Source organism: Conger conger, chromosome 10 (genome assembly GCF_963514075.1).
Source record: "Conger conger chromosome 10, fConCon1.1, whole genome shotgun sequence".
NCBI classification, from domain to species: domain Eukaryota; kingdom Metazoa; phylum Chordata; class Actinopteri; order Anguilliformes; family Congridae; genus Conger; species Conger conger.
Window position 1 is genome coordinate 1,573,151 of NC_083769.1, and position 144,179 is coordinate 1,717,329.

The 144,179-nt window shown below is 45.1% G+C and overlaps 3 protein-coding genes across 6 annotated transcripts in view; 2 read left to right on the top strand and 1 right to left on the bottom strand.

Annotated features, from left to right (window-relative positions):
- The window catches only part of snx21 (sorting nexin family member 21), a 16,333-nt gene extending 11,253 nt beyond the window's left edge, over window positions 1-5,080 (bottom strand). The window contains exon 1 of the mRNA XM_061258169.1: window positions 5,002-5,080. The gene's annotated coding sequence lies outside the window, so the exon portion shown is untranslated. The remainder of the gene's footprint in view (window positions 1-5,001) is intronic.
- A 20,219-nt stretch (window positions 5,081-25,299) lies between these two features.
- Window positions 25,300-91,538, top strand: l3mbtl1 (L3MBTL histone methyl-lysine binding protein 1). Of its 3 annotated transcripts, none has more exons than XM_061258154.1 (23): window positions 25,300-25,350; window positions 32,907-33,078; window positions 35,860-36,269; window positions 37,394-37,517; window positions 46,039-46,183; window positions 48,244-48,376; window positions 51,890-51,953; window positions 54,896-54,990; window positions 55,518-55,622; window positions 63,789-63,924; window positions 64,067-64,158; window positions 65,903-66,054; window positions 66,171-66,247; window positions 68,643-68,728; window positions 70,202-70,312; window positions 70,749-70,887; window positions 73,950-74,141; window positions 76,805-76,904; window positions 87,013-87,213; window positions 87,363-87,412; window positions 88,693-88,850; window positions 90,005-90,067; window positions 90,235-91,538. In XM_061258154.1, exons 2-23 carry the CDS (start codon window positions 32,928-32,930, stop codon window positions 90,367-90,369), a joined length of 2,919 nt encoding a protein of 972 aa, XP_061114138.1. In that variant the 5' UTR covers window positions 25,300-25,350; window positions 32,907-32,927; the 3' UTR covers window positions 90,370-91,538. The 3 variants fall into 3 exon arrangements, with proteins under 3 accessions (XP_061114138.1, XP_061114140.1, XP_061114139.1); XM_061258155.1 differs by lacking the exon at window positions 25,300-25,350 and adding an exon at window positions 25,358-25,383; XM_061258156.1 differs by lacking the exon at window positions 73,950-74,141.
- A 3,515-nt stretch (window positions 91,539-95,053) lies between these two features.
- Window positions 95,054-114,557, top strand: mybl2a (v-myb avian myeloblastosis viral oncogene homolog-like 2a). 2 transcript variants are annotated; one of them, XM_061258168.1, is made up of 8 exons: window positions 95,054-95,118; window positions 100,785-100,881; window positions 105,512-105,583; window positions 106,922-107,014; window positions 107,266-107,486; window positions 109,125-109,275; window positions 110,050-110,109; window positions 110,801-114,557. In XM_061258168.1, exons 2-8 carry the CDS (start codon window positions 100,870-100,872, stop codon window positions 112,712-112,714), a joined length of 2,523 nt encoding a protein of 840 aa, XP_061114152.1. In that variant the 5' UTR covers window positions 95,054-95,118; window positions 100,785-100,869; the 3' UTR covers window positions 112,715-114,557. The 2 variants fall into 2 exon arrangements, with proteins under 2 accessions (XP_061114152.1, XP_061114151.1); XM_061258167.1 differs by lacking the exon at window positions 95,054-95,118 and adding an exon at window positions 95,318-95,548.
- Window positions 114,558-144,179: the final 29,622 nt, after the last annotated feature.

The window sequence follows — 144,179 nt, forward strand, 5'->3', positions numbered from 1 at the left end:
CGTTCCAGGTGTACGACGCCAAACGTAAACAAAAAACATGGCTGATCATGAAAAACTGGTGGTGTTTATGACCCGCATTCTGCACTGACCCAATGACAGAAATTATACCTATATACAGTTGAGGCCAAAATTATTCGCCCCCCTTGTGAAATCAGACAAAACCTTTGATTTCTCCATGGAAATGACCATTAACAACAAGTGTTTATAGTTTGTTTGTTTCCAAAATATCAAAGACAAAATGCCCACTAAGGTTGATTAGAATATTTTATTGATGCACTGAATTGAAACAAGAAAAGGCAGAAATGACACAGCCAAAATGATTAGCCCCCTGGCCATTAATAGTCAATAGTGTACCCTTTCTGGGCCACAACTGACAACAACAAAGCGTGGTTTCCGAGCATGGACATTCACTTTGAGCACCCGCCACAGATTCTCAATAGGATTGAGATCTGGGCTCTGTGCGGGCCACTCCAACTGTTGGACCAATTTTGAGGTATGCTTTGGATCATTGTCTTGTTGGAAGACCCAGCGATGACCTAAGTCTAGATTAAGAGAAGATTTCTTCATATTATCTCTCAAAACGTCAATATAATTTTCTTTTTTCATGATGCCATGCACCCGAACAAGGCTCCCTGTGCCTGAGGCTGTACAGCATGTTTAACTGTGGGAACTGTGTTCTGAGGGTTGAAGGCCTCGCCCTTTCTTCGCCAAACATAAGCAACATCCATGTGCCCAAACAGTTCCAGTTTAGTCTCATCAGACCAAAGGACAGACTTCCAAAACTCATCTTTACCTTTCAAATGTTCACGGGCAAACCTCAGTCTGGCTCTGATGTGCCGCTCTTTGAGTAAAGGGGGTCTTCTGGGACGATGGCCCTGAAGCCCACCACGATGAAGAGCCCTCATAACTGTGTTCCTAGAAACATTAACTCCAGAAGAGGCCAGGTCAGCAACAATCATCTTGCCAGATGTCCGGGGCTTCTTGTTGACATCTCTGACTATTTTCCTCTCCAGAGTTCTTAAAATCTTGCGCTTTCAACCACGCCCAGGTTTGTTCCTCAAAGAATTTGTCACCTTATACTTAGCAATGATGCAACATACAGCTGTTCTAGACACTGTAAAACACTTGGAAATGGCAGTATAGCCTTCCCCCTTATTATGAGCCTCCACTAAGAGTAGTAAGAGTAAGAGTAGTCCCTCTCAATGTGTTCAAGTGCCCCGTTCTTTGGAGTCCCTTAAGTAAAGCTCAATGTTGATTGAATGCTCAGGTGTTGTTGGGAAGCTAATTGACTGCACAGGTGTGGTTTGAAAGCTAATTGGTTGATTGTATGTGTTTTGAAAGCAAAAATGCACATGGGGGCTAATATTTTTGACCACCTCATTTTTCACTATATTTGATATAAAGCAAGCCTAAAAATGTATTTTACATTCCAAAATGTACCAAAAGTTACAAAATAGCACTGGTGAATGTTTGATTACATCAAGTTTTAGCAATAATGCAAGCATTGGGCAGAATTTTAGGAAAATGTTCATAATTCCTGGGGGGCTAATAATTTTGGCCTCAACTGTAACTGTGCTCCGGTCCAGCTACATTAGTAGCTAATCTGCAAAAGTCAGTAAATTGATTTCCAAATGGTTTCACATGTTCTTTTGTATTTTTTGCACCTTTGTGCAGAGAAGATAACTTTGCCCTAACCAGCTAATGACATTGGCAACATCAATGTTGATGGTTTACTATTTACGATGTGTGCCTCCATGGGTGCTGCCATTGGTGTGTGATGTCAGACAACTGCTTCTCCTGAAGTCTGTGTAGATGGATTTGCCCCGAGTTCACATGTAGGAATTGTGACTGAGTGACGTTCTATTTTCCTAGTAGGAGATCGGAAAAAACTAGACTGCCGAGTTTGGAATGCAGCAATGGCTACGATATTGATATGATATTGTGATCTTGACAACGGTGATGATTGAAGTAGGTGCTTCGTTACACTGACAAGCTACGTTTAAAAAACATATATAAGACAGTGTAAGTATATAAAGTAAGTGTCAATTGTGAGAGGCTAAGTTAATTAACGTTACTTTTCAAAGACAGACTGAGGCTAACCTAGGGTATAGTTAGCGTTGTCTGTTGCAGCTAGCTAATGCTAGGTGCTAACTTTACAGCATTTTACTTAGCTAGCTATGTAACTAATGTTAACATTATCTATGTAATGTATTTAACTATGTGAGGTTAGAAAAATGGTGACCGTTGTGAACCACTGCTGTGGATTGTGCAAGCCCTAAATAGCAATATCAATTTAACTACTACATTACTACAACTACTACAAGTAGATATGTCTCAATTAGTTTGATGGGCAATCTATGAGATTCTTCGAGTTTATATAGCCTACATTTTATGGCTGTTAAAACATATGGTTAAGAAAAACAATTTGGTAAAAATATAAATAGGTAATTAGGTTTTTGTCCACCCACTAGGTGGCTGTGTATGCACCCAAAGTCCAGACCGGCGAATCTGGGTACTCTGAAGCACTTTGAAGTACATGTACAAGTACAACATTGCGGGAATATATTTTACCTAAATTAGCTATATCTTTTGACAACAAAATCCTATTTTTCTTTATATGTCCGATAAGCTGAAATTATTCTGAGCATTTCCATACGAAGTTGACCTTTTTACGATGAGTAGATTTGAGAACGAAAGCTTTGTTTGATACTCGCGCCAGTCCCCATCTGCACCTGCGCCAAATCCGGCGGTACAGTGACGTAACGTTAAATCACTTCAACTCATTCTCACCAGATTAACCGAGACAGACTGACAGTAGTGGATAAATGGATGGATAGATAGATAGATAGATAGATAGATAGATAGATAGATCGATAGAAAAAATGCTACAGCAAGCTTTATTCATCTAGTTGGATAGTGGTCAAAAACTACCACGGTGTGGAGGAATTACTTAATACACTATTGATTTTATTTATTGTTCCAATACATACAGTAGATTTGCATAAAATGCATACAATGACCCCCTCCCCCCATCAGTCTACACTCAATAACTTATAATGACGAAGCGGAAACTTGTTTCTAGAAGTTATTGCTAATTTATTAAAAACCCAAAACTGAAATCTCTCCTTCACATAAGTATTCAGACCCTTTGCTGTGACACTCCAAATTGTGGTCAGGTGCATCCTGTTTAATTATCCTTGAGATGTCTAGAACTGGATTGGAGTCCACTTGTGGCAAACTGAATTGATTGGATATAGGTTAGAAAGGCACATATAAGGTCCCACAATTCACACTGCATGTCAGGACAAAAACCAAGCCATGACGTCCAAGGAACTCTCTGAGTTGTGGCAAAGCACAGATCAGAGCAAGGGCATACATTTTTAAAGTTTTGAGTGTTCCCAGGAGCACAGTGGCCTCAATAATTGTGAAATGGAAGATGTTTGGAACCACCACCAGACAGACAGCGGAGAGAGAGACAGATAGAGACAGACAGCGGAGCGAGAGACAGACAGCTGAGAGAGAGACAGACAGCGGAGAGAGAGACAGACAGCTGAGAGAGAGACAGACAGCTGAGAGAGAGACAGACAGCGGAGCGAGAGACAGACAGCTGAGAGAGAGACAGACAGCGGGGGACGAGGCAGCCGAAGCTAACAGACGGAGAGCCTTTGGTTAAAAACTGTAAGATTGTATTTCTTCATCAAAATCAAAAACCTTGTCCACTGTCCAAGTTGGCGAAAGAGCTGCCTGCTATATCCTTTAGGCTCGCCAAATTAGGTTACGTAATATCTGTATGCTAATATTACCATATTTTTGTGGAAGAGTCGTGTGATTGCCTGGATGGGTGGCTGTCCATAAAAAAACAGTATCTGGTGAACTTAGCGGTCAGGCTGGAAACACAGGCTGGACATTCAAGACAAACACCTCACTGGATGCGTTTGCCCTTCACAGTTTCGCCCAATATTTAGGCAATGGCTACACTAATGGTGACTTAAAAAAGGCATACACACAGAATTTAAGAATTTAATCCAGACTGGGGTGATGGTCACTTTTTAGCACGACAATGACCTGAAGCATACAGCCAAGACAATGCTGGAGTGGGTTTGTCTCTGACTTGGAGTGGCCCAACCAAAACCCTGACTTAACCCCATAGAACAACTGTGGAGAGACCTGAAGATGGCAGTGCACTGACTCTTCCCATCCAATCTGATGGAGCTTGAGAGGATCTGCCAGGAAGAATGCCATAAACTGTCCAAATCCAGGTATGCAAAGCTTGTAGAGACTTAGCCAAAAGACTCAAAGCTGTAATTGCTGCCAAAAGGAGCTTTTACGAAGTACTGAAATGACTGAAAATATCTTAACATGTCTCACTTTGTCATTATAGGTTATTAAGTGTAGATTGATGGGCAAAGATAGCAATTTTATCCATTTCAAATTAAATCTCCAACACAATAAACTGCAAAAAGTGAAGGGGTCTGAATACTTTCTGAAGCCACTGTATGTGGGAGGGGTGAACAGAGGTTCGGCTAAGAGGTTACGCGTTAATTAACCCCGCCAAATTCTGCCCGAGCTTAACCACAGCCTTTTTGAATACTCATCCACGCGGCGGTCTACAAGAAAATCCGTTCAAAGGACTCTTTGGGCTACATGTCTTTACAGCTAGCGAGATCACAAGGTAGCTGCTGGTTATAAAGGGTGAACGAAAGAACATTACAGAAAACAACTCGGTCATTTGTGAAGATTTTCCAAGTATAGCCTAATGTGGAATCTTTGTATAGCTAAATGACTATTGTAACTTAAGATATACACTCAAACAACACATCGTTATGCTACAACAAGCTATGTCAGAGGCAAATGGCTGCAAATAGTTTTCCAGTTCAGTGTGGACATCCAAGTAAACCAGCGTTAGACACTTGAGGCCACTGCATGCATTAGGAAAACAAAATATCAGATCTGGTCGCATAGAAAAACAGTAGCATACGGCGTAAATAAAACTAAACTTACTCGTATGATTACAAGTTCTGTGGCGCGGGTGATCGGTAAACTGTTTTGGGTGTTACTCCAAACTAACTTTCAACTGTCGGGAATAGGGGTTGGATTTCAGTGGAGGAGTGCAGTCAGTTTTACCGTAATGATTGTAGTCGTTAGTGTGCCACAACCTTTGACGTTTGACAAGGGCTTTTCCCATTTAACTTAAAGAAACAAGTTCAACTACCCAACATCCAACAGAAAGCGAAATCACATTTTTGCATTGCAGTCCTGCTGCCAATATATTTTTCATATTTAAATGTTTTACACGTCTAAAGGGTTAATCGCATATACATGACGTGACTTCCAGAGGAAAAGTACAGTCGCACAGCATCGCGTACTGTAGCTGTCGTGATACGTCACGTTCACACATTGAATGCAGATCAACATGGCGCAACATAAAGCGATGACCAGCCTAGTATATAATTGCAATAGCCAGGGTGAGCCTTTGATTGGTATCACTGCACACTTTGGTAAAAGTGTTCGCATGGGCTTTTCAGTGAAGCTATATTGCGTTCGCTTTCTGCGTTTTCAGAAGACGTAGGAAAAGTAGAATATTCCACGGATATAGAATTACAGTATGTGCATGTATTTAGACCATCTTTTACCGGCGTATTCAAATAGTTGTATAGGCCAGTATTGCATGTTAGTTACCGATAAACGTTACATGGTAATTCCTCCTGAAAAAAGTGCGGCTTTCTTGGAAAAGTGTTGCTTGCCTAGCTACTGTTTACAAGATAGCTGGTTTGCTCAACGCAGCATTAAAGGTTATCTTAACGTTAGGCTATATACACTTATTGGGAAACCTATGACAAAACAACAATGACAAAACGCGTCGCTGCACTATCAGTGTTTTTAGTGTAATTGCGCATATACGGTGGCTTCAGAAAGTATTCAGGTCCCTTCACGTTTTTCATACATTATTTTGAATTGATACATTTTTGCCCATCGATCTACACCCAATAACCCACCATGATTACATAAGTATTCAGACCCTTAATTCAGTACTTTGTAGAAGCCACATTGGCAGCAATTACAGCTCCGAGTCTTCCTGGGTAAGTTTCTACAAGTTTTGCACACCTGGATTTGGGTAACTTAGTGGGTGGACAAAAACCTATTTACCTATTTATAATTTTATCATATTGTTTTTCTTAACCAAATGTTTTAACAACCATACAATCTAGGCTATATAATCTCAAATAATCTCATAGATTGCCCATCAAACTAATTGAGACATACTTAATGTAGTAGGTAAATTGATATTGCTATTTAGTGCTTACACAATCCACAGCAGTGATTCACAAGGGCCACCATTTTTTTAATCTCACATAGTTACAACATAGATAATTTCAGATTGGATGGAAGTAACTGCCATCTTTAGGTCTGTACACAGATGTTCTATGGGGTTTAACTCTGGGCTTTGGCTGGGCCACTTAAGGACAGTCAGAGACGGGTGAAAAAAGTGAAGGGGTTTGAGGTAGCTGTGGGGAACAAATGGTACCCAATAGGGTGCTGTCTAAGCTAACAGGTAAGATGAAGTTGGCAGAGAGAATGTTTTTGAAGACTTCTGAATTAATCCTGCTGCTACCATCATGAATTACAGCATTGAACACTTGATTGAGATACCTTCCCTGTGGAGATTGTTTGTGAAGTAACTGACTGATGTTTTGGGGGTTTTCTTCACAGTTCCCACAATGATTCTGTCATGAACTGCGGTTGTTTTCCTTGGTCAACCTGTTCGTTGTCTGTTGCTCAGTACCCCAGCGGTTTCTTTCTTTTTAAGGACATTCCAAGTTGTTGTACAAGCTATCCCCAATGCTTGTGCAATGGCTCTGATCAATTTCGAACACAAATGCAAAACCCAAGGCTAAAACCAAGAGTGGACATTCAAACAATGTATTGTTTAATGAAACAAACAGGACACATCTGGGCAACAAGAAACCCCTGTCAATCATATGTTTTGCTCACCTAAAAATTGGGTGGTCTGATACAGAAGGTGATATGCTCTAAGTTACTTAACAAATACAGTCAGGTCCAGAATTATTTGCACCCTTGATGAAAATGAGCAAAAAAGGCTGTATAAAATAACACAGATAATGAGCTATATTTTATGTCCAAACATATGGGAAAACGATATACTTTTATCCTAATACAATTATTCTCATTTTTCTTTTCTTTTTATTCAGTAATACTATTTTTTATGAAAACTGTAGGTGTCAAAATTATTGACACCCTTAAAGATTATTTTAAATAAAAGCAAACCAAAAAATCTGCCGTAAAATTCTACTTATTTAAATTAATCTCAGCCTTAAGAGACTGTATTGTGGCCTTCCATCACTTCCTGTTTCCCTAGGGTATAAAAATGAGGTAACACACATGTAAAATCCCTTTGTCATCCATCACCATGGGGAAAGTTAAAGAACAAATCAAAAGAGACAGATGGTTGTTGACCTACACAAGTCAGGTAATGGGTACAAAACAATACATAAACACTAACCACTGTTAGGGCAATAATCAAAAAGTTTCAAACATCTGGAACAATTACAAACTTGCCAGGAAAAGGACGCAAGTGCATGTTGCCACCACGCACAGTGAGGAAGATGGTGAGGGAGGCAAAGAAGAACCCAAGGACCACAGTTCAAGAACTGCAGACTTTAGTTGTGTCTTGGGGTCACAAAGTCTCAAAATCAACCATAAGAAGGGTTGCATGAAGAAAGCCCTTACTGAGAGCAACCAACAAATTCAAGCGTCTGGATTTTGCGAACCGCCATTGGAACTATGACTGGAACAGGGTGCTATGGTCAGATGAGACCAAAATTGAACTTTTTGGCCATGTACACTGTCGGCATGTTTGGCGTCAAAAAAGGGATGCATACAAGGAAAAGCATCTCATACCTACTGTCAAATATGGTGGTGGATCATTGATGCTTTGGGGCTGTTTTACTGCCAGTGGTCCAAGGGCTCTTGTTAAGATCAATGGCATAATTAATTCCACCAAGTACCAGGACATTTTAGCCAAAAACCTGGTTGCCTCTGCCAGGAAGCTGAGACTTGGCCGTAGGTGGACCTTCCAACAAGACAATGACCCCAAACATGCTTCAAAATCAACACAGAAATGGTTCCGTGAAAACAAAATCAATGTTTTGCAATGGCCATCTCAGTCTCCGGACTTAAACCCTATCGAAAACGTGGTCTGAATTGAAGAGGGCAGTCTAAGGATATGAAGGATCTTGAAAGGTTCTTCATGGAGGAATGGTCCAAGATCCCTACAAATGTGTTCTCCAACCTTATTAAACATTATAGAAAGAGGCTCAGTGCCGCTATCCTTGTCAGGGGAGGCTGTACCAAGTACTGAAAACAGGGGTGCCAGTAATTGTGAAACTTTTTTTTGGAAAGAAATGTATAATTTGAAAAATGTGTAATTTTGGTCGATTCCATTGAATCATTAATGTTGGAAAATCACAATATATCTGAGTGATGGTATTATTTGTAATGGTATTATTTGTCTTTTTTGCTCATTTTCATCAAGGGTGCCAATTATTCTGGACCTGACTGTATATGGAAATGCCAGGAAATAAAAGCTGAAATTTGGATCGGTCATCTTTTGACCTCAAACTCAATTGACTTCAGTGTGTAGCAAAACTCTTACTGTATTTTACATCGCTTCTGGTTTCATGGCAGGCCTGTTTTATCACTGCTATAATGTTATATAGTGAGAGAGGGTCCTGTTCCACTTCTGCGTTGACAGACAGGGGTCAACCCATATACAGTGCCCTCCATAATGTCATAATTTTTTTTTTTGCCTCTGTACTCAATTTGAGATTTGTGATGTAAGGCTTGCTCAATTGGGTTTAGATCAGGTGATTGACTTGACCATTTTAAAAACTCCTGTGTTTCCCGCTGTGGTTTATAGTTAAGGCAAGCTGCCTTAACTAAAAACAGCCCCGCCTTAACTAACGTTGGATAAAAAAAAAGAAAATTGATTAAAAAGAAATTCCAACATTGAGATGAGAGTGAATTAATAATTGTGACACCATAAAATACCAGCATAAGCTGTCTAATATTTCTTTAGTCATTAATAATTGTTTTTGCATGCTTTTGTGAAATCATGACTTCTGCAGGTGTGTTTCTCGACATTTATCAGTAGACTAGCGGCAAAAATCAACAAAAAAGCAGACCAGCTTCCCCATGTACAAAGTTTCAGGCAGTCACTTGAACTTCAGCAGATAGGATGTATCTGTACACTTCAGAATTAATTTTGGTACTACTATCAGCAGTTGTATCATCAATGAAGACGAGCCAGTACCTTCGGCAGCCATGCCCAGGCCATAACACCCTCACCACCGTGTTTCACAGATGAGGTGGTGTGCTTTGGATCTTGGGGAGTACCTTCTCTCCTCTATACTTTGCTCTTGCCATCACTCTGATCTTTTTCTCATCTTTTTCCAGAGCTGTGGTTGCTCTTTTAAGTACTTGGCAGACTGTAATCTGGCCATCCTGTTTTTGTGGCTAAACAGTAGTTTGCATCTTTCAGTGTAGCCTCAGTATTTCTGTTCATGAAGTCTTCTGTGAACATTGGTCATTGACAAATCCACACCTGACTCCTGAAGAGTGTTTCTGATCTGTTGAACAGGTGATTGGGGATTTTTCTTTAATATGGCGAGAATTCATCTGTCATCAGCTGTGGAGGTCTTCCTTGACCTGCCCGTCCCTTTGCAGTTAGTAAGCTGACCAGTGCTCTCTTTCTTCTTAATTATGTTCCAAACAGTTGATTTTGGTATTTTTTGTCAGTCTCATAATTGCTTCTTCGACTTTCATTGGCACAATTTTGGTCCTCATGCTGATAAATGGCAATAGCTTCCAAGTGATTGAATGACTACAGGAAAGCCTAGGTGCTGAGAGCTCTCTTATACCTGCATTAAGGAAGCAATTAAACACACCTGAGCAATTACAAACACCTGTGAAGGCATGTCCCCCAAACATAAACACCACTGTAATTTCTACACAGTGAAAGCAAAATGTATAAAATTACCATTTATTAAAATCTGAGAATATACACTTTAACCACATGTTAATTGTGTGATTCCAAATCATTCAAAATTCTCAGTAAACTCTAGAGACTGTTGTGCGTGAAAATCCCAGGAGATCAGCAATGTCTCAGATACTCAAACCACCCTGTCTGGCACCAAAAATCATTCCATGATCAAAGTCACTTAGATCACATTTCTTCCCCATTCTGACATTTGCTCTGAAGAAAAAGTTGAACCTCTTGACCTCTTGCTGCTACATGATTGGCTGATTAAATATTTGCATTAACAAGCTGGTGTCACAGGGGGACTATGGAACTGCCAGTCTGCCACTCGGAAGGCTGACTTCATCCCTGCGTATGCCTCCCTCCAGTCCCTACAATTCCTTGCCCTAACTGAGACCTGGATCACACCTGACAACACCGCCACTCCCGCTGCCCTCTCATCCTCCTTCTCCTTCTCGCACACTCCCCGGCCTTCCGGCCGTGGCGGTGGTACTGGTCTTTTAATTTCCCCCTCGTGGAAATTCTCTGTTCTCCCCCTCTCTGACCTGTCCATATCCACTTTTGAATTCCATTCTGTTGCAGTATCCTACCCTACTAACCTTTTCATTGCAGTTATCTACCGTCCTCCAGGGCCCCTGGGAAACTTCCTTGATGAGCTAGACACCCTTCTCAGCTCCTTCCCTGAGGATGGCACCCCACTGATTCTCCTTGGAGACTTCAACATCCACCTAGAAGCCTCCCAGTCTGCTGCCTTCCTACCGCTAATCCACTCCTTCGGCCTCTCCCTGCAACACTCTCCTCCAACCCACAAGGCGGGCAATGTCCTAGACCTTGTCTTTGTAAGGAACTGCTCATGCTCCAATTTCACGGTTACCCCTCTGCATACATCTGATCACCACTTCATCTCATTCTCCCTCCCTCTTCCTCCCCATCCTCCTCCCCCTCCTCCCTCCCACACTTCCTCAGCCCGCCGTAACCTCCGCTCCCTCTCACCCTCTTCCTTTGCCAGCACCGTCACCGCCTCACTCCCCCCTCTCGAATCCTTCTCCAAACTCCCCGCTGACTCTGCATCTGCCACCCTCCTTTCATCTCTCTCCTCCGCCTTTGACTCTCTCTGTCCCCCTGTCTCAAAGCCACCTCGCACATCCCCTCCCAGTCCTTGGATATCTGACACCCTCCGTACCTCCAGGGCCAGCCTCCGCGCAGCGGAGAGGAAGTGGGGGAAATCCAGAGACGCTTCCGACCTCATGACTTACCAGTCTCTCCTGGCGGCATTCTCTTCCGATGTCACTGCCGCCAAAGCAAAATACTATCAAACGCAAATTCAGAACTCTGCTTCTAACCCCCGGAAACTTTTCTCCATTTTCTCCTCTCTCCTCAACGCACCGCCTCCTCCTCCTCAGTCCTCCTTCGCTGCTGATGACTTTGCTGATTTCTTCGATGAGAAGGTCGCAGTCATCCGCAGATCCTTTACAACCGCCGCCCCCCTCACTGTGCCCTTCCCCCCCTCTAGGCCCATCCCTTCCTTTTCCACTTTCTCCCCCCTTACAGACTCTGATGTTTCTCAACTCCTGCTCTGCCACCGCCCTACAACCTGTGCCCTTGACCCTATCCCCTCTTCTCTTCTCCAAACTATCACACCTGACATTCTCCCATTTGTCACCTCCCTTGTCAACTCCTCCCTGTCTTCCGGCTGTTTTCCGGCATCCTCCAAGAGGGCCCACATCACTCCGCTGCTAAAAAGCCTACCCTGGATCCCTCCATCATCCAGAACTACCGCCCGGTATCTCTTCTTCCTTTCCTTTCTAAAACTATAGAACGAGCCGCTTCTACTCAACTTTCTTCCTTCTTTTCTAACAACAACCTGCTAGACCCCCATCAGTCTGGCTTCAGATCGGGCCACTCGACAGAGACTGCGCTCCTCTCCGTCAGTGAGTCACTTCATGCCGCACGAGCAGCCTCCCTCTCCTCTGTCCTCATTCTTCTAGATCTCTCTGCTGCCTTCGACACTGTGGATCACTCCATCCTCCTGTCTGCCCTGTCAGCAACGGGCATCTGTGGCACAGCCCTGGACTGGATTGAGTCCTACCTCTCTGGTCGCTCCTTCCAGGTTGCCTGGGCTGGTTCGGTATCGACACCTCGGCCCCTCGCCACAGGAGTTCCCCAGGGCTCAGTCCTTGGCCCGCTTCTTTTTTCTCTCTACACTCGCTCCCTTGGCCCTGTGATCACTGCACATGGGCTATCCTACCACTGCTATGCGGACGATACCCAACTCTTCGTCTCGTTCCCGCCGTCTGATACGCAGGTTTCAGCCCGTATCTCTGCTTGCCTGAGGGACATCCAGAGCTGGATGGACAACCACCATCTAAAGCTCAACCCAGGTAAAACTGAAATGATATTCATCCCTGCTAATACCTCTCCCCATCTGGATCTCTCCATTTCCCTCGGGGATACCACACTCACGCCGTCACCCAGTGCAAGGAACCTCGGCGTGGTGATGGACAGCAGACTGTCCCTTTCCGAGAACATTGCGGCGGTGACCCGGTCTTGCAGGTTCTTCCTATACAACATACGGAGAATCCGCCCCTTTCTCACCCCCTACTCGACCCAGCTCCTGGTCCAAGCGATGGTTCTGTCCCGCCTGGACTACTGCAATTCCCTCTTGGCTGGCCTCCCAGCGTCTGCCATCAGACCCCTCCAACTCATCCAGAATGCAGCAGCTCGTCTGGTCTTCAACCTTCCCAAATACTCACACGTCACCCCCCTGCTTACTTCCCTCCACTGGCTGCCTGTCATGGCTCGCATCAAATTCAAAACATTGGTGCTAGCCTTCCAAGCAGTTAAAGGGTCTTCCCCAGCTTATCTGCAAAAAATCATCAGACCCTACACCCCTGCCAGACCTCTTCGTTCAGCCTCCACAGGCCGCTTGGCACCTCCCCCTCTCAGAACCTCCACCTCACGCTCACGACTACTGTCTGTTCTGGCTCCACGGTGGTGGAACGAACTCCCCGTTGAGGTCAGAACTATAGAATCCCTCCCCACCTTCAAGCGCAAGCTGAAGACACACCTCTTCAAACAGCACCTCTCCCCATCCCTCCCTACCTCCCTGTGAACCTTAATTGTTGTCTCTGTGACTTGTGTATCAGTATTTTAGTTGGCTAGGTAAGCAGTGTTTGGATAGTTAACTTTGGTGACTTTTGCTCTGTTTGTTTGTTTGTTCAAAAAAAAAAAAAAAAAAAAAAAAATGGCCCTTGTCCTTATCTTTGTTGTACAGGTAGCAGTTGAAATTGTACTTACCTCTAGGGTCTTTCAGCGAACTTATCCCTGGTTATGGGTATGCACTTTGTTGTACGTCGCTCTGGATAAGAGCGTCTGCCAAATGCCAATAATGTAATGTAATGTAATGTAATGTACAACCTAATAAAGTTGTCACTGAGTGGTATGTTACTGAATTAGCTAGTTTGCTAAACTGCTGCTGTTAGTTTTCTAGTTCTAACAGGCCTTGGGCTATTCAGTGACTGATTATGGTAGACTACAGTATATCCAGTTAAACTGTTCGACCAGTTACTGTGGAAAACCGTGGGAGAATTCCCCACAGAATTCTCATTTTAAATGACTCCAACTGTATGTGAGGGAAAACAACAGTCAAAAATCATAGTGTAATATTTAGGTCTTCATTTTTAAAGTGTTGCTTTTTTGATTGGTTAATCAACTGTCAAATGTACAGAGCCCCACCTCCAAACAATGATATCACCCATGTATAACACCTCACATTTCCCCCCATAGTAGTATATAATAGAATCAGAACATTTAGTGGAGGCTGCAGTTCTGGTGGAATCTAAAAGAAGACTCCAAACCTTCAGTTGTTTTTCAAATACTATGTTTATTTTGGAAATACAAAGAATGACGCAGTCATTCATATGGCAGTTCACTAAAAGATTACAAAAAGGAAAGATACCGCTCACTGAAATGAAAAGGAATTATGACTTAGAATTAAAGTTTGCCATTTTCAGTATTTTCATGGTTCGGTTAACTGGCAAAATTTAATTGGTTAACCGATTGAAAATCTATTTTTAGAACTCCCATAACAAGCTGTACAAGCATGCTCCAATAAGCTGGACCACACCCGAAACAATTAAATTTGGTGTAAGCTCATTCATTCAATATGTTAATGCACAACAGGGTCATCATTTCAGGAAAAACTCTCAATCATAGCAGAGTACTGACTCATTGTGTAGAACACATCCAGTCACAGCAGAGTACTGACTCATTATCTAGAGCACATCCAGTCACAGAAATGTACTGACTTATTGTGAACACATCCAGTCATAGCAGAGTACTGACTCATTATCTAGAGCACATCCAATCACAGCAGAGTACTGACTCATTGTGTAGAAGACTTCCAAGCACAGCAGAGTACTGACTCATTGTGTAGAAGACTTCCAATCACCTAGGCCATGAGGGGGGCCCTAGCCCATGAGGGGCCCTGGGCCATGAGGGGGCCCTAGCCCATGAGGGGGCCCTTGGCCATGAGGGGGCCCTTGGCCATGAGGGGCCCTGGGCCATGAGGGGGCCCTAGCCCATGAGGGGGACCCTGGACCATGAGGGGGCCCTAGCCCATGAGGGGGCCCTGGGCCATGAGGGGGCCCTAGCCCATGAGGGGGACCCTGGACCATGAGGGGGCCCTAGCCCACAAGGGGGACCCTGGACCATGAGGGGGCCCTAGCCCACGAGGGGGACCCTGGACCATGAGGGGGCCCTAGGCCATGAGGGGGCCCTGGGCCATGAGGGGGGCCCTAGGCCATGAGGGGGCCCTAGGCCATGAGGGGGGCCCTAGCCCACAAGGGGGACCCTGGACCATGAGGGGGCCCTAGCCCACGAGGGGGACCCTGGACCATGAGGGGGCCCTAGGCTATGAGGGGGCCCTGGGCCATGAGGGGGGCCCTAGGCCATGAGGGGGCCCTAGGCCATGAGGGGGGCCCTAGCCCACAAGGGGGACCCTGGACCATGAGGGGGCCCTGGCCCATGAGGGGGACCCTGGACCATGAGGGGGCCCTAGCCCACGAGGGGGACCCTGGACCATGAGGGGGCCCTAGCCCACAAGGGGGACCCTGGACCATGAGGGGGCCCTGGCCCATGAGGGGGACCCTGGACCATGAGGGGGCCCTAGCCCACGAGGGGGACCCTGGACCATGAGGGGGCCCTAGCCCATGAGGGGGACCCTGGACCATGAGGGGGCCCTAGCCCATGAGGGGGACCCTGGACCATGAGGGGGCCCTAGCCCATGAGGGGGACCCTGGACCATGAGGGGGCCCTAGCCCACAAGGGGGATCCTGGACCATGAGGGGGCCCTGGCCCATGAGGGGGACCCTGGACCATGAGGGGGCCCTAGGCCATGAGGGGGACCCTGGACCATGAGGGGGCCCTAGCCCACGAGGGGGACCCTGGACCATGAGGGGGCCCTAGGCCATGAGGGGGACCCTGGGCCATGAGGGGGGCCCTGGATCATGAGGAGAGCCGTGATAGAGTTTGTTGTAATGGGTGATTTTAAGGGAGCTGGTTTCCCCCGGGCTCTCTTCAGGTGAGGAGGAATAAAGGCAGTTCTGATTTATTACAATTAGAAGTAAGTTCCCGTGGCCTGAGAATGTGTCTAAAACACAGTGTAATGTATGCTGATCACCCTCCAGCCCAGTAGGTATTCTACCAGCTAGTAGAACCATTAGACTTTGTAACATTAATATACTCAATGTAATATTGCATATTGTGTTTCTGCTATAAACATATATTTGATGCTGTCAATCAACATTTTTCCTTGTCATTTCCTAAATGACTTTAATTTAAGATTGAGTATATGTTAGCCATATACAGATTGAGTATATGTTAGCCATATACAGATTGAGTATATGTTAGCCATATACAGATTGAGTATATGTTAGCCATATACAGATTGAGTATATGTTAGCCATATGCAGATTTAGTATATGTTAGCCATATACAGATCGAGTATATGTTAGCCATATACAGATTTAGTATGTTAGCCATATACAGATTTAGTATATGTTAGCCATATACAGATTGAGTATATGTTAGCCATATACAGATTGAGTATATGTTAGCCATATACAGATTGAGTATATGTTAGCCATATACAGATTGAGTATATGTTAGCCATATGCAGATTTAGTATATGTTAGCCATATACAGATCGAGTATATGTTAGCCATATACAGATTTAGTATATGTTAGCCATATCCAGATTTAGTATATGTTAGCCATATACAGATTGAGTATGTTAGCCATATACAGATTGAGTATATGTTAGCCATATACAGATTTAGTATATGTTAGCCATACCTTTTGCTAAATCCTTTACATTGCCAAGATGGGAAGGGTGAACCGCAGCCTTTCTATCACTTTGAAATAATATATTTGTCATATTTGCCATGAGGGGGCCCTTGGCCATGAGGGGCCCTGGGCCATGAGGGGGCCCTAGCCCATGAGGGGGACCCTGGACCATGAGGGGGCCCTAGCCCATGAGGGGGCCCTGGGCCATGAGGGGGCCCTAGCCCATGAGGGGGACCCTGGACCATGAGGGGGCCCTAGCCCACAAGGGGGACCCTGGACCATGAGGGGGCCCTAGCCCACGAGGGGGACCCTGGACCATGAGGGGGCCCTAGGCCATGAGGGGGCCCTGGGCCATGAGGGGGGCCCTAGGCCATGAGGGGGCCCTAGGCCATGAGGGGGGCCCTAGCCCACAAGGGGGACCCTGGACCATGAGGGGGCCCTAGCCCACGAGGGGGACCCTGGACCATGAGGGGGCCCTAGGCTATGAGGGGGCCCTGGGCCATGAGGGGGGCCCTAGGCCATGAGGGGGCCCTAGGCCATGAGGGGGGCCCTAGCCCACAAGGGGGACCCTGGACCATGAGGGGGCCCTGGCCCATGAGGGGGACCCTGGACCATGAGGGGGCCCTAGCCCACGAGGGGGACCCTGGACCATGAGGGGGCCCTAGCCCACAAGGGGGACCCTGGACCATGAGGGGGCCCTGGCCCATGAGGGGGACCCTGGACCATGAGGGGGCCCTAGCCCACGAGGGGGACCCTGGACCATGAGGGGGCCCTAGCCCATGAGGGGGACCCTGGACCATGAGGGGGCCCTAGCCCATGAGGGGGACCCTGGACCATGAGGGGGCCCTAGCCCATGAGGGGGACCCTGGACCATGAGGGGGCCCTAGCCCACAAGGGGGATCCTGGACCATGAGGGGGCCCTGGCCCATGAGGGGGACCCTGGACCATGAGGGGGCCCTAGGCCATGAGGGGGACCCTGGACCATGAGGGGGCCCTAGCCCACGAGGGGGACCCTGGACCATGAGGGGGCCCTAGGCCATGAGGGGGACCCTGGGCCATGAGGGGGGCCCTGGATCATGAGGAGAGCCGTGATAGAGTTTGTTGTAATGGGTGATTTTAAGGGAGCTGGTTTCCCCCGGGCTCTCTTCAGGTGAGGAGGAATAAAGGCAGTTCTGATTTATTACAATTAGAAGTAAGTTCCCGTGGCCTGAGAATGTGTCTAAAACACAGTGTAATGTATGCTGATCACCCTCCAGCCCAGTAGGTATTCTACCAGCTAGTAGAACCATTAGACTTTGTAACATTAATATACTCAATGTAATATTGCATATTGTGTTTCTGCTATAAACATATATTTGATGCTGTCAATCAACATTTTTCCTTGTCATTTCCTAAATGACTTTAATTTAAGATTGAGTATATGTTAGCCATATACAGATTGAGTATATGTTAGCCATATACAGATTGAGTATATGTTAGCCATATACAGATTGAGTATATGTTAGCCATATACAGATTGAGTATATGTTAGCCATATGCAGATTTAGTATATGTTAGCCATATACAGATCGAGTATATGTTAGCCATATACAGATTTAGTATGTTAGCCATATACAGATTTAGTATATGTTAGCCATATACAGATTGAGTATATGTTAGCCATATACAGATTGAGTATATGTTAGCCATATACAGATTGAGTATATGTTAGCCATATACAGATTGAGTATATGTTAGCCATATGCAGATTTAGTATATGTTAGCCATATACAGATCGAGTATATGTTAGCCATATACAGATTTAGTATATGTTAGCCATATCCAGATTTAGTATATGTTAGCCATATACAGATTGAGTATGTTAGCCATATACAGATTGAGTATATGTTAGCCATATACAGATTTAGTATATGTTAGCCATACCTTTTGCTAAATCCTTTACATTGCCAAGATGGGAAGGGTGAACCGCAGCCTTTCTATCACTTTGAAATAATATATTTGTCAAAACTTTCTATTATATTCTGACAGAACAGAAGATATTGGAGACAGGGCTTCATCGGCTTAAAATAGTTTTTTAAATTAAATATTTTACCAAACTTCTGGACCGAAACAATCTTTGCTTCCTAAATTACTAAACATAATGAAATTTATTACTGAAAAAAAAAAAAAAATGATTTAGTTCTTTAGCTTGGGTTTTTACACTAAAGTCAATGGGCTGATAGTGTGAGCTCCAGCTGTTCTGGGTGCTTCACTGCCTGATGTATTACCTCCCCCCACTGGGCTGGAGTCTGATCAGCTGCACTGCTGACCGACCGGGTAATGGGCAGCTTCATGGTCATCCCGGCTGCAGCCAGATCCTTCTCCATTATTTCACAAGAACAGCAGTATGTCAACAAAGTACGAAATACGATATTTACAGCATCCAGCACTTATCTACACTTTTCAAGACTTTGCTCTGTAAAAGATACATATATATATATATATATATATATAAAAATATATAAATATATATATATGTATAAATATATATAATATACATACTATATATTATATACACTCACTTTATTAGGAACACCTTTACATTCACTTATTCATGCGATTAGGGTAGGAGTCTAGGAGACCATTTAAATCCCTAAAGAGTGTCTGTGCTCCTTGCTGTTCTGCTGCTGTTGCGCTTTCTGGTTTGGAGCTGTGGTAACGCTGCATTTTATTTTTATTCTTTCCGCAGCTTGTTGGGTTAAGCATTGAAGTTGTTGATGAGAGATAGGAAAAATAAGTGGGATTAGAGTCCCCGGCATAGAAGTTGTTGCTGTACAAGGTTTTTGGCGTACAAGAGAAACAGAAAATAATCAGGGGTTCGAGCCCCCAGCAAAAAATAGAAATAAAAAGGTTGTTGCCATATAAGGTGGTTCCCGTAGGAGGTTGTTAGACTAACAATAAAATAAGTAGGGGTTAGAACACCCAGCAAAAAAAGATAGATTATTGGCAGTTGGCAGACGCTCTTATCCAGAGTGACGTACAGTTGATTAGACTAAGCAGGAGACAATCCTCCCCTGGAGCAATGCAGGGTTAAGGGCCTTGCTCAAGGGCCCAACGGCTGTGCGGATCTTATTGTGGCGACACTGGGATTCGAACACCCGACCTTGCCTGTCCCCTTTCCTTAACCACTACGCTCCAGGCCATGAGATGTATGCAGGGTTGGGGTGTAGAAGCCCCACCGAAAGATGGTCTGACACTTTAATTGATGATATTAGCTTTATTGAAAATCCCAAATCAACAGAGCTAGTAGTACAAAAATACAACAACAACAAAAAAAGAAACACCGTTAGCTTTCCATACAGTTTCAATACGTGAACTACCGTAACATTATCTCTTATGAAGCTTAAACTAACTTTGGCTAAACAAAACCTTTAGCAATTCAGTCCTTACAATTAAGACTTATTTATGGCACCAAGCACATATCACTATCACACTATTACAATTGATACTAACCTTGTGGCTCTTCGGGGGGTGCTAATAACCCAACCCAACAAGGGAGAGCGAAAAACCATGTGCGTTTGTTTACGCTTTGTCTCTCCGTCTTTTCTCTGGTATTGCGCGACTCTTTCCCGGGTATTGCGCAATTCCCGTTTTCTGTCACGCGAGACTCGTTACAAAATAAAAGCCCTTATACTCAGGAAAATGAAACAGTATAAGCTTAAAACGTTAATTAGATATTAAAACAGCATCAAGAAATGTACTTGCAAAAATTTGGGTTATTTACAGTTGGAGTCCCAGCACAGATGTTGAATGAAAGAAAATAAAAAGAATGGATTGGAGATTGGATATACTTGTTTACCTGCTTATTATTAGGAGATGATTCTTTCTTCCTAACAATTGGTGTCACAAACAGAATTTCCAGCATGGTGGACCATCATCCAGTAGGGCAGCAAGTCCTTAGCTGTTTTTTTTAATTTTTTTATTCTTGTTTTATTCTGTGTTTTATTATTTCAAAACATGATTATAATAACTGCCATAATGGTGACAGGGCCATTGTGATATGAATGAGAAATAGCATTAAAAAACAGAAACAAATAAGTTTGTAACAGACAGCGTTCTAGTCAATGTGCGGTAGCTGTAAAAAAAAAACAACAGGATGCTGGGATACATAGCCAGGAGTATTGAGTATAAGTCCAAGGAAGTTATACTCACCTTCTACAATAGACCACACTTGGAGTACTGTGTGCAGTTCTGGGGACCGCACTATAAGAAAGATATTGAGGCACTGGAAAACATTCACAGAAGGGCAACCAGATTGATTCCATGTATGAAAGATAAGAGTTACAAGGATAGGCTCAGGATGCTTAATCTCTTAGCAAAAGTAAGCTTAGTAAAAAAGGAGGCTTAGGGGGGATTTGATTGAGGCTTTTAAATTCATTAAAGAGATTAACAAAGTGAATTATAGGGGACTCTTCAGGGTGAGTTCAGTTAGCAGAACAAGAGTGCACAAATGGAAGAAGAAATTCCGTACAGATATTAGTAAGCATTTTTTCACACATCGGGTGGTCAATGTGTGGAATAACTTGCCAGTACATGTAGTGGAGGCAGAAACACTGGGGGTTTTCAAGACCAGGCTTGATGGATGGTGTTAGATTCTATTTAGTGTTCAAGAAAACTACACTCAGGGGTAGGAGAAGGCGAGCATTGCTGGGCTGAATACTGTTCTCACCATTACCTTATGTTATGTTTTGTTATATAACAGACAGTGTTCTGTAAACAATGCTTAAGCGATATGGATTCAGTAATGTTAATTTACCAAGGTCCAGGAGCAGACAGTTCTGTGTCACCAGTACCAATGCTTACCCAGACTGAGGTCCAGGAGCAGATGAAAGACGCATGAAGCCTAAATACACACATGACATGCTAGTAATGTCTGCACCTCACATTTATTCTGGGACAGAAATACCATTTCCAGAAACCAACAAGAGAACATGACCGCAACCTTAAGACAACCTTAAGAGCTTTACCCAGGCCTTTTGGACATACATGAGGCCTTTTGTTAACAAATTGACAAATGCACCCTCTCATACATCATGTACATTTTGCCCTGAACCCCTTGCCTCTCCCGCATCCTTCTCCTCCCAAAACAGCCATTTCAGCACTGAAAAAAATGGCCCTGGTCAAACCCTCTTAGCCAATGTCCTCACCCAGTCATCCACCTCACTCACAGTCCACCTGCCACAGTGATGCTGCCACAGAAGCTTAGCCCTAGCCCAGCCATAATGCCAGTGGAGACCAAGACCTGCAGAGCATACATCCAAGGTCTGTCAGACCCCTGAACCGCTGCCCCTACTCCCCCTGAACCCCTGCCCAACAGTGCCCCTACTCCCCCTGAACCCCTGCCCAACAGTGCCCCTACTCCCCCTGAACCCCTGCCCAACAGTGCCCCTACTCCCCCTGAACCCCTGCCCAACAGTGCCCCTACTCCCCCTGAACCCCTGCCCAACAGTGCCCCTACTCCCCCTGAACCCCTGCCCAACAGTGCCCCTACTCCCCCTGAACCCCTGCCCAACAGTGCCCCTACACCCCCCTGAACCCCTGCCCAACAGTGCCCCTACTCCCCCTGAACCCCTGCCCAACAGTGCCCATACTCCCCCTGAACCCCTGCTCAACAGTGCCCATACTCCCCCTGAACCCCTGCCCAACAGTGCCCCTACTCCCCCTGAACCCCTGCTCAACAGTGCCCATACTCCCCCTGAACCCCTGCCCAACAGTGCCCCTACACCCCCCTGAACCCCTGCCCAACAGTGCCCCTACTCCCCCTGAACCCCTGCCCAACAGTGCCCATACTCCCCCTGAACCCCTGCCCAACAGTGCCCCTACACCCCCCTGAACCCCTGCCCAACAGTGCCCCTACTCCCCCTGAACCCCTGCCCAACAGTGCCCATACTCCCCCTGAACCCCTGCCCAACAGTGCCCCTACTCCCCCTGAACCCCTGCCCAACAGTGCCCCTACTCCCCCTGAACCCCTGCCCAACAGTGCCCCTACTCCCCCTGAACCCCTGCCCAACAGTGCCCCTACTCCCCCTGAACCCCTGCCCAACAGTGCCCCTACTCCCCCTGAACCCCTGCCCAACAGTGCCCCTACACCCCCCTGAACCCCTGCCCAACAGTGCCCCTACTCCCCCTGAACCCCTGCCCAACAGTACCCCTACACCCCCCTGAACCCCTGCCCAACAGTGCCCCTACACCCCCCTGAACCCCTGCCCAACAGTACCCCTACTCCCCCTGAACCCCTGCCCAACAGTGCCCCTACTCCCCCTGAACCCCTGCCCAACAGTGCCCCTACACCCCCCTGAACCCCCGGCCACTTCTCCGACTACAGCCCCAACCAGCCCTGGCCCCAGAACACACTCAGTTTTAATCTGGCCTTCAACTGCCATTCAATATGCCTTCATTTTAATGTTTGGACTTTGGCTTTCAAAATTGATTTCATTTATCATTCAGTTCATACATGTTTTAACATTTTTGTTCAAATTTGTATGGATGGAAAAACAGCATTTTTAATACATGAATAACCAAGACATTTTTAATTGTGCTTAAAAGCACGGAAGACCATGTGGGATTATTAAGCAATCACATGCATGCTTGTGTCTGTTTGTTCGTCACCAGTCAGATAAAGGTGTTTTTCCCGGCTGTTTGATTAAGAGGTTTTGCTGAATATGTACATGGCTGGAACAACATAGAATGTGCCAAGTGTGTAGTTTTAATGTAAAACGCAGAGTACATACACTCAGTGACCACTTTATTAGGCATTTATTAGACTTCTTTTTTTAGATTTCTACTGCTGTAGCATATCCACCTTGAGGTTTGAGGCATTGCGATTCTCTTCTGCATACCACTGTTGTAATGTGTGGTTATTTGCATTACTGTCACCTTCCTGTCAGCTTTGACCAGTCTGACCATTTTCCTGTGATGTCTCTCATTAACAAGGCATTGCTGTCTGCAGAACTGCTGCTCACTGGATTTTTTAGCACCATTTTTTGCAAACTCTAGAGACTAGTGACCAAAACCCCAAACCTCTGGGCTTTCACATGCAATGTGCACATGACCAAAACCCCAAGCCTCCGGGCTTTCACATGCAATGTGCACATGACCAAAACCCCAAGCCTCCGGGCTTTCACATGCAATGCGTGCATGACAACCCCAAACCTCTGGGCTTTCACATGCAATGTGCACATGACCAAAACCCCAAACCTCTGGGCTTTCACATGCAATGTGCACATGACCAAAACCCCAAGCCTCCGGGCTTTCACATGCAATGTGCACATGACCAAAACCCCAAGCCTCTGGGCTTTCACATGCAATGTGCACATGACCAAAACCCCAAGCCTCCGGGCTTTCACATGCAATGCGTGCATGACCAAAACCCCAAGCCTCCAATGGCAGCCAAATTTTGATTCCCCCCCCCCTTGTCCGAGTCCCCCCCCCCCTTGTCTGAGTCCCCACCCCCTTGCACCCAAAGACTGGCCCTGCGGTCCTCCACGCAGCCCCCTTCAGGATCATTGGTGAAGTTATTGGTCTGCGGGACAATCTACCGATGACCAAATCTCAGTGTCCTAGCAGAGACAACCAGATTTTCTGTTAAAATCTCCTGGTACTTTGTTGAATTGTGTTGTTGATCTTAATTAGTGCCCCTGGACCACTGGAAGCATGTAAGGTCTGTGCCTTTTTGCCATTGTTTTTTTTTTGGCGTTTTGTGTGTTTTGTCCCCTGTCACTCTCTGTAGTCCTGTTAGTCTGTTCTGCCATTCATTCCTTTCACCTGTTCTCTCCCTATTAAGTGTCTCCGCCTGCCACTCCTTATTTGTATTTCCTGCCTGCCTGGTCTCACCTGTTCCTTGCTGTCTGGTCATCAGTTTTGTATTTAACCTGTCTCTGTTAGTATTATCTGTCCCTGTACATCTCCTTTCCCCGGTTCTAGCTGCCGCTTCCTTCTCCTGTGTGGTATCTGTTCTGTTTTTGCTTCTGTTTTGGATTTCTTCTGCTACTGTAGCCTATCCCCTTTAGTTTGTCACTTTGTGTGTTCAGAGATGCTCTTCTGCACGCCACTGTTCTAATGCATGGTTATTTGTGTTACTGTCAGCTTCCTGTCAGCTTTGACCTGTCTGGCCCTTCTCCTCTGACCTCTGGTCATTATTGCAGGACACCCCGTACCTTCTCACTACTCAGTGCCATGAAAAATGACTGGATCCCCTTTTGACTGTCATTATGGTCTTTTTTTCTACTTTGTTTTGTGTATATGTTTGTCTTTTCCAAAGCTGATGGTTTAGAATATTTAATATAATTTCAATCTCTGTTATTTCTTGAGTAGGTTTAATGCCATGCTTAATTTTTTGGTGTGATTATTATTCTTTTTTTTTTAAGTTATGGTAGTGTTGACTTAAGTACCCTATTGCTTGTTTTTGAAAATTGATTCTGTTTTGATGATTGGGTGTTTTTAATCTAAATAAATGTGTTATCCAATGAAACATTATTGGTGCCAGGCCACTCCCTTAAAGTTTCATATGTTAGTTAAAACATACAAATGTGTTTTTGCAGTACTCGGAACTCAACATACTGCATCCTACATATCATCTGCATGCTTGCACATTATATATCCCAGAGGAGCTGAGGATAAAAGGTTAGAGAGGTTATTGTATTCATAAAGATACTGCGGTCATCTGCCTAATTCCAGAATCAAATGTATTTTGAGAGTCTTTACAAAACGCATTCACTTGAAAAGTTATGAAACCAAACGTTTCACCTGGCATCGAATAAAGGCAGCACAGTGACTTGTTCTGCGGGTTTGTTGTACAATGTAGAAAGAGGTTTTTTCTTGTACTGAACCCCTCACTTGTGTAAAATACACGGGCAACGCTTAAAAGCCGCGCATGCGCGTTCTTCGGCCCTGGACCGCAAGACGAGCTGGTAAGAATATCTTAATTCCCCAGACCTCATTGAGTATGTATCATTTATAAATCAGATTAAGTTTTATTAACCTTTTATCGCGTATATTTCTTTATGAAGAATTATTTCAGGTGCGAGTATCTTGACATTGCAGTTAACATGAACACGCGCTGTCTAAACGTTTGCTCTCAAATGTAGCCAATTTCTTACATTCTAATGTAAAAATAGATTAGGCTTATTTAACGTAAACGGGAAAATATCGTGTGCTTTCATTTTAAATCGCAGACGCTTTAAAATAATAGCGTACCACAGGCGGATGTCTGAAATAAATGATTGCAATAAATGCCCATTCATTTGATATCGAATATGTCTAGATTGCTACTACCCACTAGGCTCAGATAAATTGTTCATATTTACCCTAAAATTCTTCAATGTGTGGAGTCATTCCGCCATTTTTGTTAGCTATGGAAATTGTGTATTTTACAATGTAACCAGGGCTGATTGATGTGGTGTGGTAATACCACGTTTCCGTTTCAAAAGCAGTGATACGCGAGGGAAAACACACTTAGGACCACTGTATTTATTTAGCAATGCACCGTGTGTAAGTGCGCGCGTGCGTGCGTGTGTCGTTATATCATTAGCTGAATTGAACAAATTCAGTGGGTATATGTTTCTGCCGCCTGCCGAGAATCATTATGATCGCCGGCTGTTGTGAGTAGAGTGGCCAGTGTCTGCGCTCGTTGGCTAGGAGTAAAAACGATATCTACCAAATTACGTTATATAATTGATGAAGGAGTACGTTTAGTAATGATGTCCATATCTTAGTCTGTTGGCAAACTAGTTCTGCTATGTGATGTTTCAGGTCTTTCAGGTTGGCCATAGGACTGCTTCATATTTTAATATTTTGTTTGAGGACAATCGGCGTTGAGGTGGAGGGCGAATACGTGTCATGTCAGATAGTTTTCTTATTTTACCCTTATTTTATTATTTGTATAGGTCTATCGTTAATAATTAATCCAAATATGTGTCTCGATGTTGTGGCCAGCCAGTACAAGCATCATTACGTCACAGGCTACACGTTTAGCGTCCCTCGTTCATAAATGGTGCTGACGTGAAACGATGCAACCTACAGAAAAAATCTGCGAATTATAGACCGATAACATCCTCTTTCTCCACGTGGGCCATTTGAAGCCAATTCAGACTGACTGCAGTAAAACCCGTACAGATAGTCTCAATGGATGGCTCTTCACAAGCAGACTACAATCCGCGGGGACCGTGAGCTCCGCGTCAGTCACAAGGAGTTACGCAATACATGCTTTTGAACGCTGTCGCCTGGACCAAACACCAACTGACAATTGGCTAAAATAACTGTGATTTGTTAAAAGCACAACACATGAAATAACACAAAATAATGAACTCTTTATACATGGTTTATATTTATAGTTCATTTATGAGTTCACTTTTTCAAGTTCATTCATACAACTGTATGCCTGTATGCATGAAACAACTGTTCATTTCATGGCCAAAATGCACCAAATCTATCGAAACACTGCAAACATCTCTCTGAATAAAATCTTTCAAAAAACACCAGCACTAGTTTTCTTCCGACAAGAATACGTTCATCATAATACAAAGATCTAAAAACACTAACAACCAGTGGCATTACAGTAGATGCCTTTTCTGTCTGTCTTTGAAGTAATCTTTTCTTTCTAGTGTTCCTTTTGTTTTTGTAATTAAAGTATTCCTTTGATCGTTGATTCATATTGTTGCAATTATTTATTTATTTTAAACTTTACATTTCAAAGCAGAAAGCCACGTCTTTACTGTATGGAATCTATCGCAATGTATGCAACAGGGACGAGGCATAGAAATGCTACAGCAAAGGTTTTATTGGCATACAGCCATTACAAATGGAAATGAGAAACCAAACTTCCAATACTCTAATACAATAAAATGGATGCAATTTATAGTTGAAAAAAATTGTACTAGAAGTCACAGGTACAGAAATGTTGGTTTTCATCGACTACTTCATCTACTTAATTTGGCTACATGTTCTCATCAACATCACGCCATATACAGTCAAGTCCATAAATATTGGGACATCGACACAATTCTCATCTTTTTGGCTCTATACACCACCACAATGGATTTGAAATGAAATGAACAAGATGTGCTTTAACTGCAGACTTTTAATTTGAGGGTATTTACGTCCAAATCAGGTGAACAGTATAGGAATTACAACAGTTTCTATATGTGCCTCCCACTTTTTAAGGGAGCAAAAGTAATGGGACAATTGGCTGCTCAGCTGTTACGTGGCCAGGTGTCTGGTATTCCCTCATTATCTCATTTACAAGGAGCAGATAAAAGGTCTAGAGTTTATTTCAAGTGTGCTATTTGCATTTGGAATCTGTTGCTGTCAACTCTCAATATGAGATCCAAAGAGCTGTCACTATCAGTGAAGCAAGCCATCATTAGGCTGAAAAATCAAAACATGTCCCAATATTTATGGAGCTGACTGTATGTTCTCTCTTGCTATACACTGGGGAAAGAACATTGTGCATGCATGATCAATCCCTGGCAATCATCAGCTGACAAATACCGGCATCTGGCATCCATCTTCTATGTTGATTGGCACCAAAATTCATACTTCATAATTCATACTTTGTTTCCCTCTTTTGAATTTCTTCCTGGGTCCATCTTGAACAAAATCAACAATCAAAATCGAAATCCCTCAACAACTGGCCAGGTCTCCAACGGCATCAGTTGCGATTGTTCAATTCAATAACCAATTCACAGACAGAAGGCAAATTTGCATCAACTTCAATCAGCATGTTATTTCTATAACTGCTATGAAAACTTTTTTAGGGTTTTGAATGCTGCTTGATACAGTATTTGTGGCTCCACAAAAAGGTTTTGAACTTGAGCGTGTCATTTTTGAAATAGTGGCTTGGTCTCAAATTGCAGACTTGTGGACCAGTTGCAGTGTGAATCAGGCACGGAAATCACTGGCATGCGAGGAGCTGTCCATCACATTTTAAATATCCAATCACTGATAAAGGAATGTAAGCTATCTTGCTAAAAATACAATGCAGCAGCATTGAGGGCATAAAACTGCATATGTTAGCTAATGTCACTGACTGGAGATGACTAACATTAGCCACAAATATCACGTTTTCTCTCATCTCAACCTTAGTATACACTCAGTGAGCAAATATTAGGTAGACCTGTGCACCAGCTTGTTAATGCAAATATATAATCAGCCGATCATGTGGCAGCAACTAAATGCATAAAAGTATGCAGAAGTGATCAAGAGGTTCAGCTGTTGTTCAGACCAAATTACAGAATGGGGAAGAAATGTGTGAGAAAAGTGACTTTGACTGTGGAATGATTGTTGGTGCAAGACAGGATGGGTTGACTATCTCAGAAATTTCTGATTTCCTGTGATTTTCACACACAACAGTCTCTACAGTTTGCAGAGAATTGTGCAAAAAATACCCAGTGAGCAGCAGTTCTGCGGGCAAAAATGTGTTATTAGAGTGGTCAGAGAGAAGGGCCAGACTTGGCAAAGTTGACAGGAAGGTGACAGAAATGCAAATACCCACGCATTACAGTACAACTGTGGTATGCAGAACATCTCTGAACATACAATGCATCAAACCTTTAAGTGGATAGGCTACAGCAGCAGAAGAGTAAAGAAAAGTAAGTACAAAAATAAGTCTAATAAATAAACACCTACAGGCTCAGGCAGTAAGAGCAGTTGTCTGGCAGTCGGAGGGTTGCCGGTTCAATCTCCCGCCTGGGCTGTGTCGAAGTGTCCCTGAGCAAGACACCTAACCCCCAAATGCTCCTGACAGGCTGGTCGGGGCCTTGCATGGCAGCCAATCGCCGTCGGTGTGTGAGTGTGTGTATGAATGGGTGAATGGAGAATCATTGATTGTACAGCGCTTTGGATAAAGGCGCTATATAAATGCCTGCCATTTACCATTTACCATTTACCTAATAAAGTGCTCACTGAGTGTATGTACTGTTTTTATTTTATTTATAAAAATATCCCAAAATATGTTCACCACAAATTAGTAAAACAAATAAGTGTTTCTGCTATAACATAGCTAACTGTCACTTCCGATGTCAGACCCTGCTGCTAGTCGGATATGTGTCACATTAAAAGGCTGACGTCGGTGGTGCCCTGTCGGCCGAGTCTTTCCGGTGTGTCCTGCACGCCGACACTCCGTCGGCGTGTTTTGGAGGGCTCCGACGCCAATTCAACATGTTGAATCGGCGTCGGAGCCCCCGGAGCCGTCGATGAGAGAGAGCTCTCTGATTGGCTGTCCAGCTAGCGAATCAGTGCACGAGAAGAGAAACGGAAGCGACTAAAGCGGGGGCGGCCTGTAGCATAGTGGTTAGGGTAAAGGACTGGGACACATAAGGTCGGTGGTTCTAATCCCGGTGTAGCCGCAAATAAGATTGGCACAGCCGTCGGGCCCTTGAGCAAGGCCCTTAACCCTGCATTGCTCCAGGGGAGGATTGTCTCCTGCTTAGTCTAATCAACTGTATGTCGCTCTGGATAAGAGCGTCTGCCAAATGCCAATAATGTAATGTAATGTAAAGCAAGCCATTCCAAAGTTACTATCACTACCAGACATAATTTTCGATTAGTATTACTAAATAGCCTGAGAACAAGGAAATTGCTGCAAACTGTTTGTTGTGAGTGAGACAATGGCTGCTTCTAGGTCCAACGCAATGCAAACGCATTCCCCGGTCTTCCGGTTTCCATTTTTTGAAAGACAAATACAGACTACCGCCACCTGCTGGTGTGGAGAGTTATACCTCTCACGCAGGCGCAGAACGTACGTGCAACTCGGCCGTCGGCGGACCATCGTTGCGGTGTGTTCGGCACTGCCAACATTAACGACGCGTATCGACGCGAGGCGATCTTTGTCGGCGCTCTGTGGCCGACCGTCAGTTTGGTGTGTCCGGGCCATTACGGTCAGAAGAGCCATGACGTTATAGATCAAGTGCATCTTAAATTAACAGATTTTTTTATGTTCTTGCATTGTAAGTAGTTGTTGGTGCGGTTGTAAGTTAAGCTCATAAGAACATGAGTGCACAGGTACACGAGTGTGCAATGAACACAATATCAAAAAATGCTTGTTAGCAATTGTAAAAAAACAATAATTTATTAGTTGTTTATTCTCAAATGAAAAACGGTACTCTCAAATGAAAATAGTTATGGATGTAAATATTTATATTTGAATATTGATATGGAACAAAAATAAATACATGTTTTATTTCATTACTGTAGTTTTCTGGAGAGATGAAATATCTATGTTTACAGGTGTATATTGAATATTACTGCCCATTTTGGAGAGTGAGCAATACTTGTTCTTTTGCTATGTAATACTATTGGGTTTTGTCACCTGTGTCACATTATCTGTTTAATTACATACAGTGCATCCGGAAAGTATTCACAGCGCTTCACTTTTCCCACATTTTGTTATGTCACAGCCTTATTCCAAATGGAATAAATTAATTTTTTTCCTCAAAATTCTACACACAACACCCCATAATGACAACATGAAAGAAGTTTTTTTGTACATTTATTTTAAAAAAAAAATTAAGAAATCACATGTACATAAGTATTCACAGCCTTTGCTCAATACTTTGTTGATGCACCTTTGGCAGCAATTACAGCCTCAAGTCTTTTTGAATATGATGCCACAAGCTTGGCACACCTATCTTTGGGCAGTTTCGCCCATTCCTCTTTGCAGCACCTCTCAAGCTCCATCAGGTTGGGAGCGTCGGTGCACAGCCATTTTCAGATCTCTCCAGAGATGTTCAATCGGATTCAAGTCAGGGCTCTGGCTGGGTCACTCAAGGACATTCACACAGTTGTCCTGAAGCCACTCCTTTGATATCTTGGCTGTGTGCTTAGGGTCATTGTCCTGCTGAAAGATGAACCGTCGCCCCAGTCTGAGGTCAAGAGCGCTCTGGAGCAGGTTTTCAACCAGGATGTCTCTGTACATTGCTGCATTAATCTTTCCCTCAATCCTGACTAGTCTCCCAGTTCCTGCCGCTGAAAAACATCCCCACAGCATGATGCTGCCACCACCATGCTTCACTGTAGGGATGGTATTGGCCAGGTGATGAGCGGTGCCTAGTTTCCTCCAAACATGACGCCTGGCATTCACGCCAAAGAGTTCAATCTTTGTCTCATCAGACCAGAGAATTTTGTTTCTCATGGTCTGAGAGTCCTTCAGGTGCCTTTTGGCAAACTCCAGGCGGGCTGCCATGTGCCTTTTTCCGTCTAGCCACTCTACCATACAGGCCTGATTGGTGGATTGCTGCAGAGATGGTTGTCCTTCTGGAAGGTTCTCCTCTCTCCACAGAGGAACGCTGGAGCTCTGACAGAGTGACCATGGGGTTCTTGGTCACCTCCCTGACTAAGGCCCTTCTCCCCCGATTGCTCAGTTTAGACGGGCGGCCAGCTCAAGGAAGAGTCCTGGTGGTTCCGAACGTCTTCCATTTATGGATGATGGAGGCCACTGTGCTCATTTGGACCTTAAAAGCAGCAGACATTTTTTTTTCTGTACCCTTCCCCAGATTTGTGCCTCGAGACAATCCTGTCTCGGAGGTCTACAGACAATTCCTTTGACTTCATGCTTGGTTTGTGCTCCGACATGCACTGTCAACTGTGGGACCTTATATAGACAGGTGTGTGCCTTTCCAAATCATGTCCAATCAACTGAATTGACCACAGGTGGACTCCAATTAAGCTGTAGAAACATCTCAAGGTTGATCAGTGGAAACAGGATGCACCTGAGCTCAATTTTGAGCTTCATGGCAACGGCTGTGAAAACTTTTTTCAAGTTGTCATTATGGGGTATTGTGTGTAGAATTTTGAGGAAAAAAATGTATTAATTCCATTTTGGAATAAGGCTGTAACATAACAAAATGTGGAAAAAGTGAAGCGCTGTGAATACTTTCCGGATGCACTGTATGTGTGGGTAATATAACCGCTAGACAGCTTTATATTTTCAACAGGTAAGTATTGTTCATTAATGATGCTTATGAACGTGAACTCACTCCACGGAGGTTCGTAAACAAGAGTGCTAGGTTCAAACTCGCCCCAGAGTTCCCAGATTAAACCATTACATAAATCTGATCGGGGGAACTATACAGATTATAACACAAACTGCTCCTCCATTGTGTAATACTCCTGGTCTTGTTATTTCTCTGTTGTATTGATCAATCCTACTGCTCAACCAGGTGCCTGCAGGTCTGGGTGTTCAGCACTCTCCTAAAAATGAATAAGTGGTGGACATTGAAGCACTGAGCACAGATGAAGGGAAAAGGCATTAAAACATGAGCTTATGAGAACTTAATATGCTTTGGATATAGTATGCTTTGAATATAGTGTTGCTCTGCACTGATTGATGACCTGTCTGGGGTGTATTCCTGGCTCTCCTCCAAAACATTCTGGGATAGTTGATGGATGGATATTGTGTACCATGGATATAATGCACTGGATTGGTAAAGAGTGTAATGTATTTATGATGGATTCTAACTCCTCTCCACAGTGGCCGTTATTGCCGTCTGTTATGAGTGCCAAAGTGGACCGGGAGGTCCTGGCAGTAGGCAGAGATAGTCCTGCTGACTCTGTCCCTGTTCCCACCCATGACTCTCATTCGTCCAATGAGAGCCTGGCACAGAAGCCCCACCCACAGACTACTACTGCACTTATTGTCCCAGGTGAGGTGTTATAGCCATAACCTGCTGTGGCAAGGGCACGGTTTGCAGGAAAGAAGCTGGGCAATCTGAGGACCACACCTACTGGTTAGGTAGGCACACACCTGAACTACATTGTAAATTAGTCAGGCTTTTAAAATGTGTACTTCTTTCCACAGTATGTGGTTGACACCGGCGAACCACTATCTTTGCCTTTATTATTTAATGGGGAAGGTTATGGGCGAGGGAGAGGGAGGGAAGGAGAGAGAGAGAGAGAGAGAGAGCTCTCTAACTAACAAAAAAAATAAACAAAAGGTCATCATCCTTCACCCTCATGGGATCCAGGCTAAAAATAATAAACTAAAATAATAAATGCAAAGGAAATAACCCAAGTCATGTAGCTTTTCAGCTGGTTCGCTTGTGACTCGCTTAGCTTTTCAGCTCCCCCATGTGTTCCTGGTCTCAGCCACCTACTGTGGAAAGAAGCACACATTTTAAAAGCCTGGACTAATTCACAACGTAGTCCAGGTGTGTGCCTAATTAACCAGTAGGCGTGATTACCTTGCTTCCTTCTCACAAACCATGTCCCACATGACAGCATAATCTACCCTTTGTGTTTTATCGATATTAATCTTGCCTGTTGTAAGAAGCCAGTCATAAGCGCAGTTACTGCAATGATAAAATAATCAGGAGAATGATAGAAGCTGATGCAGATAATGCATCTCCTGACCAGGAGCTCAGCAGTGGGATCTGTGATGTCCATACCTCCACCTGTAGGGGAGACAGAAACAAAAGCAGGAGCTCCCAGGGCAAAACAAAACACAAAGCACTGGAGACAAAGGAAAACACAAATGTAACACCCACACCCTTAAGACAATAAATATGTAATGTACATGTAACCGGTGAGAAATTGCTGAACCCCATTAGGGATTTGAACCTCAGCCTCTCACTTGTCCAAATATTTGTTGAACAAACGTGTTACCAGTCAGCTAAAGACGAACTCGCCTCTAGCCAAGGGCAACAACGTTCTTTTGAATTTGAGGGTCACGTCTTCAGGGAGTGTTGTCGCGGTAACCTGCTACGAGCCTTCACTTTCACTGCACTTCATCATGCTTACTAGCGAACTAGCTGAGCTAACCCTGCTACGCTCACCCCTCTTTGACTGAGCTAACCCTGCTACACTCACCCCCCTTTGACTGAGCTAACCCTGCTACACTCACCCCCCTTTGACTGAGCTAACCCTGCTACACTCACCCCCCTTTGACTGTGCTAACCCTGCTACACTCACCCCCTTATGACCGAGCTAACCCTGCTACACTCACCCCCTTTGACTGAGCTAACCACGCTACACTCACCCCCCTATGACCGAGCTAACCCTGCTACACTCACCCCCCTATGACCGAGCTAACCACGCTACACTCACCCCCCTTTGACTGAGCTAACCACGCTACACTCACCCCCCTTTGACTGAGCTAACCACGCTACACTCACCCCCCTATGACAGAGCTAACCCTGCTACACTCACCCCCCTATGACCGAGCTAACCACGCTACACTCACCCCCCTTTGACTGAGCTAACCACGCTACACTCACCCCCCTTTGACTAAGCTAACCACGCTACACTCAACCCCCTTTGACTGTGCTAACCACGCTACACTCACCCCCCTATGACTGAGCTAACCCTGCTACACTCACCCCCCTATGACTGTGCTAACCCTGCTACACTCACCCCCTTTGACTTCCCCTCCATGTGACCAGTAACCATTTTAATTTTTTTATTGTATTTTCTATTTTTTCACTCCCACCCAGATCCGAGTCACGGCACCAATGTAATGGGTGAGAAATTGCCTGAGTCTGAGGTGGGATTTGAACCCCGGCCTCTCACTCGTCCAAATATTTGTTGAACAAACACATTACCTGTCAGCTAAAGACGAACTCGCCTCTAGCCAAGGGCATCTTCACCATGCTTACTAGCAAACTAGCTGAGCTAACTACACTACATACAGTACCAGGGAACTTAGCAATAGTTACTTTATTGTCAGTCTCACACACTCTGGATAATGCATCAGTTAGAGAATTATCTCATCGACAAATGTGGCGAATATCCAGTTCATAGTCCACCGCATGAGTCGCTGGTTGTTGTAGCCTATGCGTGTGATTAGTCAGAACTATGAGGAGATGAAAGGTTCAGCCCTTGTTGTAGCATTAGGATCAGAACCCTCTGCAGTGGAGAATAACCACTGATGGTGGTTAAACTTTCTCGAAAACCCGACTTGAGTGTAAATGGTGGACATTGCAGCACTGAGCACTGATGAAGAGAAAAGGCATTAAAACATGAGCTTATGAGAACTTCATAAGCTTGGGATATAGTGTTGCCCTGCACTGATTGATGACCTGTCTGGGGTGTATTCCTACCTCTCACCCAAAGCATGCTGGCATAGTCTACAGCACCCACCACGAATCTGATCAGGAATAAGTGGGTTAGATAATGCACGGATGGATGGATAGATATAGTGTACTTTGGATATCCCCCACTGTGGTGATGTATGACCTCCACCAAATTTAAGAAGTTCTCATAGCCAGTTATTACTCTTCTTCACTTTTATAGGCAGTTGACCAATGTTTTTACCAAGATGTATAGTTATGTCAATTATCGTCCCAACCCTAAATTCAAAGTCCAAATTTTATATGAAAAAAATGATCAATTAAAAGTCACTGGTTTCTCTTTGTAAATATGATAATTGAATGAGGATTTTATTGGAAGTTGTTTCAGTGGGTGTGATTGTGTGGTTCTATTTTCCGCAGCTGTCTCTCATGCTGTGGAAAAGGCGAGCCTGACACACAGCACTCTGGAGACGCCCAAAGGGGCCTGCGACCCACAGAGCTCCACCCTGCTGCCCCAGGTGGGGGTCGACCCACAGAGCTCCACCCTGCTGCCCCAGGTGGGGGTCGACCCACAGAGCTCCACCCTGCTGCCCCAGGTAGGGGTCAACCCACAGAGCTCCACCCTGCTGCCCCAGGTAGGGGTCAACCCACAGAGCTCCACCCTGCTGCCCCAGGTGGGGGTCGACCCACAGAGCTCCACCCTGCTGCCCCAGGTGGGGGTCGACCCACAGAGCTCCACCCTGCTGCCCCAGGTGGGGGGCACATGCAACATCGTCCATGTTCTGGAGTGGAAGGAGGGCGTGGCTCTCCTCCCAGGTAGCAACCTGAAGGTGAGCACCCATTCACCCAATCACACCTGCCATAGAGCTCATACATACATGGAAACATCCATCCATTTTATAAACACTTAATCCAGGTCAGGGTAGCAGTAGCAACAGGGCAAGCTGAGCAGCCCAGATTCTCAGCGACTTCCACCAACTCATCCTAGGGGATCCCAAGACAATCCCAGGCCAGTCATTGGATATAATCCCTCCAGCATGTCCTAGCTCTGCCTCTGGGTCTCCTCCTAGGTGAATCCTCTCCATCTGGCTCGACTGTGAGGTCCTCCTGGGTGGCTGAGCTCCTCACCCTATCAAGGAGAGTAAACCCCACCACCCTGTGGAGGAACTCCATTTACTGAAATATTGTATTCGCTTGTATTCGTGATCTCACTCGTTTGGTCACTACCCATAGGTCATGACCATAGATGAGAGTAGGGATGAAAATCCACTGGTATATCGAGAGCTTTGCCTTTTGGCTCAGCACCTTTTTCACCACTACTTTTCACCCCTACTGTCCAATACAATGCCTGCATTACTGCCTACATGGTGGTTGATCTCTTAATCCCTCTTTCACTCACTCGTGAATACAACCCTGAGATACTTGAACTCGTCATCTGGGGCAGTTGCTCCCATCTCACTTGAAGGGGACCCAAGAAAAGGTCTAGTGTGCATCAAAGGTCACAGTATGATGAGGCCAAAAGGACCAAATCAAACAGCTGGCATGCCATACCTACTGTATGTATGGTCAGAGTCTCCTTTCCAGCACCTTGGCATAGACTTTCCAATAACATCCAGTACATGCAGAGAGTGCCCTCCCTCCCCTGGAGCAATGCAGGGTTAAGGGCCATGCTCAAGGGCCCAACAGCAGGATGTTATTGTGGCTATTGTGGCTACAACGGGGATCGAACCACCAACCTTGTGTGTCCCAGTCATGTACCTTAACCACTACGCTACAGGCCGCCCTAATACATACAAACAGTGTCCACAATTACTCACACTCTTGACTTAATTTTGTATTAACTACATTGTTGTACATTCTCTACAATGTTTTAACTTTATCAGGGTGTAAATCATTTTGAAGTATGCTGTACCTGGTTTTGAAGATGTCTGATTGATACCTGATATTTTTTCAGTTTCGAATGAGAGACTGTGGCACCCTGGAAGTTGTCAGTGATGAAAAGGTCACCTGTGTTGGCCCTGCTCCTGAGGACACCATGGGGAAGCAGGACCTGGAGCAGAGGCCCAGCCAGAAAGCAGGTAAAACCTTCGGCTGCTGAAGCCAGATGCAGGAATTTCTGCACCATTTGTGATATAAATGACTACTTAAAAAAATTACAATCAGTTTCTGAGATACTTAAACCACCCTGTCTGCCACCAACAATCATTCCACAGTAAAAGTCACTTAGATCACATTTATTCCCCATTATGATGTTTGACCATGCATGCTTGTCTGCATGCTTTTATGCATTGAGTCGCTGCCACATGATTGACTGATTAGATATTTGCATTAATAGTATCCACTAGTTGAGTCGTCGATGTCTCAAATTATTGTTACGGCTTGTCACGTGGCTTGAGTGGAAAAAGATGGGAGACCACAGTGATAGCTTCCAGCTCCTGAGCAGTCAGCATACTGGAAGCTGGTGATAAGTACACCACATTGAAGGCTTATCTTTCGGCCTGTCAGAGACTGAGAGAGCCCACTACTTGCTTTCTTTTCCCAGTCTCGGCGATGTACGTCCATCTCAGCTGGCGTGGTTGTATGAACACAAACCATGCTTTCTGTTCAGATAACTTTTTTGCAACAATTACCGGAACACATGCGCATGGCACTAGCCAACACACCTAATTCCCTTACAGGGAAGTTGCAGATACCAATCAGCATCACAAAAAAGCACAGTAGCTGGACCTGCCACCATGTCCATTCTTCCTGTGATGAAAAATGCTGCACAGCGACACACCATGTAGCCTACCCCAGCCATACAGCCTACCCCAGCCACGCAGCCTACCCCAGCCACGCTCTGCACCGACACCACACAGCCTACTCCAGCGACGCTCTGCAGCGACACCACACAGCCTACTCCAGCCACGCAGCCTACCCCAGCCACGCTCTGCACCGACACCACACAGCCTACTCCAGCGACGCAGCCTACCCCAGCCACGCTCGGCAGCAACACCACGCAGCCTACCCCAGCCACACAGCACATGATTCTCAGCAAACCCTAGAGATTGTTGTATGTGAAAATCACAGGAGATCAGCAGTTTCTGAGATACTTAAACCACCCTGTCTGCCACCAACAATCATTCCACGGTAAAAGTCACTTAGATCACATTTCTTCCCCAATCTGACATTTGGTGGCTGATTTTTGGTGGATGATTTGTGATTTAGCGTTTTCGTTCCTTGTTACCCTCTGTGCTCACCGTAGTGTGTCTGTCAGTTTTCTCACTTCATTCATTAATTTCACCTGTGCCCCATTTAGTGTCTCCACCTCCGACACCATATATGTACTTCCTTCCTGTCTCTCCTGTCATTCATCTCACCTGTTTCTCATTGTCTGTTAATCTCTGTTCTATTCAAGCCTGTCTTTTCACTTCCTGTTGCTAATTCATCATATCCTGTATTCCGAGTCTGTCCCTGTATTGCCCTGTCCTGGTTCTAGCCTCCTCTACCCCATGCCTTCCCATGTGTAATTATATCTGGTTTTCAGTGTTTTTGGATTTTTCTGGTTTTGATCTCTGCCTGGTTTTTGAACCCTGCCTGTCTCATGATTACGCTCAGTCTGTCCCGCATGTACCTGTCTGCTTGAATTACGACCATTGCCTGTTGGATCTCCCCTTTGTCTGTTTAGCCTGCCGTAGTCGTATTCCTGAGCTCATGGTTCTTCTGTCCCGAGTCCTGACATGATTAACTGCTTAAATATTAGCAATAACAAGCTGGTGTAAAGCTGGTGCCCTCTTATCATCTTTCCATTCCTCTGTCTCTCTAGCTAAATCTTCCTTCTTTCACTCGAAAATTAATGCGGCCGCCTCTAATCCCCGCAAACTGTTTTCAACTTTCTCCTCTCTTCTGGCCCCCCCTCCCCCCCCACCCCCCTCATCACTCACACCTGATGACTTTGTCTCCTTCTTTGAAAAGAAGGTCGATGCTATTCGCAATTCCTTCTCCCAACCCTCCACCCCTGCTGACCCTCCTACCCTCCCCAACTCCCTAACCTCCTTTTCTCCCCTCTCTGATGCCGACACACTGAAACTTACTTCCCACCGCCCAACCACCTGTCCACTTGACCCCATCCCCTCTTCCCTCCTACAATCTATATCTGATGACATTCTCCCTTTTCTCTCCTCTCTAATCAACACCTCCCTCTCTTCCGGCACCATGCCCTCTTCCCTGAAGAGGGCCAGAGTCACTCCCCTGCTCAAAAAACCTACTCTTGACCCCTCTGCCCTGAACAACTACCGGCCTGTCTCTCTTCTTCCCTTTCTCGCTAAAACTCTGGAACGGGCGGTCTGCTCCCAACTGTCCACTTATCTTCTCCAGAACAATCTCCATGACCCCAACCAGTCTGGCTTCAAGAGTGGCCACTCCACTGAAACCGCCCTGCTCGCGGTCACTGAGGCACTCCACTCTGCTAAAGCAAAATCCCTCTCCTCTGTCCTCATCTTCCTCGACCTGTCGGCCGCCTTCGATACAGTCAACCATGACATTCTGCTCTCATCGCTGTCTGGGATGGGCGTCACAGGTTCTGCACTTGCCTGGTTTTCCTCCTACCTCTCTGGTCGCTCCTACCAGGTGACTTGGAGGGGCTCAGTCTCCGACCCTCACCCCCTATGAACTGGAGTCCCGCAGGGCTCGGTTCTTGGGCCTCTCCTCTTCTCGCTATACACCATGTCTCTTGGTTCTGTTATCTCTTCCCACGGCTTTTCTTATCATTCCTACGCTGATGACACCCAACTCTTCATTTCCTTCCCCCCCGACACCCAAATCACCACACGGATCTCTGCCTGCTTGGCTGATATCTCTGCGTGGATGACTTCCCATCACCTGAAGCTCAACCTTGCCAAAACTGAGCTTCTCTACATCCCTGCTAAGTCCTCTCCGTCAATCGACCTCTCATTGACTGTTGAGGACTTTGTAGTTTCCTCCTCCCGTACGGCAAAGAATCTTGGGGTGACTGCCTCACCCTGGCTCCGCAAGTATCCTCCACTGCCAGAACCTGCAGGTTCTTTCTGTATAATATACGCCGTATCCGTCATCTCCTGACTGAGAAAGCCACCCAGCTCCTAGTCCAGGCGCTCGTCATTTCCCGCCTGGATTACTGCAACTCCCTCCTAGCCGGTCTCCCAGCGTGTGCCATCAAGCCCCTCCAGCTGGTCCAGAATGCTGCAGCCCGCCTGATCACCAGTCAGCCCAGGTCGGCTCATGTCACCCCGCTTCTCATTGGCCTCCACTGGCTTCCTATTGCCGCACGCATCCGTTTCAAGGCCCTAGTGTTGGCATTTCAGGCTGCTAAGGGGACTGCCCCACCTTACATACAATCCCTGATCACTCCCTACTCCCCAGCTAGACCACTCTGGTCTGCCAGCTCTGGTCGCCTTACGGTTCCCTCTCTACGTGCACCTGGCGGTCGAGCTGCACGTTCACGCCTGTTTTCCGTTCTGGTTCCTCAGTGGTGGAATGACTTGCCTACCACTGTCAGAACAGCAGAATCCCTCCCCCTATTTCGACGCAGACTCAAAACCCACCTTTTCAAACTCTACCTTAGTCCTCCCTCCTGATTTCCCCTGCCCCTCCTTTCTGATATCCCTATCCTTGTCTAACCCCCCCCCCCCCCCCCCCAAAAATAAAATAAATAAATAAATAAATAAAATAATGCACTTCTGATGACAACTATGTTTAGAACAGCATTTCCTGTGTATTTTGCTAGTTTCTGGATGTGATGCTTTGACTTATGGTAGAACCTATACACTTGTAAATCGCTTTGGATTAAAAGCGTCTGCCAAATGACTAAAATGTAAAATGTAACACCTTTATCCTATTCTGAAAGGCTCTTTACTCAGTAAAGACTGAACACTTGTCACACCATGCGTGTTCCATATCACATGCATGTACACTCATCCAGTCCCAGATCCTACAAATTTTTGCATTGCCATCGACACATTCTGTCATCCACACAACCTCAGACACAGCATTGCTATAGACACTTTCTGTCATCCACACAACCTCAGACACAACACTGCCAGACACATTCTGTCATCCACACAATCTCAGACACAACATTGCCATAGGCACATTCTGTCATCCACACAATCTCAGACACAGCATTGCCATAAACACATTCTGTCATCCACACAATCTCAGACACGGCATTGCCATAGACACATTCTGCTTTGCCCAACGGGCAGTAGGCAAAGGCGGGGATCCAGGCGTGCTGATCCTCTGCGTCGCAGACTGGTTGTGGGGACGTGGAACGTCACCTCTCTGGTGGGGAAAGAACTAGTGCGGGAGGCAGAGCGGTACCAACTAGATATAGTTGGGCTCACCTCCATGCACAGCACTGGTTCCGGAACCAAACACCTGGAGAGGGGCTGGACTCTGTTCTTTTCTGGAGTTGCTCAGGGTGAGAGGCCCCGGGCAGGTGTGGGGATACTCACAAGCCACCGGCTGAGCGCCACCGTGTTGCAGTTCCACCCGGGGAACGAGAGGGTCACCTCTCTGCAACTACGTGTTGCTGGGGGGAAAGCTCTGACTGTCATTTGTGCTTATGCACCAAACGGCAGTTCAGAGTATCCGGCCTTCTTGGAGTCACTGGGCGGCATCCTGGAAAGGGTGCCACCCGTAGACTCCATAGTTCTGCTGGGCGACTTCAACGCTCACATGGGCAATGACGGAGAAACCTGGAAGGGGATGATTGGGAGGAATGGCCTGCCCGATCTTAACCCAAGCAGTGTCTTGTTATTGGACTTCTGTGCTGGTCATGGATTGTCGATAACAAACACCATATTCGAGCATAGGGTTGGTCATAAGTGTACTTAGTACCAGAGCACCTTAGGCCAAAGATCGATGATCGACTTTGTGGTCGTATCATCAGACCTGTGGCCGTATGTCTTGGACACTCGGGTGAAGAAAAGAGCAGAGCTGTCAACTGATCACCACCTGGTGGTGAGTTGCATCAAGTGGCCGGGGAGGCTGCCGGACAGACCCGGTAAACCTAAACGTGTAGTGAGGGTGAACTGGGAACGTCTGGCAGAGGCCCCTGTCTGCGAGGTCTTCAACTCCCACCTCTGGAGGAACTTCTCATGCATCCCGGGGGAGGCTGGGGACATGGAGTCCGAGTGGGCCATGTTCAAAACCTCCATTGCAGAGGCAGCAAGCAGGAGCTGTGGCCAGAAGGTCATCGGTGCCTGTCGGGGCAACCCAAGAACCCGCTGGTTGACACCAGGGGTGAGGGAGGCTGTCCAACTGAAGAAGGAGGCCTTTCGGGTTTGGCTGGCCCGGGGGTCCCCTGAAGCAGCAGAAGGGCTGCGGCTTCGGCAGTCACTGAAGCAAAAACCCGGGTATGGGAGGAGTTTGGGGAGGATATGGAGAAGGACTTTTGGTTGGCCTCGAGGAAGTTCTGACCCGGACTGGGGATGTTGTTGGGCGGTGGAAAGAGCACTTCGAGGAGCTCCTGAACCTGAACAACACGTCCTCTGTGGAAGAGGCAGAGCCCGAAGACTCGGGGGAATCTGCACCTACATCCCTGGCGGAAGTTGCTGAGGTAGTCAAAAAGCTCCTCAGCGGCAAGTCGCTGGGTGTGGATGAGATTCGCCCTGAGATGCTGAAGGCTCTGGACATTGTTGGGCTGTCTTGGCTGACACGCCTCTTCAGTGTTGCGTGGAGGTCGGGGACAGTACCTGCAGAGTGGCAGACCGGGGTGGTGGTCCCCATTTTCAAGAAGGGGGACCGGAGGGTGTGCTCCAATTATCGGGGTATCACACCGGGAAAAGCTTACTCTAGGGTGCTGGAAAGGAGGCTTCGACCGATGGTCGAATCTCGGATTCAGGAGGAGCAATGTGGCTTCCGTCCTGGTCGTGGAACAGTGGACCAGCTCTTTACCTTGGTGGGGTTGCTGGCAGGGTCATGGGAGTTTGCCCATCCAGTCCACATGTGCTTTGTGGACTTGGAGAAGGCTTTCGACCGTGTCCCCCGGGGAACCCTGTGGGGGGTACTATGGGAGTATGGGGTACCGGGGCCGTTGTTATGAGCCATCCGGTCCCTGTATAACCAAAGTGAGAGCTGTGTCCGCATCCTCGGCACAAAGTCAAGCACGTTTCCAGTGGGTGTTGGACTCCGCCAAGGTTGCCCCTTGTCACCGGTCCTGTTTGTGATATTCATGGACGGGATCTCAAGGCGCAGCCGAGGTGAGGAGAGTGTCCGGTTGGGTGACCTCAGAATTGCGTCTCTGCTTTTGCGGATGACGTGGTTCTGCTGGCTTCATCAGACCGTGACCTTCAGCATGCACTGGAGCGGTTTGCAGCCGAGTGTGAAGCGGCCAGGATAAGAGTCAGCAACAAGTCCGAGGCCATGGTTCTCTGCCGGAAAACGGTGGATTGCTCCCTCCGGGTTGGGAACGAGTCATTGCCCCAAGTGAAGGAGTTCAAGTATCTCGGGGTCTTGTTCACGAGTGAGGGTCGAAGGGAGCGTAAGATCGATCGGTGCAGCGTCAGCAGTAATGCGGGCGTTGCACCGGACCGTCGTGGTGAAGAGGGAGCTGGGCCGGAAGGCAAAGCTCTCGATTTACCTGTCGATCTACGTCCCAACCCTCACCTATGGTCACAAGCTTTGGGTAGTGACCAAAAGAATGAGATTGCGTATACAAGTGGCCGAAATGAGCTTCCTCCGTAGGGTGGCTGGGCTCAGCCTTGGAGATAGGGTGAGGAGCTCGGACATCCGGAGGGAGCTCGGAGTAGAGCTGCTGCTCCTTCGCATTGAAAGGAGCCAATTGAGGTGGTTCGGGCATCTGATCAGGATGCTTCCCAGGTGCCTCCCTTTGGAGGTTTTCCGGGCTCGCCCAACTGGGTGGAGACCCCGAGGTAGACCCAGAACCCGCTGGAGAGATTATATATCTCTTCTGGTCTGGGAACGCCTCAGGATCCCCCAGGAGGAGCTGGAATGCATTGCTGGGGATGCCTATTGCCACCGCGACCCGACTCCGGATAAGCGGGTGAAAATGGATGGATGGATGGATGGACATTCTGTCATCCACACAATCTCAGACACACCATTGCCAAAGACACATTCTGTCATCCAATCAACTTCAGACAGAACATTGCCAGATACATTCTGTCATCAACACAACCTCAGACTCAACATTGCCAGATACATTCTGTCATCCACACAACCTCAGACACAGCATTGCCATAGACACATTCTGTCAGCCTTCATGCCATGTCACAAATGCAAATGAATATTCATATACTACATACTCAACATGTCAGGAATGCAGATAAACAGACCCAGTAGTGAGACCAAAGAGTAGCTTTCTGTTCTACTGAGTCTTTATTAAAAATTTGGCAGACAGGCAGAGGTCGATTGCCAGCAAACAGAGTCAGCAGGGATAATCCAAAACAAAGTCGTTGTCACAGGTGAAGGGCAGAACAAACATAAACAGAATCCAGAGACAGAAGTCGGAAGGCCAAAACGGGTCGACACTGCGGTTCAGAACAAAACAGAAGGCGAAGGGTAGTCACAAAAAATATTGATTGCCGAATTACTCAAATGTAATGTAAAATGTACAGTACGTTTATTTAGGACTATATAGGACGTATATTTCAGTGAATTATTTTTGAAAGAATCTTATCTGTACAGAATGTTATACAAGTGCTTTTGCACAGTGCTGTATATACACATGCAACAAGAGGGAAATTGCAATCAGGTGTGGGGAAACAGGTGAAACGCAGGTGAAACGTGTGACGGAATGAATGAAAGTGAAACAGGTGAAACGTGTGACAGGGAATGAATGAACTGACAGACTACGGTGTGCACAGAGGGTAACAAAACACGGAAACGCTGAGTACTTGGACAAAGACTAGACAACGAAAAATGCAGAAGCTGATACAACACTCATGTACTCATGCATACTGATTATGGCCCCATTTAAATATAATGAGTTGGAATGTCTCATTATATATATATATATATGATATATAAAATTCTGGTGGCACGGATGGTGCAGTGGGTAGCACTGCTGCCTCACTGCAAGGAGGTCCTGTGTTCGAATCCCGGTCGGCCGGGGCCTCTCTGTGTGGAGTTTGCATGTTCTCCCTGTGTTCATATGGGTTTCCTCCGGGTACTCCGGTTTCCTCTCACAGTCCAAGACATGCAGGTTAGGCTGATTGGAGTCTAAATTGAATGAATGGTGTGTGTGCCCTGTGATGGACTGGCGACCTGTCCAGGGTGTATTCCTACCTTTCGCCCATTGTAAGCGGGTTAGGATAATGAATGAATATCAAATTTTCAAATATACATTCTGCAGTGTTAAAAAAAAAAAAAAATTAATGTAAGAATTACATATGCGAGTTATATAAAACATCTTGCTTGGTGCATTTCAGCCAACTAAGAGGAGCAGAAGGGTGGGGTTTACAAGATTTCATAGTTCACATGCTCAGTAAAGCATAGAAAAGTATTTGAATCAAAAACAATTACATTGTCCTAGGTCTGGTGTATAAATCTGTGCATGAATGTTTATGTGGTGTGGGGTTTGTGTATCATGCAGCACATATAAGGATGAATCCCTTGCAGATGTAGGTGGTGGTGTGGCTGACGCTGTGTGGGGAATGGCGGGTGATCGGAAGCCTGAGGGCAGCCCCGGCTGCTGTGGAGGCTCAGAGCGCAGCGCCCTGAGGCCTCACACACAGGAAGTACACACACAGCCAGGACCAGAGAGGTGAGCACCTGGGAATGTACACACACAGGAAGTACACACACAGCCAGGACGAGAGAGGTGAGCACCTGGGAATGTACACACACAGGAAGTACACACACAGCCAGGACGAGAGAGGTGAGCACCTGGGAATGTACACACACAGGAAGTACACACACAGCCAGGACGAGAGAGGTGAGCACCTGGGAATGTACACACACAGGAAGTACACACACAGCCAGGATGAGAGAGGTGAGCACCTGGGAATGTACACACACAGGAAGTACACACACAGCCAGGACGAGAGAGGTGAGCACCTGGGAATGTACACACACAGGAAGTACACACACAGCCAGGACGAGAGAGGTGAGCACCTGGGAATGTACACACACAGGAAGTACACACACAGCCAGGATGAGAGAGGTGAGCACCTGGGAATGTATGCACACAGGAAGTACACACACAGCCAGGACGAGAGAGGTGAGCACCTGGGAATGTACACACACAGGAAGTACACACACAGCCAGGATGAGAGAGGTGAGCACCTGGGAATGTACACACACAGGAAGTACACACACAGCCAGGACGAGAGAGGTGAGCACCTGGGAATGTATGCACACAGGAAGTACACACACAGCCAGGACGAGAGAGGTGAGCACCTGGGAATGTACACACACAGGAAGTACACACACAGCCAGGACGAGAGAGGTGAGCACCTGGGAATGTACACACACAGGAAGTACACACACAGCCAGGACCAGAGAGGTGAGCACCTGGGAATGTACACACACAGGAAGTACACACACAGCCAGGACGAGAGAGGTGAGCACCTGGGAATGTACACACACAGGAAGTACACACACAGCCAGGACGAGAGAGGTGAGCACCTGGGAATGTACACACACAGGAAGTACACACACAGCCAGGACGAGAGAGGTGAGCACCTGGGAATGTACGCACACAGGAAGTACACACACAGCCAAGACAAGAGAGGTGAGCACCTGGGAATGTACACACACAGGAAGTACACACACAGCCAGGACGAGAGAGGTGAGCACCTGGGAATGTACACACACAGGAAGTACACACACAGCCAGGATGAGAGAGGTGAGCACCTGGGAATGTACACACACAGGAAGTACACACACAGCCAGGACCAGAGAGGTGAGCACCTGGGAATGTATGCACACAGGAAGTACACACACAGCCAGGACGAGAGAGGTGAGCACCTGGGAATGTACACACACAGGAAGTACACACACAGCCAGGACGAGAGAGGTGAGCACCTGGGAATGTATGCACACAGGAAGTACACACACAGCCAGGACGAGAGAGGTGAGCACCTGGGAATGTATGCACACAGGAAGTACACACACAGCCAGGACGAGAGAGGTGAGCACCTGGGAATGTACACACACAGGAAGTACACACACAGCCAGGACCAGAGAGGTGAGCACCTGGGAATGTACACACACAGGAAGTACACACACAGCCAGGACCAGAGAGGTGAGCACCTGGGAATGTACACACACAGGAAGTACACACACAGCCAGGACGAGAGAGGTGAGCACCTGGGAATGTACACACACAGGAAGTACACACACAGCCAGGACGAGAGAGGTGAGCACCTGGGAATGTACACACACAGGAAGTACACACACAGCCAGGACCAGAGAGGTGAGCACCTGGGAATGTACACACACAGGAAGTACACACACAGCCAGGACCAGAGAGGTGAGCACCTGGGAATGTAGCAGTCTGCTGTGATCCTGAATCTGACCGGTTTGGTAATGTTCTGACATGGACAGAGGACAAGGAATGAGGACAACAGTCCATTCTATTGAATGGACTGTTGTCCTCATTACTAGAATGTAAGAATATTAGAATACAAAATGAGGAGAACAGGCCATTCAGCCCATCTAGAAGTTAACAGTATAAGAATGCATAATGAGGAGTCCATTCACATAGAACATAAGATCAGAGGTCCATATTAAATAGAACAGGCCATCAACAGCTAATCAACAATAAAATAACATATCAAACATACAGTCCAAATCCATAAATGTATGTACTTTCTGTCTCAGGTGTGACAGGGGAGAAAAGGGCCCACAGAGCCAGGGAGTGGTGGTGGATCCAGAGCTGCTGAAGCCAGTGAAGAAGAGGAAAAGGAAAGACTACCTGTGCCCTTCAGAGGAGGAGTCAGAGGCAGAGGGCGGGGTAATACAACAATGAGTAATGGGCATGCTTTTCATTGCTCTCCTGGATCAACAATGTTTGTTTTGATGAGTGCTGCAGTATGAACGAGGCCTGGGTGAAGTACGTCATTGTTTTGGATTCAAATACTTTTCAACAGTTTACTGAGCTTTTCTGGTGTATTGGACCCTTGCCAGGGGCAGCCTGTAGCGTAGTGGTTAAGGTAAATGACTGGGAGACACAAGGTCGGTGGTTCTAATCCCGGTGTAGCCACACTAACATCCGCACAGCTGTTGGGCCCTTGAGCAAGGCCCTTAACCCTGCATTGCTCCAGGGGAGGTTTGTCTCCTGCTTAGTCTAATCAACTGTACGTCGCTCTGGATAAGAGCGTCTGCCAAATGCCAATAATGTAATGTAATGAAATACTCTCAAAAAGTGCAAACCTTACCTTCTGGTCCTCTTGGTTGCACCAGGCAAGATCAATTGAGCACAGAAAGGTATTTGAATCCAAAACGATTTTGTATTTGACCCAGGTGTGATGTGAGCTGGATGCTCTGATGAGTGCTGCAATGTGAACAGGATGATTTAGTTTTCCAAACTATAGGAAAAAGGAAGGAAAAAGCATAAAACAACTGAAAGGTGACCCAACATGATGACACCTTTTCCCAGTCTCATAACATCTATATTTATTTAAACAAGCTCTGCCAGAGGTGTTTAAGATACATGTTTAATGACACTGTACAATAAAGGTATATTGCAAACAAACCTGCTGCCATTTAGAGGATCCTAATACAGGCAAATAATGGTTTAACAGCATTCCAAATTAAAATATAGACATGAGAGATAACAGACCGAAAGATAACCATAACCCCTAGTTAACCTAGGGCTGGGCCGTTGTCGGGTTTTTTGCATTCATTTATGAAACGCTGCAATTTTCAATCACTATGCTAATATACTGGATATACAAAGTTTCAAAGCGTGAAAACTCTGTATAAACTATTTTAAAATGCTATAGGTTTAGCGACAACAGTTTCTTATTTTGTAACATGTGAGTTTGTTAGGCTCATTGAACAACACAGCCTGTGTAATGAAACAGTATAATTTTCAATACGCACACTGAGACTGTTATGCTCAGGCAAAAACTGTTCTTTAGGTTGATGTTTTACAACAAATTTGTGATGCCTACGCCTTAATATAGGATTTCCTTTGGGGGACTTCCAAGGAATCTCTCATTTCTCATTTCTGAGGAAGACCTTTGGCTCCACAATAGAGGGCATTTTAATCGTTGTAACCCCATTTTATATCAGTGATCATCTGAATAAATTCTCAAATGTGAAATTGTGCATACAAGGTGTTATTATTGTGATGTATTGTATGTATTCTTTACAATCTGTGGAGAGCACAAGGAGAGGGAGAGTATATATACACTCACTGATCACTTTATTAGGTATTTATTAGACTTATTTTTTAGACTTCTACTGCTGTAGCCTATCCACTTAGAGTTATGATGTGTTTTATGTTTTATGCTCTTCTGCATAAAACTGTTGTAATGTGTGGTTATTTGCATTACTGTCACCTTCCTGTCAGCTTTGACCAGTCTGGCCATTCTCCTCTGTTGTCTCTTAACAAGGCATTTCTGTCTGCAGAACTGCTGCTCACTGGATTTTTGTTTGTTTTTTGCACCATTCTTTGCTAACTCTAGATACTTGTGCGCATGAAAATCCCAGGAGATCAGTAGTTTATGAGATACTCAAACCACCCTGTCTGCCACCAACAATCATTCCATGGTCAAAGTGACTTTTCACATTTTTTACCCATTCTGATGGTTGATGGTTGATTAATTGAAGCTCCTGACCTGTATCTACATGATTGTATGCATTGCACTGCTGCCACACAATTGGCTGATTAGATAATCGCATGAATAAGTAGGTGTTATAAAGTACAAATGTTCCTAATAAAGTGCTTGGTGAGTGTATATTTTCAATAAGAAGCGTGTATACTTTAGTGAGCAAAATTCAGTATTTTACGCATCATAAGACCCATAATATCATTTATATAAAATTATGTGTCAGTTTTGGAAAACTGCCTGGACATATCTTAGAAAAAAACAATGCAGAATACTCCATTTTGGTGATATTGTCATCAAATCTGAAAGGGGATTTGACCAGTGTTTTGGTTGTCGTTCCATTGTGTTGAGCCCCAGGCACCGCTACAATAATCTGTATCCACTCAGAAACAGAAAATCTTTTCAGTGAGATCTTCCACTTCCATTGTGTTTGAGCTTCTGTAACTTTAGTAATTCTGACAAACCCCAAAGGGTTACCTTGCAGAAGACCAGGATTGTGCCTATAGTCAAAAGGGTTCAAGAATAGTAGGCATGTTATACTGTGTATGTCATATGCTGTGCCATATACTGTGTATGAAGTTTGTGTTAAGAAAAGGGGTGATACTTAAGGGGTTAAAACAGGGATCAGAAAATCACGGTCTTTGATGGCCAAGAACTGCTGGGTTTTTTGTCAGGTGTGTGTAAGTGTGTAAGTGCATCATTCTGACCAGGTGTTTAGTATCGCTGCGGACTTTCCTCTAGACGCGGTAACGTTGATTTTTAAATTGCTCATTTGAACAGCAAGGGTTAGGGCTTGAGCCAGTTTGTTTGTCTGTTACCTGTTAATCACTCAGTAGCACTGAGTACCCTGGAGAATATCAGGGCTGGATTTGGATTTGAGGGCCAGAGTCGATGATTCTTTAAAAGGTCATGATCCTTTAAAAGGTCATGCAGGGAACTGGACACATAATGTGCCCCCTGAACACATTTGCTCTAAGTTTATTAACATTCTGTGAATTTTCTGAGAACCGGAAATTTTTGACGGAGAATGTGTTTAACTGCATACAAGTGGACACATACAAAGGATATAACCCTACAATATTGCCATTGCATTCTGGAGTTCAGTTTAAAATGGGAAGTTCTTGGAAGTTCTACAAAATCTCTTTGAGTAAAAAATACACAGTCCACATCAACAAATGAGTTAACAAATAACAGTTAACAAATTAGATAACTGGTTCAATCACTTGAGTAATTCATTGTAAAATATTGGGAGTGACATGTCTTCTATGCATATGGATCCATCTCATCTTTAACTGCAGACTGAAAATTTGACCCAGTCGACATCAGGTACCACAGCAGACAGAAAACAGACACCCTAAAATGCAGCCATTCATGCTGAATTAAACATTATACATCATGGCATTGGGATGATGATTTATTTCACCTGAACTGGCCTTACGCTGACCCTTCCTATAGTTTGTGCTTTATGTAGTCTCTGTCTTGCTGTTGAGATTATTCATGTTTAATGTAAAGTCTCCGTCTTGCTGTTGAGATTATTCATGTTTAATGTAAAGTCTCTGTCTTGCTGTTGAGATTATTCATGTTCAATGTAGTGTCTGTCTCGCTGTTGAGATTATTTGGGACGTTTTCAAATATGTTATGTCTGTGTTGCTGAACTTGTTTAAATATTGTCAAATGTGTTTACTCACCAGGAGGAGAAAGCTGAGGACCTGAAGACTGATGGCCTAGCAGATGAGAGAGCACAGAGCAGGCCAGGTGTGAAGCTGCTCTGTTGATATGTTACCTGCTCACCTGAACACATCCCCAGTTCCCACCCTGAGGCTGTCATGTGACTTACTCCTGTGATTCATTTGCACGCTGAGTCCGTAATTTGACTTACTCCTGTTGTTAATTTGCTTATAGCTTTCATTATGACTTACTCCTGTTGTTGATTTGCACGTAGAGTCTATAATGCAAAATTTGATTTAGTAGGGCAGTTGCCGTTTGCATAGGTTACGTTGCTGGTGGCTTTCTCCTTTGGTATTGTGTCTTCAATAGCATAGAACCCATAATATTTCTAAATGGCACTTCTGATGTGCAGTGAAGTTATAGCTTCTCGGCTACTCAATTAGGAATGTATAGCATACAAGATACCCTGTATATACCAGGATACAGTACCCCAGGAACCACAGTGCAGTATCAGAACAGCCAAAACAAAAATAAATACAGGAATTAACATTGTAAAAAATCCTTTTTTTTTAAGTGCAGTCTGTAAGTATTGTGAGATCCCAGGTCAAAAACAAGGCAGCAAAAGGTTTTAGTGAAATAACTGAGATTGATTTATTCTCACAAAAAAAAAAAACAGCGAAGGGTAAGAGGTGGTGGGAAAGAACAAAAACAGCCGATCCAAAGCTTCCGGTTGGTGGGTTCCCAGTTCCTAAGCTTTCCTTTGGGTAGTAGGCTTGGCACTACTCCAGGCCCATGGCAAGCTGGAGAGTTCACCATCACCCACTCTCTTTAGCTCTTGAGGATCCCTGTCCTTAAAGCTCTTGGCCTCATCACTCCAACGCAGCCCATCTGTGCTTGAGGGGGTGTGGCCAGGAGCAGTTCACCATCTCCAGGTGTGCCTCGTTGTGTCATGATCAGCTCCAATCATTCAATTATTGTCCTAGAAACTGGCACTGAGTTTCTCTCCCTGGTCCTAAAGCCCTCCAGCATATCAGTAGGAAAATGCCTTCCCTCAATCACCTGACGAAGAGGTATCCTCCAGCGGCAGACCCTTGATGAGGGCCCGGTTGGCCCAGTGGTACCCCGAGGGCACCTCTACAGGGCCACAGTATTTGGACAGTTACATATCTTCAGATGTTTTCATTTTGTACTCCAGCAAACAAACAGTTGAAATAAATCAATCACTATGCCACTAAAGCAGGGGTGTCAAACTGAATCCCTAAGGGGCCGCAGTATCTGCTGGTTTTTGAGGTTTCCTTTCAATCAGCTGTCAATTAAGGCCTCCAGAACAAGGAGTGTTGATTCTTTAGCCAATCAATGACTTAAATGCAGCACAGGTTCTGAGAACAACCCGAACGGCCCTCCAGGACTGGAGTTTGACACCTGTGCACTAAAGTGTAGGGTTTTCCAGTGTCGGTTAGAAGGTCTAGAAAAGGTCTAGAATTGATTCTAGGAGTGCCATTGGTACATTTGGTACAACACACTGATGAGCTCAGCAATGGCAGAGGATCTGGTAGACCACAGACGACCAGTGGACAGAAGTCAACAGATCAAGAGCACTCTCCAGGATGTAGGCGTAGATATGTCATAGACGATCATCAAGAGAAGACTATGCCAGCATAACCTCAGGGTTCACCACAAGATGCAAACCCCTCAATAATAGAATGGCCAGTTACAGTTTTAAAACATACATTATAAAACCTGAGTTCTGGAACAAAGTGCTATGGAGAAATGAGATGATGATCAATCATTTCAGAGTGATGGAAAGAAAAAGGTATGGAGATAAAAAGGAACAGCTTGTGATCAAAAGCATACCACCTCATCTGTGAAACATGGTAGAGGTAGTGTTATGGCTTTGCCAGTGGAACTCGCTCACTTGTGTTCATTGATATCAGTGCTGATGGCAGCAGGATGTGTGCCTAAATATACAGAAACATCTTGTCTGCTCAGTTCCAAGCAAATGCATCAAAACTGATTGGACAATGCTTCATCATGCAGGGGGGAAATTATCCGAAACATACAACCAGAGTTCTTTCGGTCCAACAAGTAGAATGTTCTTGACTCACCTGACCTCAATCCAATAAAGCATACATCTCACCTGCTGTAGACCAGACTGAAGGCAAATAGCCCTCAAAACAAGCAGGAACTGAAGAGGGCTGTGGTACAGGCCTGGCTTCCTTGACGGTCACTGGCAACTCTATTTCTCATGTTGACAGACGCCAATAACAAACTCCAAATGCAGATTGCACTCCTAGAATAAACTCTAGAATTTTTGCTAGCTCTTTTATGTATGAACTAAGGATGAAACTTAACACACCTGTCCAAGAAACATTCCTGCAGCCAATTGTCCAATTACTTTCGTTCTGCTAAAGTTAGGGTTCTGTGTATAACAACGGCTACAAAAGTCTCAAATTAAAGCTGAAAGTCTGCTCTTTAACTATTATTGTTTTATTTGCTGGACTACCGACTGAAAACAACAAAAATGTGTCACTGTCTAAATACTTACAGACTGCACTGTATATGATCCAAGAAAACGGTTGATTAGCTTTTGAATATTGATCATGTGTGCATTGATTGGGAAAGCCCAGAAATTACCCACTAGCCAGATGCTGGCGTACAGGACAGGTGCAAATTGCAGACTAAGCTGATATATATATTGCAATCTGCTGCACCAAAATTGTAGTGTGCTTCTTGATCTTCACTGATACACCCCCAACAGTGCCTCTCCTCCCACTTCAGCTCATGGCGAATTCCAAACTAAACAGATCAGGTACGTCAGAATACAATGACGAAAGACCACTTCACCAGCGTGCAAGACATCATATCCTGGCCAGAAAATAGAGCCTATATAATGTTTGAACTCATTTAGGCCTAAATCATGTAGATAGGACACGAATGTTTTTACCAAGCCTTCAGTTTTAGATTTTCTGTGTGTAAAGAACCAGTGCGGTGTTAAAGTGAATTTCTCATCATGAGCATGGGGTCTCCAGGGGTCACCGAGAGTAAGAAGGAGATGTTGACAACATGGGCTCAATATCTTGAGGAACAGAAGTCTATTGCTGCGCCACAAAAACTCTTCCAAGAGGTATGTCTGTGTATTGATTAGAAATTGACTAACTAACTTTAGCCCCGCTCAGGACTGTGGAACTGGCTTTAGCCCTGCCCAGGACTGTGTAATTAACTTTAGCCCTGCAAAGGAATGTGTAACTAACTTTAGGCCTGACCATGACTGTGTTACTAACTTTAACCCTACCCCAGACTGTGTTACTAACTTTAGCCCTGCCCATGACTGTGTAACTAACTTTAGCCCTGCAAAGGAATGTGTAACTAACTTTAGCCCTGCAAAGGAATGTGTAACTAACTTTAGGCCTGACCATGACTGTGTTACTAACTTTAACCCTACCCCAGACTGTGTTACTAACTTTAGCCCTGCCCATGACTGTGTAACTAACTTTAGACCTGCCCAGGATTGTGTAACTAACTTTAACCCCGCCCAAGTCTATGTAACTAACTTTAACCCCGCCCAAGTCTATGTAACTAACTTTAGCCCTGCCCAGGACTGTGTAACTGAATTCAGTATTAAGCTTGTGCTTGTTACTGTTGTGTTTGCAGTCTCAGAGGGTCCCACAGCACAGAAGCAACTTCCGGCAGGGAATGAAACTGGAAGGAATTGACCCCCAGCATCCCTCCATGTACTTTGTTCTGACTGTAGCTGAGGTACACAGCCCTTTTCTCTCTATAAAGGTACACCAAACCATGCATGCTATTGCAGCATACATGTTGAGATTGATGTATTGGCTGATAGTCTCATAGATGAGTTAAGAGTGAGGTCCGGAAGTATTTACTATTATTATTTATGCTCTGTACTCCAGCACATTTGAATGTATTTGAAATGAAACAATTAATAATGAGGTTAACATGCAGCCTGCACCTTTAATGTGAGGGTATTAACTGCTTGTAGGGTCCTTGCATGGGCCGCCAAATAACGTAGGGATTTTACTCTCTACGAAACCGGGGCGCCAGTTAATGTTATGTAGCAGTATAACTGCAAAAAGTAATCAGTCTCATAAAATTACTGTTATCAGAAATATCTAATCACAAATTTAGTATTTTAATTAATAATTAAAACAACTCATTTTAATGATTAAACATACTGATGACCTGAAGGTTGGAAGTTCTTCGAACGACTGCTTTAACTCGGCTCTCATGTCTATGTGACGCCAAAACAGACACCGGGTTTAATTAAATATATTTATTAAACAAACGTACAAACACAAAACAGATAAACTAACGGGAAGTTAGTAGGGGAAGTTAGTAGGGTGTGTGCGCGTGTGCGCACACAAGCGCGCGTGTCCCTTGGACAAAGGAAAGGTAAATTGGGCATGTCAGTGATCGAGTTAGCTGTGAGAAGAGACTACTTGCGTAGTTTTACTCTAATTACATACGCGAAAGACGGTGAATCAATTCAGGTATATATATGGCTAACAAAAATACATTCAAACGGCAAATATAGAACACAGATTCACAATATCAGTCAAGATTAAACTAAACACTGGACATGCCTGAATGTTTGTTCTCTTACTGAGTCCATACGCATTGGATCCAAAAGACGTGCTGTCCTTATAGGAGCCGATGGTGCTGTGAATGCGTGTCCTGGAGAGGTGCGCAAAGCTGGGGCGTTCCCGTCTTAGCCGCGCGTTGTTGTCTGGTCTGCTTGGTTGCTGGAAGGATGTTCGCTGGTCCTTTTTCCGGGTGGAAAAGTTTGTTGATGTTGTTCCTTGGTGAGCTTTGCAGGAGTAAACTGATGTAGCGTTCCGCGTACACAAGTTTCCACTCACTATAGGCCACGAAGTTACCGCGAGGTAGCTAGGTGTGTCCGTAGGCCAGGTAGTGCGCTGTGCAGCATTCAGCCTCTGTCCGAGTCTCGGAGCAGATGAGCTGAAGCGAATGGCCAAAAAGGGTGCGTCGAAGAAGGGAATGAACAAGAGAAGGAAGAGAAGGATCCCGAGAACATGTCTTGCTCTTATACGGGAAAGTTTATTGCTCCTGCCATTATGGAATTGGCTGAACCGAGCTAGACGTCATCCGGGGTGGACGTCACAGAATTGTCCTGTGGGATTGTGGGAGTTGTAGTTCCTACACTGCCTAGACCTAATGCTAGGCTGACTGATTGTGATTTCAGTTTGTTATTGACTTTTGTTAAAAGCCAATAACTGCTGTTGTTTTGAAGCCATTATGTGGCTGAGAAATTTTCAAAAACAGTCAGAGACAAATAGTCCCCTCCAAAAGTTTTGGAATAGTAAGGCCAATTCCTTTGTTTTTACAATACACTGAATACATTTTGGGTTGAGAAAAAAAAAAAAATGTGAAGCAAGAGTTCAGAATTTCAGCTTTCATTTCCTGGTATTTACACCTAGATGTGTTAAACTACTTAGATCATAGCACCTTTGGTATCAGACCACCCAATCTTTAGGTGAGCAAAATAATTGGAACAGAGAGTATTTAGGTAAATTAAAGTAAATAAAAATATTTGGTAGCATATCCCTTGCGCCCACTCCAGAAGCAGTCATGCAAGCCCAAGCCGTGATACTTCCTCTACCGTGCTTCAACGATGAGCTTGTATCAGCAGAGCTTGTATGAGCAGATCCCTTCTTTCTCCACACTTTGGCTTTTCCATCACTTTGGTAGAGGTTAAACTTGGCCTCATCAGTCGATAAAACTGTTCCAGAACTTTTGTGGCTCATCTCTGTACTTCTTTGTAAATCGTAATCTTGCCTTCCGATTCTTACTACTGATGAGTGGTTTGTATCTTGTGTTGTGGAATAACCTCTATATTACTGCTCTCTAAGACTTCTTTGAATGGTTGATTGAGATACCTTCATCGCTGCCCTGTGGAGATTGTTTGTGATGTCACTGACTGCCCTGTGGAGATTGTTTGTGATGTCACTGACTGCCCTGAGGAGATTGTTTGTGAAGTAACTGACTGATGTTTTGGGGGTTTTCTCCACAGCTCTCACAATGTTTCTGTCATCAACTGCTGTTGTTTTCCTTGGTCGACCTGTTTGATGTCTGTTGCTCAGTACGCCAGCAGTTTCTTTCTTTTCTTTCAGTTTCTTTCTTTGAGGACATTACAAGTTGTTGCCCAAGCTATCCCCAATGCTTGTGCAATGGCTCTGATTGATTTTGCCTCTTCTAACCTTCAAAATGGTTTGCTTTTCTCCCAAAGACAGCTCTCTGGTCTTCCTGTTGATTTATCTTTTCTAACACAAATGCAGTCTTCACAGGCAAAACCCAAGGCTAAAACCAAGAGTAGACATTCATAACAATTTATTGTTGAACAGATCAATCTAATAGGATGCAACTGGGCAACAAGAAACACATTTCCAATACTTTTGCTCACCTAAATATTAGGGGGCCTGATCCAAAAGGTGATATGTTGTAAGTTTTATATCTAGATAAAAATAAAGATGAAATTTGGATCTGTCATCTCATGTACAGCTTTTGACCTCAAACTCAATTGTCTTCAGTGTATAGCAAAAACAATACAAATACTTGGCGGCATGGATGGTGCAGTGGGTAGCACTGCCGCCTCACAGCAAGGAGGTCCTGGGTTTGAATCCCCGTCGGCCTCTCTGTGCGTAGTTTGCATGTTCTCCCCATGTCTGCTTGGGTTTCCTCCGGGTACTCCGGTTTCCTCCCACAGTCCAAAGACATGCAGGTTAGGCTGATTGGAGAGTCTAAATTGCCCGTAGGTATGAGTGTATGAGTGAATGGTGTGTGTGCCCTGCGATGGACTGGCGACCTGTCCAGGGTGTATTCCTGCCTTTCGCCCAATGTATGCTGGGATAGGCTCCAGCACCCCTGCGACCCTGTTCAGGATAAGCGGGTTAGGATAATGAATTAATGAATGTTGGAACATCATTAAGAAGAAGATTTGGGTGTTTGTTGTTTGGGACTCGGGAGTGAAGGACATGAGGGGATGTAACACAGAAGAAGAACGACATTGAAGTTATCGTCTTGTCACAGCACTTTGTGTCTTGTGTTTTCATAAATACAGAGAAACAATACATGGTGTCAGAAGTGCTACATCGATAAAGGATTGAGTCAAACATGCGTGTGAGGACCAGTTCGACCACTTAGTAGAAGTTTGGTGAAGCTGCGTTTCACAAGGCTAAAAATAAGAGGCTAATCCCTGCTAGCTAACAAGCCACGTCTACTCTGCACTGCCAATATGGAGCATCTACTGACATTTGCGCCACTGGGATCATTCGACTTGGCCAGCGCATGGCCCACGTGGATCAGGCATTTTGAACGCTTTAGGACAGCGTTGGGTCTGGCAGATAAAGAGAAGGAATACCAGCTAAATTCCTTGATATACATTATGGGAGACAAGACTGACAACATATTGAGTTCTCTGCCACTGACAGCAGAGCAGAAAAAAGTGTATGAGGCTATTAAAAGTGCTTTTGATAGCCACTTTGTTGGAGTACATAATGTGATATACGAACAGGCAAAGTTTAACAGAAGATGCCAGGAAGCCGGAGAGAGTGCAGAGCACTTTATTACTGAGGTACACAAAATGGCGGAACACTGTAACTATGGGGAGTTACGGGAGGAGATGATCCGAGATAGGATTGTAGTGGGCATATGTGATGCTCGCTTGTCAAAGAGGCTACAATTAAACCCCAAATTAGATCTAGCCACAGCAATCACACAAGTGAGGCAGAATGAAGAAGTGAAAAAGCAGCAAACTGTGGTATGCTCAGGTGATTGCCCTGCCGACATGGATGCAGTAGCACATAATAAGTTCAAGAAAAATAGCTATAAGAAAAAAACAAACCTACACTATGCACAGGCTCCACATCAGTCATCCACAGACAAGACATGTGGAAGATGTGGTAAGACCAAGCATTCATATAGTGAGTGCCCAGCAAAAGATGTGGAATGCAGAAAATGTCTTAAGAAGGGACATTTTCCTGTTGTATGCAGGTCAGGGCGTACCCTTAATTCTGTTGATACAGAGTCAGAGGCTGCATATTTGGTCACAGTGGCAGAGAAGAATCCCCAGATAAGGTCCACATGGAAAGAAAGCCTGACAATAAATGGGGAGTATCTATGCCTCAAGATAGACACTGGAGCAGGTGTCAACTGCATTGCCGGAATCTGAAAACATACAGGACAGATATGTCCCACTCTCACCCCCTCGTGAGGCGTTGTTTGGCCCTAATAATGTGCCACTGGATGCAAGGGGACAGGTGGCTGTGGTGCTGCACAGGAGAGAGAGGAAGTTGTAAAGGATGTAATGATGTTTATTGTCAGAGACTTAGCCACACCGCTGGGGCTCCCTGCAATCATCAGACTACACTGGGATCCCCCAGCTTCACAGCATTGAGGATGCAGAGACACAGGATGTAGAGACACATTTCCGCTCAACCTACCCAGAGGTGTTTACAGGGTTGGGTCGACTACAAGGGGAATATAAGATAAAACTCAAAAGAGACAGCACAGCCCTATGCACTCTCTGTCCTTCAACGTGTAGCTATCCCTCTCAGGAGCAGAGTCAAGGAGAAACTAGATCGGATGGAGGAGATGGGGTACATAGCCCCTGTAGAGGAACCTACAGAATGGTGCACGGGTATATGGTAAATGGTTGGCATTCATATAGCGCCTTTATCCAAAGCTCTGTACAATTGATGCTTCTCATTCACCCATTCATACACACACTCACGGTGATTGGCTGCCATGCAAGGCACTGACCAGCTTGTCAGCATTTGGGGGTTAGGTGTCTTGCTCAGGGACACTTCGACACAGCCCAGGCGAGGGATCGAACCGGCAACCCTCCGACTGCCAGACAACTGCTCTTACCGCCTGAGCCATGTCGCCCCATGAGTTTGCTCAGTTTGCAGCAGACTTCGATTTCACACACGTGACAAGCAGCCCCAGATATCTCCGCAGCAACGGAGAAGCAGAAAGGTCTGTCAAGACCATCAAGTCGCTTCTCGCCAAAGAGGGGGACTTTCACAAGGCTCTGCTGGCATACAGGGCTACACCCCTAGCTGAAGGGAGCTCCCCGGCACAGCTGATGATGGGAAGGAGGATTCGGATCTCAGTACCCATCTCATCTCAACAGCTAGAACCCCAGTGGCCGGATCTCCAATCCTTCAGGGAGAAGGACGCAGCCCGGAAAACATAGCAGCAGCAAGATTTCAACCGCCGACCCGGCACACAGACTCTGCTACCTTTAACACCTGGACAGAAGGTGTGGATCAAGGGACTGTTGTGCACTGTACACACACCATGCTCTTACGTGGTGGAGACACCTGGGGGACAAATGCGCCGCAACCGATCTCATCTGAGAGTAGTGCCGGCACCTCACGTATCCTTTACTACAACGGTCACCAGGCCAGGGCATGTGTCTAAGGCTCCACATAGACTGGACCTTTGAAGAACTAAGAGAAAACGGATTGGACATTTAGTTAAGAGTTAGATGTTTGAAAAAAATAAATTAAAATAAAAAGGGAATACCAAATGTAAGAGACGAAACAGACAAAATTGGAGTTTCTTGTTATGTTCTAAATGGGTAAAGCTCCTAGTTAAGAAGGAGACAAGCAACATGTTCTATGGGAATTAGAGTATAACCTTTAGTTAAAGGGGGAGATGTAATGGTTGTGTTATGTCACACCACGGGGTGGCACTCTGGGACTCGGGAGTGAAGGATGTGAGGGGATGTAACACAGAAGAAGAACGACATTGAAGTTATTGTCTTGTCACAGCACTTAGTTGTCTTGTGTACAGATAACATGGATCTGTCTGTGAGAATTCATTCTCTTGCTGCTATCTTGAGAATTCATTTTCTTGCTGCTATCAGCAATTATATTATCAATGAAGGCATGTGAGCCGCACCTCTGGCAGCTATACATGCCAAACTATAACACCCCACCACCATGTTTCACGAAGGGCGTTTCATGAAGGGTTTTGGATTTTCCACAGTTCCTTTTGACCTTCATACTTTTCTCTTGCCATCACTCTGTTACAAGTCAATCTTGGTCTTATCTGTCCAAAAAACGTTTTTCCAACATTTTTTTAGGTAGTTCTTTGCAATCTGTAACCTGCCCATCCTGTTTTTGCGGCTTACTAGTGGTTTACATCTTGCAATGTAGCCTCTGTAGTTCTGTTTATGAAGTCTTTATGTATTTCTACTGACAGTAGTAAATGTCAGTAGCCTTCTGAAGAGTGTTTCTGATCTGTCTGACAGGTGTTTGTGGTTTGTCTTCATTATGGTCAGAATTATTCAGTCATCAACTGTAGAGGTCTTCCTGGGCTTACCAGCCTCTTAAGCAATTACTGAGCACACCAGTGCTCTTTTTTCATGGTGTTCCAAATAGTTTATTTGTGTGATTGTGAAACAACAAACTACTGTTAAGGTTTGAAATTGCATATACATTTTTGTCATTTGGCAGACGCTTTTAATCCAAAGCGATTTACAGGTGCATAGGTTCTCCCACAGGTTAAAAGCATCAAATCCATAACTAGTCTGAACAAAAAGACAACAGTCATCATAAGTGCAATTTATTTACTTATTATTATTTGTATTTATTATTTATTTATGATATTTTTAAGGATTAGGGTTAGACAAGAGGGCTGACTGGTGGTCAGGCGGGCCCCAGCATTCTGGACCAGCTGGAGGGGCTTGATGGCACAAGCTGGGAGACCAGCTAGGAGGGAGTTATAGTAATCCAGGCGGGACTAGGAGCGAGACAAGCGCCTGGACTAGGAGCTGGGTGGCTTTCTCTGTCAGGTGATGACCGATACAGCATATATTACAGAGGAAGAACCTGCAGGTTCTGGCAGTGGAGGATGTATGTGGAGCCAGGGTGAGGCGCTTATCAAGAGTCACCCCAAAATTCTTGGTCGTATGGGAAGAGGATACTACAAAGTCCTCACAGTCAGTGAGAGGTCGATTGTCAGAGAGGACTTAGGAGGGATGTAGAGAAACTCAGTCTGGCCAAGGTTAAGCTTCAGGTGGTGGGGAGTCATCCACGCAGAGATATCACCCAAGCAGGCAGAGATCTGTGTAGTGACCTGGGTATTGGGAGGGAAGGAACAAAAGTGTTGAGTGTCATCGGCGTAAGAATGGTAAGAAAAGCCATGGGAAGAGATAACAGAACCAGAGTCAGAGACTGAGCCCCTCCAAGTCACCTGGTAGGAATACCTGCTTGTTCATAGCTTTTTGATGTTCCAAAAAATTGCCAGGGAAGTCCCATAACAATGAATGGAGGAATGTTCAGTTTCTAGAGTGGTGACAGTTAGAATTTAAAAAATTGACATGTTTTTAAACTGCCATTACTCTCTCAATTTTTACACTACATGATGATTTTTATACTATTATGATAAATGTTCATATACAATCAGTGACCACTTTATAAGGTACACCTGTACACCAGCTTGTAAATGCAAATATTATGAAAAACTCAATATTTTCTTGAGGAAATGCACATCTCTAGTTTTATTTATTGGTTTTATTTGGTCTATGTCTCTGACTGTTTTTCTCAGCCTCATAATGGCTTCCTTGAATAGACCTGTCTAATTCAGAAATCACTGAGAAGCCAACTGTCCAATTAAAATGAAGGGACTATGTATAAAAAGGATGCAATTCCTACGCAGATTACCCAATATGGATGTTCATACCCTCAAATTAAAGGTCACAGTCTGAATTTTAACTCAGTACAGAGTATAGAGCCTAAAGAACAGAAATTGTACTACTGTACAAATACTTGGACCGGACCATGGACCACACTGCATATTCTGTTTGATAATTAGTATGCCATGATAGAGGGGTATGCATTCATTCTTTGAATCTGACCCAATTTCCTTCTACTATAGGTCTGTGGTTGCAGGATGCGTCTTCACTTTGATGGGTACTCTGACTGCCATGACTTTTGGGTAAATGTCAACTGCCCAGAGATCCACCCAGCCAACTGGTGCGAAAGGAGTGGCCACAAGCTCTACACGCCCAAAGGTCAGAGGTCATCAGATATACTGTAGCCAAAGGTCAGAGGTCATCAGATATACTGCAGGGGACAGGGGTGCAGCAGAGCTGATGGCTCACAGGTACTAGAGTCACTGCTGAATTCACAATAATCTGTGTGTCTGTTTTCCAGGGTGTAAAGAGGAAGAATTCTCCTGGGCAAGCTACTTAAGACTCACAAAGGCACAGGTTGCCCCAAAAGAGCTGTTTGTCAGCCCTGGCAATGTAAGTCAATGAAGGAAGGGTGTGTGCACTACATGAACTACACTACACTACACACACGAAAATAAATATGGTGAGAGCATTAAAACACAACAACAAAAAATGTGTCTACTAGATGTACAGTATACAGTATATTCACAAATACAAATAATGAAATGCATTTTATTTGTAGCATGGAATATGTGTGAGCCATTAATGTTTAAAACATTATTTCTGGAGTGACACAGTCCTATAGCGCTGTAACCTGGTTTTACATTGGATTACCAGCATCATATGACAATTAAGATGATGAGACCATGGCAAACAGGGTGTTATTGCAATTGAATCATTAAGTGTGAAAATCCAACTTAATTACCAGGTGCCAGGACTGAAGAACCAATCACAACCCAGAAGTAGGCAGAATAGATGTCTTTATTAAATGACAAGTGGATCAGGCAGGCAGGGGTCGAATGCAGACAGGTGCAGCCGAGATCATGAAGTTCGTAGTCGAAATAACAGCAAGTCCAACACGGGAAGGCAGTCCAAACAGGCAGAGTTACCAAACATAATCTAAGAATCAAAAACCAAGCAAAGTTCGGTAACAGGTAATCAGACACAGAAAGGCAAATCCAAAAATCAGAGCACAGGCTGGGTCCTATAGAGCAGCTCAGTCAGTAAAGACTCTCACCACGAGCGCAGGCTGGACCCTATAGAGCGACTCAGTCAGTAAAGACTCTCACCACAAGCACAGGCTGGGCTCCATAGAGCAGCTCAGTCAGTAAAGACTCTCACCATGAGCACAGACTGGATCCTATAGAGCGGCTCAGTCAGTAAAGACTCTCACCATGAGCACAGGCTGGGTCCTATAGAGCAGCTCAGTCAGTAAAGACTCTCACCACGAGCACAGGCTGGACCCTATAGAGCGGCTCAGTCAGTAAAGACTCTCACCATGAGCGCAGGCTGGGTCCTATAGAGCAGCTCAGTCAGTAAAGACTCTCACCACGAGCACAGGCTGGGTCCTATAGAGCAGCTCAGTCAGTAAAGACTCTCACCATGAGCGCAGGCTGGGCTCCATAGAGCAGCTCAGTCAGTAAAGACTCTCACCACGAGCACAGGCTGGGTCCTATAGAGCGACTCAGTCAGTAAAGACTCTCACCATGAGCGCAGGCTGGGCTCCATAGAGCGGCTCAGTCAGTAAAGACTCTCACCATGAGCGCAGGCTGGGTCCTATAGAGCAGCTCAGTCAGTAAAGACTCTCACCACGAGCACAGGCTGGGTCCTATAGAGCAGCTCAGTCAGTAAAGACTCTCACCATGAGCACAGGCTGGACCCTATAGAGCGGCTCAGTCAGTAAAGACTCGCACCATGAGCACAGGCTGGACCCTATAGAGTGGCTCAGTCAGTAAAGACTCGCACCATGAGCACAGGCTGGACCCTATAGAGCGGCTCAATCAGTAAAGACTCTCACCATGAGCACAGGCTGGACCCTATAGAGCGGCTCAATCAGTAAAGACTCGCACCATGAGCACAGGCTGGGTCCTATAGAGCAGCTCACTCAGTAAAGACTCTCACCATGAGCGCAGGCTGGGCCCTATAGAGTGGCTCTGTCTTAAGGCTGACCATAAGGCAACATGTAAAAATCTGTGTTTATAGCCACAATATATGGTGAGAGCATTACTCCATGACATTCTTGAAAATGTTATTTTGACAAATTACTTGTTGCGTTTGCAGCAGCTCTTAATAGTGTCCCGGGCTCTTCCTGCTGTAGGTGGAAGTGCCCTGCAGCTTTGAGGTGGGGATGAAGCTGGAGGCTGTGGATCGCATGAATCCCTCCCTCATCTGCGTTGCCACGGTGACTGATGTGGTGGATGGCCGCTTCCTGGTCCACTTTGACAACTGGGACGACACTTATGACTACTGGTGGGTTCCGAGCCAAGGGAAGCTTCCTCCTGCGCACCGCAGTTAAGAGGGAAGTCCTGGTCCAGTTTTCATTCATCTTCTGAATTAAGCGGAACGTATCTGCCCCCTACCTCCAGGTGTGATGCCAGCAGCCCCTACATCCACCCCATTGGCTGGTGCCAGGAGAGGGGCCTCCCCCTCACACCCCCTCAAGGTGAACGTCGGCGCCTGCCCACACCCTTGTTGCTTAGATACATCCAGTCATGTTATGTTCCTGAGTTCTGTCTGTTAGTTTATCATTGTTAATTATCGTTATTCTTGTAATTTTTTTTTTTTCATATTCATGTCTGGTATTCTGTTTATATTCATTAGTCTTTGCACTCGTCTTCCCCTGTGATGTCTGAGTCTGAAATGTTTACTCCCCTGTCTGCGTGCCCCACTATTCGAGTGTTTACGGTATTTCCGGGGTTCAACCTTCCTTCCAATCTTACATTCCTTACTTCCTGCTTTCTCTCCATTTCGTGTTTGTAGATAGCACTTCTATACTAATCCCAACTAACATAGAATTTGTACAGTACTAATTATACTAACACACTAATATGTTCGTCAAACTAACAAACTAACATTCACTAGTTTTGGGTATTTGTAATTTAAATCACGTAACTATTAATGCATCTCCAGTTTCAATTCTGTTCTGTAACTCCGCCTTCCTATTCTATCACTGATTACTTGCTTAGTTTCAGCAAAGTATTCACACCTGTCTCTCGTACCTCTGCATCTCCTGATTCTGTGCAATTGTCTACTCCCTAATCCGGAGCCTTATGTTTTTCATGTGTGTCTTTGTGAATCCAGTCCGCGTTTTTGTTTCCCCCTCCTTATTGTGCTATTACCCTTTCATGTGTCTCACCTGATGTTTATTTGTTAGACCGCCCTCACTCCCATGCCCCGCCTAGTTTGTCTCATTCCCCTGTGTATTTATACCTGTCCTTTTCAGTTGCACCTGGCTAGTTTGTCTTGTCCTGTGTCTGAGTCCCGAGCCCTTGTCTTCCGTCCCCCTGTTCTGGCCTCCTTGTTCCCAAGCCCATGTTCCCTAGCCCTTGTTCCTGAGCCCTTGTGTCATTCAGTCTTGTTTTATTTATTTTTGTTTCTGGATTCCTGTTATTGACCCCTGCCTGCTTCCCTGGACTCTTCTTTGGCTTTTGTGGACTTTGTACCTGCTCTGATTTTGGATTGCCTTCCGGTTTTTACCCTTTGCCTATTTGGATTACGCTCTGTCTGCCCCTTCATCTGCCGTCATTAAAAACCTGCCATTTTTCCACACCCCTGTGTCTGCTTCTGGTTCCTCTGTCCCCCCCGCCTTGACAAGCCAGGGGTAGTTGGATGCATAGTCAGTGTTAAATCATCTCTGGGTAAATGTTACTCTGGAACATCTTACACTGCTAGAGTACATTTTACATACATTTTACACTGATTAAGTACATGTTGGATTAAGTACATTTCATTGTGATGTTGCAAATTTTACTATAAAAAAATAAAGAACATATCACGGTGATAGAGCACTCAGTAAGCCTCTGTGAGACATTAATTAAAATAGATTAAATCAGCGTGACGTCACAACTTACTCACGGCTCTGGCTCTGCTGCCTACTGATGTTGAGGAATATGAACAGCAGGCAGTGTTTTCCGTGTCATTCAAACAAGTCAGTGATGGACTATAAAAATAATTTGTGAAAACTGAATGTAATGTTTTGAATTTATACGATGTGGTCTAGCTAGCAATTGCAAAGTTAATGTTAGCTGTCAGCACCCCCTAACGTTTTAGCTAACATACACATGTAATACCAACGGATCTAGGGAGTAGGGAGTAGACAATTGCACAGAGTTAAGGAACGTAGTGATAGGAGCGAGCAGGTGTGAACACTTCGCTGAATCAAGGCAGGCAATTTAGGGATAGAACAGAGAAGCGGAGTTATAGAGCTGTATGGAAATAGAGATAAAGTTAGTCTGTTAGTTTCATGATTAAATTAGCTAAAAACTAGTGACTGTTAGTTTGTGAGACAGACAATTAGTGTGTAAATATAATTAGTACTGTACAAAATCTATGTTAGTTGTTATTAGTAGATTAGTGCTATCTACAAACATGGAGGAAAAGCAGGAAGTAAGAGAAAACAAGACTAAGGAGGAATCGTGGGAAACCGGAAAATTCAGAAATCAAACCTTTTGTATTCTATTTACAAAAATACAATACTAACTAACTAACTAACTAACAATATTCATGTTTCTGACACTTTGAAAGTTATGTCGGGTGTCAGCTGTCATTGACTGAGACCGCCCTGAAACGGACTGTAGGACCTGACTTATCCTTCCTTTTAAGAAGAGAAAAAAGCTCAAATGCACTGTGTGCCTGATTACATTTGGGATTACAGTCCAAAACACAGCACCATTTCGGCATAGCAATCTAGCTAACTGTTTCTACACAGCTCTGGTTCAGTTGATTTTGAAGTAACGTTACTTTGTTCCATGGTTGAGTGGCCATCCGGAAGTATCTTAGCGACCTTTGTTTAAAAACATTCAGAGTTCATCTATAGAGATTGTCTTTCTTCTCCTCAGATTACCCAGATGCAGACAGGTTTAACTGGCAGAAGTACCTGGAGGAAACAGGTTCTACAGCGGTGGCTGCAGAGGCCTTTAAAGTGGTGTGTAGTGGTGTATAAAGTCATGTGTAATGTATAAAGTGGGGTGTAGTGGTGTATAAAGTGGTGTGTAATGTATGAAGTGGTGTTGGGTTGTTTATGAAGTGGTGTGTAATGTATAAAGTGGGGTGTAGTGGTGTATAAAGTCATGTGTAGTGGTGTGTAGTGGTGTATAAAGGGGTGTGTAGTGGTGTATGAAGTGGTGTGTAATGTATGAAGTGGTGTGTAGTGGTGTATAAAGTGGTGTGTAATGTATAAAGTGGGGTGTAGTGGTGTATAAAGTGGTGTGTAATGTATGAAGTGGTGTTGGGTTGTTTATGAAGTGGTGTGTAATGTATAAAGTGGTGTGTAATGTATAAAGTGGGGTGTAGTGGTGTATGAAGTGGTGTGTAATGTATAAAGTGGTGTTGGGTTGTTTATGAAGTGGTGTGTAATGTATAAAGTGGTGTGTAATGTATAAAGTGGGGTGTAGTGGTGTATGAAGTGGTGTGTAATGTATAAAGTGGTGTGGAGTGTATGAAGTGTGTAGTGGTGTATACAGTGGTGTGTAGTGGTGTATGAAGTGTCTAGTGGTGTATAAAGTGGTAGGTTGTGGTGTATGAAGTGGTGTATAAAGTGGTGTGGAGTGTATAAAGTTGTGTGTCGTGGTGTATAAAGTGGTGTGTAGTGGTGTATAAAGTGGGGTGTGGTGGTGTATAAAGTGGTGTGTAGTGGTGTCTGAAGTGTGTTGTGGTGTATAAAGTGGTACACTCAAAATTCAAATTCTAATTTAAAATGCTTTTTCTCTCTGCTCAAATCTAGCATGCAGGCCAGCATATATTTCATTGGTTGATTTGGCTGGTGTGTGGTTGTAGACAGGGTGGTAGGCTCAGGTAATGGGCACAGAACAAACTGACCTTAGAGGTTGCATGATTGATTGATTACCTAGGCGGGTCCAAGGAACACTTCAGATTGCATTTTTCAAAATCTATATGCAGCAGAACATGCTTTTAGACCAGTTTTTTTTTGTTGCTTTATAAATTTTGTAGGCACACAGACATTACATTTTGATTCCACCCTTTAAGGTCTGGAAGTAAGGGGCGGTCATACTCCTTCCTGTCTCATCTGAGAGGACAGTGCTGTCTGTCTCAGAGACAGTCTGGAGGAGGTCATTTAGAGATGCATGTCTCATCTGAGAGGACAGTGCTGTCTGTCTCAGAGACAGTCTGGAGGAGGTAATTTAGAGATGCATAGATATGGTTTCAGCATGACTGCATTCTTAGAATTTCACCCAGCATCCCTGGTTGTGGTTGTAGTACATTTTGTCATTTTGATGTTTGTCAGAGAGAGAGAGTATCTGAGAGAGTGTGTGTGTGCGCATGAGGTTTGTCAGAGAAAGAGAATCTGAGAGAGTGTGTGTGCTTGGGCTGTTGTTCAGGTAATAAGTAGAGTGTGGGTATTTGTGAGGGGCTCAGCTATCTGCCCTTGTCATTCCAGCGGCCGCCCCATGGCTTTCAGGTGCAGATGAAGCTGGAGGCGGTGGATAGGCGCAATCCAGCCTTGATCCGGGTCGCTACTGTGGAGGAGGTGGACCCCCACAGGATAAAGGTGCCTTTCAGCATGTCCCCTTCAACCGTATTGAAATGAAATGGGCTGCTGTGCCAGACCTGGGTTCAAATAGTATTTGTTTTGGATTTAAATACTTTCCTGCATTTGACTAAGATTACCTGGTGTATTGGAACAAATTAAATGATCCCAAAAACATGAGCCCATTGGCTCCTCGCTGCAGGCTTCAATGCACCAGGCAAGATCAATAGAGCACAGAAAGGTATTTGAATCCTAAACAAATACTATTTGAACCCAGTTCTGCACTGAGTAAAGGCACTATGCTGCTGTCATAGCAATAGCATTTCAGTTCAAATTATTCTGAAGCTAAAATATGTACCTCTCTGAGTAACAGGTCGTACCCTTATCGTACCCTTATTTTGAATTGTAGAAATAATACATTGATTGTACATTGCTGTTTAATGCTGACCCCTCTCAGATTCACTTTGATGGCTGGAGCCATGTGTACGATGAATGGGTGGACTCGGATTATCCAGACATCCACCCTGCTGGCTGGTGTGAGCAGACAGGCCACCCCCTGAAATGGCCTCCCTGTGACTCTAATACCCAACAGCCCGGTAACCGCTAACTCACAGCCCTCCTGTACTACCACTAACACACTAACACATTGGCCTATCGCTGAGATACACCCTCCTGTTAACACCCCTCCTTTCCTACTGCTAACACTCCCTTACTGCCCTACCACTAACATACTGCCCTACCGCTAACATACTGCCCTACCGCTAACGTACTGCCCTACTGCTAACATACTGCCCTACCGCTAACATACTGCCCTACTGCTACCATACTGCCCTACCGCTAACATACTGCCCTACTGCTAACATACTGTCCTACCGCTAACATACTGCCCTCCTGCTAACATACTGCCCTACTGCTAACATATTGTCCTACCACTAACATACTGCCCTACCGCTAACATACTGCCCTACCGCTAACATACTGCCCTACTGCTACCATACTGCCCTACCGCTAACATACTGCCCTCCTGCTAACATACTGCCCTCCCGCTAACATACTGCCCTACCGCTAACATACTGCCCTACCGCTAACATACTGCCCTACTGCTAACATACTGCCCTAACGCTTACATACTGCCCTACTGCTACCATACTGCCCTACCGCTAACATACTGCCCTACTGCTAACATACTGCCCTACTGCTAACATACTGCCCTCCCGCTAACATACTGCCCTACCGCTAACATACTGCCCTACCGCTAACATACTGCCCTAACGCTTACATACTGCCCTACTGCTACCATACTGCCCTACCGCTACCATACTGCCCTACTGCTAACATACTGCCCTACTGCTAACATACTGCCCTCCCGCTAACATACTGCCCTCCCGCTAACATACTGCCCTACCGCTAACATACTGCCCTACCGCTAACATACTGCCCTACCGCTAACATACTGCCCTACTGCTACCATACTGCCCTACCGCTAACATACTGCCCTACTGCTAACATACTGTCCTACCGCTAACATACTGCCCTCCTGCTAACATACTGCCCTACTGCTAACATATTGTCCTACCACTAACATACTGCCCTACCGCTAACATACTGCCCTACTGCTACCATACTGCCCTACCGCTAACATACTGCCCTCCTGCTAACATACTGCCCTACTGCTAACATACTGCCCTCCCGCTAACATACTGCCCTACTGCTAACATACTGCCCTACCGCTAACATACTGCCCTACTGCTAACATACTGCCCTAACGCTTACATACTGCCCTACTGCTACCATACTGCCCTACCGCTAACATACTGCCCTACTGCTAACATACTGCCCTACTGCTAACATACTGCCCTCCCGCTAACATACTGCCCTCCCGCTAACATACTGCCCTACCGCTAACATACTGCCCTACCGCTAACATACTGCCCTAACGCTTACATACTGCCCTACTGCTACCATACTGCCCTACCGCTAACATACTGCCCTAACGCTTACATACTGCCCTACTGCTACCATACTGCCCTACTGCTAACATACTGCCCTACTGATAACTTACTGGATCTGGGTATGTTGTCGTGGTCCCTGGAGTAGTGGTGGACCCAATGGTCTGTGAAGTTTTATAATATAACAATATACAGTGGCTTCAGAAAGTATTCACTTTTTACACACTTTATTGTGTCGTAGATCAAATTTTATATGGATAAAATTAAATTAATTAAATTTTGCCCATCAATCAAAAACTAAAATCTCTTTGCTGTGGCTCTCCAAATTGTTGTTGTGCATCCTGTTTCACTCAAAAAGAGATTCGGAAATCCTCTGCAGATAAGGGAGAACCTGTCGGAAGGACGACTATCTTAGTAGCACATCAATCAGGCTAGACGGAAGCCACTCTTGAGTAAAAACTTAGAGCTTGACCCGAAGCTTAGAGCCAAGACAAAGCTGGAATGGCTTTGGCACATGTCAAAGGGCAGCCTGTAGCGTAATGGTTAAGTGGTTAAGGTACATGACTGGGACCCGCAAGGTCAGTGTTTCGATCCCCGGTGTAGCCACAATAAGATCCGCACAGCCACTGGGCCCTTGAGCAAGGCCCTTAACCCTGCATTGCACCAGGGGAGGATTGTCTCCTGCTTAGTCTACTCAACTTTATGTCACTCTGGATAAGAGCGCCTGCCAAATGCCATTAATATAATAATATAAGTCTCTGACTGTCCTTGAGTGGCCCAGCCAAAGCCAAAACTTAAATAGAACATCTGTGGAGAGACCTGATGATGGCAGTTCAAAGACGCCTCCCATCCAATCTGACAGATTTTGAGAGGATCTGCCAGGACAAATGGGATAAACTGCCACCCAAAATTTAGGTGTGCAAAGTTTGGAGAGACTTACTTAAGAAGAATAGAAGCTGTAATTGCTGCCTAAGGGGTTTCGAAGAAGTGTTTAATCTTCAGGAAAGATTTCAGTTTTTTATTTCTAAAAATACTAAAAAAAACTAAATCTACTAAAATCTATACTAAATACTAAAATCTACAACAAAATAAAGTGTGCAAAAAATGAAGGGGTCTGAATACCTGAAGCCACTGTAATTTTGTGCTGGGAATTTCTCATTGAAATGGATGAATTTCACCCAGCATCCCTGGTTGTGGTTGTAGTACGTTTTGTCATTTTGAGGTTAAGTTTACTACTGCTAACATACTCCCCTACTGCTAAAGGCTTCCACATGCTTCAAACAAACAGCATCAGAATGTCAGAGAGCAGTGGAAAGCTGCTTTTTCACATTCAGGTAGGGGGAGTCAAAAACCAACATCCTGAACTCCACACAACATCCTGAACTCCACACAACATCCTGAACTCCACACAACATCCTGAACTCCATGCCCACTTTCCACAGTGATTAGCCAGGTGGGCAGTGGACAGGGTTTCAGGTGTTCTGCAAATTCTCAAATGTTGTAAACAGTAAACATCAAAAGGAGAAACTGAACTACACTGCTAACTTGAACACCTTTGAAGAAAAACTGTGTGTTCGCCATTATGGGAATTTGTATGACTCTTCGCATTGTGTTTATAAAGACACATAGAGCTCATTCCAATCACTTTCTCCAATTTTCCAATTTTCACTCCTTACATCTCTTCCTCGCGCCCTTTCCTCACTCCTTAGCGCCACCCAACGGAGGATGCAGGGAGAGGACGCGAGGGAGGGATGTGAGGACGATTGGAATGAGCCTGCAGACGGAAAAAATAAGCGATTGGAATGAGCCCACAGAAGACGCTGAATTCTTGGATAAAATCCAACCCCTCTCTATGATGGACAGCTTCTCACCCCACCTTCGGTTTAGCTACTTCGGAGAAGGTATGAACAACAACTCCATCCAATGTGGTTTGAATCATGTGGAAGCCTTGGGCACACTCTGTAGATCAGTGGTTCTCAACCACAACTCCAATCCCAGAATAAATATATATATTTTAAATTCTGGGATTTGTGGTTGGAACAAAAATCAGCATACAGAGGAGTTCTGTTAATATATCAAAAATATTTTCAGGGTTCCCCAGGACTGCGGTTGAGAACCACTGTTGTAGTATATTGTATAGAACCATCTACACTGTAATGCTCAATCTCTACTTGTGTTACTGAGCTGATTGTAATTTTCACAAGACTTTTCACTGATAATGAGATAACTTGAGAATTAACAAGATGATTTGTGGAAGATGTGTATGTGAATGTGTTGTGGTTGTATTGTCATTGTGTATGTGGTTGTGCTATGGTTTGGTATGTGACCGTGTTACCGCTGTGTTGCGGTTGGGTATGTGGCTGTGTTATGGTTGTTTTTGGGTATATGGCTGTGTTGTGGTTGTGTTATGGTTAGGCATGTGGTTGTGTTGCCTTTGGGTATGTGGTTGTATTTTGGTTGTGTTGTGTTTGGGTATGTGGCTGTGTTGTGGTTGTGTTGCGGTTGGGTATGTGGTTGTGTTGCGGTTGGGCATGTGGTTATGTTGTGTTTGGGTATGTGGCTGTGTTGTGGTTGGGTATGTGGCTGTGTTATGGTTGTGTTGTGGTTGGGTATGTGGCTGTGTTATGGTTGTGTTGCGGTTGGGTGTGTGGCTGTGTTGTGGTTGTATTGCGGTTGGGCATGTGGTTGTGTTTTGGTTGTGTTGTGGTTGGGTATGTGGCTGTGTTATGGTTGTGTTTGGGTATGTGGCTGTGTTGCGGTTGGGTATGTGGCTGCGTTATGGTTCTGTTGCAGTTGGGTATGTTGGTTGTATTACGGTTGTGTATATGGTTGTGTAATGGCGGTGTACATGTCTGTGTTATTGTCATTGTGTTACTGCTGTGTTTGGGGTTATGTTAGAGTTGTGTATGTGGTTGTATGTGGTTGTGTACATGTCTGTGTTATGTTTTGGTTGTCTTGTGGTTGCATATGTGGCTGTTATGGTTGCGGTCGTGTATGTGGTTGTGTTGCAATCTTACAGTTGATTAGACTAAGCAGGAGACAATCCCCCCTGGAGCAATGTGGGGTTAAGGGTCTTGCTCAAGGGCTCAACAGTGGTGCGGATCTTATCAGGGCTACCTTGTGGGTCCCAGTCATCTAGCACTTAACCACTATGCTCCAGGCTGCCCACTATTATGTGGTTGTGTTACAGTTGTGTATGTGATTGTGTTTAGGGCTGCAACGATTAGTAGACGTCGTCGATGACGTCGACCATGTCATTTCCTCGATTCGTATATTCATAACCGACGCGTCGTATTTTTTTAACATGGCGGCGGCAAACCCAGCTGAGAGTGCGAGATAGAGTTAATCCAAAAAACTCTTCGAAATTCTTTAAGCAAAAATCCAATAATATAGTGATTTGCACGCTGTGCAAAGCCGAAACGGCAGATTGGCGGCCATGCACGAACACCTAAAAGAAAGCATCCAGGAGCTCTGATGCTAAGTTATCTAGCTTTCTATTGTTATGTACATGTAGCTCTGTACCGTTGTCAACATTGCTATTCTCATTGAATGAGTTGTATTAAATTAGTGTGTTGATTGCGAGATTTTAGTGAAATTAACCTAAAACCCCACGCATGTCTGAAATCTAGCTAGAGCGCTCATATTAATGTAAATACTGTATTGATGATTGTTGGAATTGGACTGGAATGTTGGAATTGTCATAACGCCCTATTTCCACTGCCGAGTTCTGACGGCTGCAGTCACTTAACGTTATGCCTACCGGTAGCAATCTTAGGATACTGTGTAATTAAGCAAAATTTTTACATTCCTTTAATGGCATCAGCGATCGAGCGTTTTGTAAGGCAAACAAAAGGCAAGATCAGCAGCTGTTTCAAAAGCAGTCTTAAAAATCTTGTCTTAATGAACCAGTTGTAAGGTTAGTTTTATAACGTCTGATTTTACTTATGTGCTGTGGATATGGCAGACGTTCAAAGTCATAACATGCGCAACATGTATAATCGAACTAGGGCGCAATGAATGAGTTACATTCAAAATATAAATAACTTCTCTTAAAATATGTTTATTCAACAAATTAGAATTTCATTGTTTCCATGTCCAAGTCCAACGTTTATCATTACCCTAATAGACGCGTAGCCTAATAAACAAGTAGCCATGTGCGCACTGCGTAGTGCAGACAAACAGAAATACAACCATCCGCAAGTAATCTGTGGTATCATAGTGCAGCCCCTCCATCGGATAAACTGCAGCCCTAGTTGTGTATGTGGTTGTGTTACTGTTGTGTTGTGGTTGACGGTTGTGTTGCAGTTGTGTTGTGGTTGAGTTACTGTTGTGTTGTGGTTGTTTGACGGTTGTGTTGCAGTTGTGTGTGTGGTTGTGTTACAGTTGTTTGTGTTACGTTGTGTTGTGCTTGTGTTTGTGCTGAGGCTGTGTTACTTTGTGTTGTGGTTGTGTTATGGTTGTGTTACGTTGTGTTATGGTTGTATTTGTGCTGAGGCTGTGTTGCGTTGTGTTGTGCTTGTGTTATGGTTGTGTTATGGTTGTACCTTGTTGGTGTGTGGGGCAGGTCCCAGGGAGCCGTCCGCTTCAGGACAGCCCAGTTTCTCCTCCCTCACCTGTAAGGGAATAACTCACCCCAGAAGCACCAAGTACAGCTTCCACCACAGGTGAGTACAGCACCCCCTGCTGGCTGCCCAGTCCTGCTTCAGCTCTTCTCAAGTCACAAGCTGTATTTTTCAAGCTGGTTTAATAAGAAGTTATTAAACTGCTGTGATGCAGGGCTAGGGTTAGCCACTGTTTACGTGGTGAAGAACCAGGAAGAGACCAAAATGAAAATGGCTTAACAACTTTTATTAAAGAAATACAGTGAGGGGAAAAAGGGAAGTAAATGGTTTCATAAAACTACAAAAAAGCAGAACAGAAACCAGCACAATGTCTCTCAGGCCTGAAAACCAGGGACACGTTCAATCGGAAAATGTTGTGCTATGTTTTACTTCGATTTCTGTGTTGAACAACACATTTCCTCCCAAAATCTTGTTTTGCAACAAGAGATATTTTTCCTCCTGTTTGGTGGATATGTCGGGGGTGTAGCCCAAATCAATAATGATATAGGCCTATGCTTTAAAGCCCGGAGAACGCCTACTCAGATTCCATAAGAGCAGACCATACTACGTCAGTCAGTCCGCCCACAGTTTGCAACAGGATGTTCAGCGCGCCACCATTTCTGATACGTTTTGTCAGGGATGAATGTGACCCAAGCCTCCTGGAGCCCAATAATGAGGCCAGACCAGCATGAGGGGCTGGTGGACAGCACCCACATTTTCCTTCCTGGCACCACACTCTATATTAATTATCTTGCATATTAATAATTTGGATATAGTCACTGACACTTTACTGGGGTGAGATGTAAGAGCATAACAACATGCCGTTTTATGCCTCAGCTTCAGAAAGTACCTCCAGAGTGAGTATGCTCATAGGCTATATTGCCATGAGACCTTGTTGATGTCAACAATAAATAGGGTGGTAAAGCAGATGTATCGGGAATAATACTTCTGGCTATACTGTATACTAAATATAAGCGATAATAAGTTCAAAGTATGTTTTTTGGCCAAAGAGCCCCCTGGCCTTTTTTTCTCCGATGCAATTTGGAGGCTTCTGGTGCATTTTAATATGTTAAATTAATCCCTAATTTTGTTAAATTCAAATGACCGACATCACATAAAATGTAATCTTGTACTGCCATTAACCAGAAATGTGTTCAGAAAGAAAGAATATGGTATGGATAACTTTTTACTTGAATAAACGAAGTATTTTACAAAGCTTTACTTAAATGTTTCACTTTAATGATATTGACATAATATGACTATGTACAAATTCAACTATTAGGGTTATATAGTCAGTCATCCATCACTCTTCCCAGTCCATGTCAATAGACACCAATGCTCTACTAAGCTCCTTTCGGAGACTGGGAACAGATTTTGTGTCAATTTGAGCTGATTTGTTTATGATGGCATGGGCTTTTTCCTCCTCTATCTGCACTGCATGGAGCCTCTTTGTGAGGTTGGCATTGGGGCTGTCTGTGAGGCTGACTGTGAGGCTGACTGTGGGCCTGTCTGTGAGGCTGACTGGGGCCTGACTGGCTCTGATGAGGAGGCTGACTGATCCCCCTCTACAAAACCAAAAACCATTCCAATAAGATATTTCATCATTCATATTCTTCACATTAGTTTAGGACGCAATTGGAATCACTCAGGTCTTTCTTAATAATAAAGTACGCTATTGGTCAAATCACAATTAAGCACCAATCAAATTTAGAGCATGTTTGCCAATTCATAGTCACTGATTAATTCATTTAACTCTTTAGTAATGTTTCTGTTAAGTAGCCCAAATAATATGCACACCTCACATTACATAATGTAAAACATATTCTATTGGCTACAGAAATTGTAAGACATTTTCTGCTGCAACACCAAATGACGCATGAGTTCGCTAAATTACCAAAAATCGATATGGATGCAATAACGTTACGTTGTTCAGCGCCGAATCCGACGGAGACAGTGGTTTCTCCTGTTTGCTTATAGCGTAAAAACCGAAGTGGCTTTACAACGTCGATCACCTTTGCTTTTACTTTCGTCAAGCCGTTCAGTTTGTGACGGCTAATGAATTGAACCGAATTTCAATTTCATAACTTGGTAATGTTAGATAAGGTTTATATTAATGTTAACTCCTCCCTTCTACAATGGCCTAACTTCACCTTTCTATGCTAGACAAATATAGAATATATCACTGACGTTATGACTGATGTCTATATATTAGAGTTAACGATAGGCAAATTACCTATAACTGTTTTCTTTACGACGCCTGTTGCTGTCCACTGTAAGCCTGTGTGGGAAATCGACGTTTTGTTGCAAATGGTGCCCGGTAGGCTATATTCTTATTAATATCAATGTTAATAAAGATCACGTTACCTGACGTCAGCAAACTCTTCAAGAATGTGTCAGAGTAAGCCAATTATAAAGTTAGTTGGCGTTAGGCTATGAAATTAGGGTTGCCACATTTGATTTGTGAAAAACCGGGACATTTGACGCGCGACGCGGGGCGTTGGCCGTATCCATTCAGAAAAGTGCTCCCATTTTTTTTTTTTGCTACTGGTTGCTTGTCTGATTTTGTTATCTGGTCCTCCTCGTCTGTCTCTCCCCCCATTTTATAAAACCGACAAAATAAATAAAAAATAAATCATAAGTATTAGGCGATTACCTCTAGGCTAGTGGCTAGCTAGCCCACAGTGTAGTCCCACAGTGAATACGCACGCCAGACTGACTGCACGTGCAGCAGTTGCTGGGTGATAAGGCAAACTTTCGTATTTCTGCTACCAATTATAAAGAAGTATAGGCATATGGCCAATCGTCGCTGTGTTTTACTCATTTTTACATGTTTACAGACACGGGATTGGATGTCTAAACGTAAAGAGGAAAAAGCAGATAAAGAATCCGGTTTTATTTGGAACTCTGACATTTGAAGTACAAAAAACCGGGAAATTCGTGTCCCGGGAAAGAATGGTCATTTTCCAGGGCAGTCGCTCAAAAAAGAGAACAATCCCAGAAAGACCAGAACGTGTGGCAACCCTATATGAAATGAAAACTATGAATTGTTTCAAAATGAAAGGGGGTATACATTTGTTAGCTGGGCCCATATCTTTAATATTATATAGTCCTTTCTGTGAAATCCTGTTCCGAGCAATTGTTGCTGTGTTTCTAGTGTGGGGTGGCCATACTTTGCTATTGACTGTCAAGACTAGAGTTGAGAAACACAGCTTTAGAGCAAGCCCCAGCCTTTTCCCCCACAAAACCAAGCCTAGGGCAACAGTGGCAAGGAAAAACTTCCAAGGTGGAGAAGGAAGAAACCTTGGGAGGAACCAGACTTAAGTGGGGGGGCCCATCCTCTGGCCGGCTTACGGGTGACAATGATGGTCAGATAAAACAATGAACAATTAATTATGAACAATTTGTTTGTGTGATGGGTTTTGAATGTGTGTGAGATTGGCAGAGTGCAGATGAAGGAGGTGGCGGTCCTGGGGCAGTATGTGGGGGGTGTCTCAGCGCTGCAGTATGATTGTGATGAAGTGGGAAGTAAGTAGGGACACAGATGGGACTTGGAAACAAACCAAGGCCTTAATTGTAAGGAGGATTTACTGTTGGGCTAATTCTAATGAGTATTTAATTTTAAGTTAAGTCATCTCGGACAACCTTTCGCATTTTACTTGGACTGCAATTTAACTGATTACTATCAAGTATTATACTTTTTGAAAACAGACAAACGTAAAGTCCACAGCTGCTCCCATCTAACTGACCTGGAAAGGAAGGACATTGGTGGGCATATTCAAAAAAAAAATTTACTGGATGTAGTTTTCCTGTAATGCCAAAATACTGTAAAGATAAATAGAGTGAGAGACGGTCACAAATTGCAAATAAAGATGAGTTGTGGTGCTTCAGTGAATCCATTGATTAATATTGCTTTTAAAAATATTTTTCCCTCTAATATCCTGCAATGTTCCATTGTAATATGAATCATGGACCAATGTAACAAATCTAAATTCACTGGAACAAGGACAAATTTAAATCTCCACCAATTTCTTTTTAAATTTGGTAAATTTGGCAAGACCTCAATTGTCTCGCAGTACAAACTATACAGTTCCTGGCTAACAAATGTAGAGGGGACTGCAAGAATTATTTTTTCGGCTACTGTTCTGATTAAAAATGACAGGTATGTGTCTATAATGGAATCATTTAGCCAATTGTTTCCAGGATTTCACAGAAAGGACTATAGAATATTAAAGATATGGGTCCAGCTAACAAAAGTATACCCCCTTTCATTTTGAAACAATTCATAGTTTTTGAGTTATCAGCTATGCAAATGAGCTGCTTGTGAATTGACAGTCAATAGCAACGTATGGCCACCCCACACTAGAAACACAGCAACAATTGCTCGGAACAGGATTTCACAGAAAGGACTATAGAATATTAAAGATATGGGTCCAGCTAACAAATGTATACCCCCTTTCATTTTGAAACAATTTATAGTTTTTGAGTTATGAGCTATGCAAATGAGTTGGGTGGGAACTGACAGTCAATAGCAACGTATGGCCACCCCACACTAGAAACACAGCAACAATTGCTCGGAACAGGATTTCACAGAAAGGAGTATATAATATTAAAGATATGGGTCCAGCTAACAAATGTATACCTCCTTTCATTTTGAAACAATTTATAGTTCTTGAATTATGGGCTATGCAAATGAGCTGGATGTGAATTGACAGTAAATGGCATTGCATGCCCTTACCACACTGTAAATACAGCAACAATTGCTCGCAACATGATTTTAGATAATAAATGTATAATTTTATAGATATTATGCATAGATTTAATGTATGCCCCTTCATATTTGGCAACATTTTTTTTCAAACAGTAATCAGGTATGCAAATTAGCTGTTCTTGAACCGACAGTATCAAGCAATTTATGCTTGGCCTACAATATAGTAACTAGTCAAATAGCAAGCTAGTTGCTTGCTGACTTTTATGAGTTGTATCAGCAATGAATTTAAACAATGGTAATTATGTGAGGAAGCGCAGAAAACAGGGTAACTATGTTGTCATTATTTAACGTTACTCAGCAGCTCTTATTTTGACGGAAAACACAGGAAGTTGAAACCGGAACTTCTGTACAGGAAGTCTAATTGTTGCCAACTTCAGGGAGCTCCATAAATCCCATTCAGCTGGACTTCCGCTTTACCTCCCTATTTCCTAGTGGCATAGACATTCTGTGAGCACTTTATTAGGTATTTATTCGACTTATAGGTCTTCTGCTAAGGTTTGACATATTGTGTGTCAAGAGATCTTCTGCATACCACATAGATTGAGATAAAAAGATGAGCAGGAGAATTCCAGCTTTTATTTCCTGGTATTTACACCTAGATGTGTTAAACTACTTACATAGCACCTTTTTAGGTAGGCAAAAGTATTGGAACAGCGAGTATATCAATTTTACTGCAGCCTCTTTCAGTTGTTTGTTTCAGGGGGTTTTTTCCCCTTCAATCTCAGGAGATGAAATGCATGCTCAATTGGGTTACGGTCTGGTGATTGACTTGGCCAGTCTAAAACCTTCCACTTTTTTTCTATAATGAAGTCCTTTGTTGTCACATTGTGTGTTTTGGGTCATTCTCTTGCTGCATGATGAAGTTCCTCCCAGTTAGTTTGGACGCATTTCTCCTTAAGTTGGCAGACAAAATGTTTTTGTAGACTTCTGAATTGATCCTGTTGCTACCATCATGAGTTACATCATCAATAAAGATTAGTGAGCCCACTCCAGAAGCAGCCATGCAAGCCCAAGCCGTGACACTTCCTCCACCATGCTTCACAGATGAGCTTGTATGTTTTGGATCATGAGTAGATCCCTTCTTTCTCCACACTTTGGCCTTTCCATCACTTTGCTAGAGGTTAATCTTGGTGTCATCAGTCCACAAAACTTTATTCCAGAACCTTTGTGGCTCATCTCTGTACTTCTTTGAAAATTGTAATCTTGCCTTCCGATTCTTAATACTGATGAGTGATTTTCATCTTGCAGAATAGCCTCTATATTGCAACCGTCTTCTTCGAACGGTGGATTGAGATACATTCACCCCTGCCATGTGGAGATTATTATATTCCTGCATTCTGTCTGTCAGAGTTTTCCAGTTTCCCACGATTCCTTCTAAGTCTCGCTTTTCTTACTTCCTGCTTTCTCTTCATTCATGTTCATAGATAGCACCAATCTACTAATCCCAACTAACCTAGAATTTGTACAGTACTAATTATATTAATACACTAATATGTTTGTCTAACTAACATTCACTAGTTTTGGGTATTTATAGTTTAATCACCTAACTAACATATCAACATTCTCCTTATTTCTGCACTGCTCTGTAGTTCCACCTCCCTGTTTCTTCTCTGATTACTTGCCTTAATTCCACGAAGTGTTCACACCTGTTCTCTATCACTCCTTAACTATCATTCCTTAAGTCAATTATGTGTAATTGTCTACTCCCTAATCCAGAGCCGTGTGTGTCTTTGTGAATCCAGTCCGCGTCTACATTCCTCCGTTGTTATTGTATGATTGCCTTTTTTCTCACCTGATGTCTACTTGTTAGATCACCCTCACTCCCATGCCCCGCCTAGTTTGTCTCATCCCTCTTTGTATTTAAACCTCAGTCTGAGTATTCACCCTTGTCAGAACGTTGATCAATATTTCAGTGTCGATTACTAGTAAGCCTGTTATACTTGAGATTCCGAGACACCCTTTGCCTGACTTCGAGTTTACCTATTCCCTTCTATTTTGTTTGCTGTGATTTTATTTTTTTGATCTTCGCTTTATTCACGACTCTCCCTGTGCCTATTCCTTTGTACCTCTGCCTCTCTTGGATTTTTGACCTTTGCACTGTTTTTGTGATTCCCCTTTTGCATCTCGATTTGGCACTGTGTTTACTGGATTACCCGGCTATGACTCTTGGACTGAAATAAACAACATTTTTGGAATTCTGTGGTCAGGTTTCTGGCTACGAGCGTAATAGAGATAGTTTGTGATGTCATTGACTTCACAGCTTCTGCTGTTGTTTTCCTTGGTCAGCCTGTTCAATGTCTGTTGCTTAGTATGCCAGCGGTTTCCGATCGATTTCCCCTCTTTTCGTAGCTTCAAAATAGCTTGCTTTACTCCAAAAGACACCTCCCTGGTCTTGGTTTATCGTTTATAACACAAATGCAGTCTTCACAGGCTAAAATGTATTTATTGTTTCACTAACCAATCTAACAGGACACATCTGGGTAACTAGAAACACCTGCCTGTCACATATTCCAATACTTTTGTGCACCTAAAAATTGGGTGGTCTGATCCGAAAGGTGATATGTTATCAATCAATCAATTTTTATTTGTATAGCGCTTTGTACAACGGGCCTTTGTCACAAAGCAGCTTTACAGAGAAACCGGTCCCCAAGAGTACACCTAGGGCAACAGTGGCAAGGAAAAACTCCCTGGCAGCAGGAAGAAACCTTGAGCAGAACCTGACTCAGTAGGGGAACCCTGCCGCTGGTTGACACCGGTTTGTTGGTGGTTTTAAACAGAAAACCAGATTAATAAAAGTACATAAATGTCCAATTAAAAGTTGAAGCAGAGATGAGGTTGAGGGATGGCAGGAACACCAATGGGTGGCACTGTCAGGCAAGGGGACAGGCTTGGTGCTATAGCTGAATCAGCAGTGGCAGGAGGGAGTTGTACGACTGGTCTTGGGCTGGAGCTCCGGGCCAGGAGTGGGTGAGCAGGAAAAGTTGGGCTAGAGCTCCAGGCAGGTGCCCAGAGCGGGGAGAAGAACCCCGGCAGAATAAGGCTATGGCAGCATAGCTAAGGGAAACAGAGGCAGTGGCCAACACAGCCATGATGGCAGGCTTGAGACAGTCACCACCAGACCATGACTGGTTATGCTTAACACAGCACTACCAACAATGATCCACTGACAGCACTGACCGCCAAGTCCACCAGAGTGCTTATGCCAGCCACCCACTCCTGCCCCTCAACTACAGGACAGACTAAAGAGATATGTTTTTAGCCTAGCTTTAAATAAGGTGCTGGTGTCTGCACCCCGAACATGAGCAGGCAATTTGTTCCACAGGAAAGGAGCACGATAGGAAAAGGCTCTGCCACCTATGGAACTTTTAGTTATTCTAGGAATGACAAGGAGGCCTGCACCCTGCAAACGGAGTATTTGTGAGGGAGTATAAGGATTAAGCAAATTGTTTAAATACAGAGGGGCAAGCCCATGTAAGGCTTTAAAAGTCAGAAGTAGTATTTTGTAATCTATTCAGAATTTAACAGGCAGCCAGTGAAGTGAAGCTAACACTGGGCTGATGTGCTCAAATCTCCTTGTTCTTGTAAGAATACGAGCCGCTGCATTTTGAATTAGCTGGAGCCCTTTCAGAGGGGAATTTGCACATCCAGACAAAAGAGCATTGCAGTAATCTAATCTAGATGTAACAAAAGCATGGACTAGCTTTTCTGCATCATTTAGGGACAGTATCTTCCCAATTTTGGAGATATTCCTCAAGTGATAAAAAGCAACCCGAGAGATGTTTTTAATATGTGCATCAAATGCAAGATCTGGATCAAAAGTAACACCAAGGTCTTTGATGACAGCACTTGAAGTGATGGCAATTCCATCAATGTTTGGCATATCGTCAGATAATTTACATCTCAAGGACTTGGGCCCCAGTACAATTATCTCAGTCTTATTTGAGTTTAGCAAAAGAAAGTTATGATTCATCCATTTCTTAATACATACATACTTAAGACAAGTTTCCATTTTTGAGAGCTGGACAACTTCCTCAGGTTTGACTGATAGATACAACTGTGTGTCGTCAGCATAGCAGTGGAAGTTAATGCCAGGTTTGCGAATAACTTGTCCCAGGGGAAGCATATATAGAGAGAAAAGCAAGGGCCCAAGCACAGATCCTTGTGGTACTTCGTATCTAACCCTGGATTGATAAGAGGAGTCATTGTTAAAATGCACAAATTGATATTGATCTGATAGATATGATCTAAACCAAGAGAGCCTGTCCACAGAGGCCTACAAGATTTTCAAGTCTATCCAACAGGATCAGGTGATCAACTGTGTCGAATGCTGCACTTAAATCTTGAAGCACAAGTACAGAGAAGCAGCCACTGTCAGAAGCGAGGAGTAGGTCATTGAGTACTTTGACCAGGGCTGGTTCACTGCTGTGGAGGGGACTATGTTTATTTGTTTATTTAAAGGATGCCCATTAGGTCATGCTGTAGCAATTCAGTAGTCTTCCTGGAGTCCACACACAACAAGAAACATTACCACAAAAACCACATTAATACAGTGACATAAATAAATTGTAAACAAAATCTAGCAAAAAAATAGTACATCTTTGTTTAAGTGCATTCATTATTAATACAGTAACAATATAAAAATAAATACAATTTAAACAAGAGAGAATTAGATTTTTATAAAAGCATCGCGAAAGAACCAAAATAAACAGCAGCCTGTCATCTGCAACCCTATAACTGTGTCTTTAGTCTCTTTCTAAATTATATCATGTTTTTTCTTGGAGAATATCAAGGGGTAAATAATTCCAAATTGTAATGGCTCCTAAAAAAGTACATTATTTTTAGGGACTTAGTTCTTGGTTTGGTTTGCATAATATTACCATTGCCAGCATTTCTGGTTTTGTGGCTATGAACATTGTTACAAAAAACTATTTCATCCTGCAAAACTGTCACTGTGAGGCTAGCCTCTTCTCCACATTTAGCCACAATAGACTAGAGTGCATCTTATGGATGCTAGTTCTTATACAGCAACATAGAAAAAGCAACTAGAAAAATGTACAACTTAAAGCCAATAGAATTTAAGTGAATTTGACATGGACATCCATGTGTTTCTCAGGCATCCCCCTCTTCTGGAAGGTCTAGGAGACTCCTGGAATGTGTTACCTGCTCCCTGATACCTACCAGAAATGTCCTGCAAATCACAGATGGAAGTGAAGTTTAGAAATGTGCATTATCCCATAGCAAATTGACAAACAGTCATGAATTGAGGTACCACAAAGTGTGGGGAAACCCCTGGTCTCCCGAAATTTATTTTGCTAGTGTGGGATATCTGGCTTCTGTGTGTGACCCGCTGTTATTTTTTTAAGGTGTGCCCTGTTACTCAGCACCTGCTCCTTATTCAAACAGGAAGTGCCCTACCCCAGGCTGTGATGGCTCGGGTCATGTGACCGGGCGTTTCACAGCACACCACTGCTTGTCTGGCTGCCCTCTGGCTGAGCGGAACCAAGGCCGCTTGAAAACTGAGCTGCCTGACACTGACAGCACTGGAAGCAAGAGAAACCTCCTGGTGTTTGGTCAACGATCCAAGAAATCTCGTTACCATGGCAGGTAACTAATGACACCACACCATTGATGTGCCAGGGTGCGAGCAGGTCATAGCAGACCCAGCCTTAGAGATGGGGAGTTATTTTCTGTACTTCTGTTTCAGTCGTGATTTTTGATATTTTTTTATATTTCCCTGTCTCTCCTCCTCCCAGGATTGGACGGCCGCCTAAATACAGGAAGGGCCAGCAGCGGGCATACCAGAGTGAGTAAGCCATATGCTCAATGCAATGAGCAGCACCAGAGTGAGATAGCGCTATACCCAATGCTACAGGCAGCACCAGAGTGCGATAGCACTATGCCCAATGCTATTGAGATAGCACTATGCTCAATGCTCGTGAGATAACACTATGCCCAATGCTATTGAGATAGCACTATGCTCAATGCTAGTGAGATAGTACTATGCCCAATGCTAGTGAGATAACACTTGGAATGGAATGATTGTTGGTGGCAGACAGGGTGGTTTAAGCTTAGAAATTGCTGATCTCCTGGGATTTTCACACACACTAGTCTCTAGAGTTTGCAAAGAATGGTGCAAAAAAACAAAACAAAATCCAATGAGCAGCAGTTCTGTAGGCAGAAACGCCTTGTTAATGAGAGAAGTCAGACTTACCAAAGCTGACAGGAAGGTAACAAATAACCACACATTACAACAGTGGTATGCAGAAGAGCATCTCTGAACACACAACACATCATAACTCTAAGTGGATAGGCTACAGCAGTAGAAGTCTAAAAAATAAGTGACTGACAGGTGTTAGGTGCTCGGTGAGTGTATTGTATGTGTGCGTGTGTCTTTTGCAGGGTCATATATTGTGTGAGTATTTTGCAGGGTCATATACAGTCCCCTCCATTTCTATGTTTTTGCAATACACTGAATACATTTTGGGTTGAGCTAAAAAGATGCACACAAGACAAGTTCAGAATTCCAGCTTTTATTTCCTGTTATTTACACCTAGATGTGGTAAACTAACATTGCTCCTTTGGTATCAGATCACCCACTTTTAGGTGAGTAAAAGTATTGGAACAGAGAGTATTTAAGTAAATGAAAGTAAATAACACTTAATATTCCGTAGCATATCTCTTGCTTGCAATTACTGCATCACCACACTGTTGCATTCTTCTTTTGTGATGCTTTTCCAGGCTTTTACTGCAGCCTCTTTCAGTTGTTGTTTGTTTCCAGCCCAGATAGAAAACCCTTAGAAAGGCCTAAGAATCACAATGCATGTCAAAGGTCATGTATCTTAAAAAATGGTCATATGATCAAGTACAACGCTGGCATCACATCCGTCTGTTAAGGGAGATGTAATGTGCAGATTTCATCTGCCCATAAGGGGTTAACAAAGCTAGATAAAAATACCAGGAAATAAAAGCTTAAATTTATACATCTCATGTACATCTCATGTACATTGACCCCAAACTCAATTGTCTTAGTGACCTTGCTGATCCAATATTGTACTGTATTGTGTGTGTGTGTGTGTTTTGCAGGCTTGTCTGCAGAGGCAGTGTACCCCTCGCTGTTCATGTCTGCTCTGACAGTACACCCTGACCGTTCTCTGTCCCTGTGCTGGGAGCAACACTGCAAGCTTCTGCCCGGCGTGGCTGGAATCCATGCCAGCAAGGTGGCCAGCTGGACTGTGGAGGAGGTGTGAGCGATCCTCATCTGGCAGAAATCTGCTCCAGCTGCTGGGACAGCTCTCCTAAGTCAATTCAAAACCACACACAGAAAATTAATTCCTTCTAAAAGTTTAAAAGTTATTTTTAATTTGGGATAAATAATTATTTTTGTTTTTTAACCCTTATGTTCCATTGTGTCATAGAGGTTAGAGAACTGGGCTTATAATTCTGTGGTTCTAAGCTCTCTATGAGCTGGGGCACTGCTTTTGAACCCTTTATCAAAAGTGCTTAACAGGGATGTAAAATAGCAGGATCTTAAGGTGGCGATTCAATTGCATCAATTTGAAATTAATTATAACTGAATAACAATTAAATAAATAACAATTTCAATAAGAAACTTAAATAATTCCTGAGAACTTTAGTGTATTGTTTTGATTGTCTATATTCCACCAATACGAAGTAAATCAATTTATCCAGTTAAATGTGTGTATTATTTGTATTTTTAAAAATAACAATGTAATGAAATGGATTGAATTGTATCAAAATAGTTTGAAATAAATCAAATCATGGTAAAATTACAAATTTCATGATGCATTTAATTGTTTCCTAAAGAATCATGGAATGGAATGGTTGTAGGTCAGAGACTTAACCTGAATTGCTGTGGAATGTGTGCAGAATGTAGGTTGCTGTGTCAGCTCAGTGCCTCAGTGGCTGTACATCACCTTGTGGATAAGTTATAGAACTTACTAAGGAAAGGTTGTAAAAAAAAAAAAACATTTTTGAGTGTAGTTAACTGTTCAGGTGCAGGTTTTATTAAACTGCATTCCACATTTGGAGAAAATGAAGAAAAAAAAAGGGTCTGGGGTAAAAATAGGCTTCTGCAATACGTCATTCACAAGTTTTAATTATTTCACGGGAACTCAGTTTTGGGTGTGGTCACCTTTTCACTGTTTAACGGCCGGAATGTTAACAGAATAATTATCAATCTTCTTTTCAGTCTAATTACTTGCATGGTGGATCATTTTTTTCCCCTCTTATTCCAAATTTGGCAACTGTAGAGACATCTAGTGGACAGACAGCAGAATGCATGTTAGGAATCCAGGTAGAGACAACTCATGACTCAACCTATGAACTGTTCTTACACTTTCATCAATACTAATAAATATTTAAAACTTTTTAACAGGTCTTTGGTTTTGTTCAGAACCTGACTGGCTGTGAAGAACAAGCTCGTCTGTTCAGAGATGAGGTGAGAGACTAAACATATAGAACAGAAGGATTATTCTTCCTTTAGCACAATTAATGAGGGTTCCTACTCCGTTCACATCAATGTTCTATTCTCTATTGAATTGGTGTCCAGTCCTTGTCAGTTTTTTTGCTCTGAAGCTGAACTGAGCAGTGGGTATGTCTCCACAGATGATTGATGGAGAGGCTTTCTTGCTGCTGACTCAAACAGACATTGTCAAGATCATGAGTATCAAGCTGGGCCCAGCTCTGAAGATCTACAACGCCATTCTCATGTTCAAGAGCACCGACGAAGGCCTCAAGTGACTTCTGGTGTCGCCCAATCCTGGGGCGGATAATGTGCCAAACCCCGCCTCCCTCCTCCTCCTGCTATTGCCCAATCTTGGGGCATATAACAGGCCAGGCTCCTCCCTTTCCCTCCTCTGTGTGTGTATATTGTTCAGCTCCTGTCAGAGAGACCTCCTCTGTGTGTGTATATTGTTCAGCTCCTTTCAGAGAGAGAGTGAGAATGGCACAGCCATATGTAATAGGCCAGACTGGGCCATGTTAAGTCACATCTGTACTGAACCTGACCTACAAGTTGTGTCACACTTCTCTATAATAAATGTGCATTCAGCCCTGATGCAGACAAAGGTATGTTTTTGACACAATGCAATAGAAAATCAGTGTTAAAAGTCCATTTAGTACTTATACTATGATAATGTAGCCAGACAATACAAATACAACATCCACAACAATTTGTGCTTTACTTATTTTCCTGTTCCAGCCTCAGACAGGGCTATTTGGTTTATTCCAGAAAAAACTGCTCTGTGGTTAGTTTCCTAGTATGCATTTATGTACATTTCTCAACTGAATTAAAGGTACAATAGGTCATTTCAGACTTCTAACGGTCAAGAGTGGAATTGCAGCAACAGGACTCTCTCCGAGGTGCACAGAGTATTGTGTTGTGATTCACATTTCTTGGGTCACAGTGTCTTTCAAACAAAAATAAATGTACTGTTAAAGATTTTGGGGTCAGAACTCCTATATTTTGATGTCGGTGCATCATACCTCAGCATTTAATATATTATATTATAGATTCCCAACCCTGGCTCGTAACAGTCGCAGAGTCTGCTGGGGTCTCCAGCCCTGGTCTGTAGGAGTCATGGGGTCTACTGAGGTCCCCAACCCTGAAACTGGGGTCCCTAACCCAGAAACAGAAACAGATTGCCATTGGAGTCTGTTATTGGCGTTTGTCAACATGATGACCAGAGTTGTGTCAATGAAAGTCGAGGAAGGCTAGACATTATGAGGCTGAGAAATAAGAATAAAAATAAGAGCGAAACCTTAAGCCCGGTCTACATCAAAGAGTCGACTTGAGACGAGATGGGAGAAAACTCAGAATATCCCAATTAAAATCTCAAAAACATTCGAGTAAAAACTAGGCAGTCCACACCAAAGCGCCAAGTAAACAAATAAACAAATGTTTCCAACAACGACTCCATCTGCTTGATTATTTATGTTTCTTCTAGTGACCTATGTGCATTTTGTTTAGCTTGCTAATATTAACATTGTATAGACTATATTTATTGTTTGGTCTATATTTATAACATTAGCTAGAAAAATCTAGCTTCATAAATAGCGTCTAACACTGACATACCGTTGTGGCACGACTGACCATTCTTCTAGTGAAGTGCATTGTGATTGGTTGAGGTAATTTGTTTAGTCTATTACGTAGCCCTGTTCTAAAACTAGTCGAAAACAAACTGCCAACTTGGGACGAGACTTGACTCAATGGTCTGTTTCAGTAACGCTAGCCAATGAGAGGAGGCGTTCTAAAACTGGACAGTACACACCGCTAAAACTTTCGTCAAAAAACGTTATAAAACCATCCCATAGACTGAACTTTAGGCTTACTAAAATCAACTGTTTGGAGCATCATTAAGAAAAAAGAGAGAAACTCACAATCACAAAGGGTCTGGTAGGCCAAGCAATTTCTCTGCAGTCGATAAAGAAGAATTCTTACCGTAATGAAGCAAAAAACCCAAAGTCCTGTCTGGCAGCTCAAAAACACTCTTCAGCAGACAAGCGTGAATGTGCCGATGTCTACTGCCTACAGAAGACTTGAGGAACAGAATTACAGAGGCTACTCTGCAAGATGCAAACCACTAGTTAACCACAAAAACAGGAGGGCTAGGTTACAGATTGCACACTGAGAAGACACAGCAAGTTTCTGAAAAAAAAGGTCGTGGACAGATGGAGACCAAGATTAACTTGTATCAGAGTGATGGCAAGAGCAAAATGTGGAGAGCAAAAGGAACTGCCCAAGATCCAAGTCACCCCCCCGCCCTCCAATTGTTGGACAAATCTATAATTGTGGGGAACTAAATCAAGAGAAAATATGCCTTTGTTCCTAAACACACTGGGTCTCATTCATGAAACGTGAGCAGAACGAATTTGTGTGTAAAATGTGAGTAGAGGGAAATTTACGGGTTTTTGGCATTCATCAATATTTTAGTAGCTCCGATCTTTTAGTAGCTACTAACAAAATCTACACCTGCTGCTGACCACGCGTAGTGCTTCAATTCAAATTCAAGAATGCACATAAATAATGCTTGTCACTATTGGAAATTTACATTTTAATTCATATTGCGCTCTGTTATGTAAACAATACGCAGATGCCTTTGAAACACATGATATGAACATAACAAACAATTAAAAATATAACACATTTAGTTAAATTAGTTGGCAATTAGTAGGTTTAAGATCCAGATTAGGTTCATGATTGTGAATTATCTATGAAAATCGACTCAATACATTACACATTCTTTGTGATGCTTACATAAACCGGAAAAACTTTCATTCCGTTAATGTGCAACTGATCTGTGAGGCACACGCTGCTACTCAGGCCGTTGTGGAGCGCACAAACGGGGTCTTGAAGGCAAGATGGATCTGCCTGGACAATAAAGGTGGTACCCTTCTTTATGCACCCGGGAAGGTGTGCAAAATAATATTAGCCTGCTGTGTCCTGCACAATGTGGCCATTAAACAGGGCCTTCCCCTGCCTGAAGTCCCCAATGCTGAGGAACGACTGCCTCCGGAACCAGCTCTTGGGCCTCGAAATGCGGCTGCTATACACGCCAGCGACTTGTAGAGAAATTTTAAGGTAAGTGTTGCTAAGACTGAATAAGCTGTGCACGTTTTAGGCCGACAAGCTTTGCAGTAGGCTACCTCAGTTCATTTTCAGGTCATGCTCTTTAAAATGTATACAAATAGGCTATATTTAATTATCAGAGTAAAAGAGAGTAGCTTGTTAATGTTGTAGTAAATAAGTGTTTTCCCAGGATAAACACAGACATCACACAATACTGACAACATAACACTTTATTGTTGAGGATGCAAAAGTGCCTTGCAGATTTCCTTCAAGCTGGTGTTAATTTCTTGGAGGGACGTGTTGATTTGGTTGACTGCTGTAAGTAGACTTTCTTGATTCCTCAGGACCTCATCCATAAGATCCGTAAGATCTGTAATGATATTGGATCTAACTCTTTATTGTGTTCATCAAGAGTTTAGCTTTGGTCATTATACATTAATTTCCTAAAAAGTCAACCAGAGGTGTGGGGGGTGACCATTCCGATTTTGTTCAAACTTTGTTTAAATGTTATTTATATATTCAATAGAGAACATGAAAAACATTAGCCTCATTGTATTTGTCGTTCTAGAGCAGGGGTGGGCAAGTCCGGTCCAGGAGGGCAGGTGTGTATGCAGGATTTGGTTTCCATCAATTACCCTGGCTAAAATGAACTAATTGGCTGTATGCACCAACACTCAAAAATGAAATCACAGTAAAACGGGGGACACAAGAGCAGTCTTCGGCTGTCATTCATCAAGAAATGTACTGTAGCTAAAATGTCAGATGGCATAAAAGGCTAATTATGTAATTAAGGCCAGAAGTTGGTATGAAATCCAGAAATGGATATGGCCCTCTTTGCCCACCACTGTTCTAAAGACATTGGCACCCAAAAAGGTCCCACGTTGTTTGTGTCGATTTTGGAGCATCATATCTTTGGCACTAAAGCAGGGAGAAAACTGATCTGTGTACTCTGACAAAAGAGAACCTGAATTCACAATAAAACTTACTTTAATGGCTTTGAGTATCCATACTTAAAATACTAATAAATATATAGGTTAAGAACAGCCACAAGCAAAATGAAATCAATTAGATAATTCATTCATAAAATAATACAAAGCCAAAGTTGGCAATAAATCTGTTTTCAGGTTTTCCCTGCTTTAATGTCAAAGATATGATGCTCCAAAATTTACACAAACCCCAATTTCCACTTTTCAAAATAATTTCTGAACGGATCACTGGTGTCTCGTGAGCTCAGAATTGGTGGGGCTTAAAACTTTCGTTTAAACTAATCATTGACCTCATCCCGGTTTCAATTATCTTGATTAACAAATGTTTCAAAGATGGGGCTAATCAATTAACTACTAAGTAGCCTAGGCAACACTTATGAAAAAGATGCATTGCTGTTCTCTACCGCGTTCAGAATGACCAGCAACACCACTTTACAATCCACACATTGCAGTCTATTTTCCGGACTGAGGAGAAAGAAGTCTACACGTGTCCGCACAAAATGTTGATCAAATGTGCACGATTTCGTAATGCAAATATAATGAAATGCATAAGGCACAGGCTACTAAATAGAAATACCCAATTGGGGAGAGCTGGCTATATCTGACAGTACTGAGTATTTTGTGAATTAATTGTTGTATTGATAGCCTACTCAAGGAAAATCATGGGAAGTCTCTGCCACTGCATAGTGATTAAAACTGATTTTTGTAAATTGTATTCATCATTCAACATGATGTGATGAAGCCACGTGTTAATTCCCGATTGATTAGTCAGGTCATCGACACATTTGTTAACCAAGGAAAATTAAAGATCAATGATTGGTTTATATGAAAGTTTTGCGCCCCACCAATTCTGATCTCAGGTGACGCCAGTGGAATGAGTCTGCAGTCCACTAGGCTTTTTAGTGAGCCTTTTTGTATTTGATGAGTCCCTGAAAGGTAGGCCTACTACATTTATCATTTGTGTTCTGATATTAAAAAGTAGCTTATAGGTATAGGTGGGTAGGGTGCAGACAAGCCTCCCTGATTCAGGGCCTTCGACTTCGGGTTAGTTGTTCGGTCGGGTTTCGCGGGCATGATAGCGCGCGTGCTCCTCCCATCAAATACGCGCGCGTCATTCCCGGGAAAACCCACGAGACATGGTGGGCGCGAGATAGAAACTGTAGCGCGAGACCTGCGTGTTGCTACAGCGTTATCATTGTGTTTGTAGAAAAACACAAATATACAGACCAATATATCACAAAAGCGAAGCACTAGCTAGTTGTGTGACTGTATGAACTGCGCTGCCGTGGTGGAAGCGTGCGTTATATTCAGGATTTTGTCGGGTACCTCTGGACAGCAGCGGGGAAATGTCCTGGTGGCCTCGCGGGTAAGCAGACCGGGCTCTTTCATCGCAGAATTCCAGTGGAAAAATAAGAAATTGCGATGCTTTGTGTGTATTTGTTATGGTTATACGCGCGTAGCTCGGTAGGTGAAGGTAGCGCGAATCAAGTGCCTAGCTATCCGACTTACTAACATTGATGAAAGTTGTAACTTCGGCTAAACAATCAGTTGTTTAGAATAGGTTAGCTTAGCCAGCGACTCGAAGTTGGTTATACGGTGTGTAGTATATGGAAGTGAGCTGTTGGTTAATGAACAGTTGTTAACGTTAGTGGTGAAATGTTTTACGTGCCAATTGACTTCCAGCATGCTCCAAGTCGCATTACGTGTAATGCAAGATTAAGTAGTGATCCATTAATTTCTCAAGAGCGAATGCTATCCGACCGCAAAACAGTCGCAGGCACGAATGCGTATTTTCAGGTTGCCATCAAAAAAGCTATCTAGCTAGCTAGTTAGCAAAACTGCACGTCGTTGGTGAAACGTTAAGCTAACCACCCGTTTTCCTTGTAAAGACCCTAGCACAATTTACTAGCTAGCTCGCATTGGATTTAGTTCGTTGAGGTTAACTGGCTTCTGTTATTGTTTTAACGAACGTTTTAGCTGCTCTTTTTGTTTTGTTTAGATGTAGAATTTAGTTGCCTAGCTGGAGGTTGTGTGCATTATTCCCACGTGGGGGAGGCGTCCTGGTCTTGGTTTACTTTTAAAAAGTCATTAAAAATGACTTTCTTTATGATGTTCCAAAGAGTTGATTTTGGTAAGCCTAAAATTAAGTCTACGGGACGGTTTTATAACGTTTTTTGAAGAAAGTTTTAGCGGTGTGTACTGTCCTGTTTTAGAACGTGAAAAATTAACGTGTCTTTCTTCTCTGTCGTGAGTGCAACGTTTTGAATGGAAACGCATTAAGGACACGGCTTATATTTTTATTTTAGCCAAATTTGTAATTTTAGTTCCATGAACGTAAATAGTTGAACTTTGACCCCATTGTTATGGTTTCATCCCAGCTTGAAAACAATCAAAACCATTTGAAATGGTTTTCTAAATGTCAAAACCAACAATCTGAACCATTTCAGATGACTACAAATGGTTTATGATAGAATTTGATTGGGAAGTAGATCATCAAACAATGTGCATAATGTGTCTCATCCATAATGCAATGGCATCACATCCATAACGCTGATTATTTCATACAAATCAAGATCAAAATATACATATTTTCTAAATTGCTATTTTTATGTTCAGCCAAGCCTCATCCATTACTTGGATATCAAACTTTCTACATTAGACTAATTCAGATTTTTAGAAAGTGTATAACCTCCCCAAATACCTGTCTTTTTGTGTCAGTTATGTCAAATTTTTTTTCTAACCTAACAATATTTTTGTAATTATTTTTTGGCCTTCCCCTTAGCCAACTGGGTGCCATAATAACATGCGTTTTAGTACAGTCACACACACATCTTCAGTAGGAATAGTAGTCGCACGCATCTTCAGTAGGAATAGTACAGTCGCACACATCTTCAGTAGGAATAGTACAGTCACACGCATCTTCAGTAAGAATAGTACAGTTACACGCATCTTCAGTAAGAATAGTACAGTCACACACATCTTCAGTAGGAATAGTACAGTCACAAGCATCTTCAGTAGGAATAGTACAGTCGCACACATCTTCAGCAGGAATAGTACAGTCGCACACATCTTCAGTAGGAATAGTACAGTCGCACACATCTTCAGTAAGAATAGTACAGTCACACGCATCTTCAGTAAGAATAGTACAGTTACACGCATCTTCAGTAAGAATAGTACAGTCACACGCATCTTCAGGAGGAATAGTACAGTCGCACACATCTTCAGTAGGAATAGTAGTCACACACATCTTCAGTAGGAATAGTACAGTCGCACACATCTTCAGTAGGAATAGTACAGTCGCACACATCTTCAGTAAGAATAGTACAGTTACACGCATCTTCAGGAGGAATAGTACAGTCGCACACATCTTCAGTAGGAATAGTACAGTCGCACACATCTTCAGGAGGAATAGTACAGTCACACACATCTTCAGTAGGAATAGTACAGTCGCACACATCTTCAGTAGGAATAGTACAGTCACAAGCATCTTCAGTAGGAATAGTACAGTCGCACACATCTTCAGCAGGAATAGTACAGTCGCACACATCTTCAGTAGGAATAGTAGTGGCATGCATCTTCAGTAGGAATAGTACAGTCACACGCATCTTCAGTAGGAATAGTAGAGTCACACACATCTTCAGTAAGAATAGTAGTCACACGCATCTTCAGGAGGAATAGTACAGTCGCACACATCTTCAGTAGGAATAGTACAGTCACAAGCATCTTCAGTAGGAATAGTACAGTCGCACACATCTTCAGCAGGAATAGTACAGTCGCACACATCTTCAGTAGGAATAGTAGTGGCATGCATCTTCAGTAGGAATAGTACAGTCACACGCATCTTCAGCAGGAATAGTACAGTCACACACATCTTCTGTAGGAATAGTACAGTCGCACACATCTTCAGTAGGAATAGTAGTGGCATGCATCTTCAGTAGGAATAGTACAGTCACACGCATCTTCAGTAGGAATAGTACAGTCACACACATCTTCAGTAGGAATAGTACAGTCGCACACATCTTCAGTAGGAATAGTAGTGGCATGCATCTTCAGTAGGAATAGTACAGTCACACACATCTTCAGCAGGAATAGTACAGTCACACGCATCTTCAGTAAGAATAGTACAGTTACACGCATCTTCAGTAGGAATAGTACAGTCGCACACATCTTCAGTAGGAATCGTAGTGGCATGCATCTTCAGTAGGAATAGTACAGTCACACGCATCTTCAGTAGGAATAGTACAGTCACACACATCTTCAGTAGGAATAGTACAGTCACACGCATCTTCAGGAGGAATAGTACAGTCGCACACATCTTCAGCAGGAATAGTACAGTCGCACACATCTTCAGCAGGAATAGTACAGTCGCACACATCTTCAGCAGGAATAGTACAGTCGCACACATCTTCAGCAGGAATAGTACAGTCACACGCATCTTCAGTAAGAATAGTAGTCACACGCATCTTCAGGAGGAATAGTACAGTCGCACACATCTTCAGTAGGAATAGTACAGTCACACGCATCTTCAGTAGGAATAGTACAGTTACACGCATCTTCAGTAGGAATAGTACAGTTACACGCATCTTCAGTAGGAATAGTACAGTCACAAGCATCTTCAGTAGGAATAGTACAGTCACACATCTTCAGTAGGAATAGTTCAGTCACACGCATCTTCAGTAGGAATAGTTGTCACACGCATCTTCAGTAGGAATAGTACAGTCGCACACATCTTCAGTAGGAATAGTAGTCACACGCATCTTCAGTAAGAATAGTACAGTTACACGCATCTTCAGTAGGAATAGTACAGTCACACGCATCTTCAGTAGGAATAGTACAGTCACACGCATCTTCAGTAGGAATAGTACAGTCACACGCATCTTCAGTAGGAATAGTACAGTCACACGCATCTTCAGTAGGAATAGTACAGTCACACGCATCTTCAGTAGGAATAGTACAGTCGCACACATCTTCAGTAGGAATAGTACAGTCACACACATCTTCAATAGGAATAGTAGTCACACGCATCTTCAGTAGGAATAGTAGAGTCACACGCATCTTCAGTAGGAATAGTAGAGTCACACGCATCTTCAGTAGGAATAGTAGAGTCACACACATCTTCAGTAGGAATAGTACAGTCACGCATCTTCAGTAGGAATAGTACAGTCACACATCTTCAGTAGGAATAGTACAGTCACACACATCTTCAGTAAGAAAAGTAGTCACACGCATCTTCAGTAAGAATAGTACAGTCACATCTTCAGTAGGAATAGTACAGTCACACGCATCTTCAGTAGGAATAGTACAGTCACACGCATCTTCAGTAGGAATATTACAGTCACACGCATCTTCAGTAGGAATAGTACAGTCACACGCATCTTCAGTAGGAATAGTACAGTCACACGCATCTTCAGTAGGAATAGTACAGTCACACGCATCTTCAGTAGGAATAGTAGTCACACGCATCTTCAGTAGGAATAGTACAGTCACACGCATCTTCAGTAAGAATAGTACAGTCACATCTTCAGTAGGAATAGTACAGTCACACGCATCTTCAGTAGGAATAGTACAGTCACACGCATCTTCAGTAGGAATAGTACAGTCACACTCATCTTCAGTAGGAATAGTACAGTCGCACACATCTTCAGTAGGAATAGTACAGTCACACACATCTTCAATAGGAATAGTAGTCACACGCATCTTCAGTAGGAATAGTAGAGTCACACGCATCTTCAGTAGGAATAGTAGAGTCACACACATCTTCAGTAGGAATAGTACAGTCACACACATCTTCAGTAGGAATAGTAGTTGCACGCATCTTCAGTAGGAATAGTAGTCGCACGCATCTTCAGTAGGAATAGTACAGTCACGCGTCTTCAGTAGGAATAGTACAGTCACGCATCTTCAGTAGGAATAGTACAGTCGCGCATCTTCAGTAGGAATAGTACAGTCACGCATCTTCAGTAGGAATAGTACAGTCACACACATCTTCAGTAAGAAAAGTAGTCACACGCATCTTCAGTAAGAATAGTACAGTCACATCTTCAGTAGGAATAGTACAGTCACACGCATCTTCAGTAGGAATGGTACAGTCACACGCATCTTCAGTAGGAATAGTACAGTCACACGCATCTTCAGTAGGAATAGTACAGTCACACACATCTTCAGTAGGAATAGTACAGTCACACACATCTTCAATAGGAATAGTAGTCACACGCATCTTCAGTAGGAATAGTACAGTCGCACATCTTCAGTAGGAATAGTACAGTCACACACATCTTCAATAGGAATAGTAGTCACACATCTTCAGTAGGAATAGTACAGTCGTGCGCATCTTCAGTAGAAATTGTAGTCGCACACATCTTCAGTAGGAATAGTACAGTCGCACACATCTTCAGTAGGAATAGTACAGTCGCACGCATCTTCAGTAGGAATAGTACAGTCACACGCATCTTCAGTAGGAATAGTACAGTCACACGCATCTTCAGTAGGAATAGTACAGTCACACACATCTTCAGTAGGAATAGTATAGTCACACACATCTTCAGTAGGAACAGTTCAGGTCTGCTGGTGTAGTGTTGAGCAGTGGTTTTGTGTTGCTCCAGGGAGGATGGTGATGATACGCTCTATCCAGACACTGACTCCGATGTGGCAGAACAACGCGAGAGCGGGAAGGTCAGCGTTAAGTGGATGCGGGAGGAGGTGAGTGCCACAACTGGGTCCCGTCCGCATCAACTGGCCACCACTGAGTCCTGTCCACCACACACTGCCCTGGCTCATAGTCATACAGACTTTTGTTTTGCAAAAGTTCTGAAGGCACCTGAAGAAACACGCTGAGCTGTATTTCCATGGCATTTGACGATGACATTCACTGATGCTGACTTACTGCAGGCATTTAGCAGACGCTCATATCCAGAGCGATGTACAACGAAGTGCAAGTACAAGTGTGAAGAGGACCTGAGAGGACAGTACGGTTCCAAGTCCTAGTGTGACCATACAGATACAATCGGAACCCTTGAAGAATACATCAACTTCCAAACTAGAATACCACAGTTGGCAGCTAAAATATCCTGTGTACAACAATACAATAGCTAATACAAAACACAACTATCTATATATCTGAAGAGATGAGTCTTCAGTCTGCGTTTGAAAGGTCAGAGACTGCCGTTCTGACATCCACAGGGAGGTCATTCCACCACCGTGGGGCCAGAGCAGACGGCAGTTGTGAGCGAGAAGTGCAGGTGTGGCGAGGGGGAGGCCAGACGGCACGAAGTGGCAGAACGGAGGGGTCTTGCTGGTGTATTACATTACATTATTGGCATTTGGCAGACGCCCTTATCCAGGGCTACGTACAGTTGTTTAGACTAAGCAGGAGACAATCCTCCCCTGGAGCAATGCAGGGTTAAGGGCCTTGCTCAAGGGCCCAATGGCTGTGCGGATCTTATTGTGGCTACACTGGGATTAGAACCACCGACCTTGGGTGTCCCAGTCATTTACCTTAACCGCTACGCTATAGGCCGCCCCTGGTCTTGATAAGTGGTTGAATATATACAGGGGCTGATCCCTTAACTGCCTGGTATGTGAGCACCAAAGTTTTAAATTAGGCTCATTCCACCAATTCCAACAGTCTCCTCTGTCAGCTGGTCCTGAAATTACCCAACCTTCAGATTGAGACAGAGATGCACTTTTTCCCTCAAAATGAAAAATTTAAAACTACCAGAGATAATTATTTTGAGAAATAATATAAGGGCAATTGCACTCTGAAGGCTAACAGTTTGTCCATTTTGTGCTCATTATGCTATATTGCAAACAGTTACTCTAAGCGGTAACAACGTTATTTAATTGATCAAATTAGGTGAATCAATAGGCTACTAACTGCTGAAAGTGTGGACACATGGCCACTAACACAAATCTGCATTGTTTTCATAGGTTTAAGGAAAAATATGATCTGACAAACATGTGTTTAACAACTTAATTAGGAGCCTATTGTCTTAATTTGATCAGTTTAAAATTGTTACCTTTTTGTAATTGTTTACAATAAGGCACAATAAGCACAGTATTGGATTCATATTCATGCCACGCATGCCTATTTTAGACATGATGTGTCTTAAGAGGGTAAATATTCCTCTAGACATGAAAAGCGCATAAAGTAACACTTGCAGGCTTTTAAAATTCAGGGATTTCAACTTTGGTTAGAACAAAAACCATCATAAACAAGGCCAAGGTTGGCAACCACTGCCTTAATCTGCCTTAAATTGAATGTATGAAATGCATGTATTCTTTGTTTATTGAAGAAAGCCAGGGACAAGAGCTTAAAAGCTAACACGCACCTGCCCAAAAAATATCTTGTATGCAGTGTGACACCCCTGGATTAACGCGGCCGCCTCTAATCCCCGCAAACTGTTCAACTTTCTCCTCTCTTCTGGCCCCCCTCCCCCCCACCCCCCTCATCACTCACACCTGATGACTTCGTCTCCTTCTTTGAAAAGAAGGTCGATGCTATTCGCAATTCCTTCTCCCAACCCTCCACCCCTGCTGACCCTCCTACCCTCCCCAACTCCTTAACCTCCTTTTCTCCCCTCTCTGATGCCGACACTCCTTACATCCCACCGCCCAACCACCTGTCCTCTTGACCCCATCCCCTCTCCCCTCCTACAATCTATATCCGATGACATTCTCCCTTTTCTCTCCTCTCTAATCAACACCTCCCTCTCTTCTGGCACCATGCCCTCTTCCCTGAAGAGGGCCAGAGTCACTCCCCTGCTCAAAAAACCTACTCTTGACCCCTCTGCCCTGAACAACTACCGGCCTGTCTCTTCTTCCCTTTCTCGCTAAAACTCTGGAACGGGTGGTCTGCTCCCAACTGTCCACTTATCTTCTCCAGAACAGTCTCCATGACCCCAACCAGTCTGGCTTCAAGAGTGGCCACTCCACTGAGACCGCCCTGCTCGCGGTCACTGAGGCACTCCACTCTGCTAAAGCCAAATCTCTCTCCTCTGTCCTCATCTTCCTCGACCTGTCGGCCGCCTTCGATACAGTCAACCATGAGATTCTGCTCTCATCGCTGTCTGGGATGGGTGTCACAGGGTCTGCACTCGCTTGGTTTTCCTCCTACCTCTCTGGTCGCTCCTACCAGGTGACTTGGAGGGGCTCAGTCTCCGACCCTCACCCCCTACAAACTGGAGTCCCACAGGGCTCAGTTCTTGGGCCTCTCCTCTTCTCACTATACACCATGTCTCTTGGTTCTGTTATCGCTTCCCATTTTCTTATCATTCTTACGCTGATGACACCCAACTCTTTATTTCCTTCCCCCCCGACACCCAAGTCACCACACGGATCTCTGCCTGCTTGGCTGATATCTCTGCGTGGATGACTTCCCACCACCTGAAGCTCAACCTTGCCAAAACTGAGCTTCTCTACATCCCTGCTAAGTCCTCTCTGTCAATCGACCTCTCATTGACTGTTGAGGACTTTGTAGTTTCCTCCTCCCGTACGGCAAAGAATCTTGGGGTGACTCTTGATAACTGCCTCACCCTGGCTCCACAAGTATCCTCCACTGCCAGAACCTGCAGGTTCTTTCTGTATAATATACGCCGTATCTGTCATCTCCTGACAGAGAAAGCCACCCAGCTCCTAGTCCAGGCGCTCGTCATTTCCCGCCTGGATTACTGCAACTCCCTCCTAGCCGGTCTCCCGGCGTGTGCCATCAAGCCCCTCCAGCTGGTCCAGAATGCTGCAGCCCGCCTGATCACCAGTCAGCCCAGGTCGGCTCATGTCACCCCGCTTCTCATTGGCCTCCACTGGCTTCCTATTGCCGCATGCATCCGTTTCAAGGCCCTAGTGTTGGAATTTCAGGCTGCTAAGGGGACTGCCCCACCTTACATACAATCCTTGATCACTCCCTACTCCCCAGCTAGACCACTCCGGTCTGCTAGCTCTGGTCGCCTTATGGTTCCCTCTCTACGTGCACCTGGTGGTCGAACTGCACGTTCACGCCTTCCGTTCTGGTTCCTCAGTGGTGGAATGACTTGCCTACCACTGTCAGAACAGCAGAATCCCTCCCCCTATTTCGACGCAGATTCAAAACCCACCTTTTCAAACTCTATCTTAGTCCTCCCTCCTGATTTTCCCCTGCCCCTCCTTTCTGATATCCCTATCCTTGTCTAACCCCCCCCCCAAAAAAAAAATGCACTTACGATGACAACTATGTTTAGAACATGTTCCCCCTCATGGTATATACGGAAAAATAATTAACCAAAATGAGAACAAGCAGGTGCTTTTCAGCAGCACTGAACGTTTCCAGCCAGGTTGCTGTACTTTGACCTTCAGTGTCGCGGCCTGCTCTGTGCGCAGCCTTGCTCCATGGAGATTGGAGAAGAGCGCACGTTAAGCATCAGGCTGATTTGTGAGCACAATCCAGGTACATGTGTGAGTAGATTTGGCTGAAACTACTCATGGCCACCTCCGCTGGACCGAGCACCATAAGGCACTACTGGTAGATTTGGAAATATTATCAACTGTTTTGTGTTCTTGTGGAGCTCCGATAAATAGCTTGCTACTTACATAGCCTAAGAAATGGTGATCAGAGATGATCGTTGTGACTGGCAAATCTGTCTAGTGTTAACTTTGTGACCAATTCTGAATGAATTCAGCATGTTAGCAAGCTAGTAAACCAAGCAATTGTCTTCCTGCATGTTGTGGCTATAACTTGAGCGTAGCGTAGCGTCTGCTTGATGTAGTCTGTGTAGTGCTGACAAACTACAAAACCATGTACACTCCCCCATTCTAGTAAAAGTCATCAAAAGTAATTTGCCCGGTCCTTGTTGTATTCATTATACATGAATTAAGCGCACTTGGCTCTTCTATATGAAATCTACTTTTGAACATAGTTTATTTTCTATCACTTTTTATACGAACTAGCTACTAGCAATATTAGCTAGCTACTACTACCTTCCGAGAGGGGACAATGTAGTATTCACTTGTTTATCTTCAGCTGCTCTCGAAGTACAAACAGAATTGAAGGATGTAACCTTGAAATTTGAGGATGTTTCTTTGCATTATGTCCTCCAACATGTCACATAGCAATAAAATTGAAAAATGTTGAGTAGCTATTTTAATATTAATGAGCAGTCATAGCATTGAATGACAATCATTTGGTCTCTAGTTAGTCTTCGGAATATAAAAGTGATCTCACCAGGAAGGCGCAAACAGCCCTTTAATTGCATCATTGCTTAATGCGTGTGCTACTTCTCTCACGTTGCTGTGTTTTAGTTTGTTTATATCCAGTGTGGCTGCTGTACCTGATGACGTTCAGACTTTCTTTCATTTTCAGGATGAGAATCTGAAGACTTTGGTTCAGAATCTGGGGCATAATGACTGGAAGGCCATCGCCAGCTTTTTCCCGGTGAGTGAGGCGTGAACTGCCTCAGCCGATTGGCGCTTTTATCGCTTCTTATCCAAGCGAAGACTACATATCCAGTTATAAAACAATACCAGTTCGCTATCGGTAACAACAAGCAAATGAGCTATAGTTAGCTTGACAAATTTACAAATATCCACTTACAATAAAATACAGGCAATATGAACATAGCGATGCGTAGTGCACAAGCGTTGTGCCTCAGGTGGATATTTGTAAATTCGGGAAGATAACTAGTAATAGCTCATTTGCTTGTTACTAATGGCGAACTGGTGTTGTTCTCTAACTAGATGAGCAATAGTGTACAGAGTTTCAGTGATCACTTGTCTGGAGTGCAGTCTGGGCAGCTACACATTCCTTTGATCTCTTTACGTGTTCAATCACCCGTGTTTAGCTAAACCTTTATCTCTCTCAAACTGTAAGTTACATTTACATCGTTTGTGGTAGACTATCGTATCTTAGTTATATAGCCAGCTAGTTACATAGCCAAATAAATTGCTTGCTCATAATATATATGGTTAGTTAAAGTGAAAACCTTAGTGTTAATATAGTATAAACTATAAAAATATAGTGTTCAGTAGTACATTTTAGTATAGTTTATATTACGCGTCATATTCATAGATGTTTTGGTTTGAGGTTGTTTGTTGCAGCAATTCCTCTCTTGACTGTTAGGAGTCTGAAATTACCTACTGTACCTTTAAGCTGCAGACTGGCGCTGTGTCCATAGAGGGGCTGTTATGCACACTGGAGCTGTGTCCATAGAGGGGCCGTTATGCAGACTGGGGCTGTGTCCATAGAGGGGCAGTTATGCACACTGGAGCTGTGTCCATAGAGGGGCCGTTACCCATCGCTGATGGACCTCTGCAACTGCTTTACAGATTTTGATTAACAGCCGTTTTCTCTTGTTCTGTTGATGGCTGGCACTTTAAGGGCTATGAATGGATTACAGAATATGGGCTGAAGACCTGAGAGAATTTCTCAGCACAAGTCCAGCTCACACAGACACAAGGCAGAGGAAGACTCTTAATGTGTAGCTTAACGGGCAGACTTGCAATGCAAATAAAGGAGAATATTGTTATGTCCTTCCACTAGTTAGGGAGGGCTGGCGCTGTAACAGTAATCACAGATCAGCTGCTGAGTGCAGTGTCCGTAAAGCAAGTCCAACCTAGAACTGTGAAACAAGTTGTAGTGAGCTACTGGTGTTAGTGGAAGCCTGATCTTGACTCAGTTCTATGCCTTGTGGATGTTGGTCTAGGTCAGGAGCTGACGGTACTGGTGGGTGTTGGTCTAGGTCAGGAGCTGACTGTTGTATGCTCTTCCCTGCAGGGTCGCACAGAGTACCAGTGCCAGTACCGTTGGAACAGAGTCCTGAACCCAGACCTGGTCAAGGGGCCCTGGACCAAGGAGGAGGATGAGAAGGTGAGCTGCCCTGTGACTATTTGGCCCAAATGTCCAAAGATGCCCATCTGCTGGCGAGAGCAATGAGTGGAAACCCTTACTCATTCCGTGGAAACTAGAACTACTGCATGCTGTGGCAGACCTTGGTCAAATACATACATTTGTGTTATTGCTATTACGTATTTGGCCCAGAATGTACTGTGCGTTGCTGACAGCCTGACCTGAGGTGGACTGTGTGACGCCCTCTCACCATCGCCTCACCTTCCTGCCAGGTGATCGAGCTGGTGAGCATGTACGGCACCAAGCAGTGGAGCACTGTGGCCCGACACCTGAAGGGCCGTCTGGGCAAGCAGTGCCGGGAACGCTGGCACAACCACCTGAACCCCGACGTGAAGAAGTCGTCCTGGACCCCTGAGGAGGACCTCATCATCTACAAGGCCCACTGCGTCCTGGGAAACCGCTGGGCAGAGATCGCCAAACTGCTGCCCGGCAGGTAGTTTCTCTGACTCACTGACAGTTACATTTAGGCATTTAGCAGACACTAATCCAGTGCCAGCTCACCAATGTTGTTACCTTTTTTTTTTTTTTTTTTACCCTCTGTAAAAAAAAAAAAAGTGCCCAAAGTGCAGACTGCACCTTTAATTTGAGGGTATTTACATCCATCTCAGGTGGTCAGTGTAGGAGTTGTGCACTTCCCTTTTTTTAGTCAAGGACGCCATTATGGGGCTGAGAAATGAGACAAAAAAGGGACATACTTACTGACTGGTGTATGTCTCACTGGTGTATGTTTGGGGATCATTGCCTTGCTGTGGGATGAAGCTCTGTCCAATGAGTTGAGCTGACAAGATGCTTCTGCTCAATTAATTCTGCTGCTTTCAGCATTTTCAATGAAGGCAAGCGAGGCAGCAAGGTGTGGTAGCCATACATGCCTCAACTATAATACCCCCACCACCACAGATGGGGGGTTCTTTGGTTCTTGAGCAATCTTTTAGCCTCCACGCTTTTGTAATTATTAGCCAGCTGAAACCTAGGCATCTTATTTTTGCAGCTAACTGTTTGAAGTCTTCCACACCCCCACAACTGCCCCTAGAACAGTGCTTCTGATCAGTTGGGTTTTTTTGCTTCATTTTGGTGAGAACTATTTGGTCATCAAATGTAGATGGCTCCCTTGGCCTACCAGGTCCTTTGCCATTACGTTGCCATTACGTTGATTTTAGATAGCATATTGTTTGACATGTATCTGATAGTTTTTCCTTATTTCTCAGCCTCATAATAGCTTCATTGACTGTTATTGCACTTCATTGACTGTGAACTCCAAAGGCAATCAAAAGCCTAGAATCAAGACTCGATACTGAATGATTTCTTGCACCTGCACTATGGAGATTGAGTACACCTGACTAATCAGAATCAGCTGAAGCCAACTGTCCAATTACCTTTGGTTGCCTAAAATAGAGGGACTAGGTATAGAAATGTAATGCCTATTACCCGGTAGGCCTGTATATGTCCTCAAAGTAAAGGTGACTGCCTGCATCTTAACCTCATTCATTGTTTCATTTCAAATCCAATGTGCTGGAGTACAGAGCCAAAAGAACAGAAATTGTACCACTGTCCAAATACTTACGGACTGCACTGTACAAAATATGGATACAGGAAATGTTAACTTTTAATCAAATAATATTAAAATAATATATAATTATGTTAACACTCAGTTGAGGGAATACAAGTCCAGTCAGACCTGTTTCCACTAGTAACCTATATACATATAAATTCATAACCATAGAGACCATAAAATATAGTCAAGATAAATGAATTGAAAATGCCATATTTTACGTTTATATTTATCATGTATCATGTTTTATCATGTAAATTATGAATATTTAAATATGTTATAAAAGATACACAGTTTATAGGCAGACTTTTAAATAATAAATCCTGTATTCTACACAATGGTAAATCATGTAATGGGGCAGAAAGCATTCAGCTCACCATTTTACATCTGGCAATTGCCAGTTTGATCCCTGGCCCTCTGGGCAAAAATTATTTTGTGAAACAATTTCACAGAAAATGGTGAATTTTCCCCAGTGAGCTACGGCTCAGATCAGGCGTTAAAGCTGTTCTGATTGGCTGACAGGACTGACAATGCTGTGAAGAACCACTGGAACTCCACCATTAAGCGCAGAGTGGATCTGGGCTGCTATGGGAAAGGTGACGACTCTCCCCTGGTCATGGCGGCCCTGCTGGAACAGGGCGAAGTCCCCACCTACCATGACATTGACACACAGGTGAGCAGCACCCCCAAAACACCCACACACAGGTGAGCTACACCCCCTACAGCACCCACACACAGGTGAGCTACACCCCCAAAACACCCACACACAGGTGAGCGGCACCCCCCAAAACACCCACACACAGGTGAGCTACACCCCCTACAGCACCCACACACAGGTGAGCTACACCCACACACAGGTGAGCTACACCCCCCAAAACACCCACACACAGGTGAGCTACACCCCCCCAAAACACCCATACACAGGTGAGCTACACCCACACACAGGTAAGCTACACCCCCTAAAGCACCCACACACAGGTGAGCTACACCCACACACAGGTGAGCTACACCCCCCAAAACACCCACTCACAGGTGAGCTACACCCCCTAAAGCACCCACACACAGGTGAGCTACACCCACACACAGGTGAGCTACACCCCCCAAAACACCCACACACAGGTGAGCTACACCCACACACAGGTGAGCTACACCCCCCTAAAACACCCACACACAGGTAAGCTACACCCCCCTAAAGCACCCATACACAGGTGAGCTGCTTTTTAAATTCACATATTGGATGAAACGCATTCATTTTTTCATAGACAAACATCCAAATATGGTCATTCATGGTAAAGGATTTAAAATGACATCTGAGGCCTATTGGACAATATTGTCCCACTTTACAGCCTTGCTTGAGAGGATGTGTGTCACTGTCATACTATATACTAAACCATACTAAACCTTGTGCATAACCCGTTTAATTTCTGACTGTTTATCATCTTTCCAGGTTGAATTCCAGTGTGATGTTGTCTTGGATACGGACCCAGAACCAGAGCCTGTTGAGCAGGTGGGATTTCTGACGCCTGTCGACTTCTCCCCTCTGTGTAATAAATTGGGTTTATCACCAGATAATGAACCACTTTAAGATTGATACTGAAGCTGTGGAAAGTAGTGTAGTTGCGTAATATAACCTGCACAGCTGATGCACAGAAGCAGTGTAAAGAATTACTGTACTTGTTAGAGTTTCTGCCTGGCAGCTGAAGACCATCTTAGAAATGAAATCATTTTCTCCTGTGCCCTGAGACTGCTTGAAATTCCTGCTGTCGTGGGCCGGGGATGAGCTGTAGGGAGGAATGCGCTGTAGTGGGCCGGGGATGAGGTGTAGTGGGCCGGGGATGAGCTCTAGTGGGCGTAGGGAGGAATGCGCTGTAGTGTGTCAGTGTGTGTCCGGTTTTCATCTGTTTACAAGCTTTCACCAGAGGCTTATGGACTGTCACATTTATGCTTTTCCATTAGACCTCCGACAGTCAAATCTAGAGTCAGTGGCATAACATAGCACCCTAAGCTGAGTGGGAGGAGCTGTAGTTTCTGTTCTAAGGCATCGCTCTATGCTGATCATAGAAGGATTAGTGTAAATGAGCTGAATGCATGCAAGCTGCAGGCTTTCCTTTGCTGTTTCAGCGACTGAAAAATCCAGCTTTCTTGTGCTGAGAATAAAGATGGTGATCTCTACCCCTTTCTTTTTTCCTTGTGTATAGGTGAGACACATAATGGATGTAACGGTAGGGAAGTTGAGACCCAAGTTCAAAAGGGAACCGTTTTCGTCTAAGCTGAAGTCTGTTGTCTTTCCATTGCCTCCTGCGGTGAAAGAAGTTAGCAGCTCGGCTCCAGGTTCTGCTCCGGGTTCTGCTCCGGGTTCTGCTCCGGGCTCGGCTCCGGGCTCACAGCAGGCCCGGCAAAGGGGCGTGACGGAGGCCATGTTGAGGATGATTGCGGAGGACATGCTGCCGCTCAGCTTCGTGGAGGGCTCGGGCTTCCGGAGCTTCATGGCGGTGGCGCTGCCGTGGTTCCCCAGGCTGTCCCAGCGCGCCGTGGGGCTCAAGCTGTATGACGAGGTGGAGAAGGTGGTGAAGCCCCACCTGATCCGGGAGCTCAAGTGCTGCATGGTGGTGAGCGGAGGGGATGCTGTGGTCCACGTCATTCTGGACCTTTGGGCCAGCCAGTACGCCGAGCCAGTCATCGCTGTGCAGCTGCATTTCATAGACTCCGGCTGGAACATCCACCGGCCCACAGTGGCCTTCCGCCACCTGAGCCGTAAAAACGTCCCCGCAGCTGTGGCGCGGGAACTGGAGGCGGTGCTGCTGAGCTACGGCCTCTTCCCCCACAACGTGGGCTACATCGTCACCAACGAGGCCAAGAGTACCCTTTCCACCAACGACCTCTTCTGCAACTACAAAGTCATGTGCTGCCCTCAGAAGAATGACCCAGACGAGGAGGAGCTGCTGGGCTTTCTCGCCGACTTCCTCCCCACCGAGGACTTCTCGGAGATTCAGTTTGGCACGCGGGTCGGCTGCACCGCCCACCTCCTGCAGCAGGTCATCAAGGAGGCGCTGCGGAACTCGCGCGTGGTGGAGAACCTCCTGTCGCAGGTGCAGAATGTGGTGGCCTTCTTCCGGCGCAGTGCGTACTGGAACGAGGTCCTGGGAAAGGAATGCGGCCTGTCGCTGGCCTCGCCGCACAGCGCCAGCAGCTTCCGCTGGAACTCCACCTTTGTGTCGATGCGCAGGATGGCGCAGGAGTCTGTTTGGGGCTCGGTCATGACCCTGCTGGCCCAGGCGCGCATCGAGGCCAAGGACTCCTCCAGCTCGCCCCCCATGGTGCGGGCCAAGCGGGAGCAGGTGGTGGACATCATCGGCCTGCTGGAGCCCTTCGAGGAGGCCGTCCAGGTGCTGCAGGGCGAGGGTGTCACCTTCTCACTGGTCATCCCCTCGCTCATTGGCCTGGACAAAACGCTGGAATCTCGGTCCACTAATTACACACACTTCTGCAAGGGGCTGCGGGCCGGCCTCCATGCCCACTTCCAGCCCTTCATCCTGCAGAGGGACCTGATCCTCGCCACAGTACTCGATCCCCGCTTCAAACTCCAGCCCTTCCAGGACGCCAAGCAGGAGATTGAAAGCACCACCCTGGCCGCCCCTTCCAAATTCCAGGCCAGGACGGTGGTGGAGTCGGCCATGAGCGATTTGGATCACTGGAATGCTGTGGATGAATTCTGCATCAAGCAGGAAGATGTGGAACATTCCCAGGATGACCCGGATCCATCCCCATGCTCCCCATCTACCGGCGGCGACATCAAGCGCAAGAAGATCTTCAGCTTCTTCCAGCCGGTGGCCAAGAGCATGAAGCTGTCCGAGCTGGATCAGTACCTGTCTGAGCTCCTGCTGGATGGAGACCGCTCCATTCAGGCTTTCTGGAGAGAGGCCACACGCTTCCCACAGCTCCAGAGCCTGTCCCGAAAGCTGTTGGCAGTTCCTGCCACCTCCGGGGGCTTCGATCGCCTCTTCCCCCTGGCCAGCTGCATAGTTAGGGCCAGGAGGAGCAAACTGCCCCCCCACACCACCGAGAGGCTCCTGCTCTACAGAGAGTCCCTCAAGCTGAAGGAAGGGAAGTAGCATCGCCCAGCTTTCAGGCCATACCCCGATAACACAGAACAATCTCTGTGTTACGCACCATGTGTTCTCCTTACAGACAATCCCTTCGCCTATGTAATTGTTTCAGATTCAAATGCTTTTCTATGCTTTACTAAGCTTGTCTTTGTATTGGAGTTGATTTAATACTCTCAGAAAATGCAAGGCCTGGGTTTTGGTCCTCTTGATTGGCTCAGTTGTACCAGGCAAGATCAGTTGAGCACAGACAACTGTTTTAATCCAAAACAACTAGGTATTTGACCCAGGTCTGCTGTGATGACTTCACTGTGATGACTTCACAATCATGTGTTTTTTTTCTTATTTGATTGGAACAGTGATTTAAAAATGATTCCAGCATCTAGCCAAAATAGTCTGACCCAATGTGAGGGTGAGAGGTGTTGTGTAGTGGCAGGCGGAGTCCCTACCTCACAGGAATTTAAAGCGGGACTGTCTTACAGTCCTTATTTCTCCATGATGTTCCATGGAGTTTGCTGGGCCTTAAATGGGACCTCCTCGAATTCACTTGGAACTGTTTACAAAGGTGTGGGATAAAAACTCTGTAATGTTTTGTGTTTAGTTATATTTGTCACCAGCTATCAGTTTTAAATTAATTTGCCAGGGCTGATGGGTTCATTTTTTGCATTTTGTATTCTTTTGTGGTTCGTAACGGTCACACTTGAATCTGCTTTTATCATGAAGGACCTGGAATATAACTTAATATTCTGTTGTAAGATGCATACGTCGTGAAATTCATATCAAGATTCATTTCACGACGTACGGACAAATGTAACAATAATTTCCACTTCCACTTTCCGCAGTATATTTAAAAAAAGACATTACTCAAAGTACTCAATGTCCATATATTTACAACACTATATTGCAGTTTGTTCCATCTTCTGCATGTGCTCTTTACAGAAGTGAATCTTCATATGGATACCCATTCACAAGGCAAAAGAATACTGTCTTAAGTCTTGTAATGGGTCTTAAAATCTTTTTTTTTTTTTCTCTCAATTTGAAAATATTAGTTTTTTTTTAGTTACTGCTTGCTTGACGAGTGATAGTTTGGAACCCCATTGGCAAATATTGAAATCAAATGGTCTCACCTCATTGGCAGTGTTTTTGTCTTAGCAAAAAAGTAATGAAGTCTAAATGTAGACAAATTCTTGTTGAGATTGATTTTTATTTTTTATTTTTTTAGTTATTGTTATTTGTTTAGTTATTTTCCTGACTCTGTCTAATCATGCTGTAATAGAAAGCAGATGTCTGTAAGACTTGGGTATGTAGGCTTTTGTTGTGCTATTATCTAATATGACTACCTCTCTTTATACTGGTCAGAATGTATTTTTTGTGACAAAATATTTTGTTAATTTTCTTACTAGCTCAGATTTCCAAAATCCAGGCTGACATTACACGCAGTGAAATGTGTATAAAAAGCTTATGTGGAAAAGAGTGGATTTCTGGATTTGCGTAAAGATTGGCATTGCTGGATTTTTCATCCAGCTGCCTGTTACTGTATGGATGTTTGACTGTTTATTTTAATGTGTGTTTAATGAGTATAATGCATTTTGCCTGGGATTACATTTTTTAGTTGGATGAAAACCGAACACTGGAGAAATTGGGATTGATTCACAATAAAACCTTCTGCAGGCAATGGTCTGGATGACATTTAGAAAACATCCACTCTCAACATTTTGATTTAAGATAAAAGGGCTAAAAGTAATTTCAGCATATTGCCTTCATCAATGAAACTGTTGTGCCTAGATGTGAAGTATTGTAAACCCTGTTCCAAACAGTGCGACTTGACTAATAACTAAAAAAATGACTTTGAGATTTGTGTGTGTGTGTGTGTGCTCTGCTGTGACAGTGGTGGGGAAGCTGTTGCTAACCAGAGACTGTGAACCGGGTAGGCCTATACAGCGCTGTGTGGACCATTGTGAGTCTTCCGAACACTGGGATGTTATTTGTCATTTTCTCTATAAATATGGGTACTATTCACGTAAATCAAAGTGTTTTAGGGTCTGAGATGGTCAAAAAGCAACCCATAATCATAAACCACGTTCCTCAGAACTGCTATTGAACGTACGTTAGCTTTTGGTGGAAGCGGCCTCTTCGTGTTCGGTTCGAAACACGGTGAGTTTAGTTACACAGGGAATCTGAAGGGAACTACCAATCAGAGCCTCTGTTCTGATTTTGAATGTCTTGTTAAGTGACGTTATGGGGTGACATGGCTCTGGCAGTAAGAGCAGTCGTCTGGCAGTCGGAGGGTTGCCGGTTCGATCCCCCACCCGGGCTGTGTCGAAGTGTCCCTGAGCAAGACCCCTAACCCCCAAATGCTCCTGAAGAGCTGGTCGGCGCCTTGCATGGCAGCCAATCGCCGTTGGTGTGTGCGTGTGTGTATGAATGGGTGAATGAGAAGCATCAATTGTACAGCGCTTTGGATAAAGGCGCTATATAAATGCCAACCATTTACCATTTGCGTTATGTATTAGTTGTGTGGGTATTGTCTGGTATTGCAGTGTCATACCAATATGAGCTATTTTCGAGAGCTTGTTTGTAACTGACGTTAACATTAAAAGCTATCGTAGAACCCAAGTTTGGCATGTACTGTAGTTGCATGCGGTTTTGAAATGATTTATAAAACTATGCAATAGTGCAATGGCATTCCTTAGGATTCAAGGTTTTCCTATAGCATAATGTAGATGTAGTCCCAAAAATTATAGCTGCCGATTTCTTGCATTAACAATATCAAGCCTTATTAGATGTTTTTGAATTATTAAAGTAAACGCTTAACAGATACCTTTCATTTTAAAATGAAGAAGTAAGAGTATATTAATAAACCAATACTGCAACGTGATTCAAATGTCTACAATGTAAATTCATTTGCAAATGATTTGGGAATAATTCATGATTTCTGGAATTGGAGGGGTGATTAAAAACTGAGACCTAACTACTTTTGTTTTTGAGTGAGCTTTAAGAAATCCTCACTTGTTTTATAAGACCGGCTGGTGTGTGTGTATTTTCACAAAAAAATAAGCTTGTGTGGTTATGAATTATTTTTTATGAATGTTTCAAAGTCATGCGATGGAAAAAGGAGACGCTTGTGCATGGAGGATGAGGGAGGTTGAGGGAGGATGAGGGAGGATGAGGGAGGATGAGGGAGGATGAGGGAGAATGAGGGAGAATGAGGGAGAATGAGGGAGAATGAGGGAGAATGAGGGAGAATGAGGGAGAATGAGGGAGAATGAGGGAGGTTCAGCTCTGTTCACTTTCATTGTGTCTTCCCTTGCTATTTCTGCAGATTTGTCAGCTGCACATTCATGCGGTGAATCTGCCGTTCTATCACATCCCAAAGGTGTTCTACTGGATTCAGATCCGGTGACTGGGAAGGCCACTGAAGAACATTGAACTCATTGTCATGTTTATGAAACAAGTTTTACTTTGTGACATGGTGCATCATCATGCTGGAAGTAGCCATTAGAAGATGGGTACATTGTGGCCATGAAGGGATTTGGGGTGTGAACGTTAAACGTATAAACGGTTAACCGAAACGGATTTGTAAATGGTTACCAAAAATTGCTGACCGATAACCACATTGTTTTTCTGAAGCTGAAATGGTAAGCTCAGTTTAAAATAAATGCAGGTTCATCATATTATTGCGATTTACATTCTACACTAGCAATCTACAAGCTACAGAAATGTTACCTTTCAGTGGGCTTAAAATGCAAACGCCACAGGGAATTTAATGTTACAGTATTGGAGTTACCAAATAATTTCTGTAGCTGTTGGTTGACTTATGGCTTATTGCAGTTTGTCGTGTTAATTCGTTGACACGCAAATTCAAACTACCGGCAAACTAAACATAGCTGTCAACTGTGCGGTATCTACATATAAATGAAGCAGTATGTCATCATTAGGCTGTTTATCCATTGCATATTTAAAGCAAGAATTATCTGCTTTCAGTGAAAAATGGATCACGTTAATCTCACCACCACGATTGTCCCGCACCATATAAAATGCATTGGAAAAGTTTACCGTTACGTAAAAATATATTAAGTTGTACAGAGACCTGTACTGGCATAAAAGTAAAATCATTAGACCAGTCGCCTATGGTAAAATAGACCTGGTGTTATATCGGGCAAATTACGCGACCACAATTTTGAGTGCACAACCCCATCTGTAACCGTAGCATATTCACAGATTCCATGTCAATCAAGTCTATCAGGCAGAAGGGGGATGAAAACATGAAGAATTATAATTTTAACCAATGCATTTTAAAAATGACACATGATCGACCAGCATGCCTGGACGTGAACTACAGGGATTTAACTCCAGACGTCTGCAACTGTGAGGTTACACTGCACAATGTCAATGTAAATGTAAATCTTTAATTTGGCCACTAGGCTATTATCTGACTTACAATGTGGACACTTAACTGTTGAGATGGCCCAGAATAAATAAAAATGCAATTACACTTGTCAGTGCTCCAGTTAAAAATAATAATAAAAAGATACAACTCCTAGCAGTCATGAGCAGTATCGGTTAACCGGTTAACCATTTAAAAAATGTAACCGGTAACCGTTTACAAAAAGTGATGATTTGTCACATCCCTAGAAGGGATGCACATGGTCTGCAACAATACTCAAATAGGCTGTGGCAGTCAAGTGATGATTGATTGGTATTAATGGGCCCAAAGTGTGCCAAGAAAACATTCCCCACACCATTACACCACCGCCACCAGCCTGGACTGTTGACACAAGAGATACCTCTCCTCGTCTGGATCTCTCCATTTCCCTCGGTGATACCACACTCACACCGTCACCCAGTGCAAGGAACCTCGGCATGGTGATGGGCAGCAGACTGTCCCTTTCCGATAACATTGTGGCATTTACCTGGTCTTGCAGGTTCTTCCTATACAACATACGGAGAATCCGCCCCTTTCTCACCCCCTACTCGACCCAGCTCCTGGTCCAAGCGATGGTTCTATCCCGCCTGGACTACTGCAATTCCCTCTTGGCTGGCCTCCCAGCTTCCGCCATCAGACCCCTCCAAAGTTGCAGAATGCAGCAGCTCGTCTGGTCTTCAACCTTCCCAAATACTCACACGTCACCCCCCTGCTTACTTCCCTCCACTGGCTGCCTGTCATGGCTCGCATCAAATTCAAAACATTGGTGCTAGCCTTCCAAGCAGTTAAGGGGTCTTCCCCAGCTTATCTACAAAATATCATCAGACCCTACACCCCTGCCAGACCTCTTCGTTCAGCCTCCACAGGCCGCTTGGCACCTCCCCCTCTCCGAACCTCCACCTCACACTCACGACTACTGTCTGTTCTGGCTCCACGGTGGTGGAACAAACTCCCGCTTGAGGTCAGAACTGTAGAATCCCTCCCCACCTTCAAGCGCAAGCTGAAGACACACCTCTTCAAGCAGCACCTCTCCCCATCCCTCCCTACCTCCCTGTGAACCTTAATTGTTGTCTCTGTGACTTGCTTTGTGTATCGGTATTTTTAGTTGGCTAGGTAAGCAGTGTTTGGATAGTTAACTTTGGTCACTTTTGCTCTGTTGTTTGTTTCTTTGTTCAAAAAAAAAAATTGTTGTACAGGTAGCAGTTGAAATTGTACTTCCCTCTAGGGTCTTTCAGCGAACTTATCCCTGGTTATGGGTATGCACTTTGTTGTACGTCGCTCTGTATAAGAGCGTCTGCCAAATGCCAATAATGTAATGTAATGTAAAAGACAGGTTGGGTCCATGGATTCATGCTGTTGCCACCAAATTCTGACTACTGTAGCGGACTAGTCAAGGTTTGCAAGTGATTTCTTTAAATAGTTGGCACTAACCGACTGGCCGTAGTCCAGGGGTAGCAATAACCGACTGGCCGTAGTCCAGGGGTAGCAATAACCGACTGGCCGTAGTCTAGGGGTAGCAATAACCGACTGGCCGTAGTCCAGGGGTGGCAATAACCGACTGGCCGTAGTCTAAGGGTAGCAATAACCGACTGGCCATAGTCCAGGGGTAGCAATAACCAACTGGCCGTAGTCCAGGGGTAGCAATAACCGACTGCCCGTAGTCCAGGGGTAGCAATAACCGATTGGCCGTAGTCTAGGGGTAGCAATAACCGACTGCCCGTAGTCCAGGGGTAGCAATAACTGACTGCCCGTAGTCCAGGGGTAGCAATAACCGACTGGCCGTAGTCTAGGGGTAGCAATAACCGACTGGCCGTAGTCCCGGGGTAGCAATAACTGACTGCCCGTAGTCCAGGGGTAGCAATAACTGACTGCCCGTAGTCCAGGGGTAGCAATAACCGACTGGCCGTAGTCTAGGGGTAGCAATAACCGACTGCCCATAGTCCCGGGGTAGCAATAACTGACTGCCCGTAGTCCAGGGGTAGCAATAAGCGACTGGCCGTAGTCCAGGGGTAGCAATAACCGACTGGCCGTAGTCTAGGCGTAGCAATAACCGACTGGCGGTAGTCCAGGGGTAGCTCCTCTCCCACAGCACCACCCACAGCTAGGCTACAGGGTGGACCAGGTAGTTTACATTCGCTGATCGCTTGACAGAAGTAGAAACCAACAGGGTCTTCTGCTGTTGCAGCCTATCCACCTCAGGGTTGGAGATGTTATTTGAGTTACCGTAGTTACCGTAGCCTTTCTGTCAGCTTGAACCAGTCTGGCCATTCTCCGTTGACCTCTCTCATTAACAAGGCATTTCTGTCTGCAGAATTGCCACTGATGTTTTTTGTTTTTCACACCATTCTGAGTAAACACTAGGGACTGTTGTGTGTGAAAATCCCTGTTATAGAAATACAGCCTGTCTGGCTCCAACAATCATGCCACAGTCAAAGTCACTGAGATCCCATATTTTCCCTCATTCCTCATTCATTCTGAACATTAACAGAAGCTCCTGAGAAGTATCTGCATGATTTTATTTTATCATGCCACATGCTTGGCTAATTAGATAATTGCATGAATAAATGGGTGTTGCATGAAGTGCTCAGTGAGGGTGTATGGTTCGTGGACAAAACTCAACATACCACCCAGATGAATCGTTTTGAGGTTGAGATAAAAAGATGAACACGAGAAAAGAGTTCAGAATTTCGGCTTTTATTTCCTGGTATTTACACTTAGATGTGTTAAATACCTTTGGTATCAGACCAAAAGTATTGGAACAGAGAGTATTTAAGTAAATACTTAAATAACACTTACTATTTGCTGGCATATCCCTTGCTTGTAATAACTGCATCAAGCCTGCACCAAACTGTTGCATTCTTCTTTTGTGATGCTTTTACTATATCCTCTTTCAGTTGATGTTTGTTGGTTTTTCACTTGAATCTCCTCTTCAGGGGGTGAAATGCCTCCTCAATTCATTGGGTTAAGGTCTGGCGATTGAATTTGCCAGTCTAAAACATTTTCTCCCTCATGAAGTCCTTTGTTGTGTTGACAGTTTGTTGTCTTGCTGCATGGTGAAGTTCCTCCCAATTAGTTTGGACGCCATTCAAGCCCAAGCCATGACACTTCCTCCACTGTGCTTCATGGATGAGCTTGTATGTTTTAATCAGTTAATCAGTCCATAAAACCTTGTTCCAGAACTTCATTGGCTCATCTCTGTACATCTTTGCAAATTGTAATCTCGCTTTCCGATAAGTGGTTTGCATCTTGTGGTATAGCCTCTATATTGCTGCTCTCTAAGTCTTCTTTAAACATTTGATTGAGATACCTTCCCTGTGGAGATTGAAGAAAACCCCCGAAACATCAGTCAGTGAAATCACAAACATAGTTCCCACAATGTTTCTGTCATGAACTGCAGTTGTTTTCCTTGGTCGAGCTGTTCGATGTCTGTTGCTCAGTATGCCAGCGGTTTCTTTCTTTTTAAGGACATTCCACGTTGTACAAGCTATCCCCAATGCTTGTGCAATGGCTCTGATTAATTTTCCCCCTCTTTTCTAATCTTCAAAATGGCTTGCTTTTATCCCAAAGACAGTTATCTGGTCTTCATGTTGGTTTATCTTTTCTTATAAAGAAACATCTTTTCTAGGCTAAGACCAAGAACTTAAATTCAGAAGTATTGATTGTAATTAAACCAATCAATCTAACAGGACCCATCTTGGCAACAAGAAACACCTGTCAGTTACATGGTCCAATACTTTTGTTGACCTAAAAATTGGGTGGTTTAACAGATCTAGATAAAATTCTGTCTACAGTGCATGCTCCAGCTCTTCAGACAACAGGGGAGGTTATGTTACAAGTTGTTTAACAGGGTTGGAATTTGTTTACAAGGGGTATGTAATGCAACAATCTGAACTATTATTCACTCTGTATTAAATATTTTCTTGCAAATTCATTGTGCATGCAAACAATACCACATCATATGTTACAACAGTTTTATTTATTTTTAAAAGTACATTATTTTAAAAAGTACATCTTCAATACCACACTCGTGGCACATAGACTGATTACTCTTCCAAAGGTTTGGGGTCCTCAGACATACTCACGAAATCCCAGAAATGTCTCTTGACATCTATCATATTTTTTTGTTTACGGTGTCCATATCTATTCGTATCATTTCAGGGAGTTTCTCTCTGACACCTCTGTGATCTCTAGGACATCAATGGCCTCCTGAATCTTGAACCCTATGGTAGCGAGAGCATCCGACATTAGATCTGCCAACCAAGGCATTGTTAGATCTTCTCAGTTTCTCTACATTTGGGTAAAGTATAGTGCTGCAGATACAGCTGTGTTCCCATGATCATGCCAGCCAAACGTGATTCTCTCAGATAATGCCAGCCAAACGTGATTCTCTCAGATCATGCCAGCCAAACGTGATTCGCTCAGATAATGCCAGCCAAATGTGATTCTCTTAGATAATGCCAGCCAAACGTGATTCTCTCAGATAATGCCAGCCAAACGTGATTCTCTCAGATCATGCCAGCCAAACGTGATTCGCTCAGATAATGCCAGCCAAATGTGATTCTCTTAGATAATGCCAGCCAAACGTGATTCTCTCAGATAATGCCAGCCAAACGTGATTCTCTCAGATAATGCCAGCCAAACGTGATTCTCTCAGATCATGCCAGCCAAGCGTGATTCGCTCAGATAATGCCAGCCAAATGTGATTCTCTTAGATAATGCCAGCCAAACGTGATTCTCTCAGATAATGCCAGCCAAACGTGATTCTCTCAGATAATGCCAGCCAAACGTGATTCTCTCAGATAATGCCAGCCAAACGTGATTCTCTCAGATCATCCTGAATAATGTGTTCAATTCAATTCAATTTTACTTGTATGGTGCTTTTTACAATACAAGACTGTCACAAAGCAGCTTTACAGAGAACCCAGGCCTCAGACCCCCTCAGAGCAAGCCAAGGGTGACAGTGGCAAGGGAAATCTCCCTGACTAACGGGAAGAAAGGAGGGGAGCCCATCTGCTTATGGATGGCACTGGGCAAACAGTGAGTTTCACAGCAGTGTCATACAGTACTGTGCAAATGTTTTATGCAGGTGTGAAGAAATGCTGTAAAATGAGAATGCTTTCCAAAATAGAAATATAAATGGGTTTTTTTTAATCAATTAACAAAATGCATGAACAGAAGAAGTCTAAATCAAATCACTATTTGGTGTGGCCACCCTTTGCCTTCAAAACAGCATCAATTCTTCTAGGTATGCTTGCGCAGTTTTTGAAGGAACTCAGCAGGTAGGTTGTTCCAAACATCTTGGAGAACTAGTTGATGAGTCAAAATGAGTTAACAATGAGTATGTCTGAGGAGCCCATACCTTTGGAAGAGTAATCAGTCTATGTGCACGAGTGTGGTATTGTAGATGTACTTTTTTAAAATAATGTACTTTTAAAAATAAATAAAACTGTGGTAACATATGTAGTATTGTTTGCATGCACAATGAATTTGCAAGACTTAAAAAGAAAAAAAGATTTAATACAGAGTGAATAATAGTTCAGATACAACAGACAAAAAAGTATCAAACCTTTCGTCATTTCATTTCTGCATTGTTTTTGAAGACAACCATTACATACCCCTTGTAAACAAATTCCAACCCTATTGTCTGAAGAGCTGGAGGAATGCACTGTAGACAGCACTTTATCTAAATCTGTTAAACAACTTGTAACACATTACCTTTTGGATCAGACCACCCAATTTAGCCAGCCTCAAATGCTTCTGTCTCTTCATGTAATCCCAGACAGACTCGATGATGTTGAGATCAGGGCTCTGTGGGCGCCATACCATCACTTCCAGGTCTCCTTGTTCTTCTTTACGCTGAAGATAGTTCTTGATGACACTGGCTGTATGTTTGGGGTCATTGTCCTGTTGCAGAATAAATTTGGGGCCAATCAGATGCCTCCCTGATGATATTGCATGATGGATAAGTATGCCTGTACTTCTCAGCATTGAGGAGACCATTAATTCTGACCAAATCCCAACTTGCAAGGAACCTCCAGCATGCTTCACTGTTGCCTGCAGACACTCATTCTTGTACCACTCTCCAGCCCTTTGGTGAACAAACTGCCTTCTGCTACAGCCAAATATTTAACATTTTGACTCATCAGTCCAGAGAACCTGCTGCCATTTTTCTGCAGCCCAGTTCCTGTGTTTTTGTGCATAGTTGAATCGCTTGGCCTTGTTTCCACATCGGAAGTATGGCTTTTTGGCCATGAAGACCACTTCTGACCAGACTTCTCCACACAGGAGATGGTGTATCTGGGTCCCAATTCTGAGCTGATGGCACTGCTGGACATCATTCGATTGCGAAGGGAAATGAGCATGATGTGTCTTTCATCTGTTTCCTTGGCTGACCACTGCGTCTACGCTCTTCAACATTGCCCGTTTCTTTGTGCTTCTTCAACAGAGCTTGGACAGCACATCTGGAAGCCCCTGTCTGCCTTGAAATTTCTGCCTGGGAGAGACCTTGCTGATGCAGTATAACTACCTTGTGTCTTGTTGCTGTGCTCAGTCTTGCCATGGTGTATGACTTCTGACATTAAAGTGTCTTCTGCATCCTCACCTTGGAAGCAGAGTTTGGCTGTTCCTCACCCAGTTTTAACCCTCCTACACAGCTGTTCCTGTTTCAGTTAATGATTGTGTTTCAACCTACATATTAAATTGATGATCATTAGCTTCTGTTTGATATAATTGGTTAATCACACATCTGGGTGATTCTCACGAATTTAGACTTATGAGGTGTCATGAAGCATTTTTATGATAAAAGTTAATGCTATCAAAATAATAAGGATAACATTATAAACATCTCTTAATTTACTATTTTGCTCATGATTCTAAATGACCATCATACATACACATTTTGTTGTTTTTTTCACATTTAAGGGGAAATTTCTCATTACTGCAACATGTCCATAACTGGATTTGGGTTCTATGAGATGGAAATATTAGTAATTAAGAAAGATAAAAAAGAATAAATTTCAGTGCATGTTATACTATAAAAAGTTACAGTGAAGAAACGTGATATTTGGTGATCATTGGTAAATGTAGTGTCCAAGACCAATTTTCTCATTCTCCACAACAATTTTCAGTCATTGTTTAAGTCCTCAAGGAACTTACATTTTCAAGGAATTTTGTTGGAGGGGACAGTATTGACTGTGACACTCAAGATGGCTACCAGGTAAACAGTTCATTTTTTATCTCTCCAGATAACTGAAGTTTTGAAGTTTTAAAAAATGTTGCTGTTTTTATTTTTTGATTATTATATACCCTATTATGGTCTAAATACAAACAGTGAAGAAACGTTGAGCTAGCCCTCATGGTGATTCCACAGTTAGCAAAAACGCTCAAGGTCACTCATCCACCGCAACACCATTATCATTCACCGCAACAATTGAGGGCCTGTTGCGGTGGAGAGACTCAATGTTTCGGTAATGAGAAGCAGACTAATGAACAGATTGTGTTACAACCCAGCTATTACAACCTAGCCAGCAGGGGTCGCTAATTTTCCATTTTTATGTAGTGCTTCCACAAGAAACTGAATGCAGGGAAGGCGACCTACTCTAATTTGTCTGATTAAATAGTTTTACAGTAATACAATCTATTTCTATCTTTCTGTATTTCTGTCTTTGTCAGGGTTGGAGGTAGTACTGGTTGTGGCCACCAGGGGGGCTTATTACTTTCACCTGGTGGTCATTAGTGCTTACTTGATGTCTACCTCCTGAAGGTATTTAAAGCCCTCATTTCCCCTCAGTCTTCGCTTCGGTGTCGCTGTTCACTCTGCCACCTAAGCCGGTATTTAGCACATGGTAGACTCAGCATCTAACGAGTCAGGTATTGTGCTGGTTCTAGATTCGCATTGTGTTCAGAAAAGGTAAGGAAGGGGTCTGCGTGCTAGTGTGTGTACACTGCGACCCTTTTGGTTCTTTTGTTCTTTGTTTCTTTTTATTTTCGGCTCGTGTGAGTCCGTGGGTGAGGGACGTTGTCCCCGGTATTTTGTATTTTGATTTGTGTGTTATCTCTGAGCTGCGACTCCTGAATCTTTATTTTTGTTCGCCCAGTCTTTTATACTGGGTTGTACTTTTATTTTGGGTTTTCCCCGGTCCGGGGGAGGAGTGCTAGCCTTTACGCACTCATTTTTGGTTTGTGATTTTCGCCCTGGTTTTGTAGGGTAGTTCTTATTTTCAGAGCCGTTACTTGGGGCTCTTCCTTTTATTTGTGGGGAGTTGTCTCCGAGTTCAGAGCTGTCTCCTCTACCCTCTAATGGTATCTTAGTGGCGGGCATGTTTGTGTGTCCGCTTACAAGGGATTACCCCTTAGTCGCACCTGGCTCTCCGCACCTCCTCAACCTCACAGTCTTATGTTACATTCAAGTATGGCATTTTGTTGCAGGCAAGCATCAGTTGAAAAGAAAAGGGCATCAGCGAAAGACTGGCTGGCAAAGCATAGGGCAGCAATATACAGCGATCCTGAGTTACTTGAGGAATACAGAAGAAAAGAGAGAGAGGTTAGGGGAAAGGGTGATAATAGGGAAAAATGTAACTTGGATTCATTGTTTTGATCAACACTTGCACTCACACTCTCACACAGACACGCGTACACACACAGACACACACTTAAACACCGTACACACACACACAAACTTGTGTACATACACACTGATGTTGACATGCAAACGTGAAGGCATCCACATACACACACTTTCACAGACAAACACACATCACACACAGAGATGCATGCCCACACACTCAGGCACACAGATACATGTGCAGCACGCGCGCGCACACACACGCACACACACACACACACACACACACACACACCTATGAACAATTGTGTGCAATTTTGATCATAGTCCAAAGTTTGGTATTTATGTCATTCACTTTTTCCCTTTTCCAGGTATCGGAAACGTATGGAAACTTAAGACTACTCAGGATCTCACAAGTAGACAGCACAAGAGAAAAAAAAAGCAATGGAGGAAAAATTCAGCAAAATACTACAGAAAGAAAAAGCAAGAGCAAGCACTTCTCGATCTAACCCCAGATTCTTCAGTAAGCGAGGCAATTGAGGAAACCAACAGACAGGAACTGGACACAAATAATGAAAATCTGAACAAACACCAGCAGAAGAAAGTTAAGACCTAACAGGGCCAATGGAGGCATCCACCCCCCAGAGAACACGGCCAGTAATTAAAAAAAGAGAGCGGGCATCAAAGCTTGTGGGCAAATTAAGAGCAAAGCTAAGATATGCTGAAGAGAAATGTGTGGCAAAGACAGCAGAACTGCTGAAACTTAACAGAAAAATGAGAAGGCTGATGGCCAATAGACCAAAAAGAACAATGCCAAGGCTACCAGCAAAGATTTTGCATAGGGTCAGAATCAGAGAGGCTAAAAAGGGACTGCCGATCAATAGCAAGCGGAAACAACTTGGCAAGATTGTGAGCATCTTCCTACATCGGGATGATGTCTCAACTGTCATAAATGGCAAGGCTGGAGAGATTAGTCGCAAGGGACACATCTACCGAAAAAGAGCACTCACAGACACCTTGGCAAAACACCGACGATTCCTTACTGAACATCCTGAGCAAACTGTGTCCAAAGCTCAGTTTTTTAGATTGAGGCCATTTTGGATTGTTTGGCCTAAAGTCACAGACAGAGAGACGTGTGCCTGTAAAATGCACGAGAACATCAACCTAAAAATAAAAAGGCTGCAACAACTGGGAATCATTGAACCATCAAGCCCCGAGGATCTTGTGCAGTCCAGTGTGTGTGACACAGGTAACATGTCCTGTATGTATGGCAGATGTCAACAATGCAACGAAAAGACCTTTCCCACACCCTTAGATCCTCTCACTCAGGGCAACATTGTCATCTGGCAAGAGTGGATTACAAGGTCTGTCATGGCAACAAAGACCCTCAAGAATGGATCTACAGAGGAAAGGGAGACGAAGAAAATGTTTCTTGAAAATAGGACCTCATCCATTGAGCGGTTGTTGGCCCTAACTACAGAACACCTTCCATCTTTTGCTATTCACGTGTTTAATGTCAAGCACCAATATCTGACATTAAAAGCAATGAAAGATACCCTAACAGATGATGCTGTCCCTGTGCATATTGATTACAGTGAAAATTACAGCTGCAAATATTCTAAAGAGATCAAGGACACCCATTTCGGCTCGGGTTACCCTCCACACCGGGGTACTCTATCTAAGTAGGGGCAGAGTGGAAGCCTTCGCATCCCTCTCAGCCTGCCTACAGCATGATGCGGTAGCAACATGGGCTCATCTTGACCCAGTGTTGAGGTACATTAGGGACAAGTATCCTGAAGCCCGCAACCTACACTTTATTTCAGATGGCCCAACCTCCCAGTATAGGAATAAGTCCGCTTTTTACCTAGCCTCCACTGTGCCCTTCATACATGGATTTAAATGGGTGACCTGGAATTACACTGAGGCATCGCATGGAAAAGGTGCACCAGATGGGGCAGGTGGGGCTTTGAAGAATCTTGCAGACAGAATTGTGCCTTATGGGACCAGTATTCCAAACGCAGATTCCCTATATGATCAACTGAAGACCAATTCATCAGTGACTCTGTTCAAAGTGTCAGAGGAGAGGATAAAGGCCAGCAGTGAATTGGTTCCATAAATAAGATAAGCATAAGATTGTATGTTGTACTGTGATGATTTTGATAAATGAGAAAATGAAACACTGTTTATGAAATAAATATTCTTTTAAAAATGGTATGTGTTTTAAATATGTCAAATATGGTTAGGTATCAGAACCATTGTGTACAGTGAATGTAAATCTCATGTGAATCTCTTTTCCGAAATATTGATCCTATGTATATACATATTATACAACACTACTTATTTAATGCCTGCTACATAAAAAATGTGTAAATTGTCTTTTAGCAAAGCAATTAAATAAACAAAATTGTTTCGGTAATGAGAGTTAATAAGGAAATTACAAAAAATTGTAAATATGAAAAATTAATAGTTATACATAGCTTTGAGCACAGTACTGTATATAATATGTAAATAAATAAAATAAAATTAATACATTAAATCTCCACCTTTGCAATGTTTTTGGAATTAAAATCTATTATGGATTTGGTTCTCTGGATTATTGCTGGTAAATAGGGTCAATGAGCTAGTGCTGGAAGCATGGAGATTGTGTCACGTTTCAAGCTTGTCATATTTCATGTTTAGTTATTGTCTTAGTTACGTTATTGTCAGGTATTATGTTAGACTAGTCTCACCACGTTTTTATGTTTTATTTCTTTTTTTTTAATCATGGTTTTTTAATAAAATTTTCTTGAACACATTCAAAACAATACAACAGGAAATCCCTCAACCCACCCAAATCCCTCCCTCCCCTCCCAAGCACACATCAATCAACAAGAAATAAATAAACAATATAAAAAATAATAATAATAAGAATAAAAAAAAAATTAAATTAAATAAAATAAAATTAAATTAAATTAAATTAAATTAAATTAAATTAAATTAAATTAAATTAAATTAAAAATATATAAAAATAAAAAAAAGAGGGGGGGTACCACACTCAATGGGATATGTATTAGGGGGAGGGCTGCTCAGCCATTAGGGGCAGAATCAGTTAGGAGTGACCGGGCGTGATCTCGAAGAGGCTGCCAGATCTTATCAAACTTGGGGCCGGTTCTGTGTAAGAAATGTTTAATTTTTTCCACTTTCATAAAATAAAGGGTATCTTTGACCCATTGTGAATGGGATGGGGGATGGGGGCCTTTCCAACGCATCAGGATGGCCCGCCTAGCTAACAGTGTAAGGAAGGCCACAAAACCAACAAAGTGGGAAGAGAGAGTGGCCCGTGGGCAAGACACCAAATAAGCCAATCAGAGGAGAAGGGCGAATGTCGACCGAGGTAATAGTTGAGATAGAATCAAAAACGGATTTCCAATTAATTTGAACAGACCCAAATAATTTTTGGTTACTCTCACACCTAGATATTTAAAGTATTCCTGGGATGTCTTAAAGGGCAATTTTGAAAGGGGGTAGGCTACAGCTGCAGCATTAATGGGCATGAGTTCGCTTTTGTTATAGTTCAACTTATAGCCCGAAATCCGACCAAATTCCCCTAACAAGGCCAACACTGGAGGAATAGATCTGTCTGGGTTGGATATATACAGCAGGAGTCAGCGTACAGGGACAGCTTGTATTCAAGACCTCCCCTTGAGATGCCTGTCATCTGGCTGGCCCTTAGGGCGATCGCTAGGGGCTCGATAGCAAGGGCGAACAGCAACGGCGATAGGGGACAGCCCTGCCGAGTCCCCCGTTCAAGGGGGAAGTAATTGTTATTCGTGCGGACGCAAGCAAGTGGGGATGTATATAAAAGTTGGATCCATGAAATAATATTATTTCCAAACCCAAATCTTTTTAGCGTATAAAACAAATAGGGCCATTCCACCCAGTCAAATGCCTTCTCGGCATCCATTGAGATAACCAGTTCCGGGGTGACGGAGGACGGGGCGGAGCACAGTATATTGAGTAGCCGCCGAATGTTGTGGAAAGAGTTTAACGAAACCAGTTTGGTCTGTGGAGATAATATTTGGCAGGATAGACTCTAACCGTTTCACCAGCATCTTGGCCAGAAGCTTAACGTCCGCACAAAGTAACGAGATAGGGCGAAAACTGCTACAGGAGAGGGGATCTTTATCCTTTTTCAGAATGAGAGAAATGATCGCCAGTCGTAGTGTAAGAGGGAGTATGCCAGACTGTAGACTCATTGAACATGCTTAGTATCAGAGGGCATAATTTGTCAGCAAAAATGTTTAGAAATTCAGAGGGAAAGCCGTCCGGGCCTGGACTCTTCCCGTTCTGCATGGACATTAAAGCACTTTCACCTCTCCCACTGTGACAGGGCAATCCTCTCCCACTGTGACAGGGCAATCCTCTCCCACTGTGACAGGGCAATCCTCTCCCACTGTGACAGGGCAATCCTCTCCCACTGTTACAGGACAATCCTCTCCCACTGTGACAGGGCAATCCTCTCCCACTGTAACAAGGCAATCCTCTCCCACTGTGACAGGGAAATCTAACCAAGCTGCCTCTCCCACTGTGACAAAGCAATCTAACCTAGCTGCCTCTCCCACTGTGACAGGGCAATCTAACCTAGATGCCTCTCCCACTGTGACAGGGCAATCTAACCTTGCTGCCTCTCCCACTGTGACAGGGCAATCTAACCTAGCTGCCTCTCCCACTGTGACAGGGCAATCCTTTCCCACTGTGACAGGGCAATCTAACCAAGCTGCCTCTCCCACTGTGACAGGGCAATGTAACCTAGCTGCCTCTCCCACTGTGACAGGGCAATCTAACCTAGATGCCTCTCCCACTGTGACAGGGCAATCTGACCTAGCTGCCTCTCCCACTGTGACAGGGCAATCCTCTCCCACTGTGACAGGGCAATCTAACCAAGCTGCCTCTCCCACTGTGACAAAGCAATCTAACCTAGCTGCCTCTCCCACTGTGACAGGGCAATCTAACCTAGATGCCTCTCCCACTGTGACAGGGCAATCTAACCTTGCTGCCTCTCCCACTGTGACAGGGCAATCTAACCTAGCTGCCTCTCCCACTGTGACAGGGCAATCCTTTCCCACTGTGACAGGGCAATCTAACCAAGCTGCCTCTCCCACTGTGACAGGGCAATCTAACCTAGCTGCCTCTCCCACCGTGACAGGACAATCTAACCTAGATGCCTCTCCCACTGTGACAGGGCAATCTAACCTTGCTGCCTCTCCCACTGTGACAGGGCTATCTAACGTAGCTGCCTCTCCCACTGTGACAGGGCAATCTAACCAAGCTGCCTCTCCCACTGTCACAGGGCAAACTAACCTAGATGCCTCTCCCACTGTGACAGGGCAATCTAACCTAGATGCCTCTCCCACTGTGACAGGGCAATCAAACCTAGCTGCCTCTCCCACTGTGACAGGGCAATCTAACCTAGCTGCCTCTCCCACTGTGAATGGGCAATCTAACCAAGCTGCCTCTCCCACTGTGACAGGGCAATCTAACCTAGCTGCCTCTCCCACTGTGACAGGGCAATCCAACCTAGCTGCCTCTCCCACTGTGACAGGGCAATCTAACCTAGCTGCCTCTCCCACTGTGACAGGGCAATCTAACCTAGCTGCCTCTCCCACTGTGACAGGGCAGTTTAACCTAGCTTCCTCTCCCACTGTGACAGGGCAATCTAAACTAGCTGCCTCTCCCACTGTGACAGGGCAATCTAACCTAGCTGCCTCTCCCAATGTGACAGGGCAATCCTCTCCCACTGTGACAGGGCAATCCTCTCCCACTGTGACAGGGCAATCTAACCTAGCTGCCTCTCCCACTGTGACAGGGCAATCTGACCTAGCTGCCTCTCCCACTGTGACAGGGCAATGTAACCTAGCTGCCTCTCCCACTGTGACAGGGCAATCTAACCTAGCTGCCTGTCCGACTGTGACAGGGCAATCTAACCAAGCTGCCTCTCTCACTGTAACAGGGCAATCTAACCAAGCTGCCTCTCCCACTGTGACAGGGCAATCTAACCTAGCTGCCTCTCCAACTGAGACAGGGCAATCTAACCTAGCTGCCTCTCCCACTGTGACAGGGCGATCTAACCTAGCTGCCTCTCTCACTGTAACAGGGCAATCTAACCAAGCTGCCTCTCCCACTGTGACAGGGCAATCTAACCTAGCTGCCTCTCAAACTGAGACAGGGCAATCTAACCTAGCTGCCTCTCCCACCGTGACAGGACAATCTAACCTAGATGCCTCTCCCACTGTGACAGGGCAATCTAACCTTGCTGCCTCTCCCACTGTGACAGGGCTATCTAACGTAGCTGCCTCTCCCACTGTGACAGGGCAATCTAACCTAGCTGCCTCTCCTACTGTCACAGGGCAAACTAACCTAGATGCCTCTCCCACTGTGACAGGGCAATCTAACCTAGATGCCTCTCCCACTGTGACAGGGCAATCAAACCTAGCTGCCTCTCCCACTGTGACAGGGCAATCTAACCTAGCTGCCTCTCCCACTGTGAATGGGCAATCTAACCAAGCTGCCTCTCCCACTGTGACAGCGCAATCTAACCTAGCTGCCTCTCCCACTGTGACAGGGCAATCTAAACTAGCTGCCTCTCCCACTGTGACAGGGCAATCTAACCTAGCTGCCTCTCCCACTGTGACAGGGCAATCTAACCTAGCTGCCTCTCCCACTGTGACAGGGCAGTTTAACCTAGCTTCCTCTCCCACTGTGACAGGGCAATCTAAACTAGCTGCCTCTCCCACTGTGACAGGGCAATCTAAACTAGCTGCCTCTCCCAATGTGACAGGGCAATCCTCTCCCACTGTGGCAGGGCAATCCTCTCCCAGTGTGACAGGGCAATCTAACCTAGCTGCCTCTCCCACTGTGACAGGGCAATCTGACCTAGCTGCCTCTCCCACTGTGACAGGGCAATGTAACCTAGCTGCCTCTCCCACTGTGACAGGGCAATCTAACCTAGCTGCCTGTCCGACTGTGACAGGGCAATCTAACCTAGCTGCCTCTCTCACTGTAACAGGGCAATCTAACCTAGCTGCCTCTCCCACTGTGACAGGGCGATCTAACCAAGCTGCCTCTCCCACTGTGACAGGCCGATCTAACCTAGCTGCCTCTCCCACTGTTACAGAGCAATCTAACGTAGATGCCTCTCCCACTGTGACAGGGCAATCTAACCTAGCTGCCTCTCCCACTGTGACAGGGCAATCTAACCTAGATGCCTCTCCCACTGTGACAGGGCAATCTAACCTAGCTGCCTCTCCCACTCTTGACAGGGCAATCTAACCTACCTGCCTCTCCCACTGTGACCGGGCAATCCTCTCCCACTGTGACAGGACAATCCTCTCCCACTGTGACAGGGCAATCCTCTCCCAATGTGACAGGGCAATCTAACCTAGATGCCTCTCCCACTGTGACAGGGCAATCTAAACTAGCTGCCTCTCCCACTGTGACAGGGCAATCTAACCTAGCTGCCTCTCCCACTGTGACAGGGCAATCTAACCTAGATGCCTCTCCCACTGTGACAGGGCAATATAACCTTGCTGCCTCTCCCACTGTGACAGGGCAATCTAACCTAGCTGCCTCTCCCACTGTGACAGGGCAATCTAACCTAGCTGCCTCTCCCACCGTGACAGGACAATCTAACCTAGATGCCTCTCCCACTGTGACAGGGCAATCCTTTCCCACTGTGACAGGGCAATCTAACCAAGCTGCCTCTCCCACTGTGACAGGGCAATCTAACCTAGCTGCCTCTCCCACCGTGACAGGACAATCTAACCTAGATGCCTCTCCCACTGTGACAGGGCAATCTAACCTTGCTGCCTCTCGCACTGTGACAGGGCTATCTAACGTAGCTGCCTCTCCCACTGTGACAGGGCAATCTAACCAAGCTGCCTCTCCCACTGTGACAGGGCAATCTAACCTAGCTGCCTCTCCCACCGTGACAGGACAATCTAACCTAGATGCCTCTCCCACTGTGACAGGGCAATCTAACCTTGCTGCCTCTCGCACTGTGACAGGGCTATCTAACGTAGCTGCCTCTCCCACTGTGACAGGGCAATCTAACCAAGCTGCCTCTCCCACTGTCACAGGGCAAACTAACCTAGATGCCCCTCCCACTGTGACAGGGCAATCTAACCTAGATTCCTCTGCCACTGTGACAGGGCAATCCTCTCCCACTGTGACAGGGCAATCTAACCAAGCTGCCTCTCCTACTGTGACAGGGCAATCCTCTCCCACAATGACAGGGCAATCTAACCTAGCTGCCTCTCCCACTGTGACAGGGCAATCCTCTCCCACTGTGACAGGGCAATCTAACCTAGCTGCCTCTCCCACTGTGAGAGGGCAATCCTCTCCCACTGTGACAGGGCAATCTAACCTAGCTGCCTCTCCCACTATGACAGGGCGATCTAACCTAGATGCCTATGCCACTGTGACAGAGCAATCCTCTCCCACTGTGACAGGGCAATCTAACCTAGCTGCCTCTACCACTGTGACAGGGATATCTAACCTAGCTGCCTCTCCCACTGTGACAGGGCAATCTAACCTAGCTGCCTCTCCCACTGTGACAGGGCAATCTAACCTAGCTGCCTCTCCCACTGTGACAGGGCAATCTAACCTAGCAGTCCCTCCCACTGTGACAGGGCAATCTAACCTAGCTGCCTCTCCCACTGTGACAGGGCAATCTAACCTAGCTGCCTCTCCCACTGTGACAGGGCAATCCTCTCCCACTGTGACCGGGCAATCCTCTCCCACTGTGACAGGGAAATCCTCTCCCACTGTGACAGGGCAATCCGCTCCCACTGTGACAGGGCAATCTAACCTAGCTGCCTCTCCCACTGTGACAGGACAATCCTCTCCCACTGTGAAAGGGCAATCTAACTTAGCTGCCTCTCCCACTGTGACAGGGCAATCCTCTCCCACTGTGACAGGGCAATCTAACCTAGCTGCCTCTCCCACTGTGACAGGGCAATCTAACCTAGATGCCTATGCCACTGTGACAGGGCAATCTAACCAAGCTGCCTCTCCCACTGTGACAGGGCAATCTAACCTAGCTGCCTCTCCCACTGTGACAGGGCAATCTAACCTAGATGCCTCTCCCACTGTGACAGGGCAATCTAACCAAGCTGCCTCTCCAACTGTGACAGGGCAATCTAACCTAGCTGCCTCTCCGACTGTGACAGGACAATCTAACCTAGCTGCCTCTCCCACTGTGACAGGGCAATCTAAACTAGCTGCCTCTCCCACTGTGACAGGGCAATCTTACCTAGCTGCCTCTCCCACTGTGACAGGGCAATCTAACCTAGCTGCCTCTCCCACTGTGACAGGGCAATCTAACCTAGCTGCCTCTCCAACTGTGACAGGGCGATCTAACCTAGCTGCCTCTCCCACTGTGACAGGGCGATCTAACCTAGCTGCCTCTCCCACTGTGACAGGGCAATCTAAACTAGCTGCCTCTCCCACTGTGACAGTGCAATCTAACCTAGATGCCTCTCCCACTGTGACAGGGCAATTTAAACTAGCTGCGTCTCCCACTGTGACAGGGCAATCTAACCTAGCTAACTCTCCCACTGTGACAGGGCAATCTAACCTAGATGCCTCTCCCACTGTGACAGGGCAATCTAACCTTGCTGCCTCTCCCACTGTGACAGGGCAATCTAACCTAGCTGCCTCTCCCACTGTGACAGGGCAATCCTTTCCCACTGTGACAGGGGAATCTAACCAAGCTGCCTCTCCCACTGTGACAGGGCAATGTAACCTAGCTGCCTCTCCCACCGTGACAGGACAATCTAACCTAGATGCCTCTCCCACTTTGACAGGGCAATCTAACCTAGTTGCCTCTCCCACTGTGACAGGGCAATCTAACCTAGATGCGTCTCCCACTGTGACAGGGCAATCTAACCTTGCTGCCTCTCCCACTGTGACAGGGCAATATAACCGAGCTGCCTCTCCCACTGTGACAGGGCAATCCTTTCCCACTGTGACAGGGCAATCTAACCAAGCTGCCTCTCCCACTGTGACAGGGCAATCTAACCTAGCTGCCTCTCCCACCGTGACAGGACAATCTAACCTAGATGCCTCTCCCACTGTGAGAGGGCAATCTAACCTTGCTGCCTCTCGCACTGTGACAGGGCTATCTAACGTAGCTGCCTCTCCCACTGTGACAGGGCAATCTAACCAAGCTGCCTCTCCCACTGTCACAGGGCAAACTAACCTAGATGCCTCTCCCACTGTGACAGGGCAATCTAACCTAGATGCCTCTCCCACTGTGACAGGGCAATCAAACCTAGCTGCCTCTCCCACTGTGACAGGGCAATCTAACCTAGATTCCTCTGCCACTGTGACAGGGCAATCCTCTCCCACTGTGACAGGGCAATCTAACCAAGCTGCCTCTCCTACTGTGACAGGGCAATCCTCTCCCACAATGACAGGGCAATCTAACCTAGCTGCCTCTCCCACTGTGACAGGGCAATCCTCTCCCACTGTGACAGGGCAATCTAACCTAGCTGCCTCTCCCACTGTGAGAGGGCAATCCTCTCCCACTGTGACAGGGCAATCTAACCTAGCTGCCTCTCCCACTGTGACAGGGCGATCTAACCTAGATGCCTATGCCACTGTGACAGAGCAATCCTCTCCCACTGTGACAGGGCAATCTAACCTAGCTGTCTCTACCACTGTGACAGGGCAATCTAACCTAGCTGCCTCTCCCACTGTGACAGGGCAATCTAACCTAGCTGCCTCTCCCACTGTGACAGGGCAATCTAACCTAGCTGCCTCTCCCACTGTGACAGGGCAATCTAACCTAGCAGTCCCTCCCACTGTGACAGGGCAATCTAACCTAGCTGCCTCTCCCACTGTGACAGGGATATCTAACCTAGCTGCCTCTCCCACTGTGACAGGGCAATCCTCTACCACTGTGACCGGGCAATCCTCTCCCACTGTGACAGGGAAATCCTCTCCCACTGTGACAGGGCAATCCGCTCCCATTGTGACAGGGCAATCTAATCCAGCTGCCTCTCCCACTGTGACAGGGCAATCTGACCTATCTGGCTCTCCTACTGTGACAGGGCAATCTAACCTAGCTGCCTCTCCCATTGTGACAGGGCAATCTAACCTAGCTGCCTCTCCCACTGTGACAGGACAATCCTCTCCCACTGTGAAAGGGCAATCTAACTTAGCTGCCTCTCCCACTGTGACAGGGCAATCCTCTCCCACTGTGACAGGGCAATCTAACCTAGCTGCCTCTCCCACTGTGACAGGGCAATCTAACCTAGATGCCTATGCCACTGTGACAGGGCAATCTAACCTTGCTGCCTCTCGCACTGTGACAGGGCTATCTAACGTAGCTGCCTCTCCCACTGTGACAGGGCAATCTAACCAAGCTGCCTCTCCCACTGTCACAGGGCAAACTAACCTAGATGCCTCTCCCACTGTGACAGGGCAATCTAACCTAGATGCCTCTCCCACTGTGACAGGGCAATCAAACCTAGCTGCCTCTCCCACTGTGACAGGGCAATCTAACCTAGATTCCTCTGCCACTGTGACAGGGCAATCCTTTCCCACTGTGACAGGGCAATCTAACCAAGCTGCCTCTCCTACTGTGACAGGGCAATCCTCTCCCACAATGACAGGGCAATCTAACCTAGCTGCCTCTCCCACTGTGACAGGGCAATCCTCTCCCACTGTGACAGGGCAATCTAACCTAGCTGCCTCTCCCACTGTGAGAGGGCAATCCTCTCCCACTGTGACAGGGCAATCTAACCTAGCTGCCTCTCCCACTGTGACAGGGCGATCTAACCTAGATGCCTATGCCACTGTGACAGAGCAATCCTCTCCCACTGTGACAGGGCAATCTAACCTAGCTGCCTCTACCACTGTGACAGGGCAATCTAACCTAGCTGCCTCTCCCACTGTGACAGGGCAATCTCACCTAGCTGCCTCTCCCACTGTGACAGGGCAATCTAACCTAGCTGCCTCTCCCACTGTGACAGGGCAATCTAACCTAGCAGTCCCTCCCACTGTGACAGGGCAATCAAACCTAGCTGCCTCTCCCACTGTGACAGGGCAATCTAATCTAGCTGCCTCTCCCACTGTGACAGGGCAATCCTCTCCCACTGTGACCGGGCAATCCTCTCCCACTGTGACAGGGAAATCCTCTCCCACTGTGACAGGGCAATCCGCTCCCACTGTGACAGGGCAATCTAACCCAGCTGCCTCTCCCATTGTGACAGGGCAATCTGACCTATCTGGCTCTCCTACTGTGACAGGGCAATCTAACCTAGCTGCCTCTCCCACTGTGACAGGGCAATCTAACCTAGCTGCCTCTCCCACTGTGACAGGACAATCCTCTCCCACTGTGAAAGGGCAATCTAACTTAGCTGCCTCTCCCACTGTGACAGGGCAATCCTCTCCCACTGTGACAGGGCAATCTAACCTAGCTGCCTCTCCCACTGTGACAGGGCAATCTAACCTAGATGCCTCTCCCACTGTGACAGGGCAATCTAACCTAGCTGCCTCTCCCACTGTGACAGGGCAATCTAACCTAGATGCCTCTCCCACTGTGACAGGGCAATCTAACCAAGCTGCCTCTCCAACTGTGACAGGGCAATCTAACCTAGCTGCCTCTCCGACTGTGACAGGACAATCTAACCTAGCTGCCTCTCCCACTGTGACAGGGCAATCTAAACTAGCTGCCTCTCCCACTGTGACAGGGCAATCTTACCTAGCTGCCTCTCCCACTGTGACAGGCCGATCTAACCTAGCTGCCTCTCCCACTGTTACAGAGCAATCTAACGTAGATGCCTCTCCCACTGTGACAGGGCAATCTAACCTAGCTGCCTCTCCCACTGTGACAGGGCAATCTAACGTAGATGCCTCTCCCACTGTGACAGGGCAATCTAACCTAGCTGCCTCTCCCACTGTGACCGGGCAATCCTCTCCCACTGTGACAGGACAATCCTCTCCCACTGTGACAGGACAATCCTCTCCCACTGTGACAGGGCAATCCTCTCCCAATGTGACAGGGCAATCTAACCTAGCTGCCTCTCCCACTGTGACAGGGCAATCTAACCTAGCTGCCTCTCCCACTGTGACAGGGCAATCTAACCTAGCTGCCTTTCCCACTCTGACAGGGCAATCTAACCTAGCCGCCTCTCCCACTGTGACCGGGCAATCCTCTCCCACTGTGACAGGGCAATCCTCTCCCACTGTGACAGGGCAATCCTCTCCCACTGTGACAGGCCAATCTAACCTAGCTGCCTCTCCCACTGTGACAGGGCAGTTTAACCTAGCTTCCTCTCCCACTGTGACAGGGGAATCTAAACTAGCTGCCTCTCTAACTGTGACAAGGCAATCTAACTTAGCTGCCTCTCCCACTGTGACAGGGCAATCTAACCTCGCTGCCTCTCCCACTGTGACAGGGCAATCTAACCTAGCTGCCTCTCCCACTGTGACAGGGCAATCTGACCTAGCTGCCTCTCCCACTGTGACAGGGCAATCTAACCAAGCTGCCTCTCCCACTGTGACAGGGCAATCTAACCTAGCTGCCTGTCCGACTGTGACAGGGCAATCTAACCTAGCTGCCTCTCCCACTGTGACAGGGCAATCTAACCAAGCTGCCTCTCCAACTGTGACAGGGCAATCTAAACTAGCTGCCTCTCCCACTGTGACAAGGAAATCTAACTTAGCTGCCTCTCCCTCTGTGACAGGGCAATCTAACCTCGCTGCCTCTCCCACTGTGACAGGGCAATCTAACCCAGCTGCCTCTCCTACTGTGACAGGGCAATCTAACCTAGCTGTCTCTCCCACTGTGACCGGGCAATCCTCTCCCACTGTGACAGGGAAATCCTCTCCCACTTTGACAGGGCAATCCGCTCCCACTGTGACAGGGCAATCTAACCCAGCTGCCTCTCCCACTGTGACAGGGCAATCTGACCTATCTGGCTCTCCTACTGTGAAAGGGCAATCTAACCTAGCTGCCTCTCCCACTGTGACAGGGCAATCTAACCTAGCTCCCTCTCCCACTGTGACAGGTCAATCTAACCTAGATTCCTCTCCCACTGTGACAGGACAATACTCTCCCACTGTGACACGGCAATCTAACCAAGCTGCCTCTCCTACTGTGACAGGGCAATCCTCTCCCACAATGACAGGGCAATCTAACCTAGCTGCCTCTCCCACTGTGACAGGGCAATCCTCTCCCACTGTGACAGGGCAATCTAACCTAGCTGCCTCTCCCACTGTGAGAGGGCAATCCTCTCCCACTGTGACAGGGCAATCTAACCTAGCTGCCTCTCCCACTGTGACAGGGCGATCTAACCTAGATGCCTATGCCACTGTGACAGAGCAATCCTCTCCCACTGTGACAGGGCAATCTAACCTAGCTGCCTCTCCCACTGTGACAGGGCAACCTAACCTCGCTGCCTCTCCCACTGTGACAGGGCAATCTACCCTAACTGCCTCTCCCACTGTGACAGGGCAACCTAACCTCGCTGCCTCTCCCACTGTGACAGGGCAATCTAACCTAGCAGCCTCTCCCACTGTGACAGGGCAATCCTCTCCCACTGTGACATGGCAATCTAACCTAGCTGCCTCTCCCACTGTGACAGGGCAATCTAACCTAGCTGCCTCTCCCACTGTGACAGGGCAATCCTCTCCCACTGTGACCGGGCAATCCTCTCCCACTGTGACAGGGAAATCCTCTCCCACTGTGACAGGGCAATCCGCTCCCACTGTGACAGGGCAATCTAACCCAGCTGCCTCTCCCACTGTGACAGGGCAATCTGACCTATCTGGCTCTCTTACTGTGACAGGGCAATCTAACCTAGCTGCCTCTCCCACTGTGACAGGGCAATCTAACCTAGCTGCCTCTCCCACTGTGACAGGACAATCCTCTCCCACTGTGAAAGGGCAATCTAACTTAGCTGCCTCTCCCACTGTGACAGGGCAATCCTCTCCCACTGTGACAGGGCAATCTAACCTAGCTGCCTCTCCCACTGTGACAGGGCAATCTAACCAAGATGCCTATGCCACTGTGACAGGGCAATCCTCTCCCACTGTGACAGGGCAACCTAACCTCGCTGCCTCTCCCACTGTGACAGGGCAATCTACCCTAACTGCCTCTCCCACTGTGACAGGGCAAACTAACCTAGCTACCTTTCCCACTGTTACAGAGCAATCTAACGTAGATGCCTCTCCCACTATGACAGGGCAATCTAACCTAGCTGCCTCTCCCACTGTGACAGGGCAATCAAACCTAGCTGCCTCTCCCACTGTGACAGGGCAATCTAACCTAGCTGCCTCTCCCACTGTGACAGGACAATCCTCTCCCACTGTGAAAGGGCAATCTAACTTAGCTGCCTCTCCCACTGTGACAGGGCAATCCTCTCCCACTGTGACAGGGCAATCTAACCTAGCTGCCTCTCCCACTGTGACAGGGCAATCTAACCAAGATGCCTATGCCACTGTGACAGGGCAATCCTCTCCCACTGTGACAGGGCAACCTAACCTCGCTGCCTCTCCCACTGTGACAGGGCAATCTACCCTAACTGCCTCTCCCACTGTGACAGGGCAATCTAACCTAGCTACCTCTCCCACTGTGACAGGGCAATGTAACCTAGCTGCCTCTCCCACTGTGACAGGGCAATCTAACCTAGATTCCTCTCCCACTGTGACAGGGCAATCCTCTCCCACTGTGACCGGGCAATCCTCTCCCACTGTGACAGGGAAATCCTCTCCCACTGTGACAGGGCAATCCGCTCCCACTGTGACAGGGCAATCTAACCAAGCTGCCTCTCCTACTGTGACAGGGCAATCCTCTCCCACAATGACAGGGCAATCTAACCTAGCTGCCTCTCCCACTGTGACAGGGCAATCCTCTCCCACTGTGACAGGGCAATCTAACCTAGCTGCCTCTCCCACTGTGAGAGGGCAATCCTCTCCCACTGTGACAGGGCAATCTAACCTAGCTGCCTCTCCCACTGTGACAGGGCGATCTAACCTAGATGCCTATGCCACTGTGACAGAGCAATCCTCTCCCACTGTGACAGGGCAATCTAACCTAGCTGCCTCTCCCACTGTGACAGGGCAACCTAACCTCGCTGCCTCTCCCACTGTGACAGGGCAATCTACCCTAACTGCCTCTCCCACTGTGACAGGGCAACCTAACCTCGCTGCCTCTCCCACTGTGACAGGGCAATCTAACCTAGCAGCCTCTCCCACTGTGACAGGGCAATCCTCTCCCACTGTGACATGGCAATCTAACCTAGCTGCCTCTCCCACTGTGACAGGGCAATCTAACCTAGCTGCCTCTCCCACTGTGACAGGGCAATCCTCTCCCACTGTGACCGGGCAATCCTCTCCCACTGTGACAGGGAAATCCTCTCCCACTGTGACAGGGCAATCCGCTCCCACTGTGACAGGGCAATCTAACCCAGCTGCCTCTCCCACTGTGACAGGGCAATCTGACCTATCTGGCTCTCTTACTGTGACAGGGCAATCTAACCTAGCTGCCTCTCCCACTGTGACAGGGCAATCTAACCTAGCTGCCTCTCCCACTGTGACAGGACAATCCTCTCCCACTGTGAAAGGGCAATCTAACTTAGCTGCCTCTCCCACTGTGACAGGGCAATCCTCTCCCACTGTGACAGGGCAATCTAACCTAGCTGCCTCTCCCACTGTGACAGGGCAATCTAACCAAGAAGCCTATGCCACTGTGACAGGGCAATCCTCTCCCACTGTGACAGGGCAACCTAACCTCGGTGCCTCTCCCACTGTGACAGGGCAATCTACCCTAACTGCCTCTCCCACTGTGACAGGGCAAACTAACCTAGCTACCTTTCCCACTGTTACAGAGCAATCTAACGTAGATGCCTCTCCCACTATGACAGGGCAATCTAACCTAGCTGCCTCTCCCACTGTGACAGGGCAATCAAACCTAGCTGCCTCTCCCACTGTGACAGGGCAATCTAACCTAGCTGCCTCTCCCACTGTGACAGGACAATCCTCTCCCACTGTGAAAGGGCAATCTAACTTAGCTGCCTCTCCCACTGTGACAGGGCAATCCTCTCCCACTGTGACAGGGCAATCTAACCTAGCTGCCTCTCCCACTGTGACAGGGCAATCTAACCAAGATGCCTATGCCACTGTGACAGGGCAATCCTCTCCCACTGTGACAGGGCAACCTAACCTCGCTGCCTCTCCCACTGTGACAGGGCAATCTACCCTAACTGCCTCTCCCACTGTGACAGGGCAATCTAACCTAGCTACCTCTCCCACTGTGACAGGGCAATGTAACCTAGCTGCCTCTCCCACTGTGACAGGGCAATCTAACCTAGATTCCTCTCCCACTGTGACAGGGCAATCCTCTCCCACTGTGACCGGGCAATCCTCTCCCACTGTGACAGGGAAATCCTCTCCCACTGTGACAGGGCAATCCGCTCCCACTGTGACAGGGCAATCTAACCCAGCTGCCTCTCCCACTGTGACAGGGCAATCTGACCTATCTGGCTCTCTTACTGTGACAGGGCAATCTAACCTAGCTGCCTCTCCCACTGTGACAGGGCAATCTAACCTAGCTGCCTCTCCCACTGTGACAGGGCAATCTAACCTAGCTGCCTCTCCCACTGTGACATGGCAATCTAACCTAGCTGCCTCTCCCACTGTGACAGGGCAATCTAACCTAGCTGCCTCTCCCACTGTGACAGGGCAATCCTCTCCCACTGTGACAGGGCAATCTAACCTAGCTGCCTCTCCCACTGTGAGAGGGCAATCCTCTCCCACTGTGACAGGGCAATCTAACCTAGCTGCCTCTCCCACTGTGACAGGGCGATCTAACCTAGATGCCTATGCCACTGTGACAGAGCAATCCTCTCCCACTGTGACAGGGCAATCTAACCTAGCTGCCTCTCCCACTGTGACAGGGCAACCTAACCTCGCTGCCTCTCCCACTGTGACAGGGCAATCTACCCTAACTGCCTCTCCCACTGTGACAGGGCAACCTAACCTCGCTGCCTCTCCCACTGTGACAGGGCAATCTAACCTAGCAGCCTCTCCCACTGTGACAGGGCAATCCTCTCCCACTGTGACATGGCAATCTAACCTAGCTGCCTCTCCCACTGTGACAGGGCAATCTAACCTAGCTGCCTCTCCCACTGTGACAGGGCAATCCTCTCCCACTGTGACCGGGCAATCCTCTCCCACTGTGACAGGGAAATCCTCTCCCACTGTGACAGGGCAATCCGCTCCCACTGTGACAGGGCAATCTAACCCAGCTGCCTCTCCCACTGTGACAGGGCAATCTGACCAATCTGGCTCTCTTACTGTGACAGGGCAATCTAACCTAGCTGCCTCTCCCACTGTGACAGGGCAATCTAACCTAGCTGCCTCTCCCACTGTGACAGGACAATCCTCTCCCACTGTGAAAGGGCAATCTAACTTAGCTGCCTCTCCCACTGTGACAGGGC

What these genes read in the sequence shown, in the direction of transcription:
- mybl2a (XM_061258167.1), top strand. Translation starts at nt 95,529, where the DNA reads ATGTCCTGGTGGCCTCGCGG. An exon ending in TTAAGTGGATGCGGGAGGAG is followed by an intron (nt 100,882 to 105,511) that starts GTGAGTGCCACA and finishes TTTCATTTTCAG; the next exon opens with GATGAGAATCTGAAGACTTT. An exon ending in CCATCGCCAGCTTTTTCCCG is followed by an intron (nt 105,584 to 106,921) that starts GTGAGTGAGGCG and finishes TCTTCCCTGCAG; the next exon opens with GGTCGCACAGAGTACCAGTG.
- l3mbtl1 (XM_061258154.1), top strand. Translation starts at nt 32,928, where the DNA reads ATGAGTGCCAAAGTGGACCGGGAGGTCCTGGCAGTAGGCAGAGATAGT. An exon ending in TTGTTCTGACTGTAGCTGAG is followed by an intron (nt 55,623 to 63,788) that starts GTACACAGCCCT and finishes CTTCTACTATAG; the next exon opens with GTCTGTGGTTGCAGGATGCG. An exon ending in TGGACCCCCACAGGATAAAG is followed by an intron (nt 70,313 to 70,748) that starts GTGCCTTTCAGC and finishes GACCCCTCTCAG; the next exon opens with ATTCACTTTGATGGCTGGAG.